General features: G+C 44.0%; 4 protein-coding genes and 1 pseudogene across 18 annotated transcripts; 1 reads left to right on the top strand and 4 right to left on the bottom strand.

The window, feature by feature from the left end:
* Nucleotides 1-12,875: 12,875 nt before the first annotated feature.
* On the top strand, nucleotides 12,876-26,050 carry CLBA1 (clathrin binding box of aftiphilin containing 1). Of its 6 annotated transcripts, none has more exons than XM_039553198.1 (6): nucleotides 12,876-13,064; nucleotides 16,982-17,666; nucleotides 21,093-21,241; nucleotides 22,742-22,871; nucleotides 24,171-24,284; nucleotides 25,260-26,050. In XM_039553198.1, exons 2-6 carry the CDS (start codon nucleotides 17,208-17,210, stop codon nucleotides 25,425-25,427), a joined length of 1,020 nt encoding a protein of 339 aa, XP_039409132.1. In that variant the 5' UTR covers nucleotides 12,876-13,064; nucleotides 16,982-17,207; the 3' UTR covers nucleotides 25,428-26,050. The 6 variants fall into 6 exon arrangements, with proteins under 6 accessions (XP_039409132.1, XP_019138696.2, XP_010394268.2 ...); XM_019283151.3 differs by lacking the exon at nucleotides 12,876-13,064 and adding an exon at nucleotides 14,707-15,425; XM_010395966.4 differs by lacking the exon at nucleotides 12,876-13,064 and adding an exon at nucleotides 16,122-16,392.
* A 4,759-nt stretch (nucleotides 26,051-30,809) lies between these two features.
* LOC104687068 (SERTA domain-containing protein 2-like) lies at nucleotides 30,810-45,286 on the bottom strand. 7 transcript variants are annotated; one of them, XM_039552634.1, is made up of 5 exons: nucleotides 45,172-45,286; nucleotides 43,792-43,991; nucleotides 43,210-43,618; nucleotides 42,141-42,259; nucleotides 30,810-34,387 (listed from the first exon to the last, which is right to left on the bottom strand). In XM_039552634.1, exon 5 carries the CDS (start codon nucleotides 34,381-34,383, stop codon nucleotides 33,532-33,534), a length of 852 nt encoding a protein of 283 aa, XP_039408568.1. In that variant the 5' UTR covers nucleotides 34,384-34,387; nucleotides 42,141-42,259; nucleotides 43,210-43,618; nucleotides 43,792-43,991; nucleotides 45,172-45,286; the 3' UTR covers nucleotides 30,810-33,531. The 7 variants fall into 7 exon arrangements, with proteins under 7 accessions (XP_039408568.1, XP_039408569.1, XP_039408570.1 ...); XM_039552635.1 differs by lacking the exon at nucleotides 45,172-45,286 and having other exon boundaries at nucleotides 43,210-43,308; nucleotides 43,513-43,618; nucleotides 43,792-44,857; XM_039552636.1 differs by lacking the exon at nucleotides 43,792-43,991 and having other exon boundaries at nucleotides 43,210-43,308.
* Nucleotides 45,287-51,087: 5,801 nt separating this feature from the next.
* CDCA4 (cell division cycle associated 4) lies at nucleotides 51,088-60,759 on the bottom strand. Of its 3 annotated transcripts, XM_039552711.1 has the most exons (5): nucleotides 59,817-59,970; nucleotides 57,077-57,157; nucleotides 56,753-56,905; nucleotides 54,946-55,223; nucleotides 51,088-54,788 (listed from the first exon to the last, which is right to left on the bottom strand). In XM_039552711.1, exons 4-5 carry the CDS (start codon nucleotides 54,946-54,948, stop codon nucleotides 54,033-54,035), a joined length of 759 nt encoding a protein of 252 aa, XP_039408645.1. In that variant the 5' UTR covers nucleotides 54,949-55,223; nucleotides 56,753-56,905; nucleotides 57,077-57,157; nucleotides 59,817-59,970; the 3' UTR covers nucleotides 51,088-54,032. The 3 variants fall into 3 exon arrangements, with proteins under 3 accessions (XP_039408645.1, XP_039408644.1, XP_039408643.1); XM_039552710.1 differs by lacking the exons at nucleotides 54,946-55,223; nucleotides 56,753-56,905; nucleotides 59,817-59,970 and adding an exon at nucleotides 60,641-60,759; XM_039552709.1 differs by lacking the exons at nucleotides 54,946-55,223; nucleotides 56,753-56,905; nucleotides 59,817-59,970 and adding an exon at nucleotides 57,896-57,917.
* Nucleotides 60,760-62,965: 2,206 nt separating this feature from the next.
* Nucleotides 62,966-64,276, bottom strand: LOC104688906 (annotated as a pseudogene).
* A 14,696-nt stretch (nucleotides 64,277-78,972) lies between these two features.
* Nucleotides 78,973-89,368, bottom strand: GPR132 (G protein-coupled receptor 132). 2 transcript variants are annotated; one of them, XM_039553266.1, is made up of 3 exons: nucleotides 89,288-89,368; nucleotides 88,911-89,167; nucleotides 78,973-80,077 (listed from the first exon to the last, which is right to left on the bottom strand). In XM_039553266.1, the coding sequence occupies exon 3, from the start codon at nucleotides 80,051-80,053 to the stop codon at nucleotides 79,010-79,012; it is 1,044 nt and encodes a 347-aa protein (XP_039409200.1). In that variant the 5' UTR covers nucleotides 80,054-80,077; nucleotides 88,911-89,167; nucleotides 89,288-89,368; the 3' UTR covers nucleotides 78,973-79,009. The 2 variants fall into 2 exon arrangements, with proteins under 2 accessions (XP_039409200.1, XP_019141788.3); XM_019286243.3 differs by lacking the exons at nucleotides 88,911-89,167; nucleotides 89,288-89,368 and adding an exon at nucleotides 81,695-82,894.
* Between the last annotated feature and the right edge of the window lie 53,539 nt (nucleotides 89,369-142,907).

Here is a 142,907-nt window from a genome sequence, read left to right as displayed (position 1 = left end):
TCCTATGCTTGCCAAGTACTTTGATATCTTTGGAAAAAAAAGTCTGTGAAGGTTTCAGCCACTATTAATTAACATGATAATTAATTTTCACAAAATACTTCCTGCCTGGAACAGTATAATGTCACTGTAAGTCGTACAATAGTGCAACATAAACCAGAGCATGGTGTGTGCTCCTCAGGCACATGTGAGACGTAGATGTACACAAACATACGGGGCCAGTGCTCTGTGATCCAGACATCTGTCCTTCCTACCCTGACTTCAGGGCAACCAAGGCAATATTCAGGAACCTCAGCTGGTTTCAGTGGGCATTTAACATCTCAATGACCAACAGAGGAACTGATGGGCCAACGAGATGAGTCAACAGTAGCGTGTTTGCTCAATCAGTGCCTAACAACTCCTCCATGTGCTCAAACAGTGCTTTATGAATCAATTGCGTAATTTCCTACTAAGTTTGCACAACACACTTTGGTTTGGGATGTAGACCTGTGGTTTGTGTTGGCTGCATCCAGACAGCCATTTCAGCATCCCTGCAGCACTACAAGCCCAGGAGCTGATGGAAGTGTGTCATTATCATAGCAAAGTACCCCCACAGCTCACAGAGAAACCCATCATCAATGCTGGGCACTTGGGCTCCTCAGACAAGCAGCAGGTCCTCTGTGTGAAGTCCAGGATCTTCAGGTTGCTGGGGGAAGAGCAGAAAGAATTGTATAAACTTCACCCACATGCAGTGATGAAGCACCTTTCTAGAGCTGTTAGCCTGGGCCTTGATCCGTTTGGGATCCTTATTCTGCACCCTGTCAAGAAAGAGGTCGCAGTCCCCTCAGGGGCTTTTTCTTAGGAATAAAATCCACTCTTCTTTCAAAATAAGTGAGACAGCATCATGCTGAGCAAGGTGGTGTATGCACTCTTCCATGAGGAATATTCAGAGCATTGAAGACTGGGGACAGCAAGCATCAGTCCCTGACTAAGGTTTGGGACATTCTAAGTGACTTTCAACCTGATTTTCAACCTCTTTCTGGGACTATTCATGCACTACATCTGAAAAACATCTGCATGAGCAGATGAACAGGAACAAAGTTTATACTGCAGGATTCGTGACTCTGAAGGCATTACCTTAATATTAACATTTTTACTTGCTCTCTTCCTGACAAAACATATCTTGAATACCTTTCAAGTGGAAGCTGGGAGAGACATTCTCTTTGAGGACACGGTAGCTTAGACCAAGGGGTCTGCAGGAGCAATGTTGGCCCTGGTAACTCTGAACATGGGCAGGAAACTATGCCATGGTGTGCATCAGCAGCTTAATGAAGAGGAGGACCAGGTGCAGTGCTCAGGTCCAGGTCTTGTCCTATTTACTCACAGAGAATGATCATTTAGCTCAGACTACAAACTCATACATCTATTTAAGGATGTGCTGTGTTTACCTCCCAGTGTACCAAGGTCCCTTGGGAGATGTTCTGTTTCTGCTACACTTCCTCCCAGATAATGATTGATGTATTTGCTTTATTTCTGTTAAGTATTTATGCCTGATGGTGGATAACAGGTGTAGCAATGCTGGCACAGCTACGGGCACAGACTGTCCCCCACACAAATGTAATCAGCATTCCAGGTTATAAAGTATTTGATGGCAGACAGTATTTTTCTTGTGGATAGAAAGATACTTTCTAGCCAAATCTGTCCAAACCCTCACCAGCTAAGTACAATCCTTGTGATCTCTCTGTCCCTGTCTCTTAAGTTAGAAACTTGGGCATGCTTCACCTCTGAAATTCCTGGAGCAAAACCTTAAGGCCCTGGTCTACTGTGATTGTTGGGGGGAGGGTCTGCATCTCCAGAGAGCTCACCTGAGCAAGACTCTGCCCAGGTGGAGCTCAGAGGCAAGAGAGTGATGGTGAATATATCTCTGGAGCACAGATGTCAGCACAGAAAGGCCAAATCTGAAAATCACTAGAATTGTTTCATAAACAACGTGGAGGATAATTAATGACCCCATTATAAAGACACAGCTATGGAAACAATTGCAAATTGACTTTTGGCAGACATTTTTGGCAGAAGTGATATGAAATACCAGAGAGAGCCTCACAGGATTGGGATCTGTTTGCTGCACACAGCATTTGCCCGTTGATTCCTGGGGAAGCCGAGGGACAGAATCACAGAGTGGGTAAGGCTGAACTGTTCCACAGAGATGGACTGTATTCTTTTCATGTCTGCCAAGCACTCACTTGCTCTTCCTTGAACTCACTTCTGCTGCAATTCCTTCAACCCCACACTCTGTGCCACATTTCCTTCCCACATTTCACAAGTTAAGTTTCATTACTTGTTTAATAGGCTCTCTGGCTGCTTTACCCTTGCGTAATCCAAGGACAACAATTTTAAGTGCCTTGCCATTTCAGGTGCTTCTTGGAATTTTTAGGATTTCAGATGAAGACCCATGAAAAAATTCAATTCCTTCAGTCTTCTCATGCTCGGAAGCCTTGGCCTTCTGATGCAGTTCGCATTGTAGGTCCCAAGTGATTTGCTGTCTCATTAAAAAACAAAACAAAACACAAACAAACCAACAAAACAGGAAAAAAAAAAGAGAAAGGAAAATGATGCTTATGTGTCTAGGCAAGGAAATGACACACATCCACCTCCTTTCTCAAGCAAACAAACAGCTTCAGAGTGGTTGTTTGAGTCACAGCTGCCCAAAGAGAGCTGAGTGCTGAGCTCCAGACTTGCTCACTCAGGACATGAGAGAGATGCTGTCCCTTGTTGTAACCAGCAAGCAGAGCTGAACCAGTGGCAGTCTGACCATGCAGAGATACAAATCTGTCTGTCACTTAGTTCTGCCCAAGCCCATATTTTAAGTAACTGTACACAAAAGCCACTGCAGCCATAGCAACACTTTTTAAACAAACTGCTCCTCAATATAGTTTTTTATACATTTATGTAACCCCTTCTTAGGCAAATGTAGGGGGGGTGTGTCTCTCTAGTTAGAGTTTAAACATGCATATATACACATTGATAAACATATAAAGATACAGATACATACAGGTACATACATGTAATGCAGAGTTATGGCAATGCCCTGTAAGTCAGAGTTCTGTGAAGATGCTCAGTGACTCAAAGCACTGCTCATCACCCTGTGAGAGGGAGGCCTACCTAGAGAAGGCCAGGTCACCCCATTGCCAGCTCAGCCACCAGCCTGGCAGCAGACTAACCCAGCAGAAAAACAGGGAATCTTTTTCTTCAGTGTTAGAAAGCTGATCTGGCTGGTGGGAAAGCCCAGAGAGTATAAGAGCAAGCTGGAGGGAGTAGACAGTCTGGAGGAAGAGACGTTGCTCTTTCAGCATTTTTTAGTGAGATCAATTCACTGAATCCACAGCCTCAGTTGCTCTGCTGGAAAGCCTTTTTCTCTCTTCCTTGGCTGTGGAAAGAGCCCAGGGAAACAAGTCTTCCTTGTCTAGGCCTTACTAAGTATCCCTCATATTGCTTACATCAGGATTTATGACAGCTTAACTAAACAGATCACGGGACCGATTAAAGCAAATCCATGGAACTCAGGACACATGAATTTCCACACTTCAACCACATCTGTTGGCTTTAATTTCTTCTCTGTTCTTGTCCTCTTTTGCAACATGTCCGAAGGAGCATTGCATGGCCCTGGAGCTTGAGGGTTCTTCAAGCTGTTTCTGTTATTTGAAGACAACTTGTAATGGGAGGGTTTCAGAGGAACAGCTCAGAGAGGATATTAACACACTTCAGAGTGGAATTATGTGGCTGTGACAGCGAGAACAGCTTGGACATTTCACCCCAGGCCTCTCACAAGTCGGAAGATAGGAACACAATCCCCCCCAAGGCAAAATACCATAACATTTCTTACTTGACACCCTGTATCCATGAAAAACGCCTTTCAAAATTACTCAAATAATAGCAAAATAAACATTAAATGTTCTTCAAATGTGTTTTCTTTAAGATTACTATTCTGTAATTTTATATATACACTGTGAATAACTTAGTCTGATTATTTAAACTGCTGCATACACACCTACTCTTTAGCACAATAAATCCACCTCAGAAATGTAAAAATCTGGATTAATTCATTCAAAAGCTCACCTTGCAAGTCTATAAAATGACTCAATTCATTTTTATATTACAGAAAGATCAGCTGGGGACAACTGTTGGATCAATTGGAACAACCAGATTTTGATGTGAATTTATCATATTGTGCAGTTATTTCATATGTTATATTAGAGTAAATTTCTGCCTAAGAGAAGGGAAGAATATTCTAGAATGGACTTTGCAAATCTTTTTCCTGATCTTAATTATTCCAAACTCGTGATTATGCTGGTAGAAAATCTGAGCAAATGAAGGAAGGATTTTTACTGAAACACACAAGGAAGAGCTCTGTAGCCACAGAACAGACACAGTATTCTCAAGTCTGTTGCTGAGCCTTGTTTTTTAGAGAGTCAGGGGCTTCAGGACTGATCTCTAGAAAGCACAGTTGTAAAATCATGGATCCTATGTCTTGTTGAAAAACTTCCTTCAGTTCCTGCAAAAAGCATAGAGACAGAAAAGGGTACAGTGCTAGAATCACGCTTCACTTATGTACACGCATCATTTTAATTGATTTTAATTGATTCAAGACTCTATCCATGCTATAGACCAGACATTTAAAATCGGTAGTTTTGTCTGGTTCACTGACTGCTGAAATCCTTGCCACGAATGAAGCCAAATTAGCAGATTTTTTTGAGTAATAAAAGAAAAGGGTAAAAATAAGAGCAAAACCAGGACAGAAGAGACAACTGCCTTACACAGAGTACTCAGAATGGCAGACTGCTGGCATGGCTTTCTGAGGAATGAGGTGCAAAGCATCTATTTATGCCCTTGGCTGAGCCACCATCTCACGGACAGCTAAGTTTGAGAAGAGGAGCAAGGGACGGGTAATCAGGTTTTTATCCTCATACCAGTGGGTGAGAAAGGAAAGAATCTCTTGCAGCCCATCCTCAGGGTGGACGGACACTGAGGGACACCGGGCATGGCTGGGCTCACGGTGTCCTTGTGCAGAGCTGGGTGAAACCTGAGCAGCAGATAACAGCCCTCTGCACAAGGAGTGATCCACCAGCAGCCACCTGCTGCTACTGAACAGATGGAACACAGATCCTCTCCAGACCTACAGCTCATGCTCTGCTGGGTTAGCAAAATCCCCAGTGTGGGGGCAAAACAAATACACAGGCTCCAGCTGAGCTAACCAGTCTGCCCAGCAGCAACCAAGCCTCGTTCAGTGTATCAGCAGGATGGAGGGATGGCTGCTGGACCCAGCTCTTTGGATGCTTGTGACCTAAGACAAGCAGATTTTGGCATGTGGCTCACAGCACGAGAGGGTCAGAGAGCTCCCACCACCATGGCTCCATGGTTAAGCTGGCATTTCCCTGGTACCACTGACATTTCCCCTGCAGCACCAACATTTCCCTTGCAGCACTGTGTCTGAGTTCCACTGTCTGTGGAACCACCTGGGATGCTTTTTCCTATATTACAGGCTCTACTTTGCTGCTTTTCTCTTCCCCCAGCACTATTGGCCCTTCCTATACTCTGCAGTCCTGCAATGAGATTTTCTAGCCATACTTTGCCCCATTGGGGAGCATGGAAAACAGGATGCTGTAACACACACAAAATACACCATCAGTCTCAACTGAGGGCTGAAGAAAATTGCACTGCTGTCCTCCACGAGGCTCCAGCCTAGAAAACAGCAGCTTGAAGCTGGCTGTGGCCAGGAAGGGCGCCCTGCAGCAGAGCTGTTGGGATGTGCTGATCCAGATGCGCTGACTGCAAGCATTTCCCGTCTAATGTCACTGACTTCCAAGCCTCTCCTTGGGACTCTCTGGAAGTTGCTTTGTGCTGCCATAGCCCTTCATGCAGATGTTGCCAAATGAATTCACAGCCCTTACTTAGTAAGGAGCTCCCATTAACTGGAACTAAATTTAGCCCAGTACTTCTGCGTTGAAAGATGCTGCATATAAATGCAAAATGAACACATTAAAAATTAAACAAGGCAAAGATCTAATACTAACCTTACTACAATATATTCAGTTCAGTCTTCCCTGTATTCACAATATTTTTGCCAATCAGCCCTTCCATATAAATTTATTTAAATATGGAAGCCTTGGTGTCATTATTTCAAAACAGAAGATCCAATCTTTTTTCCAATTATAACTAATGAACTGATCTCACTGACTGTAGGGAGAACAACATCCAGGTGTTAGCAATTAACTCAGAAATCTGAAGTGTTCTAGTCACCTTATTCTGCAAGGTTCCACTCCTAAACAGCTTGTAGGAAAAGAGCAACTGGTGAATAGACTGACAGGCTAGTGTGTATGGTTAGGTATTTTATAAAATTTAATGTCTCACTAGATTTACTTTGAAAGAGAGTGTTATATAATAAAATGCCTTTTCTTGACATGTTCCTATCCATATATAACTCATGTTTTTCCCTGACACATTCATACCCTTGTAAATCATGTCTGTATTCAAGCTAATAATAAATTTAAGCACTTTTATATAATATTAAAAAAATGAAAATTTTTTTAAAGTGTGATTGAACTTCTCGACAAATGCTTTTTTTTTTTTTAATGCACTATTAGTGTGTCTGTGCATCTCAAGTTTATATTTTGCTGTATTATTAATTGACACGAACTGTGTGCTTTGATGTCTGAATTGAACAGCCTTTTACTGCAACTGTTTCCTTTAATGTAAAATGTGTGTGGCATAATTCTCATTGCTAATTGCAACCTTATGATAATATTCTGCAGAGTCCTGCTGACCTCATTTACAATAGCATAAGAAGCTGAGGCCAGCTGCTAATAGATGCGTGCTAAGCCTTTTTTCTTTGGTGGGGTTTTTTAGCATAAATAGAAATGAACATCTAAATCTTAAAATGCGAGTCCTTGGGTACTTGGGAAGAGTTTGGACCTAGACCCAAACTTTGAATTTCCAGGCCAGACCCATGTGCTGCAGCAGAGGTTCCCTGCTTTTGCCTCTGATTTGTTTTGCTCTCAGAAATGTGACCTCAGCATGGAACAGTATAAACCATTAAATAAAACACATGCTGCCCTCTTCCAGCTGGAGCTGTGATAGCGTCGTTAGCGCAGGAGGGATTGGCTGTGTTCCCTCCTCTGCCCTCTTTTGATTTTGCTGTAAGTTGTCCAGCCTTATATTTATGGTGTTACGGACATGGAGCTGGGAGCAGCCACCTTTCCCCAGCCAGCTCCTGGCTGTCAGCTCCAGCCTCGGAAGTTTAAACAGTTTTCTCTTTGCAAAAACAACTACCTTGTGATCCATTTAGTTGTGTTTAGTTTTACCACTTGCAATACAGACAAAACGAGGCTAAAGCCTGCCTTCTTATGAACTGTGCTGCAAAGAGCATCTGGAAACACAGCTCAAGGAGGTGCTTGAATGAGGCTTTAATGCAGTCCGTACGCTGCAGGCACAGTTCTAAAACAATTGTGGTGTGGCAGACACTGTGTTTTTAGCTGTGAGGGGAAGGGATAGACAAGGTGAGAGAACATGAAGAAGTAGCAAAGGTGGGAGAGAAGGACTTGTTCCCATAGACCCTTCCAACACCCTCAGACACATGGGGTGTCATTCCTGGGGTTGTCCTGTGCAGAACCAGGAGCAGGACTTGATGATCCTTGTGGTTCCCTTTTATCTCAGGATACTGTATGATTCTATGGTTCTGTGGCAGCCTGCCTGGCTGCTTTGGGCTCACCTGCATCCCAACGTGATGGAGTTACTGCAGCTTCACCAGATGCCATCTGTCACCTCTCCTAGCCCCAGGACACACATTGTCAGCTCACCCAGCTATGTTTGAGATAGCACATTCCCACCTCCTAGGGGCATAAGCAGGCAGAGCAGGGGTTTGGAAGTACAGGGGACAGTTCAGCTTCAGAACCTGTCACCTGTTTTATTTGACAGCTAAGCCCTTGCCAGCTGTGTGTACTGCAGCCATGCTGCTTTACTGGAGAGGTGGGACTATCTGGTAAGAAAGGCTGGTGACTGTCTTACATATGCAAAACTCAAGCCAATTCTTTTTGCCATTTCATTCCACGTTTTTATTTTCTTTCAAGGATCACAGAATCACAGAATGGACCACAGTGGGTCTTCTGGTCCAACCTCCCTGCTCAAGCAAGGCCATCTCAGAGCACATGGCACAGTAGTGCACCCAGGTGGTGCTTGAATATCTCCAGTGGGAGGGACTCTAGACCCTCTCTGGGCGACCTGTTCCAGTGCATGGTCACTACACAGTAAAGAAGTTCTTCCTCATGTTCAGGTGGAACTTCCTGGGCATCAGTTTCTGCCAGTTGCCTCTTGTCTCATGGCTTGGCACCACCAAGCAGAGCCTCGTCCATTCTCTTGCCACCCTCCCTTCAGATACTGATAGGCATTGATGAGGTCCCCTCTCAGCCATCTCCTCTCAAGGCTGGACAGGCAGGCCCAGCTCCCTCAGCCTTTCCTCGTAAGAGAGATGCTCCAGTCCCTTCATCATCTTTGTCACCCTGCTGGACCTGCTCCAGGATCTCCATGTCTCTCTCGTCCTGAGGAGCCCAGAATGGACACAGCACTCCAGATGTGCCTCACCAGGGCTGAGCAGAGGGGCAGGATCACCTCCCTGACCTGCTGGCGATGCTCTTCCTGATGCAGCCCAGGATACCATTGGCCTTGTTGGCCACAAGGGCTCACTGCTGGCTCATGGACAGCTTGCTGTCCACTGGGACACCCAGGTCCCTCACCACAGAGCTGCTTCCCAGCAGGTCAGCCCCAGCCTGTGCTGGTGCCTGGGATTGTTCCTCCCCAGGTGCAGGACCTGCTGCTGCGTTTGTTGAATTTCAGCAGGTTCTTCTCTGCCCATCTCTCCAACCTGTTGAGGTCTTTCTGAAGTGTTGAGCTTGGATGGGGTACGCTTCTTTCTCGGACTAGGGTAAGAGAGCAGAGGAGGCTGCTGTTCTGCTAAGTTCTTTATTTGATAGTCTCACAGCTTTCTTTAAGGCAGAGTTTGAAGGGGGTTACATGATAAAGCCAAGCAGCAACAGCAAACAGCAGGCAGAAAACAGCTTCTTCTTCTAATTCTATATGCTCTATATTTTTTCTTACAGAAGTGTGGATTATATTTGTTAACTGACAAATAAGATTAACACACGATTCTAGTTTATCTTTTCTTAACTTATCTTGGTTTAATTCTAACAGTCGTAAGCCTTACACCAGTGTTACATAGGTATTACAGATTTGAGTATACAGTTTCTATCAGTTCTTATTGTTTATATGAACACTCTATCTAAAAAATGTCAACAGTATAATTCTATCTGTATTTTGTCTTAAATAAAAAAATTCTGTGAAAAAGTAACACTGCTGCAGCAAAAACTGTATTTAAAGTCTCAGCTGCAGCTTTTTAATGTTTAAAGCACTTAACATATATTTCTACTAAAAATTTTAAAAAAATATATTTTTATTTCACTTTAATGTGACTTGATGTATCTCAGCTTATCCAAAAGTTTTAATTCAACCTCTGTACTTTGACTTCCCTCTAAGCCTAAGTCCAAAAAAGCTTTCCCTATAACACAGAAGGGCTGCACAGCCCTCTGGGGCATTGGCCACTCCTCCCAGCATGGGAGGATAGCATGCATTAGTCTTTCATACTGCAGTGCTACATTTTAAGCAATAAAATGACACCTTTACTGACAATTTAATTTCACAGGGTTTGGGACATGGAGACATCCATCAGGGATTTTGTGTCTTCTTTTAGGGGCAGATAACTTAAACTATCTTTAATTGTGTTTTCCACGGTGCAAGGCAGAGCAGTGATGTTTCCCCCTGTGCAAAGTGCAGTGATGACCACTAGTGCACCAAGCTTATGGCCCCTGCAGAGCTCACTTGGAGAGTGAAGAAGCAAGATCCTCGTAATTAAGGAGCTAAGAAGATGCTAATTATCATGATTTGGGATTCTTTCAAGTGCTGCTTGAAATGGGGAATTGAGTTTTTAAAATATTTTTATGCTAATGCTTTATTTGATTCTTTTTCCTAGAGATTTGCTAAGTGTCAAATGTAATGACTTCAAGTTGAAGCACAGCACTTCTAATGGAGTGTGTGACCTTTCCACAACCTCACTGAACAGCACCGATGAAATCTCCAGGCAAGCTAATTAATACACTGGTACAGCACCAGGCGGGTGTACCTCTAGCAGCTTAACTCTCAGCTGAGAGGATGAAACCCTCCTGCCCTCCCCACACCCACATCTCTCTAACAATGATGGATTTGGGACCTAATCAGGCATTAAAACAGAGGATTAGTGAGCTGCAGACCGCAGGGATCACAGCTTGGTTTACAGGGCATGCAGGGGACTGGCAAAAATTGCCAAGCATGCTCCCAGTAAATTAATGTCTACATACCTGAAAAACCTCTGTGGGCAGCAGAGACTGTTGAGCTTAATATATACATGTGATGATTTTGAAAGATCAGCAGAAAAAGCGACACAGAACAAGAGCTTAATGGGAAATTTTAATAGTGGAGCAGGTATAGGTAAGTGAGTGTGAAGCACCAAATACAATCCAAGTGTGGCACCACACCCTACTGTCTTACATTTAAACAACTCCCTTTCTGAAGATGTGGCTTATGTAGCAGGTTCGGGGAGTGTAGGGACCACTTTCACCTGTGTCCAGAAAAGGAAAATATATGCTACTAGTTTTTCTGCTTTGACTACACTCAAGGCAAGGGGAAATTGAAGTAAGAAAAGAATACAGCATTAAGAGAAGCAGGAGTTGGAGGTTTCAGAGCTAAAAGAAATGTGTAATTATCTGCTTTAGGATCCTTTTCTTGGCTGAGTTGATCATAAGAAGCAAGACATTTAGATGGCCAATGCTATGCATACAATTACAAGTCATTTGGTGGAATAAGTGCTGGGCCTGCACATCAGTCATGGAAGGTGCTGAACTCCCTCCTCCTCCTGCCACAGGCCTTCCTGCAGGATGTGTGTGCAACAGCTTGGTGGCCCTGGAGGAAGACACTGCTGTGGGGCTGTGCCACCTCTCCAGGGCCTCTAGAAGCTGGTCTGGCACCTTGGGTAGCTGCCAGCCCTGCCGATTGAGGGAAGGAGCCATCCCACCATTTGTTTTACACAAACATGGCAACGTTTGCTGCATGGCTTTGAGGCAAAGCCGTCCATCCTGGATCAGGACTGGGCAGGCAGATCTGATCATTGGTGGTATTTTTCACGTAGCTGCTTTGTGAATTATTTCTCCTGCAGCTCGTAGCCCCTGTGGAATTGCTTTTAGAGGTGTGCCAGCACTCCTGGGCAGTCTGGTGATATTTATCATTTCCCTGCAGATCTGAGCCCAGAGCTGAAATTCCTTCAGAAGATTTGCCCCCCTGCCAAGCAGCCTGTATAGAAAAGCAGCACTCACTGTGTTTGAAACAGGAGTGTGGATACACTTGGTTCCAGCCAAGGAGGGGAGGAGGTGAAAAAGGCATGTTACAGTATGGCCTTGAAGGAATCTTCTTTGGGACCCAAGAATAGCACCCTGGAGCCACATCAAAGCACTTCTCCAGTCATTTCTCCAGGTCCTGCAGCATGGTGGCAGAGCCCGTGTGAGCAGCTGCTGCTGTGTTGTGCTCTCATAGTAGGTGTGTGTCTACTGCGCCCTCAGTGCACTGTAATAGGACTTCAAGAGGATCACCTTTATTCTCTGAAATCTGTTGCTGGCCAGTGCTCTCATACCAAGAGCAGTCATTAGCAATCTCCTGCTTCTACCAGCAAATTATTCTGCTACCCAGGAAACCTTTGTCTCTCTCATGTCCCACTCACTGAATAAAAAGCGCCACCACTTCCATCAGGGGCCCAAGTCACAGCTCTCTGAGTTTTCAGGAGGCTGAAGGCAGAAAAGAGAACAGTTGGCAAATGGATAATAAGAAAAAGATCTGATAAAATGATTGAGGGGTTCAGCAAGTGGGACTGACAACAGAAGGGAAAGCAGCTGAAGAGAGGAAAGGATTTCACCCCAGAAGTGTCAGTGGATGATGAAGTGGTGGCAGAGTGGAAGGCGGGCAAATACTGGCAAATGGGAAGGTGCCTGTGGCAATTGGCCCTTTTCATATAGGCACAAAACCCACTTTGGGATCTTGTGGGGGCTCTGATTGGCTTGAGAGTCTTCTTATAGCACATGTGCTATGTGAACTGCTGGAAGATCCTAAAGTAGTGCTGCCCACAGGATTTGAAAGACAATGTTTCCAGGAAGTGCCAGAGTGGAATGGTGTTTCATTGCCTTTCTCCAGTTTGTGCTCCCCAAAACCACTCTGAGAACCAGACTAACTGTCAAAGCAGATGTTTGGAGCCACACTGATGGGCAAACAAAAGCCCTGAAGGCAGCCACTGAACCCAGGGCGCTGATGCCTCTTGCACATCTTGCTTTTTTCAGAGGTGGATTACAGCTCCCTTATCTTCCACAGCTGAGACAAGAAGAGAGGGACCTAAAGTACATCTTACAGCTCCTGGCTCAGGATGTCACTTTCTTTATGGGTAGATCCTTCTACACTGGCAGCCCATCAATGAAGGGGTCCCGTGGAATGGATTTTCTGTGGTCAGCACATAAAGTAGGAGGTCCAATACCTTTATAATGTGGAGTGTAGAGGGGATTAATTACTTCCCCTGCTCAGGAGAGCTGACAGATGTGTTGTGTGCACGAAAGAGAGACAAGGGAGAGCTGCCATCTGCTGTTGGAAAAATCTTGGTTCGTCTTTTAGCCCAGGCACTGCTAAGAGCCGCAGGTGGTTCGTTCATGCCAGCAGCTCCCATCACACTGGTTTAGCACACAGAGCAACATTCCACAGGGAAAACAGGAATCTGCACCCGCCCTGAACTGGGGAGGAGTAAAGTTTGCCCTGAGGATCTGCTGTTCTCGTGTGTAAATCAAGAAAAAGACAACGGATTTACCGACCTTTCGAACCACCTATACCAGCAGCAAAGCAAAGAGGGAGGAAGGCATGGCAAACCCACTGTGCCTCCAGGAGGGACTTCAGTGGAAAAATCAACCACATCTTCAAATGTAAGCCACAGATAGTTAATTAGATCAGTATTTAGACCTGGTATCTGCAGTGGATTTTCAAAAAGCTCAGCATTCTGTATTACTATGGAAACGAAAGAATTGATGATGTCCTACACGTCTAAAATCTGGGTACTTAGGGTGAAAAAAAAATATTAATCATTGACTAAAAAGGCAGTTAATTTATTGAAATGTCATTTTGAGTCATTCAAAGTAATTTATTTGCTTCTGAAAACATGTTTACTTTTGTTTTTAAATGACATTTTACATCAGTTTAGCTAAGTGTAACTGTAATATTTATACAAGAAAAGGTATCCAAGTATTTAATACAAGTTAAAGAAAATATTTCAGTCCTTTAAATAGCAAGGTAATCTTGTTTAAAACTTCAATTAAAAAACCCAAACAAACAAATTTGAAAATTCTGTACACAAAAGTATCTCTTGCTTACATTTTTTTTCCAAAAGAAAAAATGAATGAAGAAAAAAGGTATCCATATCATCCTGGTCATTTACAGGGGAACCACACAATTCAATAATCCAGGACCAGATCTTTCACAAGCAAACACAAATTCATAATACAGCAGCATGGTGCTGATTTCACCTGAAAGTACTTTTCAGTTATTATGTTGAATTTTTTCACAGCAAATTGGTATTTTTCTGAAGGATAAAATGAAAAAGATAATAATTCTAGAGTATGTGTACTAAGCTCAAATGATTTTCCAGTAGGAATGCTGGGAGGAGCAGTAATAGTAGTTAAAGATGAGTGTTCAGTTACTTCAGTTGTTTGCATTGGTGAGTTTTTGAGTAATGATATTCTGCTCTAGTAAATTCATATATGTGTGCCTAAATATAAGCTTATAGTCCATGTCTGAAACTTTTGACCTGTTTACCTTTCAAGTAATGATTGAGTTATTTTTAAAAAAAAGACAACTCAAAACCCCATGGTGATATTTCAAAAAGAAAATATTGATTTAATGCAGTAATAATGCACAAGGCCTGGTCTGACAAAATTGTAAAATTCTTTTTTCCCCCCAAACAGATAACAGGAATTTTATCCTGCTATACTTCAGAGGGCAAAATTCTTAATCCACCTGTGTTGATGCTTCTAACTTAAACCAGTGTCATTTAAAACAGGAGCTGGTGATCACACGCTCAGCTGAGTCCAGAGGAGCAATTTCAAGTGGGGGCAGGTGAAACCCACTGTGCAGGGTGGCTGTACTTTGCACTGATCCATTTTGAAGTGGAAACATTCCAAAATCATGGCAGTGCAGGTTTTTCTTGTGATTATGTGGGACTTCAGCAGCGTTTGCCTGAGAGCAGAGGCAGCAGTGGGTAAACCCAGCAGACGGTGCAGCCAATTGTTCCTCTGCAGGGACCCAGGACTAGCAACTGGTTTTCCCAAGGTGGGTTATAAGGTGTGCTGGAGAGACACAAACAACAGTGTTACGTGGCCCGCCCTTAAGAGTTTCTGATGTTACTCTGGGAAGAAGGTGCTAGAGTTTCCTGCTGTTCCCACACTCTGGATTCTAAGGCCGTGGCAGCTTCTGAAGCTCCCCAGCTCTCCCACAGCTCTTTGCTCTGCTGCAGAGACACCTTGAACTTGGCAGAGTTTGCAGAACCCACGTACCGCTGTCCCTCTGGATGCAAAGCGTGGTAGAGAGGAGCATCTCAACCTTTGTGCCATCTGTTTGTGGCCTTTTCCTTCGGGAAGACAAAGGTGAAAATGTAAAGCTGACCAAAACAATCTCAGTCACTGAAAAAAAATGTTGATCTCCCCTCAAAACTGAAGAGAGAGCTGGAACCCCTGAGGTCCCCACGGCACACACTGACTGCAGCGTGGGATGGGGACGCCAGCCCAGCCAGTGTCAGATGCTTTGGGGCTGAATCACAATCTCACCGAGCCGGTTGGATATCCTGAGAGCTGCAGGCTGCCACGGGATGGCCATGCAGGGCAGGAAACCGCTCCAAAGCAGAAAGAAAACAAATTAAAAAAACCTTCCAGACAGTTGCCAATAAAGTTTCTTTGGCTCTGTGTCTGGGCATCGCTCCCAAATCCAGCCTCTTGCCCTTGGATAAAGCACTACAGCCTGGAATGAGAGTCAGATGCGTGGGAGGAGTGCATGTGTCTGTGTCTGGGCTGGAAAACGTGTGCCTAGAAAAAGCTTTTTACTTTGGGCCTTGCTCCAGAAAACCTCTCCTTGCTTTTACAACTGTCCCCTGTTCCTTGGGACTACCCAGATGTTCAACCCAGCCTGAGGACAGGGAGCTGAGGAGTTTTCTCGGCATCATTCCCTCTGACCCCCAGGCTTGAGAGCAGACAGCCCGGGGCAGCCAGCCTCCAGCCCACACATCTGTTCCTCGAGAGGTGGGTGGATGGTCACCCAGGCTATGGGGTGACCTGTAAAATTTAGCACTGGACCCACAGCTTCTGGCTTTACCTGTTGGGAGGGGATCAAGACTCAGCCTCAGCAGAGAGGGGGGACAGCCAAAGACGTTGGGGAGCAAAAGAAGAGAGGGAAGAAGAGGATTGTTGCTGGTTCATTCCTACTATTTTATTCTGAGATTATATTAGTGGGTGGACTGATTGTCACTTTTTTAAAAATCCATATCCTGGAACTTTGCATTTACGTGGGAGTTCTAGCTAGTCTCAAATGAAAGGCAAACTGGAACCACCACCATCAAACCGTGTGTCCTTAGCCTGCCAGGCCGCAGCAAGAAGCTGGGCGAGGAAAAAGAGTGAATACTTCTCTTTTTAACATCACAATTTGAACCCCAGCCTCCTCCCGGCCGGCAGGGCGGCTGTAACCCGAGGGATGCGGGTGCGGACAAGCGGCACGGCCGAGGCCCGGGGGCGAGGATGGAGAGGCGCTGGTCAAAGCAGAGCGAGGGGACACACCGCGGGGAATGAGGATGAGCTGAGGCTCCCTGCCCTCGATGGGGCGGAGGGATGGAGGGCTCGGCTGTCCCGGGCGGTGCCGGCCCCGCCGCCCGCCCCGGCCCGCCCCGCACACCTCGGACCGCCCCTGGCGACCTGCGGGCGGCGGCGGCGGCGGCCCGGGACCGGGACCGGGACCGGCGGGAGGCTGCTCCGGTGAGGCTGCTCCGTCCCCGGACAGGTGCCATCGCGGGCGGAGCAGCCGCTGCCCCGGGAGAAGCGCCCGCGGCTCCGGCCGCGCGTCCCCCGCCCTGCCCCGCCCCGCCGGGGCAGCTCTCCGTGTCCCTGGGGCGGGCGAGGGACCTGCCGCACCCCTGCTCTGTGCCCGGCCCGCCTACGGAGGAAACCTGGGGGAAAACCACACAACATTCGTTCTGTTAAGCACCGCGGCAGGCCGGTGAGAAGCGCGTTTAGTGAGTGTTATTTAATCCACCCCCCAAAAGAGCTCGGGAAAATGCTTGAGGAGATGGGGTTGATCTAACATGGTAAATGCAGCACTGCCTGTAGCATTTACAGATGCTAAACAGAACTCATTAGATCTGCCTCAATTACCTAAATAGTTGGAAATACTGTATTTTTACAGGATTCTAGTCGTTGGGATGGGGCAGCCTGTTCAGGCAGAAATAGCATTATTTGGGTGTGCATGAGGTGGATGAAGTAGTTACAGAAAATATTTTCAAAGTGTTGGATGTTGACTATAGTTACTTTGGTTTGTCTCCAGTGTACTCAGTCAGTACTGAGTTAATAATCCAGCAACTTCTGTTATGTATTTGCTGAGTATTGTTCACTAATTTAATGGCTTTCTTGTGGTATGGGCAGATAGTTAAGAGTAAATTTTAAATAATTTTGCCCACAGCAATTTTCAGTGGATAATGCTGGAACGTGTTTATTTTAACCCAAGCATTCTTTCTCCTACCTTATCAGCTATCTTCATTCCTACATAGCCCTTATCACAGAGTTATTTATTTATAATCCTTTCTTCGCAGGCTTAATATGCCACACAGAAAGTGAGGCCGAATAACGTGCACATGCTGAGTATGGGAGGAGAGGCTGAAGGACATCCTGTTTTGTTTCAGCAGTGTTGTTATTCTTTGGGGTGAAATGAAGAATTTGATTTTGTTTTGGAAGCACTCATATTTCTGATGCAACTGAACTTCAGTAACCTTTTTGTGGTACAGATTTCAACAAATTATTTTTTTCTCTCTAACAAAGATGCAGAACTTGTCAGTGGTAGAAAGTCTTGCTCGCGCAGACATATCACACCATGGGTCTCCAAAAGACCTGGCAGCTGAGGCAGGTGGTGTGTTTCTTGATGAAAGTGGCTGTAACTGGAATGAAAGGACAAATAATGAAGAAATTGCTAATCTTGAAGTAATGCAGCAAAGCCTCCCTGTAATGGACGACAAAGGTAGAAGTTGTGAGGGGTTTTCTGAGAGCAGCTTTAGTACCTCAGAACCCAGTGGTTCCTGGGGTGATTTTGAAGGCTTCAAGGAGCCCTCAGACAAATCAGAGAGATTCAGTCATAACCTTGAAGTTTTGGTGAAGTCAGCAAAAACTTCTGGAGCCGATCTGGACCTAAGCAACGGAGGCTGCAGCACTTCTGCTGCCCACTCGTGTGCTGAGCCATCTCTGTGCCACGGGATACAGGAGGCTTCAGGCTCTCTGAACGAGGTATGTGTTCACAGCAAACCAAGGACCAGAAATGTTTGTGTTACTGCTTCCTACACCTCTGGATTTGTATCTGTCTCCTCTGCAGAGGGTAATGCTGTACGTGGAGAGAAACTGTCCAGCCCCTTTGCAGCTACCTCAAGTGGAACAAAAGCAACTTCTTTACAGCGTTGGACAAATACTTAAGTTGTCCTGCTGGAGAGCTTTAAAGAATGTAATGCGCTACTTTGCTTCTAGGCACTAGGAATAAGTAAGCATGTAGGCACCATAAACCTTGCCCTGAAGCACATGCAGTTTAAAAGCTGGATGAGAAAGAGCATAGGAAACAACAAATCAGGAAGGTGGGTGACAAGAGCAGGGTGGACAGAAATTCTGTGAGTTGCCTGAAAAGTTATTGAAGTAAACCCACATACCATTGAGTTAGAATTTGGCAAAAAGCAATGACTTCTGTTATTTAGTATGCTTCCTGAATAACATCAACATTTTTTCTGGAATTTTAGATTGATGGTGACACGCAAGAAATTAATAGAAATAATTTAATATAATTCATTTTTGGCATAGGATATTACATTCTCTCTTACAATGTTAGAGCTAAAATTCTGAGTTAATAATGCAATGAATCCTTATTAGCACAAAAAAAAGAAGGGTCAGGTAAAGAGTTATACCTTGTTGGGATGAACTTGTTTCCACGTGGACCAAACATGTATCAGCAAAGGGAAAGAAAGTAGCAAAAGGGAAGAAAGAACAGAGAAATACAGAACAAAATCCCCTTGTTCTTACTACTTTTATCCTAAACTACAGCATTTGAAAAAAGAGAACAATCAGCTAAGACTTCCATGGGGTTAATCTGTAGCAGTAATAACTTACTGCTTGTAATCTGTTGGGTAAATTTTAATATGTGTAGGGAACTGAGGGTTTTCTGGAGACAGGATTTCTTGCCCTTGCCTAGGAATTTTACTTGTTGCAGAGGTATTACTAGGGAAAGCACAAAGAAGTGGGTGGGATAAGCTGTCCACACTGACTGAGTGTAGATACACAAAATACCTGGTTATTGGTGTGCACAGAGAATTCTAATTTTTTGTAATGCTGGAAACAGGGGACAAGAAGTCTTCTGTTGGATAAAGAGAATGTTGTAATGACTGAAGCTGAAATGGAGTATAGCAGGTTGCTTGTTTCTTTCCAAAAGCAATAGCTCTTAATCTTACTGAAGCCTTTATTTTGCATTTGTTAAGGGTAGAAGGAAATGTCCAGTACGAGTTGAATAAGTTAACCATGCTTAGAGTTTCAAGTTGTCTTTTCTCAAGGTAGAGAGACACAGAGCTGCTGCAGATTTCTTGGAGTGTAGAATATATGTGTAGCTTGTCTTTTATCCCTGTGCTTTTTGTGTTAGTTTGAGATCATAAACTCTTTGGACTAGGGCTCTGTCTTCTGTATGGTGAATAGAAGAAAGGCCAGGTGGGTTGGAAGGGACCTCTGGAAATCATCTCAGGTCAGAGGTCTGACCTTCAATGCTTATTGCTTTATTTAATTGAATTATGTCAATTGGGATCAGAATCATGTGTTTTCAGACAGAAACAATCATTAATTTCCTTGCAGTAGCTGAGTTTTTTGCCTACATGATTGAACGCTCTGAGGATGTTTCATGTGCTCTTTAAACACTGGCCTGTGAGAGAGGGACTGGTGCATGTGTTTAAGCCATGGGGTATTTTGATATAATAGGATATAGAGGATTTATTCAGAAAGTACTGATGTGAACTTTGTACACTGATTTTTTATAGTTAGCACAAAACCACAAGATAAATGGAAATATAACCAAGCTTTGTTTCAGAAACACTCGCTGAAGTAGACAGTAATAAAGACAATAAAAAATCTCTTACTTTTTATCTGTTTTGGCTAAACTGTAATTCAGTGACTGGTATGTGTGTTGGAGCAGCACCAAGGCTCTGTGGAGGTGCTGCAGTTGTGCAGAGCTGTGCTTCCCTCGATGCACTCCCTGGGGCTGTAATTTCCCCATCCCGAAGCCAAGAGCAGCTGCCTGGCTTTTCCTTGATTCCCATCCCATTTCAGTTTTGGTGCCTACCTGGAAGTTGTTTTTTTTTCTTGACCATGTATGCTTTAGCAAGTGTTACTTCACAAAATTCTGCTTTTCAGGCATCTGTCAGGATCCTCCATGTTGTATCTCCGGTTGAAATAATTTACAAATTAATTGAAATTACCGTGACACTTTGGGGAAGATTCAAAGGAATTTACCCAGGAGTCTTTGAATGTCCCAGCAGTGAATCATCAGGACAGGCATTTTAGCAAGGGTTTACTTCAGGAGGGAGCAGTGTGGGGCACAAATTCTGTTCTTTGGAGCATGGTCAGAAGAGCAGAAGCCTTCTACCAGCTCTAGTGATTTTGTCCACTTATCGTTAGATTAAATCCATACTCTCTCAGTGTTCACCCCACTTCTGAGTTCAGTGTAATGAGACTCAGGAGCTATTTCAGCTGTTTGAATTACAATTAAATGAAACCATAAAAATATGGATTATCCATGCTTAGGGTTTTCAGACCAAATTGTTGATTGCTGAGCAAAAACCCCAAACTGACTGGTTCCATTCTTCAGTTTTCACACAACGTTGCTGCTCCTGGATTGCAGTCCCTGGGCAGGGTGGTGAGTTGATTAATTGCTTTTATTTGGAAAATTGGAGTAATTCCTTCTTTGAAGGAATAAAAGGACACAGCTTCTGAACCAGATGGCATACTAACATCCCTCTAGGGTAGGATGCAAATTATGCATGTTTTTCCTTGCATATGTATTTCTTAATCGTCAGATAACCCTAGTACTTCCAGTAGCCCTGTTTTGATCACTCCTGTGGCTGTGGTCAGTTCTCCAAACCTCCTCCTTGTCACCGCTGGAGGAGGAACAAGGATTTCAATTAGGCTCTGATTTTTAGCATAGGCTGGAAAAAGTTTGTTGCAAATGTGAGGATACAGAAGCATCCTCACCCCCGCTTTTTTGCAGATTTGCACAGTGCAAGTATTTATTGGTAACTGTAGCATTTAGCAGGTGTGTTACATTTGGTTGAATTAGGAGTGTTTGAATTCTGAGTTAGCAAAACAAGCTTTTGAATTGATGTGTGCACCAGATTTGACCTGGACTGAATCAGCTGAGCAGAAGGAGGAGTCATAAGCGTTAAATATGCAAACCAGTCTATGACCAAGAAGCTGGGAAGTTAAAGACTAAGGTTCATCAGAAACTCTGGGACTCTTGCTTCCTCTAATTCTAGGTAAACACTCAAAACACTGAAATATGAGCTCAGTCCCTCTGCTGTTAATAGTAATTCAAAAAACAATAAGACAATCTCTAGAAATATTATAGTCTTTGGACTTCATGAACTATGGGCATGGCCTGTATGGTGTATGTAATAAAACTCTCCTTTTTTCTAGGCAGACCACAGCTGTGAGGAGATATTTAGGTTGGCCTTTCCAGAAGTCTTTGTACCACAGTCCAGAGAGAGCATAAGAAGCTTAGAGCAAGTTCTTGATGAAAATAATGGAGATGTTGGGATCCCTGAACTTTTGAAGAATCAACTTTGGTAATGAGCTTAGATTAACAGTTTAAAAACAAAACAAAACAAAACAAAACCCAAAAACCAAACAAAAAAAACCCCAAACCGAAACAAAACCAAAAAAAAAGGGGAAAAAAGGAAAAAGTTCCTTTGCAATTACACTATTTATTTCATAATTTAAAAATCAGTGGTGCACTTAAAAATCTTTTTAGTGCTATGCTTTTCTGTGTATAGATCTTACCAGTTCTGTAGCACGTTGTTAAAGGAAATGGAAGGTGTTTTAGCCATTGGAAAACAATGAAGGGAATATATCAAAATTACTAATTCCTGCTTAGGGTTTTTCCTGCTGTTGGTGTGCCTTCTTATGACTAAGCCTCTGGAATGCCAGAACCCAACAGGCAGCCTGTTCTTCCTGTTTGCTTGTCCTTTCTTTACAGCACATCCCACTTATTTCTTCATCATCGGAGGCTGCTGCTTCTACTAACAACTTACTTGCTGTTTTTTTCCTCCCACTGAAGTTTTCCCAGCTGGTAACTTCTCCTCACATTTAACCTGATGTGCTTCAGAATCTGTGGTACATCTGGCTTCTTTCTTGGGCTACATTAATAGCAATTAGTATCATTAACTAAGCTTTCTCTTGTGACAGCTGGAACACGTCTAGTTTTGTTACATGTTTTTTAAGGATCAGCAGCTTCTGAGCAGTATTGTAGTTACCAAACAGTGTTGCAGTTATTTTTTTATAACTCTGAGGCTTTGTGTCTAGAAAGCTGTGTCAGACCATACTTGAGAAATGTCCTAAGACTCAGAAGAAATGTAGGTAAAACTTCTAGTGGGGGCACCCATTTGGCCAAGTTCGCTGCATATGTGTTATATTTTAATCAGCATCAAACTTGTGAAGAAATATAATTGTAAAGGGGACTGCACTATTATAGCAGAGCATGAAGTAAAGACAAAAATTCCCTCATCTACTGTGGTGAATAATGTCAATGACAAGTGTAAACTAAGTAAAGCCCAAGTGAATTTTTATATGTGATGAATGCAGTGTAAGAATACAAAGTACCACAGTCGAGGGAACTCCCTGCTTCTCACTGTTTCAGCAGTGAGTGCCTTTGGCTTGTTTTGTAGGACAGGTGCTGCAGAGGTGAAGTGTGACCTCTGGGGTGGAGAAAGACTTGAGAGGCAGAAAAGGCAAAGTGCAGAATGCACAGGGCAGAACTCTGCCCACATTTCGCAGAAGCACCTGAATAATGTGAGCTGTGTGCATGTAGCAGTCTCTGAAACGTGCTTCCAATGCCCTTCTTATCTGAGGAGCACAAACAGTTATGTTGACTTACTGCTTCCACTAATTGTCATGCCAGCTAATTAGTACATTGGGTTGATAGTTTGGACAAGTGTAGAAAGAGATTTAAAACAAGTTGCTTGTTAGATCAGGGTTAGTACAGAGCTGTATGTAATAATGTAACTGTTGCATACGTTCACTGGAAACCTCATAGAGCTCAAAACCTCAAATTGTGTTTTGTTTCCTAGCATGGATTCTGGAAATGTATGGAGAATGCTCAGAGACTTTGATAATACCCTCAGCTTAAGACATCCCTGGAGTAAGTCCCATTGCCAAGAAAACCTCCTGAGTGTTCTCGGGATAGATGCAAATCAAAAGGTAATTGAACAATGGTTTTCCATTCTGCCAGCATAAACACTGTGCTGGGAATCTGATCTTCTGTCAGCTGTACATGCAGATGAGTGAGGGACCTGATCTGGGTGAGACATGAGGTTTTTTTAACAGGGAGCTTTTTAAGATGATAGCTTAGTGTTTTCTCATCTTTATGTGTGACTAACTATGAACTCGTGCAGGACCCAGCTTCGATTGTCTTTACATTGAAGTCTGTCAACACAGCTCCCTATTAGGTGGTGCACTCAGCTTTGGTGTAGATGGACAAGTAGCTTTCAGGTGTTAGAGGTGGAGAATCAGCTCTCAGGTGTGTTTGCAGTAGGATTGTTTACTTTTTTTGCTTGGAGTGCAAGAAAATTGTTAGCCTCTAATATCCTTCTGTTAAGTGAAAATCAGATCTGAATGAGATAGGCTGTTAGAGTAATTATTGGATGTTTTTACTGTATAGGAACTGAAAGCGTGTTCAGCTTCCCCTTTCCTCACATTATTCCTCTGTCTGCTTTTGCAAGGCTTGAGGAAGAGTATGTTTTAAATCGGATTGAGGCCAAACCAACAGTACTGAAAGATCTCAAAAAGAAATGTCTCTGTTTAACAAATACTGAAAGATCTCAAAAAGAAATGTCTCTGTTTAACAATCTCTTGTTTTGAGGAGATACAGGGGTCAGGGACGGTTTAGTATTCAGTTATTTAGTTGGGATTAATTAGTCACATGTAGTTTTCACAAGTAATTGTTTCAATTGATTATTTGAATGCTGAAGCACGGGGTTGGCAAGCTACTGATTTTATGGGCATATTTGCAGGTAGAAACCTATTCTGCACTTGAAAGTCACTTTTATAGAACTGTCATTTAACAGAGAGGGAATGGGAGACATTTCTCCAGCACAGCTAAACTCCCATTCTGTTCCTTTCTTGCCCCCAGCATCAAATCAATGCCCAGGCAGCTTTAACTTACATCATTACTTCTTGTCTGTTAAAGGAAAATTGTATTGCTTGTAATAATACAGATTAAGATGGATTTCTTAGCAATGCGTTGGTGTTAATTAAGGCTAATTCTAATTGGAAATGGCTTTTTTATTAATTGAAGTCACAAATTCATGTGTGTAGGTAGAACTGGTTCTGGCATAAAATTGTTTTAATGCAAAGGGAGCACATGATAAAATACAGCTGCAGAAAGTAAAATTTAGTGGTTGCTATTTGAGTGAAATTTCTCTTTAGGCAGTATGCACTGAAATCAGATAGAAATGCATAAATAAATTCATAAATAAAATGTAAATTATGGTTTTTTAGGACATTTCAGAGAGCCAGGCTGATATTTTTGAGGAAACAAATGTCAAAGATAATGAGAACTTTAGATTTGATGGATTCAGTGTTAATGACTGCAAAGCATTGATCCAGACCAAGGTAAGAATTGCTCTGGGAGTGAGCACTTCAGAGAACCACAGAGTGTATTTAGCATGTTCCTCTCTTCTGTTCCAGCACATGTTCTCATGTAATGGTTTGGTCCTGGTATAATTTTTGGATGTGGAGTAGGTTTTTACTCTTTGAAACCTCTTTGACAGCTTCAGAAAAGGAAGCACTTGTTTGTTTCTTGTTACAGCAATGCAAGTCGGAAGGAAAATTGTGTCATCCTCCATTGCTGTAAAACACCTCAGTCACCTCAGTCTGTTTTTTAACAAGGTATTTTGGAGGAATATTCTTAACACATGGTCTCTTCCTCAATGGAGAATAAAATTGAGCAGCTATTGTCACTGTGGAGACAGTTTGAGACACACTTTCATTGCTCTGTTTTATTCTGTTTACTGCCTTGGACAGTGAAGGTGTACAACATTTCTAGGAACTTCTTACATAAGAGATGATAGGCTGGAGAATTCAGAAATAAAACTTTAAAAGAGTGCCCAGCTTATTCCTTCTTAACTCAGTTCTCCTTCCTTCAAGTGAGCACATGAGGGGGGGATCACAGTGGCTGAATCACGTTGGAAATGTGTAAAATACAGGAACAGGGTTTAGACAAAGGAGAAGTGGTTTGAAACATGAAGAAGGAATAAAAGTGAAAAGAATTGTGATACAAAGTTAAGGTAAATGGACACTATTTTTCTGGAATAGCCTCATAAGGGAAAGAACAAACCCTGCAGCTTGTTGTCTGAAAGACAAATTCATTACAAAATATATGTTGCTATTTCTAATTTAAAGTAAGTCAGATCATATAATGGGATGTTTTTCATTTATCTTCATAGTTATGTCTTTTCCCTCTAAAAATTTTAAATAAATTTAAAAGATTATTTTAATGACAATTTTTACCAATTAGGTTGGCATATGCAAAGTGATTAGCTTCCTGTAGTATGGAAAAAATTAACTGAGTTTTTCTTTTTCACTCAGCTTTCTGTGTCACCAGACTCCAGACATGGTCATCTTTTCACCTGCAACCTCTTTTTGAAGACCACATCATCAAATGAAAACACAGAGTGTATAACAATGCCAAGGAAGAAGCAGATTTTTGCTACACACAACCTAAAAATGAAATTTTTCAGTAATGATGTTTGTTGAACTAAATGCACTTTATAGTGTTTTTTTTTTTTTTGTTGTTTGGGTTTTTTTTGAACTGAATCCAGTTTACCTTCATTTTGCTACTGACTTGGTACTATAGACTACAGATGTTCTTTAGGAAAGTGACATATTGCTGTATATGAGGGAGCTAAGGCCACGTTATTAGAAGATATTTCTCCTGTTAAGTTGTGAAGTGAAATTTTGTAATTTTGTCCTGCCGAGTTTTGCCGCAGAGTTGTGTCCCTTACAGTAAATGCTGCAGCTGCAAACACACTTCAAGGTAACTCTGGTGGATTCTCCTGAACTACTGACCTTTCAGGCCTTAATGCCTCTTCAATCAAAACCCTCCTTTCCCTGACAAAATCTGTTTAGCATGTTTAACATGTGCCTTGTCACCATCTCTCCTACTTGCTCCAGTTTGGATCAGCTGAGATCTGTTGCTTTGCCACTGCTGGATGTAATGAAAGGAGCCTTCTTCATTTGGGGACTTTCAATGGGGTTTAGCAGAATAAAAGTGTTTTAAATTGTCTGTGAAGCCTGCTGCGGTGATAGGGGTGGAGGCAGCAAAATGCTTCGTTCTGGCGTTGTTTTCTGACTGAAATAAATCACCTCGTTGAAGCTGATTGTCACAGGACATGTTGGGTTCATTCAGCCACACTTACACCATGCATACCCTGCTTGTAAAAGCTCAGCAGCGTCGTAGTTTGGGACTTGTGCTGCACAAAGGTGTAAATTCCTGCCCTTTTAAAATTTTATAGTAACTATCGACTGTTGCCCATCTTCCTGCATGTTTGAGTGCCACAGGGGATGTACTTCACTGTCATTCAGGGAATCTGTGTTGGTTCCCTGCCAACTGCAACAGCTTTATTTATCCATCAGCAGTAACTTCTACGCGAGTTACTGATCTGTTTGCTGCTCTGGCCATTCTGAGTATGAAAATTTTATATGGCTTTTTATTTTAAAGAGTTGCTAAGCACTGCAACTGATATTTTATGTGTTGAAAGCAGGGAGCAAAGTTGGGTGTTCCAAAACTAAGTCAGTTAATTATTTAATACCTGCCTATTCTGTTCTTGGAATTAAGAATACTATAAAGCACTGACAGACTCCAACCCTTAATCTAGTAAACTGTTCAGCAGTGACATTACAATTGCTCTAATAACTTCAGTAATGCTTATGATACCTCAGTGCTATTAGCATGGGATGAAATGTGTCCTGCTTAATCAGCAGATGGAACAGGGAAAAATGCTGTTTTGAAGTGGCTCTGTAGCTTCCCTGGTCCTGGAAGGAGTTCTGCAATGATAAACTGGAAACCCCATGTGGATACAAGAGCAGGGTTAACTTTTTCAGTTAACCCTAGATTTGAATTAATTTTCAGTTTCCCTTGTATTCTTTCAGAGCTCTTAAACATGTATTAAATAGGTTGTAGTCATAAGCTCACAAAATGTTAAATTGCCAGTAAATGGTGAATGAATAGTTGAGGTTGGTAATAAACCTTAATAAAATCAATTATAAGATTAAAATCCCATTTTTATGCTTTCATACAAGCAGGGGCCTGCAGAGGGGCTAGGCTAGAGAGGGCAACTTGTAGTGTATGTAACACTCATGGATGCATCAGAACCCTCTTTTCCTCTGGGTTTTCAATTTTGCCTTTGCTTTTTGCGAACATCGGATGAATGTATCAAAAAATGTTTTGCACTGTAACTCTGGCAGAAGGATGAATATGTCATCTTTCCCTCGTATTAGCAGATTTTACAGCCCTGTCCAAGGTACAGAATGGAAAGAAAAAAGGGTTCAGCCCTTATGATTCAGCAGGGAAATAAACCCCTGGGGTTCCAAAGGTGATGGGCTCCACCTTTCAGGTCTTTCTCTTTTGGACAGATGCTTTGGGCCACCTGAGCCCTCACTACCTGTAAGCACTGGCTGCATAAGGCAACTGAGGGACCTTGTAACTCCCAGTTCCAGTCTGAGATGAACAAATTCACCTTCCCAGAGGAAAAGTCTAGCAAAATGGGAATGACAAAGCAATTCAGCTTCAAGACTGGGGAGTTCTGGCAACCCTCCAGCTCCCATCAGAATTTGTACACAGCCAGCACATTTGGGGGGGTACCCACAAAGACAAAACCGGACTCTCTCGACTGACAAGAGATCAGGGAGACAAACCAAAGTGTAGCCAACCATCTTCAGGCGCATTTCGTAGTAAAAACGTAGCCTCGCCTTCCGTGGCTTTCCCGGGAAATGAGGGGCGCCGGAAGCGCCTCTGACGTGTCCTGCACAGGCAGTGAGCGCTCGTTTCCTTGAGTCATTTCCTCGTTCCTGCTGTCCCTGGCAGGCGGCCCGGGGTGTCAGCACACGCTGTGTCCCCAAAGGCACGGCTGCACCAGGGCCCCCGCTGCCCGTGCTCCGGGACTGCTGCACTGAGGAAGTAACACTTTGTACCTCCGCACGTTTTAAGCTACCATTTTCACCGTTTCTCATCTTAGTTACGAACTCTCAGCTGTGAAATGCTGAGTTTTGATGAACTAAACGTGTCACTGTACTCTGTGTTTGAGGAAAGCAAATACCACAGACTTCTGACATTTGCTTAGGATTTTGAAAAGGTGAATACGAGAGCAAGGCAGGAGTTTTGGACAGCAGAGCTAGACAGGAATGCCTCTTCCTTCTGCTGGGATTAGAGGGAAAATATACCCATAGAACAAAGTTTTACGAAGTTCCAATCAGCAGTGTAATTACTGAAATAGCTTCCTTTGTGGAAGGAATGCTGTAAACAGCTTTGCAAAAAAACCCTTCAAACCAACTTCATTGTGAAAGACTGAAAATTTTTCAGTGCATATCCTAAAATGTGGAATTTAATTAATTATAATAATTTTTAAAAGAGTCAAGAAAAGGAGGGGGGACAGTCAGACTCCAGGATGATTTCTAACTATACTATAAGCCCACCATTGGTTGTATATGCGGAAGATGGAGTCAAAAACAAATGAAAGAAATCTTGTAAAAGCATAAGATTTTTTCAAAACTTTTTCAAGTTTTTTTCATTACAGGATTTAAAAGCACTCTGGCATTTTTTAATTATGAAGATCAGCTCTAACAGTTTAAAAAATGGGACTTCCTAGAGTACTCCTACTCCAGTTAAGCCAGCAGAGGGAATTTGGCTAAAACTGAGCTACCTTCAAATTAATCGTTAACCCCCAAATTTCCCTGCGGAGCCAAGTTTAACTTTCCAGATCCACTCTGGAAGATCCAAAGAGAAAAAGTTTCTGCTCCTTCTACTGAAATATGTCTGAGATCAATCTCCTAAATTGCCTCCCACAGCACAGCCTGAATGCCAGAGCACAGCCAGCCTGGCTTAGTGCTCTGCTGGGTGGTATAAACAGGCCCTGATGAGAGAAAAATGTATGGAATGAATTTGCAACATTTTTTGCTTTTTTCATTCAAGGCGAGATGCCTCTGAAAGCTGGGCAAATCCTGAAATGCCAAAAATCCTCCCGCTTCCCCGAATATCTGCTTTATTAACACACATTTCTACAGACACACTTCTACGTCTTCAGACCTTAAAGCCTCACTTCTATAATCAAATCAAAATCAAAATACTGATTTTGAATAGCTCAAAATTAGTTTGCCACTAATTTATAACGCATCTTCCTCACAGACCTAATGGATAGGTTATTTAATTTTGTGTATTTTACTGTTGCTTGTGCTGGAAAATTAGTCTTTTAAAGTGTCACTTCCAGCACACAGATTACAGAGCTGGACAGAGCACTCTGTGTAGCACCCAGACCTCCCCAGCGAGCTGTTTGAAGCAGCACTGCACTGAGCTGTGCTGCTCTGAATGCTTTTTAGCTCAGATCTTTCAGCACGGCTAAGATCGATGCAAGTGTATGAAAACCTACACCATCTTTAAACAGTCTCAGCTTGCTCTGAAAGCTTCAAAAATATTTTCTTAAAACACTGAACTGCAGCACACCCTCGTAAGGCAGCGTTTTCTGCTGCCACGGGCACAGGCTCAGCTCTGTGCTGCAGCATCCGTAGCGGCTTCCTCAGGAGTGAGTCAGTCAGAGCGCTGATGGCACGGTGGTCACACCACCGGATTTCTGTGCAGTTCATTCTAAACCTGTTGCTTTTCACACTGTGGTCAGCAGGCTGCAGGACAAAGGGAGGAGGAAGTCTGTAAGCAGCAGCCACTGCAGTCTCATCAGTGAAAGCTGCTGGAGAGTGCTCCGTTATGCCTCAATGTGTATGATATGAATGCTTTTCCCCCCCTTAAAATGGAGGGAATTTGACGTAACTCTTAGAATGGCACATAAAGAGGCTCCTCTTTATGGAAATGATTAAAAATGAGGGGAAATGGTGATTCTGCCTCAATTTAAAATAAACCTTGAAGCTCATTTTACAAGAGTCAGGATCTCGTTTTAAAAGTCCACAACAGGAAGAGGATGGAAACCTCTAAATCTGAAGCTGCTGGATTGATTTGTACGAGCAGCCTTTCACTAGCCCAGAGTGGCAGGGCTTTTGTCCAGCCTGACCAGCATGCAGGCCTGAAGAGTCACCACTCCACGTGTCAAGGACACTTGTATCTGACACTTGCTTTCAGGCACAGCAACCCTTGAAGGCACACCAAGAACTGCAGGGGCTGCGAGCACCTCACACTGCACTGGAGACAAAGCCCAGAGGACAGCTAAGTGCTAAGAACACGTGGCACCTGCTCCCAACAGGAATGCCCCTGCCCCACCGGCTGGAAAAACGCTCTGTGAGCCATCCCTTGTTTGGTTACAAAGGGGACGTGAGGGTGTAGTGTTTTTTAGGACAATTAAGAGCAGGAGCAAAGCTGCAGCTTAGATATTAATAGCTGATACAGACAAAGCCTATGGATTGTGGTAAATGAGTATAATATTATTAGAAGATTCCAAATTCCAAACTGCAGACTCAGGCTCCAAAGCTGGGAGGAGACGATGCTGTGCAAGACAACGACCACTGAGCAATGATCATGAAGATCCCAAACTTTAACGTTATTATGGGTACTATTATTATTGTATAGGCAAAACTGCCCAGGAACTTCAGTGTTCACAGTCCCTCACTGGAGGCACCCAGCTCAGGCTGCAGTGCTTCCCTAAAGGAATCCATCCTTCAGGGTTTGTGGAAACCTCATGTCCAACGCTGTTATGCTGCCTGGCATGTGTAAGTTCTGTACAGGTTTGTAAGGTGTCTAGTATTCCTACAGACAAGGCATGGGGAAGAGGGGGTGTGTGGAGAAGGAAAAAAGGTTCAAAAGCCCAGGGACAATGTTACGTCTTTGTGAGTAAAAGACCAAAGGAAAGGTGGCAAGGTGCCATAGATTTTTTTTATGCTTTGGTTTTAAAACAGTCAAATACTGAAGGCTCCAAAATATAACTGGTTTAAATGCAAAACTGTGGCTTTTATTTCCAAACATACAATAAATAGGTCCACCACAACTAGCCTCTAACTTCATTTTACATGGAAGGATTTTAAAATTAGTTTGTGCATATTTAAAAATTAAACTTCCCTTTGCACATAATTCCAAACATAACCGAACTGCATTACACACCAGCTCATGGTCTTGGCACTGTGACACAAGCAACCAATTAGAAACAGAGCTCTGTAGCCAGGACTTGAACAAAAATTGCATTTCGAATTGTTGATAAAAGATCTACCAACAATTTAATATTTTTCTGCAGTATACAAAAAACTTTAGTATGTAAATGTTGAAAAGCAAGTTGTCTTCTCTTCTGTTTCTGTAGAGACTGCAAGGTAAGTGGATTTATTAAGTGTTCACTATTTGCTATATGATACAATTTTCATACCAAAATATCTTTACTGCATAGTAACATTCCGTATTTTCAAATGCTAAAAGAGATTAGATGCAGTCTTTTTATTTTATCCCTCATCACTGAATTTAAAGACATTTTTAACCGCATCTCTGTTTCATCACAGTGCAGAAGGCCCTTAATATTTCAAGGATTTATTCAGTCATATTTTTAATACAAAAGTAGAGGCTGAGGAAAAGCCAGAGTAGTCTATACACAATGCACAATCTGTGTACATTCTGAAGCTGTACCTCTTCAAGAACTAGTTATACACTCTTCAAACAAATCCCTTTATCCAGCAATTCAAAATACTTTAGATCAGAAGTTTTATATTAGAATCAATACAATATATGCATATAAATACATTTATACCCTTCGGTTGCTAAACAACCCAGATGGCTGCGAGGATGACCTGAAATGGTTCTCCGTTGGCCTGGGATACCAAATTATGTCGGCAGCTAACTGTTAACCAAGAGAGTCACAGTAAGAAATGGATATCTCTGCACAAGGTAGGTGTGCCACAGCATCAGTTAAGACTAGAAATACCAGGTGACATCCTGGCCCCTTCAACAGGGCAGGATTTCAACTTTTGTGAGATGCAACACACAGGCAACATTTTTTCCCTCTGCCGACGCTCCGTTCATAAAAAGTCTCAGCAGAACAAAAACCCAAAAAATACAACAAACCAAAGCAAAGGTTTTAAAACTGCAAGTTTCCAAGACAGGTGCTGCAGCTTTCAAGAACAAAGTAAAAGTTTTATAATTAAAAAACAAGGAAAAAAAAATAACAAAACCCAAACCAAAAAGCAATGTGCAAGTGTGAAACTCAGAAGACGATAGCAGGGATCGATTTACACCTCGGTTCAGGCTGAAACACGGAACCCAAAATGCCTTATGGAAAAACAGTTCTCACTGCAAATCTCATCTCCAGCTGAGGAGGGTGTTTGTGTATCTGTATAAAAACACCCCTGCTCCACCCAAGACAGCCTGGGCAGCAGCTCGAGGGTTCCAAAGCCCAGGTGGTCCCAGCCCCTGGGAGGGACAGAGCCACCTGCACCGACTCCCCACAGCCCCAGCGGTGCTCCAGGGGCTGTCCCAGCAGTGGGCACTGCTGCAGCAAGAAGTGTTCTCAGTGTGGCTTCTGAAAGGACGCAGAAATGTTGGCTCTCTGAGTATCCTCCAAAGGTGCTAGAGGTTTTAAGTTTGAAGCGTTTCTTCCCACAATGCCAGGTATACAAATGTGTATCTTTTTAAATAATATTGCACATAAAAGTCATCTTAAAATTTGTAGTGAAAGCAGGGTTGAAGGACAGTGTTTTCCAAAAGAGAATAAAAAGCTACCTGTACATAGTAAGTTTTAATTTAAAGAACGCCAAGATTATTCAAAATCTAAGCACATAATACTGACAGAAAAACGTTAAATTGCACAATCTACATATAAATTAATTTGTAAATACTTAAAAGTTTTTAAACATTGAATAACCTCGATTTCACAAATCAGCTAGGTCACTGTCAAAGGATCAACTTACTGAGTTAGAAGTACTTTCCCCCAGAAAAAAACAGAAACAAAAAGATTTGCAGTCTCAGATGAAGCATTGGAAAGTTAAAGCATTTCAGCTCAGAGGTAGTGCTAAACACATCCAACTAGAAGTCCATTATATTTGAACTATGATGAAATAAGGTAGTAAAATGTAGAAAGACTATAAAATTTACAAAAATAAATAGTTCTGAATGCTTTAGAAAATGCAAGAGACTTTGTTGGTACGTGTCTTGATCTGCTTTTCTGACCAAAAGAAAGCAAAGCGTGTCTCATTTTTAAAATATACCCATCTCTAGTAACGTGTCTGCAATCCACACAATCTAACTCTGCAACTTGACAGATGCCAGCTTGGCATAGACTCTGATATTAAAAATAAAGTGGAGGCTTTGTAAAAGATCACCTCATATGAAATTTGCTTTGCATGTAAATTCTTCTGTCAAATTAAAAATTGCACATAAAAAAGTTTATTGAAAGAGGCATGAGGGGTGATGAGGGTTATGTGCCCATTGTTCCACATACACCCTGGAAGGAAAATGATGATTGCACAGTTCTGATAAATAAATTTTTTTTAAAAAAATCTGCCACTTTTTTGGTTTATAAGTTTTGGAATTATTTAGAAAATCCTACTATGGACAAATTATTATTTAGTTTGCTTTTTAAAGAATTCTTTACAACTTTTCCAGTGGCTTTTATCCTGAAACCAAATGAAAGTGGCAGTTTAAAAGTATCTTTGGGTAAAACAAATATCAGGATCCAACCAGAATTTCCATGATGTGGTCCAACTCACTCAGATCTGTTCTACATATCTGAATGTTGTTTGCTGAAGAAGAATTACAAGATGGAAAGGTTTTCAATGGTTCTTCTGTAGCAAGAGATGGTGATCTGGGTGGCATTAGTGGAGGGCAACAGAAGTCTGAATCATACATTGAAGTGTCAATATCTTCAAAAATGTCATCTATTGCCAAATCCTTCAAGTAACTGGTTGAATTTGAAATCTCAAAGGAACCAAACACGCATTCAGCTCCCTTCAAATCCTGTCTATCATCTTCTAGTTTCAGACCAGTATTTTCTGGAAACTTTGGCTGGTCATCTCCAGTAGGAACCAGACAAGTAGGTGGGCTGATATCTTCTACAAAGTCTAAATCCTTCAGAATAGATGAAATAGCAGATGACATGTCATCATCTGAAACGATCAGCAGGCTGTTTTCAATGGGGTCTTCCACAGACCGCAGCTCACAACAGTGAGACTCTTGCTGACCAATACCAGAAGGCAACTGAAGGGCAATCCCAGGTGACTCCATCCCTGTGTAGCTGTGAGAAGCAGGAGCAATGCCAGGGCAGATATTCACTGGCTGCTGGTTACTCTCTTGCCTCATCTCCTCCTGGATCTGCCGCACGGTGTTGGCGATGAGGACAGAGCGGTGCAGGTTCGGCTCCACCAGCATTTTGTATGTCTGTAACTTGGTGAGGCACATGTTGAGCACCAGCTGCCTCTTGAGTGGGTATGGCAGACTTCGACTGGAATCAAAGGCACTCGAGAGACCAGCCATGTTCTCCTCATAGTCACTCAGCTTGCGCTTTAGGCCTCTCCCCAACATTAACCTGGAAGACAGAAATTATGAATAACCCCGGGCAGGCCCAAGAGACAGTTCTGAAAAGCTTGTAGTGTATGACGTATTGGTTAACTTAAGACTTTTGATGTCACAGAACATCAAGACACGGAATGAAATCCTACGCAATACTACTTCCATTGACAAGATACACTTTCCAGCTATATTGTTTAATGGCAACTTTTTTTCCTAAACAGAAGACACGGAAGAAATACACAAACTCTTTTTTTAAAAAGCTACGTACTTCTAAGTATATCTGACTGTCCACATGAAATAAAATAGATGCTTATATTAAGGATCAAACAACTATACAGAATATTTAATCACTTCCATTTTAACATTCATTCTTGGGTACATCAGGTAAGATTTCAAAGCTAGTTTACAACACCCATTTCGATCTCAATAAGGCATTCTAATGTCTTGCCCAGTGTCCCTGAGAACTCTCTATAGGAATGATTTTTCTCCTTTTTCTTTGGTGACCCAAAATTGTTTTATAGCAAGACCAACAGCAGGGCCTCCCATGGGATCCTTATATCCATTCCACAGCTTGGTAGTTTGGTTAAATGATAGGAGGAAATCTGGCTGGGCCACTGAGCTCACAGAAACACAATCACTGCTCGTGGCTGCTGGTTCACAACCTGCTACTGACCTAAGTAGCCTAAGCCATCAACTTCATACTAAGAACATCCGGCAGGAAGCTAACAAACAGCATTTTAAAGGTGACCAATTTCGGTAAACAGCTAGGAAAAAAAAATATAGAATTTAGTTGCATTCATTCTGCTTTGTGTGCTCTTGCACTGAAATACAGTAGGTCTAGAACAATGTAGTACAAAAACTGTACACACACACACATCTAAAATGTAAGTGATCCAAACAAATACCTGCTTGGATACTTTGCAATTACCATCCCAAGTGAGAAGTGTTTTACTAGGGACAACAAGCCCAATGCAATCACTCATATAAACTCAGAAAAGGAGTATACTGTGCCCAGAAACACTGCTAAAATCTCAGTTACACACATTCTAAAGTGTCTGTGAATACAGACACCTCAATCCCAAATGATTAAAAAAAATTAAGCAATCATAAATTAGACACCAGTGGCAGATTAGGGCAGATCCTTCACACACAATGATCCAGACCCTGCGTGCTGCCGAGGGCCTCCCAACTTCCTTTTCATGTGAGCACTGGATACTGCCAGCAATAGCTCAGCTGATGGCCGCAGCTGCCAGCTGCTAGCCTGTTGCTAGACTTTTGGGGACAAGGAGAAGGCAGCAGGATTAAGCCTCTTTTACTTTCAGGATTTCTCCAGATTTGCAGGAAGCATGGCAGGGCTCCATGGCTACATCCATCTGCCCAGACAAGGCTGTTGGAGAACTCAGCTACTCTGGAGGAACAGAAAGCAAGCAAGCAGTGCATCCTCCTCAGCAAGACACACAAGAGAAAATAGACAGCAGCTACAGGAGTTTAACTGTCAGACTTCTCAATTGTACGCACTTTTTTTTTTGAAGGACATATCTGGATGAAATTCAACTTGTCCTATGACTGCATTTTTACTTAGGAGGGAGTAGTCTGGCCTATCTTCAGTTCACTAACATAGTCACTCTTGAAACAGCAACAAAGTTTAATTACTTGCAATTTTACCAGTGCTGCAATTTCTTAACTTTGGAACTCTGTTTTTCTCCAAAGTTTTCTGCTAAACTGCCACAGCACCAGCTGAATCTCTTTAAAAACCAGGTGTCTGGATGTGGTGTGCCTGTTCACCTGGGTCATCTTCCCACACTGATCACCTATTGCTCTCCCTCTCCAGCACCCCACTAACAGCCAGTACCGAGCACTCCATTACAACAAAATCAGAACAAATCTGGATACAAACTTCAGGCACAAAATATAATAATGAAGTATTCTGGGGAGGCAGTGTCTGTGTCAGGCATCCTCAGTCAAACTACTGAAAATACTGTCAATAACTGATAATTTTTGACACAATCTATGGAAAATCACAATTATGCAGGACAAGTAGACTGTTGCTAAATATACCAACCCTCATCATGAAGACAAGCATTTATGCAAATCATAAAAGACTCACAAAATTGTGAACTCTCCATTTTAAGTAGCATTTAAATGTTGTGTACTACCTAAGGCATTACCTCATAGCATCACTATAAGAACAAAAATTATGCATCAAAAAGGCTATTCCTTCACTAAGCACCATCATTCCCATGTACTGCCCACTAGTGGGGTTTTTCTGTTTGTTTTGTTTTTATTTTTTTTTCTCTCAATTAATTAAACAGACCAAAATTTACACCCATAGGGGAATGAAGTTATGACCACACAGGAAACAGCAATTCTGACATTTCATACATTCAGAATGTTTGATTTTGATAATTTACTGCTTTTAGTATTTTTTTGAAATATACATTTACACTTTGTTAGGCACACAGGACATACTATTCTTATCTCTTTGAATTATATAAATAACAATAATTCCTAACATCTCAAAAATGTGCTAGTATTTAAATTCTGTAAGCAAGCTTAAAGAGCAAGCAGACTATGATATGCAAGGATGTATAATTTCACAGGAACAACTTAAAATGACATGTTTTACTTTTCAATTCAAACAGTAGTCTAGATAGACTAAATACTTCATGCTCATATAGGCAGACACCCTTCTTTTCATTCCTTAAATTTCCTTCAATAAATTTGTCCCAGAGCATTTAAGAAATATGTAACAATGCTCCAGCATGATAGCGCTTGACTATAAAAATGAAGTGCAAGAAACACTATTTGCTCCAACTTCAAAATGTTTCTACTTAATGTACTCCCCACTCTCAAGATGTTTTTTAAAATACACAAACATAGTACTACCTTACATTTTAGAAACTCTATCTAAATTTGATTTTTTTTTCCTAACAGGAAGGATCCCTAACTCTTCCTCCAGGAGCTAGATGACTTCAAAGGTTACACAAAAATTTGGAAAAGGCTAATAAAAACCAGAGTACCATTGGTACAGGGGATTTAAAAATTACTAGTGTCATGGTTGCTACAGGAGACATTAAATTTCAGTTCTTGTCAAACACACTCAGCTGCTGACCTACAAAAGACACAAAGCCCCTTTGTTACCAGCTAATCTACATTTTATCAGGCGTTTTGCTTTACTTTCTAACACAAGAATTTCTGACGGGATCAGATCCTTAACTATTGTGTATTTTCTGAGTAGCTTGTTCTTCTGTAGTGCTGCGTATCGACATCTCACCCCAAACCCAAAATTCAGTCAGATGCTCTCTTTCGCAGCATTACTTTGCAGCAGAAGATGCTGATGGCATTATTTAATTATGCAATGCTTACTCTAATTTTTGGTAGCAGGGGAAACAAGCAGCTGTGCACACACGAACCCCCAGAGCCCAGACGAGGAGCAGTGTCAGCCCTTCCACCAGCTGACACGAGGGCACAGCCAGCTCAGAGGAGCACAATCTGGGCACACTAAAGCACAATGAATCTCCAGAAACTGCACTCTCCTTATTCCAACCTAATTCCAGGAACCTACTCAGATCTCAAAAAATTGGATCAAGTAGCAGGATTTTGGGATGTGCCAATCTGATAACTCTATAATTTGTAAGTAAATAAACTGAATAAAAATTAAAGTTTATGCCAACTTCAAATGTGAGGTCTGTACATAGCTGTTCAATTAAAAAAGGAGCAAGCTCTAAGTCACCCTCTTCTTGAACTTGAAAAAGTTCCACAACAAATTTTTTTTTTCGTTCAGATGACCTATTTTAGAATCTTTTGTCATGAAAAAAACAGGAACAATGAGGAACAACACATCTCAATTTTTTTTTCTGGCATTTTCTCATTCTCTCTCATTATAGTAATGCAAACTGAGCCACAGGCTGTTTATGGCAGAATGCTTTTTAAATTAATTTTTCAGATATAGAGAAAAGAAAGCAAAGTGAACTCAGTATTTGGGAGTACCAAACTGTCTATTCACGTGACTGAACTACAGTGGAGTCTACAGAGAAATTCTGCCCTGACAGCATGTTCCTCAGTTCCTTCCAGTCCTCCATGGAGGACATTTCATAGCAACTCCTCCCTGCTAAGATGGGAAGAAGCATCCAAGCACTGTAATCCTACACCATACCAGGGTTTGAAAAAACTTGGGAGGGAAGAGGCACATCCCTGGTTGGCAAATCCACACAATACCAAACAAACAGGCCTGGTCAGGGTGCAGCTACTCAGAAGAAACATTCCAGGCTACCAAGAAAAATTCACATTGCAACGTGTTGAGGACAATACAGGGCCCGTGCCACCATTTCAGCTCCATCTGTCACAGGGTCTGACAGTGCAGCTGTCACTGACACATGGTTGGGAAGTACAGCTGGGAACACTCTCAAGGAATAATGCAACATGTGAAAACCCTCAATTACTTCTATCTGGGCAAACTACTACTTAAAAACTTTTTTGGAAGATGAGGGAGAAGAACTGAAGAGCAAAGTTAAACAATGTTTAGAACTCAGGACCTCACAGAGCTTTAATTTTCAGCAGAGAAGAGCTTCACAAATAATGAGTGTATCAAACACAACTGCCATGGTTAGTATTGTCTGAACATGAACTTTCCATGCACAAAACAAGCACTGTAATCAACTACACAACAGTTATTTCTTTACCATTAAATATGTTTAAATAGCAAGATAATCAATAAAGTACTTGGCCTTCACTATGCAGGTAAATATAATTTAATTCATAGTGGTTCCTTTTGGCTTTTCTTTTTAGAATATTATTGAATTCAGACTTGCTCGATCCTTTCTGTACAGCCACATTGTTGCATTTTTCAGTCCACGACTGTCTCAAAGTGAAGTATTACTTTTTCTTACAGGACAAAAATACCAGCTTTGCAGATGTGTAAGCATCTCATGAGTGAAAGCTGCCTGTCCAGTTTGCAGTAATGCAACTTACGTATTAAAATCAAAATTAGAGACTCCTTGCTATTGTAATTTGGGCAATTCCCTTGCAAAGTCTCCTTTGTCTCACAACTGTAGAAACCATATAAGAGTAAAGACAGACAGAAGTCTCTCTGGGCTGTAGACTTGTGCTAGTGACTGACCAAAGATGGCTGATAAGCTGGTGTCCTGCCCTCCCCTCTCTTCCACGGACACATCTCACAAGCACACATCTATCTGCAGGAAGTGCAAAGGAAGACAAACATCCCACAGTTACGGCTGTTTCCCAGAATTATTTGATGTATGCTGCACACTATTTCTGATTATAATGCTTCCCCTACCTGACACACATTTTAGCTTAGGCAACACAACTTCATGAATAGTTTTAATTAAGTGCTGGACTGGCTATTGGCTTATATTTCACGTAGAAGAAAGTGCACAAGAAAATGGAAAGGCTGAAGGTGCAGTTAACAGACACAGCACAAATCCCCTCCTCCCATCTGGGCTTAGGGCTGATCACTTGGACATGCCTTACATAACACCATAAGCTGTCAGACCACACAGAACAGTGCCTCTGATCTGGGGTCCCCAGCAAGCGCTGGAGATCCCCACACAGCATCTCAGCTGTTACCAAAAGCAAGTGAGGGAAGGACTAAATGCTTTAGGAAACACCAAAGTAAAAAGCCATTTGGACCTGAAGACACTTTCAAATATACAAAAATGTGTTTAAGTCCATTGGCACCCCACCCCCCCTCTCAGCCCTGCCCCAGTTTAGCCAAGATGAGTAACTGCTGGAGAAGGCACAAGTGACTAAAAGTGTGCATACAGGGAGGAGAGCAGTCCTACAGGCTTACTCCCATACCTAAACTCCTATGCAACAACTTCTTCACAGGAGTCAGAAATCACCAGAAAACAGCAGGTCAAAGAAAGGAGACTTAATGTCAACTTTTTAGTCAACAAATCTTGACCTATAACACACCCAAGTCTGGTACAAAGTAACTGGAACACAGAACCAAGATATGCTACTGTTCAGACTCAAGAAACCCCAACAAAAACAACAAACAAACCCAAAACCAAAACCAGACACACACACCCCAATCCTGAAAACAAAACAGAGAAAGAATCCCACACCTAAGGATTTCCCCACATTTTGAAAGAAAGATTAGCCTGAATAGCATTCATTAGGTATAGGAAAGGAACAAGAGGAAGACTGAGTTTAGCAGAGAATTGTTCTGGAATTAATAACCTTCCCAGTGTAATTCACTATGTGTGGAAGTAGAGAATAAAACTGCATCATACACAAATATTGTAGGAGCTGAAATGATGTTTAGGAAGCACTTGGAAGTTTTACCTTGATTTAGAAGTTAGTTTGAAACCCCCCACAACACCCTGCTTATGTTATGTCTAACTGGATCTGGAAAATTCCTGCACTTAAGGACATCTTTCTAAGTTCCTTACTCCCATTTCATTTCACAAAGCACTGATAAGAGCTTTCCTTTACAAACTATGGCAGCTAAGTTTCAGAGCATGACATTTCACTCTGGAGAAGGAACTCCTCTGTTAGGATCTGTACCTTCCACAGCTAAAACAAATAGATCCAGGCTGTTCCCAAGAGTAAATGAACCACATTCTTAGCAGCTGATATCTAACGCTAGAGTATAAGGGAGAGCTGCTGAGGCAGCTCCAGTGTTCCAGTGCTCAGTAGAGAGAAACTTTCATCCTTAAAAAACCCCAAACTAAACCACTATCACTCTTGTCTGTCACTTGTGTATCTCATTCCACATTTACTAACAAAGCTCACATATATATTTTAATGACAATGTGTTTAGCAATGTTTTTTCCAGGAATTTTGGGTGGATTTTTTTTTTTTTAGTGGAACAAGGGCGTGGAGTAATTTAAACTAAGGATCAATAGTAGCTGGCAAAAGCTAATACATGATCAAGAGTTACTAAACCTAGAAACTCCCATAGTAAAACAAAACTATAATTAAATGAGAATATAAAGCACTCATAAAGGAAACAACAAGAACCAAACCACCACGGTTCCACCAAAGCATCTCACTGGAGAGACAAAGGATCAACAGATCTGCAAATGCAATGACACACCTCTTCACAGCTTGTTCTAGTCAACTGAACAGTTCTCAATCCATTTTCCTTACCCTGCTTGCTTCAAATAGAGATACTGGATGCATTCACCTACATAACACTGACACGTGTTTTAAGAGTTACAGTGATCTAAAAGATCCACTAATAAAGGAACTTATAGCTTATTAAATATTAGAAACTGGCACGCCCATACTTTAACAGAAAAAAATGGACCATTAACAGTAAAAGCAAACAAGAAAAAAAGCTCTTCTCCTGATAGAGGACTGTGCATTTATTCTTTCAGTTACCAAATCAGAAATCGCTGAAATTTTCTCTTGTAGCACACAACTTTACTTCAGTATCCCAAGGGCCACCTTCTCACACGACAAGATTGTAACACTCAATTTTAGCAGCTGAACAGTGAATTTCACTGTAAGATTTAAGCCTCAGTTAACCAATTTCCAAGAAAAATGGGATCTTACAGCAATATGCTTTGTTGCATTATAATAATTCCCCCTTATAAAAAATGGTAATGGAAATTCAGAATGCTCAAGCCAAAGAGTTTATACTATCCAGTAAGTCTAAGCACCTCACTTTATATTATATATCCCGTTTTTAAAAGACATATCTCAGTTTACCATTCTAATCCACAAATAACATCTGCAGCCCATTATCAGAACGTGCCCTATGCCCAAAAGATACAATTTCATAAAAACATACAAGTACTTACCCTTAGAAAACAGAAAGGAGTCCAGGCAGGAAGATTCTGGATTTTGCATAAAGCGTGGTCATCCAAGAGTCTTAAACTATCCCAGAGGCCAAGCCATCCACCGAGGTAGGATGAGGCGACTTAAGAGGAAAAACAAAACCAAACCAGAGTACTTAATTACTATGTGGTGGTTTTTATTTTTTTAAACCAGAAGTATTAAGCACACAATTCAATACAACTTTTTAAATCATTTGTGCTAAATTCTATTAAAACAGATAAACATGGGTAAAACCCCCTAAAGTTCATGAATACACTGAAATAAGAGGACTGAACAGTTTCACCTGGGAACACATAAAATGAGGAAATTATCTTTCATAAATTACAGAATGCTGATCCTCTAACTTTTAGGCTTTAGGATAAGGATTTGCACTGATATTTCTTCAGGTTATCAAACACTAATTTACAATTGTATTCATCTCCAAAATCACAAAATTAGGAGAGAGAATACAATGCACTGTGAAGAACTACATTTCAGAATTATCTCCTAACACTTACAGGCTGCAAAAGCAGTTAAGATTTTAATTTAATTTCCCAACATTCCTCTATTTCAGCATACACAAAACCAGCATGAGAAGATATGTGACAAGGTGTCCTATGATTGTGTCTAATATTCCGTGTGGCACCATTTCCATCAAAACCCTAATATAACTCAAGGCATTGGAAACTGGGAAATATGAAAAGGCTGAAGTGACAGTAAACTATGCACTAGGCTAGGAGATGTGGAGGGAATTGCATGATCCATGCTCTTGAGGTCTCACCTCCACCTGGAGAATCAAATAGTTGTGAATTCCAAGAATTAAAGCCCTTGCAGGGGCTAACAGCCTGCAGCCAGGATTGGATGTGACATGCCTGTTTGTGCACATCACACACACAGACACCTGACCCAGCTATGGCAAACTGCCTCACAAATGCACCACAGGAGCAAGGATCAGTACTATCCAGATAAACACAGTCCTTCATGATCAAAAATCAAGAGTTCATACATTATTTCACGAATCTTAAAATAATACATAGTGAAAGGCAGTCTTACATTCAGACAGACGGGCAAGTAAACGCCTACAGTGCATCTTACATAGCAACTCATAGCCTGATGCTACCAAAGGGCTCCTCCGCTTACAGAAGCTTGGAACTGTAAAGATGCAGCAAAACAGCAGTAAAATGCCCGTGACCTAAGCAAGCCAAACCTAACCCACAGCAACAAACACATTAACATCTCCCTCCTCCTCCTCCTCAAAGCTGACTTCTTTCCCAGTATAAGGAAATCCATGCTATCTGTAAATAATAATAATTTTTTAAAAAGCCCCAAACAAAGAGACAAACGAAGATTCATAACCTATTTGCTCTGAAACAGCGGACTTCAGATGGTCACTATTGAGGTTCATTAAAGTGTACTGGCTAGGTCACAGACAGAGGTGTGCAGTCACTGCATTTTCTATTCACTGAATATAAAAACACATGTTTTAGAATTTTAGGGTTTTTTTAACGCTAAAACAACTTCACAAAGCTAACAAGCATACTAAAATGTTGAGAAGTTTTAGATTTTAGCACCTTAGTTAAGAAACCCCAAACCCAACAAAATTAGAACCACTGGATAAAAAAATAGTACTGTTACTTGTATTTTAGAAGTCCAATATTTTGCTAGAAGGAGATCAAGTCAAGAAGTTTTCAAATTTAATTTCTTTATTATATACTTCAAAGGATTCCTGCAGAAGTAACTGTGGAAGTTGTGACTTTTGCCCTGTATGATTTCACACTGGGATGAGTGTCAGGAAGAAGTACAGAGGTAAGGTTATTAGGTTTAGTTTTTACAATCTGTTAGGAAAAAAAAAAGACAACTATAGAAGACACAGAGTAGCTGTACATCACTATGAATTGTATGTCTAGTGGATTACTTTTTGTTTCTTCATAAATGCACCCCATTTAGGACCTGTTTAGGGGTAACTTTAGAATTTTGAGATTACAGCATCATTTCAATGTTAATGGTATTTCCCCCATTGCAGCTAAATGCCTGAACGACAGAATTTTAGCCACATCAAAAATAAAGTGGAAAATTACTGCGTAACACTCCTACCCATGCTTTTAGAAACTAGCATTCCAACACAGTTTGAAAAATTCCAGGCCTAACTAGGGCAGAAATTATTAACTGTACCTATCTGCGAGCTTAATCTGCAATATGCATAAAAGAGACCAATTTTATGCTCCTCCACTCCTATCCACCTGCTGGTAGCCCAGACTAACGCGCATTTACGGAGCCAAACAAAACCTGCTGTTAAAAATGTAACTGCAGCATATACATAAGTCGCAACTACCAAGGGGCAGCGATCAGGAGTGCCAGAATGGAAACGCTGGGATTCAGGGAAAGCCCTTTCCTGCCGCCCTCCCGCAGCCGCTCCCACGGCTCCTGCCACCATTTGGCCTTTGTGGAAGGAGTGTCGGTGCTTCCTGCCGGCGTCCCGCCTCCCCCCCCCTCACAGCGGCCGTGGGCAGCGGTAACCAGAGACAACCTTGGGCTTCCCGAGCTGCGAAAAGTTACACTCCTCCCCCTTCCTCCGCCCGGCTCGCTCAGACCCCGGCCGGGCTAATTATAACTGCGCGAACAACTTCCACCGCCGGCCGCGCTCCGGGCGCTCCCCCCGCGCCCAGCCCAGCTCTCCGGGGCCGCCGTGCCCGCACCCCGGCCTCGCTGTGCCCCCCGCACCCAGCTCAGCTTCCCGGGACCGCCGTCCCTCCGCACCGCGCCGCGCAACCCCGGGGCCCGCCGTCCGCTCCACCTGTCCCTACTGTCCCCTCCTCTCCCACCGCACCACCGGGTGCCCCTCCACCCCTCACCGGCAGAGCCCCCCCCCGCCCCGTCGGGCTCCCGCCGCGCCCGCCTTGGCCTCTCGCCGTGCCCGGCCCGTCACCCCGCGCCCGCCGCTGCCCTCCCCCTGCCCCCGGTTCTCAGCCCCGCGCCCTCCCGCCGCCTCCCGCCGTCTTCCGACCGGCGCCCCACCTGGGACCAGAGGAACCCCCGTTCCTTCGCAGCCGGCCGAGCTCCCTCCCTTCGGCGGGGCTGGGACTCCGGCCGGGAGGAGGCGGAGGCAGCGCCACCCCCGCCGGGCCCCGGCAGCCTCCGCTCCGCCCTTCCCTCCGCCCGCGGCTCCCGCGGCGGGGCGCGCGGGGGCGCTGCGTGCGGCGCGCGCGCCAGCTGCCCGCCCTCCCATTGGCCGGCAGCCCTTTCAACCTGCCCGGCAACCATTTTCTGACTGGCGGGCGAGCCGGGGGGCGGGGCTACAGCCGGCCCCGCGGTGCCGCCCAATGAGAGAGCCGGGAGCGCCGGGGGGCGGGGCCGCGCGCCGGCCTGGCCCAATGGGGACACGGGCGCCGCCGAGTCCCGCGGCCCCCGGTGCGGCGCTCCGGGGCTGGCCCCGCCCGTGCTGGCGGCGGTGGCGGAGCGGCCGGGCCGGGCTGGGCTGCGCTCGGCACCGCACTGCTCCGCACTGCTCCGCCCGCCGCCGCCGCCGCACCTTGCACCTTGAAACCTCCGCGGAGCCACTGGGCCAGCCCGGACCCAAGCCCAGAACCACCACCGCCCGCCTTTTTTTTTTTTTTTGTATAAGCTCGCAGTCCGTCTGTGACCAAAACTACCAAATTTCAGTAAAAGGCACGCCCAGGGCCTCCACAGAGCAGCGTTCTTACAACGCCCGGTGCCAGGGCTGTTGGGAAACGAGGCGCGCACGTCTCCCGACCAGCCCTAGAGCTACGTCAAACATTGCACAATTCTACCATGAATATTCACTTGATTTTTTTTTTTTTTTCCAAAGATGAAGTGGTTTTAGCCATGCTCAAACCTCGTATTTGCTTTTCACGGGGATTTGCGTAATCAAGTTACATTGGCACGAGTGTTTGTACAAACCAGATTTCAAAATCTGACATTGAAGTATTTGCAAAGATTGATTTTGAGCTTTTGTGGAACCCTGCCATGGGTTGGTTACCAGATGCATCCCCAAAAAGCTGCTTGATCTAAACCTGTCTCTGAAAGAGCCAATCTCTAGGACAGTAAAACCAAACAAAACTCAAGGACATTTGCACATAGGTTCCTACACTGAAGGCGAGCACAGACCAAGTTCACACACAAGGTTCCATGTGAATCTCATAAATACTACGGAAACATTTGCAATTGTCTGGTGGAGATACACTACAACTTCGATGAAAGGTCAGATGCTTTTTGTGATTATTCAGCAAAGGAATAAACCCTCAGGTCCAACAGATTTTTTTAAACCCTCAGGTCCAACAGATTTTAACCCTTGTGTCTCCTGATGGGCACTTCTGAAGGGGTAGGAGTGTCCAAGGCCTGACCCAAATGCAGGGGTGAAGGGAGTGAGACAGAAAGCCAGAGCTGACCCCTGCGGGTCCCTCACTGAGGGCAAAGGGATCGTCTCTCCAGGCCACATCTCTCCTGCAGCATGGTGCCCCCCATTCCTCAGCCACAGCTGTGCTCTGACCTCACTGCTGGGGGTCACAGAGCACAGAAGGGGAGTGAGTGCTGCCGTGAGAAGCACTAATGAATCCTTTTTGACACGCTGCCAGAGCTGTGTCACCTCCCCAAATGGCTGAGGGGTGACACCCTGACCCTCATGGTCCATCTGCTGCACCAAGTCTAAGTGCAGGACTAGTGTCAGCACTGAGGAGGAGGAGTGGACCAAACATCTCCCCCATACCCCTTCCCTTCCCACCACACCATGTGGCTTCAGTGGAGGAGTAACTCTGAGATGTTCAGGATTCTTCTGTCTGCTAAAGTCAGCCAGACAACCAGGAGTATTGCACCAGGACCGACCCCTGCCATATGCTTGGGATTATCTCCAAGGAATAGACACAGGATAGGCGTACAAAGGTAGCTGGTGCAGAAGGGACAGATCTGGAATCATTATGTCTAATATGGAATATAAAGGGGTAGTTTAACTAGTAGTACCACCAAGGTGTCCTCATAGCTTGAGCAAAGACTAGGCTTTGCAGACTTGACTCCTGCTGGCCAAAAGTCTGTGACCTCTGGGCAGCCCTGCAGCACAAGTACAGTCCTGGACAATTCTCCTTCTCTACAGCTCAAGGCAATCCTTGAGGCTCTGGTACAGCCATTGTCCTCCAGTCCAGCAGACCTCCCAGAAAGACACCAACACTGGTCATCCTGCTCTCCTCACTCTCTCTTAAGTGATTAACCTAAGGTGGTCAGCTGGTCTGTAACCAATTTTTGTTCTGTGCAATAGAAAAGGGTGAATGTGCCTTCTATAGCAGGTGTTTCTAGAAAGGTCAGTTGTTTTAAGCATGCTCTGACAAAAGCTACAGAAGAAAAGAACCTGGAGTTATTTAAATGCATGCATCAGAACTTTGGATTCATGGCTTAACGCTTGAAGAAGTTAATAGAAATGACAAAAAATTTGGTGATTATTTGCAAAGGGTTTGGTCACTTTTTTGCCTGTGTTAACAGTGGGATTCACATAAAAGGACTGGAACCTTGTTTAGCTTGGCAATAGTTAATGTCTCATGTTCTAGAGGAACCATGCTTGTCTCACATGGTGAAGAATTCAGGGGGCTGAGTGAGCTCACATGTAAGGTCTTTCTTGAGAAAAAAATTCCTTTAAAAGGCCCTTATGTTCTCAAATCAGGTCATGTTCTAGGAGTCTAATGCTCTCCCATTTTGACTTGAACTAAGTTTGAGGCAAAAAGAGGATTGCATATGATTTTTTAATGATTTAAACATGCCCTTTCGGTATGACTATACTCACTGCAGCAGGCCAGGATGCCATTCTCACGAGCAGCATATTTGATTTTACAGCAAATTTCACATAAACCAGGAAAAAATACAACCCCCAAGCCAATCGTGTCTATATAACTAATCTGAAAGGAACGCCGGAGGTTTGCTACTCTTCTTACCTTCATACTAGGCATCTGTTGAAAAACACGGTTCCAGGAACACAGGAACTAGTGAAGACTGCTTTCCTATGGATTTATGCCTGTGATTAATTACCTCTGCATCCAAGGTAGGAGCTCTAACTGAAGCTGGTCTCATGCCTGGAAACTTATGTCTCTCCCTTATCAGGATTACTGGATATCAGTACAGAAGGCTGTTTTCTTCTGATATCTCCACACTTAGAAAAATTCTAAAAATGTAGTGACTCTGAGATCTGCCAGATTTGATTGAAATGAATTAGCTGTTCTAAAGCTGAATGGCAGAATGATCCTGTATTGCCGTACTTCCATAGGGAAGTGAGAAAGACACAGCACGCTGCACTAAAGCCTGGTTAGTTTTACAACCTCTGTTTGGTGGTAAAGCCTACGCTTACTCAAGTTTTTTAGAAAAAGCGATGACACAAGATGGTTATTACAAAACCTAACAACACCTTGTTGAATATTTCTCAGAGTAGGAAATCAGCCATTGTTCTCTTTTGTCAAAAGAACCACAATTTACAAGTAAAAGCACTTTCACTCTATACCTTTCGAACAAAGCAGAGACACAAAAGCAAACGATGGTACTGAGCTTCAATTTGAACAATTAACCATTCAACAACTTTGTCTTGAACTTCAGTCAGCTCACTGGACACAAAATAATCCCAACACCCAGTACTTTTCATATCTAGCCTTTTTCTCAGTAATGATTTTAAACACAGAGAAGTTAATTTGTTACAAGTACTATGGTTTTTTTCCTTTAAGTATTAAACTCCTTTGGTTTTTGTGTTTGTTTCTTATCAACATACCTGCTCTTCCCTTTGGAAGTCCTGTTTTATAAGCTTCCACAACACCAGGCTGAAGTTGCATTACTTTTTCTTGATTTCCTCTCCAAATCTTGTCTGTAAATGGAACATGAAAAACAGTATATGCAGTTCCTTTGCTACAGCATTTTACTATTGCAGTACATACTTGAACTTCCCACAAGCTCCTAGGGGACTTCCAAATACAGCACACGTGGGGATACAATTTCTGTTCAATTCTGGTTTTGCAAGAAGTCATGTAATCACCTGTATCTTCAATTACTCTTCCCTAAAAAGATGACAGTTGAAATTACTCAGGTGTTTCCCTGGCAATGCAAAATGGCCTCTAGCATTAGGTTTTCCTGCTGACATGTTTGCCATGCATGAACATCTACCACAATAATTCTTCAGGTCATAAAGCACTCATTTTGGGGGAATGTTGGTCAAGCAAATGAATAATTGTTGGGTTTTTTTTAAGGAAGAGCTACCATACAAACTTATGAAAATCATGTCAGGTAATGAAATTTTAGTATTTTTCACTAGATTTTTTTTTTAAAAAAAGGCACTACAAACATCTAAAATAAGCCTCTTTCCTGACAAATTATTAAATGGAATTTCACCTCTCCATGAAAATTCCTTGGAAAAAAGTAGGAAAACATATCTTAACTGTCAGCTTTGCAAGACACACCAAAAGAAGTTCAGACAATCCTTGCAAAAGCTTGTGTTTGATAAACCAGATTAACAAAACCATGTGTGTTTCCAAAATGTTTATTTCATATCTTTGAAACTCGGTGGCTTTGTACTCTTGGTACTAGTCACAGAGCATGAAATCACTCATTTAAGAACTGATGAGCAAGCAAAATTTGTCATCATCAGTCATGTTTTTTTTGCATATGGGACTATACATCCTAGGTCTGAGACATGAGCATACTTTCAGCTTGAATAGAAGTAATTTTTGAAAGCATTTTTATTTGTCTTATCATAGATGTCAGAAAACAAATGTGTTGGGTTTTTTTCATTCTAGCTTTTGACAGTTTGTTTACTTATAAGGGAATATGGAATAAGTTGCAGGACTGTAAAGCATTCATACAAATCAATATTTTGAGACACAAAAAATCCATAATGGTTAGGTAATTACAATGTTAAACTATACTCTCAGTCAATTTACAATAATGCCTTTTAAAATGCTTACTAAAGCAGCCCAGACATATCCAAGACTTCAAAAAAAGTCTAAGGACAGCTTTGAAAACAGGTAATCCCTGGTGAGTCTGCAGGCTCAGCTCATGTGTGAATCCCTAACCTGCTCCAGGACTGAAACCCTTCACTGCTGCACCTCCAAGGCAGCCTGGTCAGGAAAGGTGCTTTTTCATTCAAAGACCTGATTCTCTCTTCATTGACCAAATTTGTCCTTTAGGCAAATATAGCTATGTTTGTAGAGACAGGTGATGTCTTTTGCTAGGCAAACTCCCAGAGCTGCAGCAGAGAGAGGGGGTTAAAAGACGCCAACAAGCACCACACAGAGAAGCAATACGCAGACAAGCCATTGTTGTGGCAGCCTGGATCCTTGCACTTCTTGCCTTTGCTGAATGCTCGAGCTGCAGAAACTCTGATTTTCTGGCAAGGAAAAAGGAGAAATAAAGCCACAGGCACAGAGGCAGAAGGAAACAGATACTCAATGTTACCTGCAAAGGAAGCAGATTGGATATTAGCTATGTGCTTGACAAAGCTTTCTTTTGTGCAAATCAACAGCCCAGTGCCACCAGGCAGACCAACAGCCTTGTTTCACACACGGCATTGATGCCGTGCAAGCTCCATCACTCTTCCCTAGGAGCACAAGAGAAAAAAGGCTGCTAGGAGTGGCAGCAGAATCTGTCAGAAGCCTTTCCTAATTCAAGAGGCTACGTTTTTTTTTTAAATTTCCCATTTACATGTAGAAATTTTAAAAATCCCCACCAGCAAGTATCATCTCTCACCATTTGTAGTAACAGCTCACTAATTCAGAATTCATAATCTTACAGGCACCTTTTCATTTCTGATGTCTCTCATTACCTTAGAGGATCACATAGAGGGGGAACTTATTGTATTAACCTTTAAGTGACGCATACTTAACCAATACCTCTTTGGACTAGCAAAGAAATGACCATGACATTTAGAAAATAAAGTGTTCTTTTTATTATTATTCCTTTTTTTTTAAATTTTTTTTTTTATTTACCAGGGAAGCGAAGCATGAGAAGCTGAATTAGACTGAGACACATTATTAAAGCAATAGGGAGACAAGCTAATTTTACAGACTGGTCTCTGCAAAGTCAGACCACTTGTAGGTACACATCAGTTCTGCATGGTGACTGTGCAAGTTTCAGCAATACCCATTCTTACATCTGCTGAGCCAAGATATCAGGCTTGTAAAAGCACATAAGATTTGGCATAAGTTTTAAGAATGTAATAAAACAGGATATATATTTCTGTTTAAATGCTTAACTCCACAAATGCCTACTTACCTAACACCTTTCCTGTTAAGCCAAGTAGTCTCTATAAATTGTTTTAACTAGGCACAGCTTCCTCAGTAAAGGAATGCACACAGCTAGATGCTTTGTACAGTAATATAGAGTTATAAATACACACATGTGCATTTGATAGTTTAACAAATGAACAAATTATACTGATTCCTATCTGTAACATGCAGACTGATGCACACTAAGGAGGTGGGGAAGAGCATTTTAAAAATAACTGAACATGAAATTGCTCATTTAATGAAAATGGAGAGTGTGGGGGCAGAGGGGAACACCCACAATTGCTCAAACCTGTGGGTTTTCAACACAGTTCAGAGCAGTTTTGGGAACATTTCCCAGAGGAACAGAAGATATTTAGTTATTCCTATCAATGCTGATTTTGAGAGTTTATAAAACACTCAAACTGCCTGTTTTACCCTTAGGCATCTGCTGTCCAGTTCAGTGGTTCACACACAGAAAAGCATCAAGAAAAATTACCTGCAGATTTATAATTTTTGAAGGAATCTCTGATACTACAACAAACACTACCACATAAGCCAGATTTATTTCACTGTGAGATATGACAGTTTGTATCTATATTTGGATCCTCCTGAATCAGCATTTATTACTGCAATACCTATGAGTGATCTCTCAATTAAGACACGTAGCATTGGCTTCTCTTTGGTCCAGCTGTATCCTGCAGACTGAACTGGCGAGTGCCTATATGCTATTTTGTCCTTTAACATGAAGTTATTAAGTGAGAAAGCAAAGTTTAACTACTACAGCAACTACAAATTATCTTATGCCAAGTGTAATACAAAGAAACATTTTCCAATTCATTGAAAACTCACACCAAGTGCATGGTTTCGTAAGATGGAGCCAATAAGCATTCAACTGTTGAGTTTGCAAAATTTAGCAAAATGATATGGTCTTTCCTCAAAGCAGATGATTCTAAAGCACATAAGCTCAGTGGTCTCCTTATTCTTGAGGTGATACTCAAATGTTCTCAACACCTCCTTAGCACCCCCACCTCCAATCCTCTTTCCAGGTTTGAGAATCTGCATCGGAGGTAAGGTCACTCATGGGAAGGCAGAGCCTGTCAGACACAGCAGGGTTCTCTTTTCACGTTCAGCAACTTGCTTGGTTCAGATCTACAGAAAACAACCACGTTACTGACAGATGTCTTCCCTTGGCACGGCCATGGCAACACATTCCAGAAACCAATCCATATTTTCCCCCTTCCCTACTCCCTGCTAGCTTGGAGCTTTTCCCCAGTAGCAGCTTCTGATGGTAAACATTTGTTATAATAAAATCATAGGCTATACTCTAATTATCCCTTTCCCCCAAAAAAGTTTCCTAGGAAGAAGCTTAGTTATATACACTCTAAACCGAATGTGCTGGAAGAAAAGACCACCATCCCATGTTGTATTACATTTTTTGTTATTTAAAAAAAGCCAAGGGGAAACCCTTGGTAAGAGTGGAGCATATTAATTATGACAAGACATCATGACATACCAACCAGTGAGATTTAAAGGCCGCTAATAACACTTTTTGTAGTAATTAGTGCAAGACAGTTATCTCATAAAAACAAATATTTGATGGTAGACTTCAATGATAAACAATTCACTTGATGACATTTACATATAAATACACATAAATAAAAACCTACATCATTTAGGTTTGTAGTTAACAAAAAGTATGATCTGAAATGAATTAAATGTAATTGTATATAGCTGGATCAGAGCTCTTCCTATAATGATACTCAAGTATGTGGGGTATGAAAAGCATAAATGTACAATTCTCAATTTAGTAAAGTACTACTCTATGAAACAGAATAATGAAAACAGCTCTTACATTTTAATGCCAAGTATAAAATTGTATATTTACATTTACATACACTTTACTGAACTACATGGGGTAGCTCATGGTAAAAAAACATCCCTTTTTGAAAATCTTGCAAAAAATATATCAACTGCAGATATGATCAAAAGTTACTAAGTTAGCAGCTGACATAACATCTGTAGTAAAAAATATATTTTAGGAAAATACCTGGAAAAATCTAAACACCAATAAACACTTTAAAACTATTTTTGAAGTAAAAATTGTAGCAAAACCCAAAGAAGCTAGCAAGGATAACAAGAACTATTGCATACTGCTCTTTAAGAGCCACATAGCGACTTAAAACAGAAGCAGCAGGTATGGTAGTTTTGTGGTGTAACAAAGTGGAAACCAGAGGAAAATAGGAAACCAGTTATCCAACTTCCCTCTCTGTTATTTCCATTTTTACGGGGGAAGTATAATAATATAAGAGAATCCCTCTCCCTGAGGATATCCTCCACCAAAGGCTAAAACAAATTGGTAAAAGGAACCCAATTTCATGAGCCTTGGATCCCAAACGTAGAAACATTTACCGTATGTACTTACAGTTCAGTGGATGATAAATCAGATTATTACACTACAACTTGCAGGTTAACTTTAAGAGTTAACACTATTTTGCAATATGAAGTGCTTCTTAATATATATATAATATAGAGATATTTGTAAAATACTTGTGCAGATGTGATAGAACAAACCATGGAAATTTCTTTCTCAAGTTTTTTCTTCCTATTAACAGATCTTTACCTCCTACACAAGGAGGTTCAGGATTCAACAAGGATTTCCACAATATGATCAAGGTCATTAAGATCAGATTTACAATTAGAGTTAGAAGCTGTATTTGTTGGAGAAGAAAATGTTTCAAGACTATCACAGTGTCCCATTTTTGTGTTGCTCATCATGCCTGTTAACATAGTATCAAGATCATAGTAAGAATTGTCAACTTCTGAAAACAGATCCTCAACAGAATTAGGACTTTTATTCTCCAGTGTCTCAAATATTTGATCTAAAGATTTTTGAAAGTTTCCTTTATTTTCTTGTGGATTCTCCATTTCCCACATGTTGCTCTGCAGGTTTCTTGGTGCTTGCACTGAAGAGGCTGTTGACATAGTTTCTGAACTATCTTGTGCCTGGTCACTCTCAAAGTCTTTATTGAAAGTACCATAGCCTGGAACATGCTTTCCCTCAGCTTGATCCCGAGATGAACGACAGAGGATATCTGTTGAAACAAGACGATCCAGGGATGCCTGCCCTGTACTCTGTGTATTTATCATTTGCCAAGTCCCATCTTGAGTCATTTCCTCTTGGATCTGCCGTACCGTGTTGGCTATAAGTACTGAACGACAAAGGTTGGGTTCAACCAGCATGTGACACAGCTGAAGTTTAACCAAGGACATGTCTAAAAGTGACTGCCGCTGGAGATTATACGAAGGAATAGCCTTAATACCAGCCAGAGTCCCTTCAATATCTTCTTCACCATCAAAACATTTTCTCTTTAATCCTCGCACAAACATCGTGTCCTGTTAAAAAAACCAAACAAATAAAAAAAAATCATGTAGAACACAAACAGCTCAAGAAAGAGGGGGGAAAAAAAGAGACTAAAAAACAGGACAGCAAACTTTCATCTTTTATTAAAAAGCAAATTCTTTTAAAATAGAAACATCAGAATTGTCATACCATGTTCTAGAATGGCCAGTGTGGTACAACAGGGGTCAGGAACATATGGACCGAGTCCCAAAGGCGACATTCGGGAACCAGGGGTGAGCAGGTCCACAAGGCATGGCATCGGAGAGAGGCAGGGGCTCCCAGCTCCTGGCTCCCATTAAGCTCCACACTTGATGGAAGTCAGGAGCTGCTGCCTCGCACAGAAGCAAACATCTCACCGGCTGTATTTCACCTACTGGAGAGGCAGTTTCTCCTCGCTCCTCCCGAGTTTCTACTGGCATGCTTAACCTCTAATTTTGGAAATAAAAATACAACCTGGCACACCATCTTTAAAAGATTTGACCCCTCCAGAACATTAACATGCCTAACAGAGTAATAAAAAAAAAACAAACATGGGCAGCATATGTGAAAAGATGAGCTTATTTTGGCTACAAAGAGAGTAATATCTAGATTTGTTCCATGTAACTTGAGACGTTCAGCAGAGGTGCCCAAAGCAGTCCTTCCAGTTCCCCTCCTTGAGTGAGTAAGCGAACTGCGTAATTCCAGTAAGAACTGGGCAAGTCCAGTAAGGATAGTCACAGTCATCCTCTGTATGGGCTTCTGTACTGCTTTCCCAGCTGACTGTAAGACAGCAAAATTCCTGTATTCCTAGTTTAGGTTCACCAGCTAAAAATACACAGGGTCCATGCAGGCTTCTCAGTATTCACACCTAAAACCCCTTGCTGAATTTTCCAAGGGGTGCCTCTCAAGTACCAGCCTCAGCTCTTCCTCTGAATTGCACTAATTTTGACAACAGTGCCCCATGCAAATATTGCAGCTGGTCCCTTGAAATACAAAGTAACTTTTAAAAAATGCAATATATATCACTTCTTTTAGTCTCATAAGAATTAGGCTGCAAATGAAAGCTAGTACCTGATCTCCACATTTATGCTGCTTCTTTATTTCCCTTCTAAGTCTTCTGTCCCTAGAATTCTTGTTTGCCCAATATTTGGGAATTTTTTTTTCAAGGTAGTGACCCAAACAAAACAGTCTTTCAACTAAAAGCCGATAAAACCAAAATACTATTGCAGTGTCTTTCTATATCATTTCCAATTTTCCTTGATAAGCCCTAAACTCTGCCTTGCTTTTCTGGTTGCTACAGTACATTCTACATATTTTCAAGGAATTCTCTCTCAGCTTTTTCAGAGACACTAAAAATCCACCAAAGGGCAACAACACTGTTCCTTTTAAAATACATTACACACTTATCTACTGTGAAAACCTGGGGATAACACAGTAGCTAGATAAACACTTGGTCTGACTCTGTACAACACTTGTTACATTGCTGTATATATCCATGAAATAACCTTCTTTGGGATTTGCTGACTCTTAAAAGATTTCTTTCCACTGAAGGTACAAAACTCTTTATAAATCATAATGTGCACAGACTACAATATAGAATGAACTTGGTCTTGTGGTCATTTTTCGTAACTTCTTAAAAGCTATCCATGGATTAGCAATGTATGAAATACTTTGGATGTTTCTTCTAAAATTATATCCTGAAACCTAACACATTTGCACTACTCTTGTTAAATACAACACACATTGTTGCTTGATAGTTCCTTTTCCAAATTTTAGACATTCCTGCAAACTTCCTATCAGAGGATATCCTATTTAATTTTTCCCACATTTGTATGTACAGTAATTTCTGAACACACCCTCCCCCCATGCGAAACAACATCTAGAAACATCTTTTGGGACTGCGTACAAACCACATATGATTACATCATCGAACATTAAACACTGTGCAGAGTTTGAAGCTTCTTTTATTTCAACTTACATTCTTGTGATGAGTAATTAAAACTTCAATTGAACGTTAACCTGGTTTTCATATATCTATAATTTGGCATTCAAATGCCTTCTAAGGCACACCAACAGAACAGAACACGGGAGAAAACTTGAAAACCTCAATACATCACACACACTTGGGTACCTAGAAGCAGAGGAAAAACATTTATGGATTCTTAAAGGTAAACCCTTCACAGCATTCACTGTATTTTTTCTAAAACTTGCTTTCAATTAGTATCTTACATCATAAAGCCACTTCTTTGTCATCACAAAGTACCAGGTTAGAGTTTCATTTAAGAAGCAAAAAGTGACTTACCAGGAATTGTGTTTGATGCAGTCCTTCCTGTTCTCCCATGCTACTGAGCAAGAGTCCATACAGTAAAAGTGAGAGCACCGCCTAAACAAGCACAAGGAAACAGGATGTCAAGCAGGGACAGGAGATGCAGAACAAAATAGTTTGGCTTCAGTATCTCTATCCTGTGTGATGTGAGCATCATTCCCACAAACATGAATAGTGCTATTAAACCCAGTGCACAGTTAGAGCACAAATGTGATTTGGCCAACAATACCCCCAAAATATGCAGCAGAAGGAAAATGCCAGTTTAATTCCAAGTCCTAGGCTATTGCCCCGACCTTTGGACCAGCCTCTCCCTTATGCCTTACACCACTGCCATTTATAGAGCAAACAAAAGTTTTTCATATGAGCATTAAATATTAGGTGCGCACAAACAAAAGGTAATAAAAGCAAGTCATCCTTACTTTTATTACAAAGCTATAGTTTTCACCTTTTCACAAACCCATGTATATCTCTGTAGCATCTAGAGAAAATGAGCTGGCACAAACACAAAACTGAAACATAGCAAAACATGAGAGAATTTTCCTTTACCACCACAGAAACTTTATGACTAAGATTCACTTTGCAAGATGACAATAACGAAAGTAATGACAATAATTAAATTGCTTTAACTATAAAGGCTGAGTTTTTAAAACACATTTAAAGCATAGCAAGATTTGATATATCAAATACAACTTCCCATCACATGCAACAATTCCCGTAACTACTGAAACTAGAAAGAATGTTATTCCAACAGGCTACAGAAACTTTTGTAATAAAGTATGGAAACAATTCAGATACTTTTCTAGGCATGTCTGTGCAGTACAAGAGAGTTCGGTGTCTGCAACTGAAGTGCATACCTAGAAAAGAAAGAAGTAGAGGATGCACATGGACATCTGCTCTTATTTTCTGTTTTGTGTAGTAATAAACAATTTTTCAAGATTGCTTGCTCCCAAATGTGGGGTGGAAGAAGACAGCTGACAAAGGACTTGGGGGTGGGAGTGCAGAAAACATGTTTTTCCTCAAGAAGCTCCATACTCATTAAAATACCACAATGGAAAAAACCCCCACCTTTAACATTCTCAAGCCAAAATGTTTTGACTTGATCCCAGATATTCAAACTAAATGATGTTATGTCATGGAAACTGTATTTCAACCAATTCATAGTCTCATTTTCTTTTATGGACTGAGCTCACAGCAACTTTAAAAACAGTATCTTAAGGCATCTGAACTGCAACTTCAGTCAGACACCATATCAAGTCAATAAACTATTTCTTATTTCTGGCAAACACTTTATAACACTATAAAATTTCAGAAGTTTTTGCTCCCCAGGTATACTTTCAAAACATTCTATAAACTAAAAGTGATCTCTTTGAAAGCCTGTGTCTGGTTACTATTTGAATCCCAAAATTTCTGCTTTATTGGAGGGTAGGTGACAAGGGCATAAACCTAATTTTAAAAAACCCAACCAAGCAAAACCCACCAAACATCCCCCCTCCCCCCCCCCGCCAATAACTACAGGTAAAGATGGTGCAATCATGAGAAAACCAAACTGGAATCTTTTCTGATGCTATTTAGTATATCTGACAATTTTAGAGGGAGAGGCTGTGGCTGTTAGCCTCCCAAAATAGTGGACAATACAGGAGGTGACTGTTGCCATGAGTTCTTGGTAAAAGAGCCATTATCACATCCACAAACTAAAAGACAAGAGATGCTGGCAGACCAGTCCAGTCTGTAATCCATTTACATATTACAGAAGGAAAGTTTTCTCATGCAATATAATAATGTGTAAAACCTACTGCATGTGATTCCAAGTTCTTCCCTAGGGCAATAACCAAACCACGTGGACCTCTGTTAATATAAACTTGAAGAATATGCCCATCACAGCAGTCACTTCTTTGGATTCTATAAACTGGCATTATGTGTGCCTCAGAAACCAAGTTCTCAGTAAAAGCATACTAACTTCATAGTTATTATCACATGCAGTTAAAACCTTGCACACAAATGACCTCCCACAGACTTCTCTGCATTATCTCCAATAAGCACTCATCTCAAGAGAATGCTAAATTTGAAACTTAATTAATTAAAATCTAAGTACCTTTTCCTATTGATTTACATATTAACATACTCAAAAAGGCATTAGCCATTGTGTAAAACCTTTTGATACATCAGAGAAAGATTGCTGCTGCTTCAGTCAAGATGTTCAAAATCCCCCGATAATTTCAAGCAGCGTCTTTCTCTGTCCAAGAGGCAGTATCTGGACTAGCTACATCATCTCCTTTCTTCCACTGCTACCCCAGTGTCATGAGCCCAAACTTTGTGTGTTCAACTAAACTGCTGTTTGAAACAGCTATACAAAAAAAAAATGCTGTCAAGGAGACAACAGCTAGCTGCAGCAAAATGCACGAGGAAAAAGCAATTTTGTGGATTTTTTTTTTTTAATAATAGCACAGTGTTATATAATTCGTAAGTTTTGCTTTTAGGATAGACAAATTCCCCGTCTGCTTTACAAATAAGGTGCTGGAAATTTGATCCAATTCGTATTAGAGCATCAACTTAAGACATTCCAGGTTCACACTCTATTCAGACTCATATAGCGATATGCTGCCAAAGATACAGTTAAGTACTTAAGGGAAAAAGCTGCTACCCATTAGTTGGAGTAACAGAGAAGATAGGGAATTTCAGCAGTGCTTATCTTTAGGAGAAAGCAGACAAGACCTACCTAGGCCAGTGCTGGAGGTTCAGTGAAGCACAGCACTGCTTTTTGTGCAGCCGTAAGTACAGTGATGATGGTTAACAGGGGAAGGCAAGAAGGGGCCGTATCTCCCCTCTGCCACTCTAATCCTTCTCCACTCCAACACTGGCTTTTCTAAGAACCGTGGGAACAAACCAAAGCTCTGTGTAATAGTGGAGAAAAAGACTGAAAGACAGCTACTCCTCTTTCAGACATGCACGTGTGCCCATATGGTGGTGTCGAGGTACAAGGTGGGATGCGGACACAGCAGAGGGCTGGTAAAGCCAGAAATATCGCTATTCGGACTGGAACAAAGGCCCCTATAAAGCACTAGGGTCTGCCCACCCCCGGGGCGCAGGGAGCTGGCAGGCACCTCTCCGGCACTCGAGAGATTCGGGAAGCGGTTCCAGCACCCGGGGAAGGGCAGGCTCGGCGGCTGGGGCAGGAGCTCGTGAAAACGCAGACGGGGCCCGGGAGCGCTCAACGCGGGGGGGCCCGCAGAGCCGGGGGGAGAGGCGGGACCAGGGCGGGGAGCGAGGGGGAGCTCCCCGGCGGTGGGAGGGCAGCGGGGTGCCCGGGGGAGGCGCGGACGATGAGGGAGCGCGGCTGCGGAAGGGACCGAGCAGAGGAGGAGTGCGGAATGGGCCCCCTTGTCCAGCCCGCCCCGGCCCCCTCAGCGCTCCCAGCGGTTACTCATCGCCCCGCGCTCCCGCCGCCATTTTGAATCGACTCCGTCCCCTCCGCGGGTTCCGCCGGCACCGACTTCCCACGGATCCGACCCAGCCCAGCCCGACCCAGCCCACCGTACTCACCGCCTTGCCGCTGCTGTCGCCGGCGCTCACCCGCGCAGGAACCCCACTCCGCTCCCGCCTCACCGCCCGCTCCGCGCCTGAGGGACGGGCGGGGCCAACCGGCCCCGCCTCCCCCCGCCCGCCATCTTATTGTCAAACCCCACAAAGGGACCGGCGGTCGCCGGGGGCGGGCCTTCCCCGGCGACCACGCCCACCAGGGAGCGGCGGCGGCTGCTATTGGCTACCGCCAAGCTGTGAAGGCGCCTCTCGCCGCTGCGATTGGCCACGGCTCCCTTCTGTCCCGCCCCCGGGCTCCGCCCCTGGAGGCTGTGGGGTTGCCATGGCGGCCGAGCCCTTCCCCTCTGCCGTGAGAGGCTGAGGGAGGCGGGGGCGGGGGCGAGGCGGGGCCGCCCCGATTTCAAACCGCAGCCAAGGCCCCGCGGCGCGTCTGGGCTCCCGGCCATGGGTTCCGGCGGGAACAGGTTCAGACCTGGCCGCACTGCAGCTCGCGGGGAGCCGTGGCGGGGGAGGGGGAGTCTTGGCTGCCCTGGCCCGGGCGCTCCCCGCCGTCAGGCGCCCCTTCCCTCAGGGCTGGGGAGCCCCGGCGCTGCGCCTCGCGGGGGTGACAGGAGGCCTCAGGACTCCATTAGCAAGGCCTGTGGCATTTCCTGTTCGGGCCCGGCCGCCCAGCCCCGGGTCTCGCAGTCAGAGCGAGGAACCCGCGTCCTTGGGGCGGGTGTCTCACACCCCGCGGGGAGCCGCTGTCTGAACACGAGTCAGCAGTGAGTGCCCAGGTGGGCAAGAAGACCAGTGGTATCCTGGCGTCTTGTCAGGAATAGTGCTGCCAGCAGGACCAGAGAAGTGGCCATTCCCTTGTACTGGGCATGGGTGAGGCCACACCTCGATGCTGTATCCATTTCTGGGCCTCTCAATTCAGGAAGGGCGTTGAGGTGCTAGAGTGTATCCAGAGAAGGGCAACAGAGCTGGGGAAGGGTCTGGAGCGCAAGTTTTATGAGAGGCAGCTGGGGGTGTTTAGCCTGGAGAAGAGGGGGCTAAGGGAGGACTTTATCACTCTCCAAGTCCCTGACAGGAGGGTGCAGCCAGGTGGGGGTTGACCCTTTCTAGGTAACAAGTGACAGGACAAGAGAACATAGCCTTAAGATGTGTTGTAGCGGGGTTAGGCTGGACATTAGCAAGAAATTCTTCACAGGAAGGGTGATTAGGCACTGGAAGGGGCTGCCCAGGGAGGTGGTGGAGTCACTGTCCCTGGAGGTGTTGAAGGAAAGACTGGATGTAGCACTTAGTGCCATGGTCTGGTGGACAAGGTCCTGTCTGGTCACAGGTTGGACTCGATGATCTCAGAAGTATTTTCCAACCTTACTGATTCTCTCCTAAAGCTGCTGCCACCCTGCTGAGCAAAATCCCCTCCCCAAGCCTTGCTCGCTGCCGTGACCCCAGCCCGATGCAGCTGCACATCTGCAACCACTTAGGCCGCCCCAGCGCCTCTCGGTCGCTCTCCCGGCCGAGCAGCTACGTGCCGGCTGCTCCGGAGCAGCCCGAGGGAAGGAGGGGCGGCTGGCCCGGGCTGCCCGAGAGCCGCAGAGGCGGCAGCTGCTGCCTCCCGCCCCCGGGGCGCGGCGGGACGGGGAGGGGAAGGAAATGGGGACAGGGTGGGCTAGGCAGCAGGAGTTGGAGGATCGGTGAGGCTTGCGGCTGAGGAAAGGCTGGGAAACAGTAGAGCTGTAGCTTCATACAGTAAGGCAGGAGGAAATAACACTTCCATAGCAAAGCAAGATCTGCATTTGGGACAAGACAGGTTGCAAAGCGCAGTGTTTCTCCTTGTTTAGTTTCTTGCGCCAGTCTTACGGCATCATGGTTAAAAGCACAAGTTAAAGCTGTGCAAGAACGATGCCAGAAAGATGTTCTTGTGCTCTATTCACCTTAACATTGAATGTCCTGAGTTGGAAGGGATCCACAAGGATTATGGAGATCTCAGCTCCTGGCCCTGCATGGGACAATCCCAAGAATCACACCATGTGTTTGAAAGCATTATGCAAATGCTTCTTGACCTCTGTCAATCTTGGTGCTGTTGATTTTTTTGTTGTTTTTATTTTATATATATATATATATATATATATATATATATATATATATATATATATATTTGTTTTAGCCCCAGTCTTTAATAAGGATTTGACTTGAGAAATAAAGGCGTAACATCAAAGCACAAAACATAGCATGGGATCTGATTAATAACTTAAGAAACTCAACTAAAGCAGTCTTAGCATTAGGCTTTCACTTCACTCGGGTATTTATTTCAAAGTCACTGTATGGGAAGCATTTAGGTGTTCTCTACCATATTACCCACGCTTGCAGCAAGGAAGCAAAGTTTCCAGATGCAATATATATACTGTTAATACATATTTGTTGCATTTTAGTAACATTCTGGAAGGGTGGTGGAACATTTCCTTGGAAAGCAGCAGTGAAAAGAATACCTTGTGCAAATCTGCTACTGCAATGCCAGTAGGAGTCAGGACAGTCAGAAAAGAAAGGTACCAAAACTTACTTTCCCATTCTATTTGAACCAGTTGTTCTCAGCAGAGACAAACATTTGCTGTGGTGTTGCCATCAGCTTCTGTAATTCCCAGTTTGCTCAGTCATTTCTTGTCACTTCATCTGGCTCTTCTTTGTAGAAGTAGCCCCAAGTTCATTTGCAATTTCACAGTTGCCTTCAGTTTGCTCAGAAATCTTGGCTCTCTCATGAAGCTGCACATTCAGGTAGTTGTTCATGCCTGAAGCCTCTACACAGGCTGGTCATCCCCCAACTGGGTGGGCTGTGTGTTCCCTTTTGTTCTGGCTGCTGAATCATCTTTTACATCAGAGAGCATCATTGGTATAACCAGAACCACACCATACCCTTCATGGTTATGGATCATATTGACCATGGTTACCTTGGCAATGTCATAATATTCATCTAAGAAGTTGTAAGTATTCCCTCCTTCCAGCTACATGCCATTGTTCAACAGAGTGCATGCACTACCTGGCATCACACAGATCTGAGTTTTTTATTAATAGCTTGGCTGATGTCTACACTGTTATGCCTCTGGTTTCACATTGTAACACACAATTCTCCAGGGTGTTTTTCCCGTGATGGACACTTTAAACCACCTTCACAACGTCATGTTGCACTCACTTCAAACTGGAGATCCTTACATTGGTTTCTGTACAGCCAAGAATGGTATCTCCTTTCTCTTGGTGTTTTTTTAAATCACAGTATCTTCTCACAGGCCATAGCCTTTGAGTTCAACTGGATCAGCACTGCAGAACAAGCCCTCTAGAACACAGTGACCAGGACAGATGATGACTATGTATGCTTCCTAGAAGGCATTTACAGCTGTCAGTGGATCATGGTGAAACTGTATTTCTAGGTGTTCACCACAACCAGCTACAAGCCCAGAATCACAACACGTTCTGGGATGTCAGAATGCAACCTCATCAAGGCTCAACACGTCACACAAAGTAATCCAAGTTATCCTTCTCCTTCTTCCCGTCCCAGTCCTCCAGATGCACTGGTAGAGGAGCCTGAGATGCTGTACAGCTTGTGATGTCTGGGTTGAACTCCCCTGACTCATCACACACAACCCACAGCTCCTGCATTGGTATCTGGTGTCCCTTAAGCTTCAAGGGTTCCTGCTGTCCCATGACTCACACAAGAAAAGCTGAGTTGCACAGCTGCTTTTCAGAGCTGAGTTCTCCATTCCAGCCACTCCCACAAGAACCTCAGATAATTTGTATGCCAGATTTCCTGCCATCCACATGGTGCAAAGACTTTGTACAGGTACTCAGCTGTGAATTGTGTCACCTCAGAAGTTTTGCAGTGTTAAGGAAAAGTTTGGACCTTACGTTCTGAGGCAGAGTCAGTCTATTTCAGCTCGAGCTGGTGCCTCTGGAGAGGGATCCTAAACAAAGAAATCCCTGGGCCTTTATATTCTCACAGTCTGTGCACCTGATCTTCATGTGCTCTTCCTGTGCCCAATGGTGGTTTATGGTCTGGACTCTTCTAACACCTCATGGAATTCTTTCTCCATGTCCACGTGGGCAGGCCATTAATTGATCTTATCTTCCATCCTGGGGCCCTTCAGGATCTCAACCCTTATCTGAAGATACCCAGTCTTTCTCTGTTTACTCCCCTGCTCAGCTGTCCATGCTAACAAACAGTTCATTTAAAGTTCCTTGACACCAAGTTTTGAACAGGACCCACTCATGCTAAACTGTCAGCAAGTTACAATTAAATTTAACCCTAGACAATTAATTTCTAATATTCTGTAAGTGAACTTTATGTAATCCCCAATGTGCAGTCAGCCAAGATGCAATCCTGGTAATCTCCAAATTGCTCATGAAACAAAAGATGATCAGTGTGAAAAATATCTGGAAAAAGTACATTCCCGTTGGGCACAGTCTTTACTAAAGCAGTGGCTGGTTTGTCAAGACTACCACAATCACTCCAGGAGCCAGCTAGCTGTCAGGAATGAGGCCACACTCCATTTAGAATTTTCATAATATTATTTATTTCACCAATAGGCCAAATTCTTGTATTCCAATTTAATTGCCCGGAGTAGCAATGATTGGAGACCCTTACAGCCGAGCCGTCTATTTACCCACGATAAAAACCTTCTGCACAGACCGCTGCCACGCTCTCCTGTGCAGGAGCACACCTTTCTCTGATTGTGCATCGAGTTTTATACCCCTTTAGCCCCTCCCAATTCTGCCTATTGTCCTGCCCCCAAGGTCTGGGGTGATTGGTGGGGTTCTAATAAAAGTCTCTTGAGTTGGATCGGGTCTAGGAGTGAAGTATTAGGACACTTCATTGGTTGTATTCTCCGTCCAATAGCTTGCTGGTTGTCAGGGGTTCGATTTCTGGGCTGCCCCTCCTTTGGTGACATCATCTGGGTCTTTGGCGGGATGGCTCCTCATTGAAATTCAGGGTTGCCATGGAGCTACCTGCAGTCCTAACAGTCGGTGATTAAATTTAGCTCTAGGGCAAGCACTTCCGGGGCTTCTCCTGACTTGATTTTTAAAGATTTATTAAAAGAGATATAGTTTTAAAACACTATTTTAAAGTCTTTAAAGTCTTAACATTAATAAACACATTTAACCAGTAGGTAACTCTTATCCTGAACATTTAAACATTATTATAAGTGAAACTTAAGGTTGAAGTAGAACTTGGAGTGGGGGTATGAAACTCGAAAAGGGGAACAGAACATGAAAGAGGTTTACCTTGAGTTTCATAAACAAAATTAACACAAACAATTAATTTTTCTTTGTTGATGCGAAAGCCATTTATTTCATTTATGACACATCACTCCAGACACTTGGCATCTTCCTGGAGCAGATCTGGGCTCTGCTGCCTTGGCTGCTCCCGCAGGCCACCGCCTCCCACAGCTGGCAGCAGCAGGGCCTGACTGTCCTCCCACGCCCCCCCGCCAGCCCCAGCTCAGCAGGAATTCAAATAGGTATTCCCACAACAAATCTTGCGAGAACCTTTGAGCCTCCATGGAGGCCCCTTTCGAGGCAGTATGGGGGCTGTTCCCTGGAGGATCATAGCTTGAAGAACTTCATTTGCATTGCTCTTTCTAGTGATAGCATCATCTATATAGAGTAAGATACTTACGTCCCCTCTCCTTATCCTTTTTTCTTTTGTTTCTGTGTAGCTACAGTGAGAGGATCTTGATGTCTTTGTGGTTTTTTCCCCCCAATAACCTCTCCAGTGAAGCTGGAGGATGTCTATGGCTTAAGAACTACATCATCTATGTTTCTGACTAAACCAGTGAAAGAAAAATTGTGAAAGATCTCCATCTTCTTTGAAAACCTGAGAAACTAGCGATGTCTCATTTGATTATTCTCAGCACAAAACAACTCTCACATCTGACATATGTGAGAAACAAAACTCGAAAACTCAAAATGGAAAAATCTGGACAGACCTTTGCAGAACAATACAGCCTGAAGTATTTACTAGAGAGCTCGAAAGAGATGTCTGCAAAACAATCTGACAGAGGAAATGAAAATGAAGAAAGTAACTGCATACAAAGAAAAGGAAAAGAGTGAGGGAATTACTGGCCAGGATCGTCAGGAGAGGTTTAAATCAAAAGGTAATTTAGAGCATGTACCCAAAGCTTCTAGACGATTGGGAGGCATTACACCTAGTAAGACCCTGCAGAGCAGCCTGCCTGCTGAGGAAATGAATAACATGGGTGACAGGGAAAATAGTGCAAATCAGCTCAGCAGGCTTCTCCTGGGAAGCCGGGTCACCACTGACACGCAGCAAGATTTCCAGAGCGAGTGGAAGTTCTGAAGGGATTTAAAAGCACTGGCAGCCTGTATAAAATATGACTGGGATGCTCTCTTTGTCTGAAACAGGAGGCACAGGGCTGGCTTAACATGACAGGAGCAGGCATTGCCTCGACCCTTCCAATTAGGTCCAAGGCATAGATCCATCCTTAGCACATGGAGGGGTTTATTTGAGCTGCAGCCCCAGCCTCAGAGCAGGAGGGCCGGGTCGAGCGGAACTGCTGCCCTGAGCCCTCTCCCTTGGGCGGGCAGCGGCTGCCTTGTGCTCGGTGGAAGAACGGGCTTGGCTTCAATCCCGGAGAGCTGAGTGTGCTCCCGCCGTGCCGCCTCCCCGAGCGGAGCATCCGCGGCTGCGGGAGCTGTGCCGGCAGCCAGCTCCGGCTCTCCCATCGCACAGTCCGCCTGCTCTGCCGGGAGCCCTGCCTGCCTCTTCCTCCGGCGGTGGCTGGTACCGGCTGGTGTGACCTGCGTGCCATGGGCGTTGGAAAGCAGCCACTGCTCCCTCCCGCCCAGCCCCCTTCCTCCCCTTCTGGAGCAAGGCTGTGCTGGGCTGTGCTTGATGCCTCGGGAGCTCTGCTGCTCCTTTCTCAAAGCTGCTCAGCCCCTGCTGGGCTGGCCAGACTTTCACACATTGGCTGTGACGGGAAGGCTGTTTAGAGCTGGATAATATTTATAAAACCGCAGAAATTAACAGAAACTCAGTGTCCAGGAGCAGGGCTGAAACTACCCTTTTAAAAGACAAAAAAACCCCAATCCTAACAAAACCAGACATGACTCAGCCCTGAACTGGAAGCTGTGAGCTGTCGCCAGTGCAGTGCTGTGCTCTGGCTAGTGACTCTGTTTGAGAGACAAGGTGTGTTAGCTCAAGCTCTGTGCATTACCAGCACAACTGCCTGTGGTTTGGAAGAGCTGTTGGCTGGGATCCCACTGGTTCAGAACGGGGACAGAGCTTGCTTGCCTCTGCCTGTTAAAGACAACGTGGACTTGTTCTGAGTCTGTATTGTTTCTCTCATAATTACTGTTCGATTAAAGCGTTTAAGATATGTTTGTCTTTTTAATTTGGCTCTAGAATAGGGCGGGAAGCCCACTCCTAGTATACATAGTTTCCTTTAAGCCCAACCTGGCAAATTCTGATTACCTCTGAGATAGACAGTACTATGAATCAGTCCTGAGTGCTTCTGCAGACAAGCACATTCCTGCAGCAGAGCTCTCCTAAAAAATCCAGAGGCAGATGGAAAAACAGCTAAGGAGTAATTAAATGTGGCTGTTCCTTAAGAAACATGCCTGTAGTAGCAGCTCAGCTGGGCCCCATAAGCCAGGTACAGGATACAACCTCACTGCTGCAGTCTGCAGTCACAGTGCACTGGATGTCAGAGAAAGTGTTTTTGTATTGTTGAAGTGTGTTATTGTGTGGATCATCAAAGGTGGCTGGAAGTTCTGTTCAGCCTTCAGTGAGGATAAGCTGCTCCTTCACTGCTCTGAGCCTGGATGTTGCTCCTACTTGTAGGAGGGGTTAGACAAAGAACAGTGGGCAACTGGTGCCTGTAAAATAAACCAAAGGGTTTGTAGTAAGTGAGCAAACATTTGTGGGCTAACTGTATCTTGATGTTGGATGATAATGATGCTGGCATAAAATGTTAGTGGCTTACAAAATGAGAATAGCACAGTCAGAGCACTCATCACCCCAGCTAATCCATGCACCAGCTAACACGTCTGAATATGGCAGTGTTGGCTCAGCTGGGGGTTTGAAAAACTGAACAGTGGTAGTAGGCAGGTGATGGGAGAGGGATGTGGCTGTCAGCACAACAATAGCAAAGCATTCCGTTCTTAGGCAGAAATCTCTCTGCCTCAGGCCACCAGCCTCAGGCCTTAGGTTTTATGGCTGTGGGTATCTGATCTATCTACTAGGAGGCCATGGGGATTAGAAGTGACATGAGCCAAGAAATGAGTTCTTTGTTAGAACTTGTACAGACTAAGATACTCCATGAGCTAAAAGCTGCACTGCTGTTTTTACCCAAGCCAGCTAGTAGCTTTATGGAACCAATAATAAATTGTGAAGAAGAGGTATTAGAGTTTTGATTGCAGGAAATAGAGTGGAAACAGGACACAGGGAAGCAGTTAGGCTTGCACTAGTCCACTAACTCTCTTAGTCTGCCTGGCTAAAGTGGTTTTGTTGGAGTTAAAGACCCCTCACAGACAGGTAGCTGTTGAAGTCAGTGACCATCACTTTCCTCTTACAGTGGAAAGGTGCTGAAAGAAAGTGCCCTCATCGCAGTATTTGTTTATGCTCTTCAATCAGCAGGGTGTGACAAAATAAAAGTAAAAAGAAGTGTTTTCAGCAAGATTTACAGTTGCCAGCCAATTCAGAGAAGATGTTTTCCATGGCAAGTGAGAAGTGTTGTAGTGGACATCAGCAGGGAGGAACAAAGCCTGCATAATACCAAGTTAATGACAAAAGGATCCTCTAGTGACAAAGAACCATGCACTGGACCAAACAGCAAACGTCTCCAAATAATGCAGCAGCAGTCAGCAAAGATGGATTTTAAAGTGCTGAATGTTGTTTGCGCCTTTATTTTAAGGTAGCTCATTGTGATGGTTCTGGTTTACGTTTGTGAGGGACAAGATTGTTTTGTTGTTGCAAAAGTGCTGCCTTAGAAAGGATTTTTAATAACTAGAAGAACACAGCTACTTCTTAATAGGGATTTTTTAAATGTACATTTTGGACACTTGAGTGCCATGTTATCTGGTGCTGCTTAAAATATGTGTTCTGTATCTAAGCATAAATACCATAGGCTATGACAGTTGCTATAGCAACTAAGCATCTACTATTAAATAGCACCCACAGGCTGAAAAACCATGTGCAGCCTGTCAGTACACAAGGTATTCCTTTCTTTGCAGCCAGCTAAGTACAATATTTTCATCTCAGGAGCTAGTCTGTTTCTGATTAATGTGTTTGTGCTGGTCATATGAAGATCTTTTCTCCCCCATCAGCTCTACCTTCCTTTGAAACAGCAGATACTGTAAGAACAAAACAGCCTGAAGTGGTTGCAAGCTGAAGAAGTTAATGAATAATTCCTTTTTCATATACTCTTGAACATACATTAGAGAGTGACTTTCAAATCTTTTATTCCAGATTTGAGCTTGCACCTTTGCTGTTCTGCATCTTTTGATATTACAGTGTTTTGCTCTTGAAACCAGCCTTTCAGAAGGCACCGTGCTGTTCCTAGAAGCCGTATCCTTGAAAATTACAATACCAGTGGGAAACTAATTTCTGCAGTCATGGCAGACTGGAGAATTATAATTCAAAAGCACAGCTAAAACTAAAAAAACTTTTAGGAATATGTGGTCCAGTTATTTCTTTTTAAGCTTGCCTTAAAGTTGGTAAGCATTTGGACCGTGAAATCTAAGGGGAAAAAGTAGAAAAATATGAACACTGAGGTTCATGTGTGATAATAATTCTGGTGGTTGAGACTTCAGTAACAAGCTGTTGACAGCATTAGTTGTTTTACATTTTCCAAACCAGAAATGTGATTTTCTTCATCAATAACAAGGAGGATAAAATTTAACATCAGTAAGAGAAATACGCTGGTTATAGAAATGAATGCTTTGTCTGCAAGTTAGAATGACCCTCTGTGAGCCTTAAAGAGTAGAAGAAGGCTGTGATGGCTTATTGGAGTGTTTGGATTGTTTCCAAATTTTGTTTGCGTCTGATGAATCAATAGGTTAAAAGGAAAATGTTACTGTAGCCACAAATTATTGCTGATGTTGATTTGCTGATAGCTTATCAGAATTACATAGTCTATAAAAATATAAATTATAGTAGGACCAAAACAATTATAGTTTAATAAGGGTATCAAAAAGTGAGGATAAAGAGTAGGTAAACTAGGGCATGAAAAGGCATATTAAAAATGTGATTTTTTTTCCTAAGAGAATGATTGCTAACACCTGTGTGCCTTCTCTGTTTAAAGGGTTAACCCAATTAGAAGCATGGCTATGAACACAGGTAACAGACTGTGAGCTGGTCTTGTTCTCTGCTCCAGTCCTGCCCCTTGATGGAAATGACAGCTTTGACTTTTGCAGCAATACAGGAATGTTAACTCCTGTCTCCTGGTGGTCTGCCAGTAGCCAGTGGTTTCCCAGCAATCATTTCAACATGTCTAGTATTAATGGAATAATAAATCTTTAATTTGTGTTACTTACAAATAGCACTGAATGCCAACAGACTTGGGATAAAGTCGCTGGAGCTGCCATGAGCAGTGGTGCAGGATGTTGTGGAGAGTGGTTTGCCAAGGCAGAGAGGAAAGTGGGGCTCCCCAAAGAGTTGTTTAGAATTTGCTGGGTGTTTAGATACTGCATGGGGCTCAGATGAATGCCTGCCTGCCTCCTGCCACTTACATGCTCTCCAGGGAATCATGGATCCAGATCCTGGGAAGTTCCATCATCCTCCATTTTTTATTTTAATGCAAGGGAATTGTCTCTTTCTCCCCATGATTTCCCTGTTTGTTTTCAGTTCTCTGGGTTGGTTTTTTTTTGGTGGTGGTTTTTTTTTTTTTTCTTGTTTTTGCTTCTTGTTTTTCAGCCTATTGGTAGCCATCCTTTGAAAAAGGTTGTGTGTTTCTGCCATATTTGGATAAACGTTATAGCCTGATCTTGTGTCTGGCTGAACAGCTATTTGTATGGTGAGGATGAGCACACACACACACTCTGTACAGACTGTTCTACCTAACAGCAGCACAAAGTCTTACAAAGTTATGTTTACAGGACGTGAACTTTAGGGATATAAGAGGTACTAATGTTTTTTTCTTCCACTGTGAGGTCCACCATGCCCAGCAGGAGAAATAGGGTAGAGTCTGGTGCCCTCTTGTGACTACTTTAAACTCCTGGAAAAACATCATCCTGTGACTTAAAAGCGGTCAGAACTTGAATTACACTGGAAAACACAAAGAAATTAATCCTAAACAAAAGCTGGAAATATAGAAAGGGGGAATTAACCTCTCAGTGTTATTTCTGAGATGAAACTTCTGCGTGGTTCAGAATAGAGGCAGTAGACTCACAACTAATATTTGACTGATGTGTTGAATATTTCAATGATATGTTACTTTCATGAAAGATTTTCTTCATGCTATTCAACTAGATATGATACTAAAGGATGGACAAGTCAGGGTTATACATTAATATTGCGGTACATCATGGAAGATTATGGCCAAGATTATACATTTCTAAATGAAAAACTCCCCAAATTCTCCAAATTCTGGGGGGTTGAAGTTATTATGATCTGATGCTATGGTCCAACAAAAAAAGTTCAGATTCACATTTAATTTTCCCACAGCCTTCAGGGAGGAGGAGGATGACTATTTTCATGGCCTTGGTTTAATTTCACATTGATTTATTTGGAATGGGTTTCAGTATCTCCAGAGGTATATAAAAAAAGATTATTTTCTGGGATTTCCCCTTGTACAATGTTACTTCTTATCTTGGAATTTGACTAAGAACTTGCTCTAGTATCTGGAACTGAGTACTAGGAAGACAAAAAGAGAAATAGTTAATATAATTTCCAGCTTCTCCCCTCTCATGAGAGGGGAATATTTCTGGTCAGAAGAGGGAATGACTCATCCTTTAACAAAGCAAGGAGGTCCACTCAGCCTCTCATTAGGGAAAGCCCTGTGCTGAGTTATAAAATCACACACACCTTTGAATTCTGCTTTTGTGTGGCTGAAGTGGCCCTCTGACCTTTAGTTTCCCATCAAACCTTTCTGACACTACGATCTGCCTGTATCTGCTTCACACCACTGAGTACAGAGGAATATCCCCATTTGTCCTCTTCTTGTTTCTGATAAAACTTCAGATTTGTTCTTGGCTTGTCTAGAATCTCCTGATTTTTGTAGGTGGGCCATTCCCACAAGTCAAGACAGCAAGAAGTCGGTGATACTCCTGAATTGCCTTGTTGTTTAATGTACATTTTTCTTCCCTTTTGCATATCTCTCTGTCCAGTCCTGAGTTTAGTTTGAGACTTGGGCATTTGTCCCTTTTGGGACACAGCTGTACCTGCCAGCAATGCAGTGAAGTGCACCATTCCACTGAGAGCCTTATTTTAGGAAGGATTTGAACAAAAGAATTGGAGACAGTTAGAAACCATACATGCAGCTAAATGGAAAATTATAGGATTTTTTTGTAATACCTTATCAAATGTCCTGTATCAAACACATTGCCTCATCACCTATAAATGCCAAACACACAAGAATAAAAACTACCTGTAGTGGGTATTGTGAGCCTTGTCTTCTTGACTGTAGTTAAGAAAGGCAACACTCCCCTGCTCCCAATTAATCAAATAGGTAAATAATAGTGCTGTTTTACATGTGTCAGGCTCACTCTGTCAGAGGCTCATCCCAGAAAACTGGTGCTAAGAAAGTGCTTCCCAACCCATGAAAGTAGTGACAGGAAGGGAAGAGCTTGAGAGTCAGAGTCCACATGAATAGATCTCCAAGAACTAGGGATTTGAGAGATTATTGCTGGTGGCCTCCTGTGTACAGCAGTGCAATGGTGTCACTGATGTCTTCAGTCCTGTACCCAGACAGGTACCATGAGCCTTGTGAGTGCTTGGCCCTGAGTGTTTCCAGTCTGGAAATCAACTCTGCAGATCAGTATCACTCTTGTCTTTTGAAAACAACAAGACACCTCCAAACACCAGAATATCACAGTGAGGAAAATCCCAGCAAAATCCCCAAGGGTCTAATGCCCATGTTAGCAGAAGAGACACAAAGTTAAAATGAAAGTCTGCATATTTTTTTTCTGATGCCCCAGCATAAATAGAAGCAAATAAGGTAATTTGAATCTGACCCTGAAAGTGCTGACTAATTAGAATTTGTGCTTTAATACTTCATCTTTGCCTGCATGCTGTTCCCTGCTCCATTGCAATAAGCTCTGAGTATGCATAGACACACCTGCTCATGCTTTCTAGGATCTCCTGCAAGGGCTTGTATTTTAAACTGAGGAGCCAGACAATGCTCAAGGGAAGAAATGTCACATTTTACAGATGAGGAACTGTGATACAGGCTGCTGCATTACTAAGTAGCTTTCTGAACATGGATATTTGCATATTTGTTCAGAACGTCTGTGACTTAAAGTTTACAAGGCTTTTCAGGACTTTGTATATCATGCAACACCCTTTCCCCACAGTATCTCTCTTCTCTTTGATTCTTCATTGCCCTCAAGAAAATACTTCAAGACAGACCTTTGAACATAGAGGGGATGCTCTATGATCATGGACTGAAATGTACAGGCCCTGTCATCGACTGAGACTACCAAACAGGATGGATCATTTCATGGTACACCCAGAGGTTGCTCTTGTAGACAATATTCATGTGATGTTTTGTAAAATTTTTATCACGTCTTATCATCTCTCCTCAGCAGACTTCCTCTCTGTCTGAAAGGCTGTTTTTAGCTTCCTTACCTCTGCATTTCACACAGGATGGAGTAAGAGTTAAGTCATAAAAGTTATCAGTGATCTGAATTACAGATGAGACATAACGAGTTCAGAGCCCTACCCTTTCTTACCAACAGCTCATGATGGCAGCTACTAACATCTATTTCCAGGCTATTAGTATTAGTCCAGTTTGGGATAACAGATATCTCTTTTTGTGCTTCACCTTCTTGTCGCTTTGAATCATGAGGCCATGCTGCATCTCTGCCGCAAACAGAAGCGCCCTCTCCTGTGCAAAGGTTCACCTCGCAGGGAAAGAGGGAAGGCAGTGCTGTGCAAACCACCCCAGCAGGCGCTGGGAGAGACGGAGAGGACTGGTAGGTATCACATACACCGGTTGCAGAAGACATGCTGGGAGATCCAGCTTCGGGGATGCTGGCACCTGTATGCTTCCCTCAATGCCAAAGAGATTAAAAAATTATTGCATCTCTCTGATGCAATCCCCCCACTCTTATTTGCTACTGTTAGTTTGTGGTGGGTTGAAAATAAGATGGGCATTCCAAACTGCAAGGGAACTTTGGCATCATTTCACTGTATGAGGAAGTGTCCTAAAAGACCTGTCCCGCAGTGTGAGCTGTAGAGTGAAAATATCCCCACTAAGAAAAGCCATTAGGTTGTGGATATTTTTGAAAGCCTGGTTCTGAGTTAGATTTCATCACTCACTACTCAGCAGAAATATGACATTAGGTTGTACATTAGAGCAGCTACAAGGTCACCAACTGCAGAAGAAATTTGTGACATGTAGGGAGTCTGAGTTCATTCCTATGGGGTTTTGCCAGATTTGTAGCAAAATTGTAGCAATCCTCTTGAGGCAAAATTTAATACAGAACATGAAAGCATTTCTTAATCAGGAATAGAATTTTACTTTAAAAAATTGTACTCCTCAGATATAATTTAAAATTGATGAATAAGCAAACAAGTCACATACATCATCTGCAAAATCTAGTTTGGCCAGCTCTAGTTCATAGCCAGAAATTATTCACTTCGTGTTTTACAGTCATACTTAAAATAATCAGCAATGAACTTATCTCCCTGGTACATTATAAGTGTCTGAGACACATGTAAAAATAAGGTAATATTTTATTTATACAGTAGCCCACTCTTCTTTAAGTCAAATGATGGAAGTTATACCCAAGTAAATGCTGAGTATAAAAGAGTGAAATTTTCTAATCCCACCCCCTCACACTGGTGAGCAGCTTGCCTGCTCTGAGCCTTATGTGTGGAGACCTGGCCATCTAAAGACCAAATTGGGAGGCACAGCCTAGGTTATACTCTCTAACTTGTCTTATGGCTTGAGCTGAGTTGGGGAAGTTGGGAGCCAGGTCCAAATGACTATGTTGAGAATTGCAGATCTGATGTAGCAGGTGAACCTTTCTTCACAGCATGAAGCAGTCCCTGTGGGTCACTGGTGGTGTCTCTGTACGAGGAACGGGTGGAAAAACCCACACAATCATTCCACTCCTCAGATCTACTCTGAACTGAGAAGTGCCCTTTGCTGGGTATCTCACATGTGCCAGTGCTGAGACCTTTCCTTTGCCTGAGTGGCACAGTCAGATACTGTCTGACAAAATAGATCGCATGCTTGAATTATCAAATAAGAAACAGTCACTTTATCTGATGGGATATTTTAACAGCGTGGAATGTTTCTTGGTGCCTTCACTCAGCCATAAAGCTGCTTTTCTTTTTATCCAAAGAAGTCAGAATTCACAGTTTTCCCATGTGGATACATTGCTTGGTACAAGGCCCCTAACCCCTTCAGTAATCTATCACAGAATATTTTAGTTTGGAAAGCACCTCTGGAGATTATCTAGGTAAATTTTTAAGTCAGATCAGGCTGCACAGAAGTCTTTGTCTTTAGAAGTCTTTGTTACTTCTAAAGCTTTTAGTTGAGAATACGTCTGAACAAATAAACTCCAAGGATTTTCTTTAAGAGAAGATGGATAATGATATAGTGATTTAGAACAGCATGCAACTTCAGTAAGGCAGAATTGCAGCTGTTGCATGAGACCCTGACAATTCCTGTCCCCTGCATCTATGGCACTGGGCTCCAGTGCTGGTTCACAGAATCATAGAATATCCTGAGTTGGAAGGGACCTGCAAGGATCATCAAGTCCAACTCCTGACTCTGTACAGGACACCCAAGAATCACATCATGGGCCTGAGAGTCCAAATGCTTCTTGAACTCTGTGGTGCTGTGACCACTTCCCTGGGGTGCCTGTTCCAGTGCCCAACCACCCTCTGGGTGAAGAATCTTTTTCTGACACCTAACCTAAGTCTCCTCTGAATTAGCTTCAGAACTTTCCCTCAGGTCCTGTCACTGTCACCAGAGAGAAGAGACCAGTGCCTGCCCCTTTGACTCCCACCATAAGGAAGCTGTAAACCATGATGAGGTGTCCCCTCAGTCTTCAGGCTGAACAGACCAAGTGACCTCAGACACTCCTCACAGCTTCCCCTCCAGAGCTTTCACCATCCTCATGGCCCCTCTTTGGTTGTTCTCTAATAGCTTAATGTCTTTCTTATATTGTGGCTCCTAAAACTGCACACATGACTTGAGGTGAGGCTGCATCAGCACAGAGCAAAGTGGGACAATCCCCTCTCTCGACACTCACTTTTTATCAGAGGAAAAACATCAGCGAGGTTTAAATTGATCGAGGTCAATATCTAATTTGCATCCATTTCAATCAGTTCAGAAGCCTGTACCTCTTGTTTCTTCTAAATTCACTGCTATTATTCATCAGAGTTTGCATTCAGACGATGAAAATCCTGAGGCTGGAGCAGTTTGCATGTGCATCTTCAGAGATGAGTCACCAGTGCTCGGGCTGGCAGGGGCTGTTATGAGCCGTGTTCTGTTGCTGAGGAATTCTTTAGCAACAGAAAGTTACTGATATTCAGCAAAGTTACAGATACTCAGCACTTTGAAGGTCTTTCCTCGATACCTTAGAGAATTTGATCTCTGGATGCATATAAAAATAGAAATCCAGAACTTGTTAATTAGCACCACAACTGAATTTTATGTTTTTCTGAGAGACAACCTTCTGTTTAGTATTATGTGGACTACTTTTGAGGATAAAACCATTTCACAGATAAATACCAGAGGAGTCATTAAATAATTAAAAAATGAAGTATGTAATAAATCTAATAAATTGAGGATATACAATTTTGGCATAATGGTTCTTTCCAAAAGTGTAAGAATATATAAGAATAAAATATAATATACAGAAATATCTATGGCAATTTTAAGATATTAAAAAGTATTGTATTTACATTAGGACTGGTCAATATTAATTCAATACAGAAATGTCAACGTCAGTAACAATTTCAACATGTCACAGAAACACAACACCACAGATGAAATGGAATGATGCTGTGAATCACTCTACAAGCTCATACTCAAATTGATTCTGTCTGTTAAATCTCAAAAAAACATGAAGAAGTTGCTTAGAGAAACATTGCGAGATGTGTATAATTTTTAAGTTCTTGTTCGAAGACACAAGGAACTACTATCCATAAGTTATTCATAATAAAAGTGGCAGCAGCAACAATGAAATTTGCCCCAGCATGTCTGAGGGAGTTCCCCAGCTGTGGAGGAAGGACTGTGCTCTCCAGACTTCCAACCTTCCATACCACATATGAGCCTACCCACATCTTCTACAGACCCCTACACAGTAGAAGTGGGATCAATAACAAAAGGGAAGGGTTAGCTTAGTCAGAAATGAAACACGAGTTCAACAAACATTTGGAGATGGCATAAAAGCAGTCCCCGACTCCACTTGGAAATGTATACATTTTCTAGATATTTCATTGCATTCTAGATCTGACTGCCAAACAAGTAAAGGTTACTAATTGTAAATTATCAAGCATTAGAATTGTACGTTTTAAGAATTTCAGGGCAGTGCAGGATCTTGACTACTGCAGCAGCAGTACTGTTGGTCTGTGTTATCAGGCCATTGTTTTGCCCTCTAATTCTCCTGGAACGCGTGACGTAGCTGAAGCCATATACTGAAGTACGAGGAAAATGTTCAAGGTTCTTGCTGAAAGACTTACTCATTTTTAATATTTTCCACTGGTTAACCACAAACGTTAACAGCAGAGCACATGTGTGAGAATCTGAACATGTACCTCCTAAAGAAGCAAAAATTTCAACCATAAGAAGAATACATTGTTCTCCTCAGCAGTGCTTTTTTTAAATTTTGCTCAGAAGATAAAACTGGTTTTATTTCATATGAGAAAAAAAGTCAGTCAAAAAATAAGCTTTTAAGATCCTAATTTGAGTAAAAGTAAATTACTTAGTTTATTCCACATATCCTTAGCAAGGCAGTGTTTTCACCAATGATAACTGGTAGGCAAAGTTTGTTGTAGGAGGCAAACAAAAATGTGAATTATTGCTCCCATATAGAGTCCTCAAGGAGTTGCTGGCCCATGCAGGACATGCAAAATAATGTCAGCGTGTAAAGACTTGTGTCCTGCAGCTGGCATTGGGAACTTCTTATTTGTTCCAGTGGCTACAAGCTAGCTGCCACTTTCCTGGTCTCTGGCACTAGTACAGGCCTTGGATGAATCTGTTATTTCTTTGTTTCCTTTTCTTTGGTCCCCTCCTGTGATTCTTTTGGCATTTCCGATTTTCTGCTGTCAGTATTGTGAGTAGTGGATGAACTTAGCTTGGATGAGTTCAATCTCCATCTTCTCAGGCTCCTATAACAGTCTTCTCTGACATTTTCACTGACCAGCACGTAGATGATTGGATCGGCAGCACCGTTTGCAGTGCATAAACACAGAAACACTGTAAAAATTGAATATATCTCCTTTTCAAATGGACATGGGCAGTCCTGATGAAACATAAAGTATATGGCTCTTATTATGAGCACCACATGATATGGAGCAAAGCAGACCAAGAAAATAACAATAATGGCAATAGCCACATACTTCACTTTCGCTTTCTGGCGACAAGTCAAGCTGATGCTTCTTTTTGTAGTTTGGAAGATTCTGAAGTTTGTAAAAATGAGGATTGTGAAGGGTATGGCAAATCCAAATAGGAATCTTGCAAAGCTGAAAGAAGCCAATGATATGTTAAGGGGCACTGTCTCAAAGCAGGTTATCACATTTGTACAATTTTGCTTTACAGCTTCTGTGGTAAATACTGGAGTGTGGATTACTGCAACCGCAGTAAAGAGAAAACAGACTATTATGATGGCCATTTTCTGTCCTCTTCTCCCCCTCGATTCCAGAGAATACACCAGTGCCATGTAGCGATCGACAGAGATGCAGCACAAAAGCAGAATGCTGATGTAGATATTGCAGAAAAAGATGAATCCTGTTATTTTGCAAGCAGTGTCACCCATGGTCCAGTTGTGCCCATTTTGCACATAGATAATCCACAAAGGCAAGGTACTTAAATACATCAGCTCACACAATGATAAACTGAAAATGTAGATGGCAACTACTTTATTCCTTTGGATTTGTACAAATGTAAGCAGAGAAGTTAAACAATTTGCTGGAAAGCCTATACCAAAAACAATGCTGTAAACAGCAACCAGAAGTGTCTGGCTGTCTTTGTAGGGAAATCCTGGGCAAGTGGAATTACAACTTTTGTTTAGACAATCTTCCATTATTCTTTTTCCAGCTGCTGTTTCCTGAGAAACAGAAGACAAGGTGGAAAGTTAGCATTGCATCACTTAAAAATGTGTCAGTAATGTGTCATAGGTGCCAGCTTGACATGCTAGTGGAGCAAATGGGATGGGGGATGTTTGAAAGGTGCCTCCTCAGGCAGGAACTGAGAAAGAAAGGGTCACATCCCTCCACCTCTGAGAGTTGGACTGGAGTCTGGGGGGTATGTGGAAGCTCTCTTAAGGGGGATTTGAAGTTTTGTCACTGGACATAAAATCATCCATCTACTTTCTGTCAGTTCCCATTCTAAAATCACACTGTAAATACTAAAACCCCCATCGTTCCTCATGCCATCTATCACCTGCACCCAAAATCGCACGCAGGGATCAGCCTACAAAAGTAAGGTAGATGAATATGAAGCTGTAGGGCAGCTTAGATGTATTTGAAAAAAAAGCTGGATTCAGTATTGTCCCCTCTTAAGAATGACTGGAGAAGAGAATCCTCACTGCTGTATGGAGAAGATGGCACAGTACTTAGACCAGTAACAGGACCCGAGGGAATGGCCTGAAGTGGTGTCAGGGGAAGTTTAGGTTGGATATTAGAAAAAGGTTCTTAACCCAGAGGGTGGTTGAGCTGGTGTTAACTTACAAACACAGTGGTTGCAAAAAGGGCTGGTGGTGAAGAGTTTTTTGCTGCCTCTGAGCATCTGTCACCTTTGGCAGAGGAGGAGAGGTCTTTTCTGGGCTGCCTACCTAACTATTGTGTAGAGGGGATAAAAAGGGTGCTTGATTTCAGGGTCAGCAGTGGTTCTCTGCCCAGACCTTGTCTGTTAGCTGACATACAACAGCTTGTCCTTGACTCAGGCATGCCTGACCAATGTGAGAGCTGCTGTACACCTGCACACCACAGAGGGTCTTGGAGATGTCCCCTTCTATGGTAAAGCACAACAGGTGAATACATGCCATAGTCAGGCAGATGGTGACAGCCAGGGAAGGGACATGGCACAAGTCACACACCACCTCAGTTACTCATCAGCTTGTCTACCCCACACACCTCAATAAAAACACCTTCAGGAGTGGTTGAGGGTGCTCTCTCCCCCCCTCCTCCTGGCTTTGCACACTTCTCTTGATCCTGTGCTTGTCTGAATATTCTCCTTTCTGTACAGCTTCCCCCAGAGCAGTCAGTGATGGTGCAGGGCAGGAAGTGGTAGACGAGCTCTGTCAACACATGGCTCCCAAAGTTTGTCTTGACTCCTCCCCTCCCACTTTGGCTCCAAGTCTCCCTCCCATGCTCGGCATCCAGGAGGGAACCTCAGGAAGGAGATGTCTGTGGCTTTCTAAGCTACCTGCCTGGGGCAGGCATTTTTCCTTGGTGTTTAGCATATGGACTAAGCCACAGGGCTGGGGCTGAGCCAAAGAGACCTTCACCCTTAAATGGCTGTCAGCTGCCAAGCATGATGCCCCAGCTGACAAACTGCAGCCACCGGTGTGGATTTACACTCTAGAGAAAAAGCAGATGCTGAAGGACTGTCCTGAAGCTTTGGCCTGCCAGCTTGGGAGCTTGTATCCTACCCAGTCAGGATGCTCTAAGTGCCAGCCCCATATCAGGGAGGAGAGGAGGCCACCATTTGCTGTACTCCTCACCTTCTCCAGGCTCTCAGCCCTGTCCAGGGAAAAGTATTCTTCCACTGGCCACTGCATCCACCCCCAGTTCGGAGCTTCACTTGCCTTCACTCAGTTCTCCGGGTCTGCAGAGGGGTTTCCCCCTCAAATGAAGATCATAAAGCAGCACTCAGCATTTTATTAAATTTCTCCTGGTGACATTGCCCCTTGTGTTGACACACCCTTAAGGAGTAGGAAGTAACACCACAATCCACCCTGTGACTAAAGTCAAATTCTCTGTGCCTCTACACCCCTCTTCAATTGAAAGCACATTTATATCTTCTTCTCAGACCTTTAGAGTTTAATGGTTTGATGCTTGGCTCAGCCCAGAAGATTCCCACTTCTGTCTTCCTCTGGGATGTTGAGGCTAACTTGCATCTCAAATATTAATTCAAATGAAAAACAGTAATAATTACACAGCTGAAAAAAAACCTGTACACTATTTTCTATTAATATTTGTGATGATCAGTTTTGGTTTGAACACCAGAACTGAAGAGATTTATCACAACCAGCAATTTTCAAGCATTTATGAAAGGTCAAACATAGCGATGATGACAAGGATGAGCAATATCCAAGAATGCATTTGTGAGATACAAACTGTTCCAATGAGTTATCTTTGCTGCCCTGTATCTTTCAGTTGAGCAAAGCCCCTCCAAAGTAGCTGTTTTCACTTTTCTGTGGCCTATCCTGATATGCTGGGTCTCACCAACCATAACGAGGTGTTACAGCAGGGACTGGCTGAGTTTTGCATCAACAGCTGAATGTATTTTTGTCAGCAGTCTGAGGCTTCTTTCTGTGTGAGAGTCACTTCATGAGACAAACCGCAGTTATCATGTGCATGTTTCTCACCTTCAGGATGTGCAAAACATCTCATCTTCCAGGACAGAGACATCACTTCTGGCTCAGGAAGCACCTGAACACAAATCACTGGAAGATGGGGTAATCTGCTAAGAATTTGCTGCATGCCTGCTCTGTATTTACACTCTTCCATTTCTAATGTTATGTTGTGTCCACACTGTTAGACAAATAGATAATTATGTTTCTTACTCCTAAAATGCAGTGGCTCCTGCTGCTCATTTGGGCCTGTTTAATTAATCTTTTCTCAAGAAAAGTCTTTTCAGTAACACTGAAGTGTAAGAAAAAGGGAAGTGAAAACAAGCAGGAAAGCAAAAGGCTTTACTTTACTTTTTTTTTTTTTTTTTTTTTTTTTTTTGCTATTTGTGTATGAACTACTCATGTGAAACTGTTTAAATTTCCAAAGGAGAAGTTGAAGTGATAAAAATAACCCCTATTAGAAAAAATAAAAAAAGAAAATTACAGATATGGCTACAAGGAAGACAAGGGTAAGTCAAAAAAGCACAATAGTTGGACAGAGACTGGTTGAAAATCTTTGCATTAACTCATCTGAGATACACAGGGGCAGAAAAAAAAAAAAGGACACAGTAAAATCCATGAGTACAATTACATGAGAAAAGCACATTAATTAATATATTTTTTATTTTCTAATATTTTTCTCATCATCCATCTCTGCCAGAGATTATTGTTAAAGCCGAAAGTTTTGAGGCATTTATGTGGATATTAGGAACAATTTAAAATAACTTCTGTGATGGTTAAAATTAAACAAACTTTCCCTTCACACTTTTCTTCCTGTCTCCAATATCTGTAGAGGAAAACAACCTGCATGTCTTAAAGCATAAATCAGCTTTCAATGAAAGAGGATACAAGTTTCTCCTGAGGGATTTTGTGTGCTTTCTGCAGTAGAATGTAGTGCTGGAAGTATTTGACACAAGGGTGCCAGCAGGATGTCAGTTGGACACTCAAATCTAATATTGAAACACATCACTTCCCAGATGTGACATTTACGCCACCTACAATGCTCGTCACCAGCAATGTCACTCCTCCAACGCCTGAACCTGGGCTTCTCCTTCCCATGCAGAACTTACACTACCTGCCTGTAAAAGATCAACTAATAAACTTTTGTGTCTCTTAACTTGAAGGTGAGAAATTGCTGTGGATCATTTGCTCTGCTGCTCTTGAAAGTAGGAAAAAGGTTTATGGTGTCTTTGAATAGAAAGAGATCATGGCCCATTTGCCCAGCAAGTCAGTGAACTGCTTTATTTTTTTTTCCATTATTAATAAACAAATTAGTAGAGGAAGTCACTCCTATAAGCATATCTCAGCATAAAAAGGAGAAACAGCCATGGCTCCACTTGGTTACCCATCAGACCGATCATTTTTACTGACACACACAACATAGCGGGATTTGAAGCTGTACAATTGGAAATTTGAACATAAACCCATGTATTTTCAAGCAACATCATTTCAAAGTTGAATATAATATATGAATATATAATTTTGACACTATATATTTTCAAAACTCTGTTTAGAAAAAAAGTGTTTTAAAGCTATCCTGGGAATCCAGCCTGAGCACAACTCTATCCTAAAATATCATTCTTCCACTGGTGAAGCAGGTAACCCCTCTCTTGACTAGTGCTGGTTAAAACAAATTATGGGGCATATGTAGGCTGAAAGCAGCAAGACCTTGGGATTAGTTATACAGCCTTAATATTTAATTCAATACTGCAGATATGAGATATAATGCAGATATAAGCAGTCTTATAAAGATATTAAAATAAAGATGATATTTGGTAGAAGACAGAAGTTATTAATCAATTGCTTTTCAGGAGGGGAGGAGCTCAGCAATCTTTCCTGATGAGGGAAAGATACTTGATTTACCTCATGATAACACTGTTCATAGATGTGAACTCTCAATGACTGTAGATTTTTAAATACCTATGTGCAGGTTCTTACATGAATCCACACATCCCCTTCCCCCTTTCCACAATCTAGAAATCCCACAGTAGTACTAAATGTGCCAGTTTGCTAAAATCAGCAGCTGTGGTATTACTAAGGGGAACTGTCATAATTCAGGTTTGACAAAGGCCCCAGTTTAAGAATGTGATCCTTCCCTGATCTGGGTGCCTTAGTGCCGTGTTACACTACTTGGAGAGGGACTGCTCAGGAGAGAAGAATGTCTGGTGGGTGGGAGAGAAATATGTTGATAAAAGAGCCTCATACTGGGTTTAAGACCACGTTATTCAACATGTATAAAAGTGGGTAAAACTACTTAAATGTAGGTAGGGGAAGTTCACAGGTGAAAAACAGACCCCAAAATCCCCCCATAACAGGGGACTTTTTTCTCCAGTCTCATGATTCAAAGGCTGTGAGGCATGATTTTGGGACTTTAGACCTAGCAAAAGTTTCTCAGTCATCCCTGAGAGCACCAGAGTGCAGCTGTTGCAGGGCAGATTTACTCCCTGGTACCTACCAGCTTGCATGGAAAAGATCCCAGAGCCAGAGGAATGGCTCCATGGCCAGGAGAAGCATCAGGAAGCCCAGAAAAGCTGTCATAGATTTGAGGCTAAACTGTCAAGTGAACATGCTGAGGAAAGTGTAGGTGTTGGAGCAGCAGCAGTGAAAGTGAGCCGCTGAGAGTGGCTCTGCTTCACACCCTCTTCTTCACACCTGAAACCATCAGGCACTTGGGCTCAATGACTTCCTAAAGCTGTTGCAGCTAAATTGGTGGCCTTGGCAGCAGGGAGGGGGGTAATTGTATCTGGCTTCTGTTAAAGAAATGGCTCATTTGAAAACCCAGCTGACCAAACTTTCTTATTGGCTTATGCTGGAACTACAAAGTTTTAGAAGAAGATGAGAGGTGTGATTCCCATTCCTCTCTCCTGCATCAGGGTGCTCATGGATGCTGGTTGAAGCACAGCCAAGTGCCAGCAGTTTGGCACTAGGGGCTAACAAGTGGATGGATACTGTGCTGGATTCCCAAAAGAGCAAGCTGGGATATTGGAGAACAGGCTGGGATATCGGGGAACAGGCTGTTTTAATAAGGTGAGGAGGTCTGGCTATGCTGGCACACTGTTAGAGGTGAATGTGTCTCACTGCCAGGCTTAAAGAAAATCTGACTTCAAACAGCTGAACAACGAAACACCAAGACCTATGTCTAAATGCATGGGTGTACCCCTTAGAAAGGGGTGCTCTGTTATCCTTTAGATTTTAGGATTTCCCCAGCAGCTACTTGTAGTTATCTTCCTCCTTATTCTTGGCCTCCAGGCCTTCAAACAGGAGACTCCTGCCAAACCTTTGGCACCGGCAGTTAGAAACACACTAAGAGCCACAGAAAGGCCCAGTCTAGAGCCATGTCCCACTCAAACTACTGTGATGGCTCAAAATCATCTCTGGGGTGGCAACTGTTCAGCTGGAGTTGCTGGAGATTTCTGGACTGAGTTCATACATCTCACCCTTCAGTGAACACCAGCATGTGGCCACATGTGACAGCTGGACCAATGCAAGGCAGTAAGAAAGGTCTTCAAGTCCTGAGCAAGCAGAGGACAACCACAGACACCCTGTGGCCAAGAGAAAGACTTGTTCCTGCTAGGAGGAGCATCGTTTGCAGACCTGTGAAGGTGGGATCTCATCACCTCCAGGGCAGGCAAGATGGTCAGCCTGGGAGTGGCATGGCCAGGCCTATGGCTTGTGGCATCCCTTAGCTGGCCCCTCTGTGCTCCTATGGGGCCTCTGTTGCTGCCACACAAGAACAGGGCAGTGTTGTAGCAGAGTTGATGTGAGTTTTAATGACCATTCAGTTATCCTACCTTGTGGTAAGTGGCTTTGCTTATTTAAAGTTGGCTGTGGATGGTGGCTGGCCAATGGCTCTGCTTGTTTCCCATGTCTTGGTTTGTTTTAATTAATGGTCAAGGGTTGTGTCTGACCACAGTGTGGTCCTGTGTGCTGTTGGCCTGTCAGTGCTGAGTCCTGCCCAGGCTCTGTCCTTTGTTGCTGACCTGGTCACCTCCTGCAGCCTGTCATCACCTGCGTCTGTCTTTCCCTGTCTGTGGTCTCTGTACTGCCACGGTTCATTCCTGCCTTTCACCATCCTGCTGCTGCTTTTCCTCCCTCTGTCTCAAGGCAGAGGTTTTCAAACCACTGCCATCCCAGGAGATTCACAAATGGTAAATCATACAAATTCTGTTGCTCAAGCTCCTGGAAGTCAGAGGATGCTGGATCAGAGGCAAGTGTCCAATGCCACCAGGCAGTGACGCAGATTATATTTGTTCATGACCAAACACATCTGATCAAACTCCCAAATTCACAAGCCTCCCCTCTTCCTGCACTGACACCTTCACTGCAGTCATTACAGTCACAGGGATCACAGGCTCCTTCTGCATCCCCACAATGTGTTTGTCTCTTTCATCCCTCTGAACTCCCCCAGTCAGAGCATGGGTTAACTCTGCTGCAAAGAGTGAGCATGGATAGGATGGTTTCTTTTTGCCAGGAGTAGAAAAATGCAAAGATAGTGTTGAGTTTTGACCTTGTGACAGCAGATGGACTCTCCCTAATGGGGGTCTTGGCACTGCCCTTGTGGGTCTGTACAGAAACTGCTGTGACGTGGGAGCTGCACTGATGGTATCATCAGTACTAAAGATGTTGCTGGGGAAAAACAGAGCAAAGAGGTGCCCAAAGTAATTTCGTGACCTGTCAGACTCGAGCTCACTGGCAATGGCTGTTACTTACAAGTCTAGCTATTTTCATCTCAAAACTGTTACTTTTGTCTAAAGTAGATGTATCTCAGCAAGCAGGATTTGTAAAGCCTTGTGAAAACCACAGTGCCATCTTTATTGAAACAATCCTATTCTTAACAGAATGCCTACAAATGGTATTTAACAGTGCTCTGAACTTAGACACAAATATTTCCTCCTTCTCCATTTACCATGAAACACAATTTCTTTTTCCTTTTCATCCTATGATTTGCTCTCAACTAACTGGAGAACTCCCATTTTCCCTTTTCACATCTGGGTCACCTCCTGTAGCTACCTACTCCCATACCAGCAGCAGGGCTTCCCCCTTAGCACTTTAGTGATACCATCAAAAACTGACGCTCAAAGATTCCCCTTTGCATGTACACACATCTCTGATGTCCCTGTAAGCCCACTCACTTCTGCTAAATCTGTGTTGTTTTGTCTGAATCCTCATCTCTGATCTTTTCTGAGTCTTTATACATTTACCACAATGAGCATCTCATTCTTTTTGGGACACTTAGGGTCTACTACCCAGTTAGTAGATATTTCCCAAAGTGCAGCGCTACTTGTGTGATCACGGTGAGGCTGTAAGATCAAGGTCTCCCCAGGAGGCTTGGGAAATGCTGAACCTGAAAGAGCTGTCTGCACTTTCAGGCAAAAATCTGAACAGAGGGGGTGCCCAATTCAAACTCTGAGACTTCTTTAAATATATTGTCCTGTGTACAGAACTTTGGAAAACATGTCAGAAGAAAATCAGTCTTGCCCATTACGTACTAAGGTGCAGAATAAGTGTTTTGTTCTGTTTTGGGTTTTTTTTCCCCCATACACCCCTGTTCCCCACAATGAAATTACTGGAAGTTAAAGAGCTGCTGGTTTAGAGGCAGCAGCAGATCTGAATGGGATTATGAGAAGGACAGGTTTAAAATAAACCCAGATCCTCTTTGGTCATTGGCAAAGTAGTCAACTCCGAAAATATTTGACCAAAAAAGAAAAGTTAATTTTAACTACAGTTAGTCTCCACATTCCTGAGTGCCAGAGATCAGCAGTGCTGATGAATAAAAGGTGGAGAAAAAGAAGGAATGTAGTGTATCCAATTAGTCGCTATAGACCAGCAGGTAAACTTAACAATTAAATGCCTGCCTTGCTTTTCCAGCAGAGTAAGGATGAGAGGAAAGGCTGGATGCAATTCTCCTCAAAAGAAACCCAGCATTCATATTTCTATTAAAATTCTCTATTCATGCCTCATGCACTGCAGTAATAGCTAAAACTAACCTCACAGTAACCTCTATTCTGCCAAAATCCTTCAATCCTAATAATCATCTATCCCTGACTAGAACTAAAGTTGATTTCTAAGAGAAATATGTTTTTTATAGGAAAGGGAAGGGAATTTGTAAGGAAGACAGGTGGGAAGGACTGCATCAACTGCAATTAATTAATGGAGACCCAGCAACGTTATCAACCACAAGGAGATTTAGACTATGGTGAAACACCAGCACATTCTGCAGTTCTTGAGCACAAACACCCGGCACGGAGAAACAGTGCTCAAAACAGAACAAAGGAAAATGTTGCTAAATAGAAGCAATGCCTGGACTCAGAGATGGAATACTTACCTTTTCTTTCTTTCTTTCTTTTTTTTCCCCTTTTTTCCCCCTTGGTTTTTGCAGAGGAGGCGATGGAGTGCTCCAGCTCTTGCCGCGCTCAGAGGCTGCTCTGACAGAACTGCAGGAAGTAGCTGACGATACCGCGGGCAGCCCTAAATGCTGTGAGCTAAAAGAAGCTCTGGTGGCACACCTTCATCCCCAAGTGAGTCGCTTTTAGTTGGGGTACGCACAGGAAGCAGAGGCTGCTTTCAGCGTCAGCAGAGCACCTAGAAGGAGAAGCAGCCTTAAAAAAGTGTTTGCTGACAAATTCTGTCGCTTGTACAGGGGTGGGAGGTTGCTTTTGTGACTGCCAGACTCTTGTTTGGGCTCCTGCTCTAGGCATGCACCTCAATCACTGCGCGAACGTGCTCCGGATGGACAAGGGACCGATGAACTGTCCCCAGCCCTGTGGCTCCTCAGGAGCAGGGGGCCTGCGGGAGGTGCTTATTCCGTATTTCTGCAGTGGAGGTAACTCCCACTCTGGGTGCGACACATGAACTCACCTGAGTATGCGTGAATTGGCTGGGTATTGAAAAATGGGAAGCAGTATTAGAGCCCAATAAAGGGAGTGGTGATAGGTGGAAGAGCCTATTCTGGTGCCAGTTGGGATAGAAAAGGCTGAGAATGCTAAAGAAGACTAGATGGTGATTTCAGCACCTTCTAGAAGAAGAAGAATTCAGTTGCAGTAGTTCGTTAATAGCAAAGGGCATTGATAAGAAGGAGCATATGATCTTTACCAAGTGCCCTGGTTCAGGCTTTATGTGAAGGAGGAAGAAGATCCCGATGTTGTGTTGCCAGACTAGACCTTGTTTGTGAGACCCATTCCATGTGGTTTTGCAGATGCAGTGTTTCACTCAGTGAAAGTCAGTTAAAGCCAGATTTATAAAGTTTTCAGGTAACTTCTCCATCAGCTTCTACCAATTCCACTTGCAGTGAGGTGCTTACAGGGCCCCACAAGGATCTGTCAGTGCTTGCAGGCTGCTGAGGGCTAAGGTGGGACAGAATGGATCTGGGAGGCAACCTTAGGCAAGCAGAGAACTGAATTCACTTTTGGTATCTGTATTGAAAGTGAAACATTTCTTCTGAAAATTAAAGAAATGCTTGGTATGTACTTTCATTCTGATGTGAAAAAGTTTAGTTCTGTTCTGCTGGAGAAAGTTTCTGGGGATGGGCTTTTCTGAAAAGAGCAATTTATTCTCAGGAACCAGGAGGAATTGGGAAGGAAGAGGCTGAAGCTGGTTTCCATCTGTGGAGGAGAATAGGTAAAATTTCTGTCTGTACCAGCTCAGCCTGACTGGGCATAGTGCTGGAACCAGTCTGTGCACTGCCTCAAACACATGATTGCATCTTGTTCCTTCTCAGTGTAGAAATAAAACCCAAAGGAAAACACAAAGAATGAAGGAATAATGTTTCTGAGATGACTAGAGCTGTTTTCTCTTTGTAGATGACCATTCTTCATTCAGAGCTGTGGAATAGAAAAGAGCAGAGTGCTCTTAGACCTGAAAAACTGGAGTTTTCACAGAGACCAGTGGGCTCCTCTGTGGTATTTGTAATGTACCAGTTCACAGATCCCATTTGGCTGCAATCAGCTGTGGGGTCAAGTACCTGCCCGATTATTCTTTCCCTGATGGTGGGTTTAGGATAGTCAGAGACACATTTGCATCTTTCAGCTGGATTTTATGATGAAACTCTGAAAATTGCATAGTCCTCCGTAGAGAAATGAAAGGTGACACATCTCTGGCCCTTGATCTTCCAGTCAGACTTGAAAAATATTACTATTTATCTTCTTCGTGCTTCTCTCAGTAGTGCAGCCCCAACTGACATCACCCACAACCATTTTCCTGCAAGATGAAGACTGATCCAATATTTCATGTTGGAAGATGCTTTCAAGAACTTTTGACAAGATCTTCTGTGACTGGAGATGAACACAGAGCTAGACCTTCTGTGGGCAACAAAGTGAAACCAAACGTTTCAAGTAAGTTTACTCTGTTTTCAGGAGAGATAATGCAAGCAGTACAGCAATATAAAGTTTGGCCTGAGCTGTATTGTTCTGGTGTCTTACCTAGGCAGTGAAAAAAGATCAGATGAAGAACCATTTAAAACAGAGAGCAGAAACTCTCTGGCCAGATCCAATTGAAGTAAGTGGAAATGTTTCTTTTCACCTCAGTGAGTTTAGATTCGGCATTTTGAGAATATTTCTTTCTACCATTTAATTTCTGGGTGCTATTTAGCTAGTTGTCTTTAAAGTAGCATGTTAAAGAAGTTAAGCTGCATATGAGATGTCTTCTATGCACTCTTCATCATTTTACTGCTGGGGTACAGTGACTGCCCATAGAATATGAGAGGAAAGGGTCCAGCGTTGTTTTAACTCAGTTCTGCATAACACAGAATTTTTTCACAGGATTTTCACAGCACTGTGATAGAGCAATTGCTGTGCCCGACTGACCAGTGAACAGAAATAACTCTGGAAGACTTATGGGGTCCAATGAATTTGAAAAGCTTGAGTTTTTCACTCCCCTTTCATTTAGAAACTATCAAGAGAAAAGCTGGCAGGATATTTCTCTGTTCCACTGAGTATGAAAATGCTCTGTGTTAACATTATCCTCCCCTGGTCATGACCAACAAGAACCTACAAATGGAGGAAATGTCAGCTCATCTGCCTCTCCTTCTTCCACCTGCAACTGAATGCAGTCATGGTCATATAATGCAAAAGGTTACCCAGGAATACAATTTTGTACAGTTGTGCATCCTCTTTGTAGGTAACCAAGGTTCATTTTTCTTGGAAAATGATAGAATATGGCTTTAAATTTGCAGCATGGGAAGTGAGGAAATGAAAACAGTGTCTCGAAGTACAGGTCTTGGTAGGAAACAGCCAAATGTCTGTCCTGTTATTAGGCAGGGCACTGAATGGGGACTGAGCTGCAAACCTGTCTGGGGACTGCAGCATGTACAGGATGGCAAAAAGGACTTGCTTAATCATAAGCAAGGCAGAAAGGTGCCCAAGAGTCTTTCTAGGGCAGCAGTGGCCAGGGGCTAAGAAGCACCCAGGACTGAATTCTGCTCTGGGCTCCTGCGGCCAAAGCACTGTATGAGTGCCCCTGCACTGGTATGATCCACAGCTGTGCCTACCAAAGAATCCCAGTAGCTTGTGGCTCAAACTTGGGCTGTCTGTGACAGTGGCTATGATGTTCTTGGTCTGGGACAGGGATAAAAGCTGGCCACAGTGCTTTTTTTCAGTCTATATCAGGATCAACTATAGGTTGGGTCCCTCAAGCCAGAATATGTTAAACTCTGCTAAAACAGAAGCTCAGCTTCTTCCCAACCACTTTCTACTTGCAGAATCTTCCCCTTACACATGAGGTGTCTACATGTGCCACCCTGGCAACCAGGCCAGCTGAGTGGCAAGACCATTGAGCTGAGCCCAGCACAGAGCTCACACGGACTTCTGGCTGACCATGCACACCCAATACATAGAGTGCAGTCTGCAGGGAATGCAGAAGCCTTCCAGTCTTCACTGGAAATGAAAAGTGGGGCTGTCAGTTGCTCAGATTTTTGATTCAGTGGCTTTCCTACATGTGATGGGTGGGATGACACAGTCAGATTCCTGCTGCTTAGTCAGGCTGCACAAATGCTTGCATCTCATGTCTGCATTGGAAAGCCCTCCTGCTTTAAGTTGCCTGTTTTTGTGAGTGGCGTGTAGAAATTTGGCTGTCCTCCTTTTTCACTGGGGCAGTGACGTACTGTGTGCCTCAGGGGTGGAAATCCACTAAGTTGAATATGTGACTGATGATGCCCTCATCAAGGAAAGGTCTCTCACTCTGAAGAGAAAAGCCTTATCATGGTTGACAGTCCTACCCCATCATGCACTGGGATGAACATGGTCCCCATCAGGAGCTCACTGGCCAAGTGCAACTGGTTGTCACACAGAGCTTCTGAGAGACCTTTGACACCACTGACTTCTCTGGGGCAACAACAGCTTTGTCCTCTGTGTGTAAGAGTGGAGAGGTGCCACTCTGTACTTGGGGTCCTTGGGATGAGGTGGGGTTATATCTAACAGCTTCTTTGGGACATCCTGCTGCCAGTGGTGCTGCCAAAGCTGAGACAGCGAGTGTGCTGCTGCAGCTCAGGGAATTTGTCTCCATGCTTTGAACTCAGTCTCCAAATATGTGTCTCCCCAAGCATCTCAGCCCATCCACTTTGTCCTTTCATTCAGATCCAGCTTCAGAATAAAAGGCAATGGAAAACATAAATATAATTGGTTAGCAGACACCCATCACTACCTGCCACACTGCGCTGCAGGCTCGGCTCTGCTGCTCACGCCGCACGTGCAGCCTTGTGACAGATATGTCTGGCTTTCTCTTCTTGTGAAAACCCCTCCTTATTCTAGGAAACTCTAACACACACAGGGGTAAAGGTTACAGTTCTTAGTGTGGGGAGGAAAAGGGTGCGGTTCAAAGACTACTAATTTAGAATTTTTTTACAAACTTAAAGCAGCAGCAGTTCTGGGCCAAGACCTGAAGTCGGTTTAACCCTCACAGACTCAGAGAGAAGTTCAAGCTGGTTTTGCATCTTGTGCAAACAGGTAATGTGGCTACCCAGTGCTCTGTGCTACTGCAGGGCTCTTAGATTTTTTGGTATTAAATCTCAGGTTAATACAAAAACTGTGTCAACCATGGAAACAAAGTAATAAAATTCATCCTTCCATTCAGAATCCCGAGGGAGCAGAGTGGCTGAAGGACTAGGACCTGACGTACACAGCAGTGCCGTGACAGAGGGGTCCAGATAAACCAAATCCCACTCAAACATTCTGCTGTAAGTCCAAACATTTTTTCTGCTACCGTTGTTTTCCCCTTAGCCTCCATCAGTTTGCTCTGCAGCCAGGCTGGACCCAGCTGATGCAGCAGAGATTCAAAGGGCTTTGCTGTTTACATTGCATCAGCTCCTCTTGCTGTGGTCAGGGAGCCTCACTGCCAGCTCTCCATGGCAAAGATCCCAGCAGTCCACCTTGCAGAGCTGCACCAAGCCCCTGAAGGGGGGTGGCTTTAGGAAGCTGGTGCCCTGCTAGGGGAGGATGTCACAGAACTGGCAGGCGCCTGTGGGTGACCCTGGCATGTCTGTGCTCGGCTCAGTGCTGAGGGGCACCTTAGAGAAATACTGCAGACAGGAAAGCAGGAAATGTTTTGCAGAACAGAGATAACATAGAAAATAATGCTCTGTAAATGGTTTGATTTACTGATTTACATGTACAGGGGCTGCCATGTAAAGCACACAGGAAAAGGAAATGGAATGGAGGAGGAGGGGGAGGAAAAAGGCAAGAGGACAACAAAACAGGCTGGCAGGTTTCATGGGGAGCAGGACTTCATGTCCTGGGTTTTCTCCTGAGCATGGTGTGTTGTGGAGGTCTGCAATCACACATGGACACTCAGGATTGTGAGCCCTTTGGTTCAAAAGTATGTCTCTCTTTATCAAAATGGGCAACTTGCTTCATCTTGGGGTTCTTCTGCACTGAGAATTCCCTGATGTGTACAGCTGGAATCATCCTGCGCATGCCAGACCTTGTCTAAAGCAAACCAGTCCCTGAGCCACTGATCTGAACTCCACCTGTGTGATGGGGAAGTCACAGAGGGTGGAGTTGTGAGCCCTGCGCTGTGCTGATCAGATTCTCTCAAAAAAAAGAAGACTTCAGAGGTCTCCGTGACTTCCTGTGGGTGAACCCTCACATAACATGAACCTCAGCCACTGATCCGAACTCCACCTGTGTGATGGGGAAGTCACAGAGGGTGGAGTTGTGAGCCCTGCGCTGTGCTGATCAGATTCTCCCGAAAAAAGACTTCAGAGGTCGCTGTGACTTCCTGTGGGTGAGCCCTCACATAACATGAGCCTCAGCAAGCAGTGGGATGCACCTGCCAGCAGCAAGTCTCTCTGCAGAACCTCTGTGCACAGCTGGTTTTTGTGGACCTTTGCCAGACTTTTTGTGGTCCACCTGACTGCACCTCAGTGGGGGAGCTCACAGAGCTGGGCAGGCTCCACTTTGCAATAACTTGTTTCTTCATTTGGCCCACTTCCTTTGTGTCACTGACCCACAGTGGGGAAACTGAGGCTCACGTGTGGGTGGTGAGCTGGGTGATGAATCCACTCTGCAGTGGCCAGGCCACGGAACCATCTCCTGCAGTTGGATAGTTACCTCGGAAGTCTTTTTTGAGGCACCTCCTCTGAGTCTGAGGGGTTCTGGAATCATAGAATAGAATCATTTAGGTTGGAAAAAACCTCTAGGATCATCCAGAACAAACAGTAACCTAGCACTGCCAAATCCACCACTAAACCATGTCCCTAGGCACCACATCTTCACAAACTTAATCATTTGGAGAAAGGAAAATGCCTGATAAAAGTATGACATCCAGCCTTCAATTAAGAAAGATTTAGTGGGACACATATTTTGAGATCTCAGATAAATTCCCTGATACAGTCTGAAAAAGGAAGTATGGTCTTCCTTGACATTTCTAGTGTACACCCCAAGGCGAAAAAAAATCCAAGCTTTTCCCCCTCCTTTCCCACCAGTCTTTCAGATTCTCTTACTCCATCATAAAGACAACAGAAAAATCTACTGGAAATCACCCTTAAAAACTCCGACTTTTGAGCTCTGGCACAATTTTTTTTAGTATAAACATATCTTCCTATGAATTGGTTTTCCTGTAGACACCTGGGATTTTGTTCTGTGTTCAGCAGTTTGCTTTCACTTAAACAATGAATTTACAGTCTTGTTTTCCAAGCACGATTTCCATGCCCTCCTTGGTGCTGGGACTGTACTTTTTGAAGATTCGTTTGTGAAACAACCACATAAGTTGGAAAGATTCTTCGACATTACAAAACATCCCTTCCATCATCTTTTCTCCAGGCACTAGCAGCTTCAGTCATTTCGTAAATAGAATTACTCGTGGAAAGACAGATGGTGATGCTTCACCTGGTGCTGGGGTGACACAGGCACATTTTAACACGTGACACTGGGGATGGGAAGTCTGTCTGTCTGTCTGTCTGTGGTGCATGAGAGTGATACCTGTGGTAGCTTTTCTGGCGTGAGTTTGCTGAGTGGAAGCAGGTGGACCTTGACACCACAACGCTCTGTGCTCTCCAGGCTACCCAGATGTGGGATGTTTTTGCATGAAACCTCTGCACAGCCAAACCTGCAGGTTTCAACATTTTAAGAAATGCAAATATTTTATAATTCTTTGCCAGCCTTGGTAGCGTGTGCCGTCAGATAATGGGAAGAAAAGACTCATCTTGTGGCCTCTTTTCATTAATCTCATCTCTGTCTGAGTTTTAGTTTTCTGTTTAAAAGACAGCTGTGAGTTCTTTCAAAGACTTTCTTTGCCGGTATTTTGAGATGAAGTGGCAAAAAGATACTGTAAGAGTGTTACAGTGAACCATGACCAACCCCAGGGCCAGCCGGATCAAGTGGACCAAAAGGTCCATTGGTTTGGTGCTGCCACAGCCCAAAAGCCCTGAGCATTCAAAAGGCTGTGAAAAATACATAAATCCGTGCCTTACCATTGGCTGCAGCCCTCCCCTCCCCTTATTTCTCATATTTGGTTGCCTTTCCAGAAAGTTCTATGTTCTCCGGTTGTTAATTGGTCCTTGTTACTCCTCCCTGCCTACCCCTTCTCCCATTTGCTGTGCTTCCTTCTCCCCACCTCGGTAACACCCCCTGGCTGATGTTCCATTGGTTACTGTGTGTTTTCCCCACCCATATTGTGGGTGCAAGACCCCCTGCAAGCCACGTGGCTTCAGCTTTCTCCGTGGATTTTTCTCCCAAATAAACTGTCTACCTCGACAAAGAAGTCCCTCTGCCTTTTTCCTTCCTCCTTCGTGCACCTGTGCCATTGGTGGGCAAGGTGAGCCCGACCCAAAGCTTCGCCTGCCCTCCGTGATTCGGCTCTGTCCCCCTGCTTCGGAGCAGGCAGGGATTGCCTGGTGCCTGTGGGCCTGCAGGCACGGCACTGCGGCGTAAGAGACCCAGTTGTTAACCACAAATGAAAAAAAAGAACTTGAACTATAGATATCTACTTACAATGAGACATGGAAATCCCAGAATTTTCCAGAACCAAATGCTCCCACTGACCTGACTGAGTGGAAGTGTCATGGTGTGCTGTCCCAGCATCACTGCTCAGGTCCCAGGCCAGCAGGAGAAAGGCAGGCTGCAGGCCAGCTGCATCCTGGAGCTGAAGTTTATGGAATCACACAGCGAATACATGGGTGAAAATAAAGTGTGTCTTGTTATGCTCCCAAGCACCAAGGAAAAAAATACAAGCATGTCCATAAATGTCTCCCATTCCTCTGAAGAGGCACTTTCCTGTCTGATCAGCTTGGATGACATCCTGGCACTTTCAGGAACAGGAGGAAAGGGCTATGAGGACAGAAGAAGAAAGAAGATGGTCCAGAAAGAATGCAACATCTTTTCTCTGCTTGGTTTCAAGACGATTGGGATGCCTAGCTGTTGGTGAGGGCTCTGGGCAATGATAAACAAGCTCATGTCTTCTGCAGAGAGATGGACATGAATGTCTGCAGGTAGCTGCAGGAGCACCTACTGGTATCCTACACATGGTTTTGGGTGCCCTGGAGAAACCTGACATTGAATGGCCAGGCAGTCCCTTTGCGCAGGACTTTAAAGACCAGGAAAACAGGTTGCTCCAAGCCCCATACAACCTGGCCTTGAACACTCCCTGGGATGGGGCAGCCACAGCTTCTCTGGGCAACCTGTGCCAGGGCCTCAGCACCCTCACAGCAAAGAATTTCTTCTCAGTATCTAAACCCGCCCTCTGCCGGTTTGAATCCATTATTCCTTGTCCTGTCACTCCATGCCCTTGTAAAAAGTCTCTCTCCAGTGCTCCTGTAGCTCCTTTAGGCACTGGAAGGTCTCCCTGGAACCTTCTTTACTGCAGGCTGAACATCTCCAACTTTCTCCAGTCTGTCTTCATAGCAGAGATGCTCCAGCACCCTGAGCATCTTCATGGCCTGCTCTGGGCCTGCTCCAACAGATCCACATCTTTCTGATATTGGGACACCCAGTGCCAGATGTCCAGCAGCACTGCAGGTGGGGTCTCACCAGAGTGGAGGAGAGAGACAGAATCCCCTCCCTTGACCTGCTGCTGAGAACATGGTTGGCTTTCAGCACCCCCAAGTGCTTCTCAGGAGGTCTGCTCTTAATCCATCCTGGTTCTGTCTGCTGGCTGGTGGAAGGACAGCCACAGATATGTCAGCTAATCCTTTTGCTTTGAAATTTTATTTAAAAAAAATAATTAATAAAATGTACACTGTGGATACTAGACCTCTTTCCCTAAAAAAGTTCTTAGCAATCCAAAGGCAGAAAAACAGGAGGAGAGAATGAAAGCTGATGTGCTATTTATAAAAACGGTATCTTCCGGTGTTCTCTGTTACTGCTCTATGGTTCCCCTATAGTGGTTTGTTGTAAAAAAATTATGAACCTGCCATGGTAATCTAAGATTTGTGCCCCTTTACCTAGCAACAATATTTTCTCTTAGGACACTATCTTCTGTCTTCTGCTAGAGGGGGTCTTAGTAGAAGCATCAGTAATAGGACAACAAAACAATAAATAATCTGTTATGATGTCTAAATCCTTTTGAAAAATGGAAGTAGCATGCTGGTATTTGCTCTTCAAAGTATTATCCATTATTTGGGAATGAAGGAGCAACCTCTTGTAGTTAAAAACCTTATCAAGCTCAATCACAAAATCAAATGAAAAGCTGTATTCAAATGCAACCTAATTTATAAATTGAATTATTTCTTGATTGAGTAAGAAATTTTAATAGTCTAAAATGAAAAATGGGATTCTATCAGCTCTTGATCTTTCTTTGGTAACCACCAGATTACAAGTAGTCCCTAATTCTTTGTCTGCTACTGAATTTAGTTCACTTTATTTTAGCATATTTGAAGGGAGTTTGTTTATGGTATAACTGGTGGGAAATTCCAGACGGAAAGGAGGAGTTAGTACATACAGAGACGGACTCTGAGCTTTTCTTGTAAGCCTTGGTTTTCTTTTGCAAAGGAAAAAACAAAACAACAACACCCTTTTACCAGTGCTTTTTCATCTGGCTGTGTGGGTGGTATGTTGAAGTAATAGTTTGTTGGAGATTAAAGAGAAGAGTGACTGCTGTGTAGCTGCTATCAGAAGGGGGAATCCCAGCTCTTTAAAGAGTGTGCACAACTAGACGTGAGCAGTGTTATTATAGGGTTCAAAAGAAAAACCAGCCCAAACAATCCCCTTCTCACCAAACCTCCCCTGGATTTCCAGAGTGTGTAGCAGTGGGCCAGATCTGTGACTGGGAGATCTCTGCCAGAGTTGCTGTGTGTGGCTGCTGAGTCTGGGCTCTGTGTTGAGTCTGCAGAGGTCCTGTCCTGCTGGGTTAAAGCATCTCCTGCAGGGATGGGCAGCCTTGCTCTGGAGATGCAAAGGATGGAGACCCCACCAGTCCCCTGATGTGCTTGGTGTTTTGTCCCAGTCATCAAAGAGTACTGGTGGAAACTTTTCTTTCTTCCAGGCTGGACCCAGCAGAAGCCAGTGTGTTGTTGATATGAAAGGAATACACCTGCTTTATACGTAAGGAACACACCTATTTCCCACCTAAAGTAAAGCAGTCTTTAGTTCCTGGTGTTTTCTTCCACATGAATTCAAGGCACAAGAAAAGGCACAACTCCCGGAAGCCATTCTTAGCAGAATGGCAGACACTTACCATGAACCCCCCTTTTGTAGCCCACATTTAACCCACAGTCTGTTTCTTCTCCTTAGCAATCATACTTTTTTTATCATCTGTGGTCCCTAGATGCCTACAGATGGGTCTTCCTACGTGCCACTGCTGAGCAGTAAAGCACCTCAGCAGTCTCACTTTAGTGCCTGGTAAAACTAAGGAGACTAATCTGGGAATTACTGAAAAGCACTTGGAAGACAAGGCAGTCACTGGTCACAGCCAGCACAGGTTCATGAGGGGAAAGTCCTGCTTGACAAACTTAATTTCCTTTTATGGCAAGGTAACCAGTCATAATAATAACCCTTGATCAAGGGAAGTTGATGTAATCATTTTGGGTTCCAGTAAAGCTTTTGACACTGTCTCTTACAGGATCCTTCTGGACAAAATGTCCAGCAAACAGCTGGATAAATACACATCTATGATTCCGTGACTCCCCAGCCAGTGTCAGGTTCCTGTGGGTTCATCTGGGTTGCTCTGGAGAAAGGGGTGAAGAGAGGAGGGGTGGAAGAGGATGAGGACTGTACCTCTCCCACCGAAAGCAGGCCAAGTATATGGAAAATACATCCATGTTTCAGAAGGGAAGCAGTTGGGGAACTGGCTGTGGCTGGGGAACTCGGTTCTCAGAAGGAAGTCCCTGGTGCTGAGGCTATTTTTGTCTTCTAACAGACAACTGTAATGGATTAAATGGAAAAACAGCCCTGACAGCTGGGTCTGAAACATGCCTGCTGCCCATGCACCCTGCCAAAGGCCATGCTCAAGGCCAGACCTGTGCTGTCACAGTTAGAAGCCTGTGGTGATAGTTAGGAACTCAAGAAGAAAGTGGTGTTTTGTGAAAATATTTGTACAATTAGTCTACACACAGTCACAGTAGACTGAGAAGAGATTTGATGTGATGGATAAAGCAAATAAAAGACCAAAGAGCAGAGTGAGTCCTGAACCTCACACAGGGTGGTGTTTGCTCTGGTCTTTGCAGGTTGCCATTGCAGGTAGTTCATGGTTTCCTCTTTTCAGATTCCTTTGAAGAGCGCACATGTGAAAGTGTGCAGACAAGAGAAGGCAGCAAGAGTGGCTTTCCTGGGGAACCAAAGGTTTGCCTAGCCTCCAGTGGTGGCTCAAAGCAGCCCTTGGGGAAAAGCAGTGTAATGGGGGCAGCTCACAGTGTCCTCTCCCCAAAGCTGCTCCCTCACTCCACGAGTCTGCACTTCAGGGAGTGTTTCAGCAGTGATCTTTCTACTGCTATGCATGGGCATGGAAATAATTTCCCTACAGCTCTGCCTACATCTAACACCATAGACACACTCACAGTTGCTCTATTTCCTTTTCTCACAATGCTGTACTGTGACCCTGTGCTGTGATATTTGCAATTTCTCACTTCTCTAACTCTCACATCAGTTATGGGGTAACTTTTAGTGTTTTACTGGACATGGCCTTTTTCCCTGGTACAGCATCTGATGCCTTGGAAAACCCCAAATCTGCCATGTCTGGGCCAGGCTCATCAAAACTGGAACTCAGTTTGGCAAATAATTCGTGTTCTTTGAAAGATGCTGATTAGCATTTACTCTTCACTTCTGACTGTAATTACCCGGTTCATCCTCTTTACCCATTTGGAGTATTGATACACTATGAGCACTTCTTCAAATGGAAGTGGGAGAGAGATCAGTCATCTCTTTTGGGAAAGCTAATTAGCCAAAGTGCTTATTTTAAATATTTTTCCCTTGCAGATCTTGCTTAGGAGCCTCTTGATGTTACTGAGCAAAATTTCCATCAGCAACCCCATGTTATACATGTACACAGTCTCACTTCTTTCTGAATACAGACAAATATCTATTCAATACTTTTCTTTTTTACATTACCATTCATTTTACTACCTCTCTCTAGTGATATTTTTGCACTATTTTTAAGCTACTTTTTTTCTTAGTAGACAAAAAAATACTTTCTCTGCTCTGTTCTTAGGTGTTTCTATATGGTTCTAATTTCACTTACTAATTTGTCCCACTTAGTTACTTCTATTTTATGTTAACTGGCAGCTGTTTCCACCTTTCACAGCTGTGATTGCTTTTCAGTTTCACATTGATTCCTTCACTTTGCTGCTGAACCAGGATGAGATTTTTAGCATGATCTGTTTGCACCCTTGTCTTGGAAATCCTGACTTTTTGACCATCTGATAAACCCCTCGTCAAAGGCCTGAACTGTCATTTGGGTTTTTCTACCCACATTTTGTCTAGCAATGAACCTGGATAGTAATTTTCCTTTGAGCTAGAGAATTTATCTTTTTAATGCTTAGTGTTTAGGGCAGACAAATAATCAGGTCACAATCAGGTCACAAAGATGCCTGGCATTCAGAGGTCAACAAACTTTCTACCCTGCACTTGGTTCACCACGATATGTTGTAATGAATGTTCTTACCGTGGGTGTGACCCTCATGGGTGTGACCCTTACCTGTACCACCCAAATGCTATTTTTCTACTGGCTGCTTACATCTCTAGCATGTGTCTCCCATGTGAAGCTCTCTATGCATACAGAACTCTTCTCTCCACAAATTGGATGAAGGTTAAATGAATAATGGGTTTAAAAGAACAATCACCCTGCTTTTTGACTCTGTGACTTTGTCTGGTGGTCTGTAGCAATCGTTCTGCAGATACTCTCCCTGTTCTGCTGAGCATCTTGTAAATCTGACTTAGCAGCTCACATGTCCACAGTGGTGCTAAATAGAACCACCCCCAGTCTGCCCTTCCTAATCAACAGTTTTATTTCAGTATCAGGGCAGTCATCTCGCCAGGGTTCCGTGACATCAGCTGCATCAGATTCCATCACAAGTAACTTTCTGTTCTTCTCATTTCTTACTGGCCCTTCTAGCACCCATATAATTGACCACAAGTTTCTTTTTTCATCGTTCAGTCCTTCCATCATTCAGTCAGCAAGCTGCTGTCTGCATGTGGAGTTGCATGACACACACACTTTCTTGGCAGTGTTTATTGTTGCTGGTCCAGCCAGCCCTATATGGCTCCCTCTGAAAATGTGGGCAACCTACATGTGACAGTATTGGCTTTTTTTTTTTTTTTTCTCTTTCTGATGTTACCACTCTTCCTCAAGGACAGGGGACAAGCAAATCTGTTTGCCTCATACCCGTTGTGCTGGCCATCTACAACTCATTCATGAGTTGTCCTGCTTTGCTTTGGTACACCAGAATTCAGTCAAATACAAATCTTCTTTTTTTGTGTGTTGAGGCTATTATTTTGTGTCAGCTCTAGCTGGATGAAAACAAGAAATATCTGAATGCTCATGAGGAAATCTTTAGTTTTAGGATATTTCAAAATCAGTTTTGCTGATCTGTTGATACACGTGAATATTTGACAAGTGAAACTGCTTGTGAGTCACATCGCTGTTACGGTAATAAAAAATGAAACATCATCTGTAGTATCTGGGTTGAGCAAAGGTGGTTGTGAAACAAGCTGTTGTGGTGGGAATGTCTTTCCAGAAGGAGAAAAGGAGAAGGGTATGAGACAGTAATAGCAAGTGTGTATAGGAGAAAGTGAGAAACACCATGGGCCAGAGAGCCTCCCACTCTGGGAGTTGCCATGGAACATGGCAGGGCAGGGCAGTGCCCAGCAGCACAGCCCCAGCTCCTGTCTCCCAGCTCCCACCCCTTAACAGGGAAGCGAAGTCCAGCCAGGACTCACCCAGGTGGAGATGTCTGTGCTTCTGTCTGCTGAGCCTGGAATGGGCTAGGGGAACATAATGGAAATCTTGAGCCGGGTGGAAGCATCTCCTGCGTACAGGCAGAGGGCTGCTGAGGCAGAGAGAGACCAGGATCCCATGGATGCTGCATTAGGTGATGTGGAGAGGGTCAGGGAGAGCCTTGAGAACAGTGAGGAATGTAAGGATGGAGAAGAGTCATCATTGTGCTATGTCTAGAAAATCAGGACAAAACTTGAAGGCAATGCAGCCAGAGTAGGCACAGGAAGAAAAGGCAGGAAGAGTGGGCTGGTGCAGGGAGGTGAAGAGGGTTTCTGTAGCCATGGCATTTGGGATGGGAAGTTAGGGGAGAAGAATTTGTGCTGCTGAAGGCTGGGATGGTGAAGAAGGTGTGGGCAGGATGTATTCGTGTGGGCAAGATGAGAACAGCCCCAGAGTGGTGATGCTATAGGCAAAGTTAGGAGTTATTGAATGTGCCTGCAAGGAGAAGATAAGGAGACAGGAGAAGAAAAGGAGAGTGACTTTGTCATGAAGGTGAAAGAAGGCATTAACAGGAATGCGAATGGGTCTAAAAGAAAGGTTTATGTAGGAAGAGCAGTCTTTGAGCTGCTCCTTCTGCAAGAACATGTGAGGGACAAGAATGCATGAGCTCACAGTTACAGAGAGGTCAGACTAACAGTACAGATGAAAATACCTTTCTGAGAAAAGTGGTTACTGAGGTAGGGAATAGGAACAAGTCTGCCAGAGGAGGGACTGGCAAATGGTGATGACACCTTCACTGGCAAGGCCTGCAGAAGTGGCATGAGGGGAAGACACCAGAGGAATAAAGTCCACCTTCTGGAGCAGAATGGGCTGAAGGTTCGCAGGAAGGATCTGGATGGAGTCACATCCAGGTTTGTTAGTTTCTCCTCAGAGATGAAAATGGTAAGGATGAGCTTGGGAATAGAGACTGGGCAGGTGGACAGGCACTATCAGTTGTCCTGGGAGGTGAGGCACGAAGCCTCCAGCTTTTGGAAATGAGACGTAGCTACAAGAGAACTGAGGACATCTGCCCCAAATATGGAAAGGGCTTAGGAGAGCTACTCCAGGGCTTTAAGGAAATGAACCCCGGCGCTCCCCCCTGGAGGGAGTTAGGAGAACATCTAGTGGTGGCCTGGGGTGTTGTGAGGTTTCCCTCCATCCCTGTGACTGGTGGCCCCATGGTGTCTTCCCAATGACTCAGAGAATTTCCCGAGGCCCTCCTGAGAGCTCTCTCTGCATGCATCAAAACTGGTTTGTGGTTGGTTTCTTTCGAGCACCAAAACTGCAGAAGAAGTTTTCTAGCTCCTCTGTCTGAGAAATGGAGTAGGTCACTGGGAAAGCACATGTCAGATGGGAACTGGGTTGTCTGTCTGTCTGTCTGTCTGCCAGTTTGTGTGTCCCACAGGCAGGATGTCCTGGGTGGTTGGATCCTAACACCTACAGCCAGGGCTGTCCCCACCCTGCCACTTTGCCAGGGTCACAACTCCAGGTCTGAAGGGCTACATGAGAGACAGTGTGGATGCAGCCTTGCTTTTGGTGGGGAAGATAACTTCTAATACTTAAAAGTAAAAGTTCTATTTTTTTTTTTTAACCTCTTAAAAGTAGAAGTTCTACCTCTTCAAAGCTTTGCTACTTTACTGCTTTACTGCTCATGGATAACCACCACAGCCCTTCTCTCCTCATGGACATGCAATTGGTTCCACATGTCCAAAAGATTCCCCCAGCTGGAGGAGCACAACTCTGCCCAAGAGCCACTGGGGAAGAAACCTCACACTGGGCCAGGAGCAGCTCAACAGAGCTACCTGCTGCTGATATCAAGCTGCTTTTACTTTTTTTTTCCATGGCTATTTATTAAAGAGACCCTGGGGTGGTGGTGAGGAGCCCGTGCACGCTCTCGGTGTGTGAGCACTAAGCTGGTGCTCATTTACATTTTCCTGTGTTGTGTCAGGCTGGCTGCCTCAATAAATACCCTCAAGTGCTTGTGGCCTGTCCTGAGATCTTCTTGTCCTTGCATGACTGAAGGGATCTCACACACTTCCATGCAAAGGACTCAGAGGTGGCACAGAAAAGCCATCACAATGTATTCATCAGAAGAGAACCTTTCAAAGCTTATGCAGTCAGGGATAGCTTCTTGTTTTTTCTCGAGTCACTCATTGTAAAACTATTCAAGCTACTCAGGGATAGAGAAAGTTATCAAGGAGTTTAAAAGAGGCAAATTCAGACATGTCTTGGCTGTTCAGGCTGCACATCCAACCTTTTTGCTTGTAGATGGAATGTAGCTGTTTCCATGTTGAAAAAATAACATGACTAAGATGTAGTGTGTTTGAATAATAAAGCAACCCAGTCTGGGCCCCACTGAGTGTTAAGGCAAGTCCCAGCTTGTAACTTGTGGCTTCGAGGCCTCTCACTGATTGGTGATGTTTTGTCTGAACCTCTCAAACCATAGGAATTCAGGAATGGCTTAGGCCGACTCTACAAATGCTGTTCCTGCAGAATGGATGTCATCTTCCAGGATAGAATCATAGAATGGTTTGGGTTGGAAGAGACCCTAAAGATCATCTCATTCCATGGGCAGGGACACCTCCCCTTAGACCAGCTTGCTGAAAGCCCCATCCAGCTTGGAATGAGCATGACTCTGTTCTCACTGAGCAGTCAGTGAGTCTGTCCCCTTGATCCACTCCTCACAGCCACAGCTCCTCTTGGCTGTGCCTGGCTGGATGACCTTGGTCTTGGGAAATGTTCTGTCTTGACCAGAAAAAGGTCTGAGTCTGGGGGTACAGTCAGCAAAGTCAAGGGAGGCCCTTGTGAGCTTTAGGCTGCAAAAGAGAGATACAGAGAAAGGGTTTGTGTGCCTCTGTGGCTGTGGCTTGAGCCAACAATGAGAAAAAAATTGGACAAGAGCAGTGCCAGCACTTAGACTTTGAGGCCATTTGTTGTTCATTTCAAAGCCCAGGTGCTTTGAAAAGGATGGATAACACTGAGATTCACTGCCTGGGTCATTAACCTTTTTTCATTAGTGTTTGGAGGAAAAAAACCCATTAAGCTCACATATTTAAAAAAATGCCCCAAAACCTACAAAGATGTGAATGATTCTAAGAGGTCACTTTCAGCTGTCATTTCAAGGTTTTTGGATAAATGTGTAGCATCCTTGGGGAGCAGTAGCTTCATCTGAGTGATTGACACCTGTCATATTAAAAATATGGACTAGTGAGGATTCCATTTCCAAGAATGGAGACTATTCCCCTGGCCCAGAAATGAGCTTAAAATTACAGCCATGCCTTACCTTCAAGTGGCTTGTCCTAGATTTTTAGGGCTGCTATGTGGTCTCATCCCACCCAAGATTTTATAGAGACTTTGTTTTCTCCAGCCTAGTCAATATATTTTTCCTAAACCACCACCACCATCATAAATAAATAAATAAATAAATAAATAAATAATCCTACATCCCAAAAGCAGATCAATTATTCAGGGTGCTTCCTGGGTATAAAATCTCTGGAGCAGCAACATTTAAGAGGCTGTGGATCAGCTACTTTGCAGTGCCATGAAAATTTCATGCTCTCTTGGCAAGGAAGTTAGTGAGTCAGGCAAACGAGCTCTTATGCTGTCTCCCTGACCTGGATGCAGGCATACACAGTTTCGGATTACAGCTGTGTACGTATGGCTCCGAGAGGAGAGACCCAGATGCATTTAGGCCTTTGACATCCCAGGAGTCTGAGTTTCAGATGTGCAACACCATTAAACATGTTTTGAAAATTTCAGTCCTGATGACCATAAAATAAAAAAGTAATAATAATAATAATAGTAATAGTAATAGTAATAATAGTAGTAATAAGCCTTACAGATGGATTATTTGTTTCTAAATGCAAAGGTTCAAGCCATGCACAGAACATCCACCTGAGAGGAGCTTTATTGACCCGATGGCACTGCCTCCTCCTGCCCCTGGCCATTACTCCTACAGCCCCAAGGTTGTGTGGCTCACCTGGCCTGCAGACTGTGGCTGGAGGTGAAAAAGAAGTGGAAACAGAAAATGTGGAAGCAGAAAATGTGTCAACTAGTTGCTAAAGTGTTGAAGTTTAAAAAAAGCCAAGTGTGGGGGAAATGAGAGAAGAGAAAGAAGAAAAAGCAGAACAGTAGACCCAGCAGGCACATTTAGCCGCAACAGAAGCAACTACTAAAAAGTGAGAATCTGAATTTTTGAGTTGCTTACAGCTTGGTTACGCCGACTTTGCTGTACTGTGTACTTTGCTGTATTTGCTGCTCCTGACTGTCACACTCCCACGCTCTCCTGCGAGGCGTCAGGACCAGTTAATTCACCTCGCAAATCTTCTCTGCTTCTCGGCCGAGGCTCTGCCAGCCCGGGGATGCTCCAGCCTCGAGCTGAAGGTGCCGACTCTGGCCAGACGGTGTCACGCTAATCCCGCGGATGCTCGGCAGCCGGGAGTTTCTCTTCCAGCCGCAAGCACTGCAGTGGAGGTGCCTCCTGTCCTGCTGCATCAGTGCCTTCCCAAGCTCTCCTTTTTTGTACCAATCACACAGCACAGAAGGTGCCATTAAGGCTTTAAAATTTAATGAGCTCTAATAAAACCCCTCCCTGTGATATACAACCCAAGAACAGGCTGTCCTGCAGGAAGATTGCATTTTGTGTACCTGTATATCTGTCCCCCCTCTTTGTTTTAGCTATATATTCCCAATCACTTTAATAGCATTTCTGCATCTTTATGTTGTGGAGTTATTGCAGAATAACTCCTAAAGGTAGGTAGGTGTCTAAGTGTCTGACGTGGGGTACCTGCCCCACCCAGCCAGAGTGTTTTCATTCCTGACACCCTGATAAATGCAAACCTGCCTAAACCTTGGCTTGGCTGAAATGATCATGCCTAAATCCTGCTCGATGACTTCCCAGCCCATGGAAACAAACGGGAAGTCCATCCTCTCTCCTGATTTGACGAAGAGTTCATCCTCTAAATTTACAGGGTGCAAGAAGCTCTGTAAGTGGCTATATCCCATAAGCTTTCTCAGCACACCAGTGTTCTGCACTGGAAACAGATGGCACTGGTCTAAGCCCTCTCTCAGGCTGTTGGAAACCCAGACTGAACTTCTGTTTCCTATGTAGAGCCTCCCATGTCCTGAAAACCTGCTGTGAGCATCCAACTGTTAGATCCTCTGGGGTCTGGTCTCAAAGTCTCCTACTGAGGCTGTTCCATGTGGTATAAATAATTAAATCTTCACCAGACCAGAGAGAAGAAGTGGAAGATGGACTCTCCTTCCCCACAGTCAGGACACTCATGTGTATAATGTGGGAAAGTCTAGTTATAGGTTCCTGCTCCAGTGAACAGCTAACTAGCAGCACAAGTTGGACCAGCTCCAAGAGGAGAGGCTGAGACCCCCCTTCCCAGGACCATCCAGGGCCTGCTCATTTGGGCATTTCCCTGAAACAGAAGAGAAAGAAAACCAAGAGCAACCTGCAAAATCTGCAAGCCCCTTAACTGCTGATGTGAGAGCTGAGATACCTCTGTGGGAAGGACCTGAGCTACCTCACATGAAACCTGAAGGATGAGCTAGATCAGAAGGGTGCATCCAGCTCTGTGTCTGTCTCCAGCCTTGGCTGAAGGCAGGCTCTGGTGGAAGAGCAAAACCACAGGGTAAATCTTTAGCGATACCTCCCCAGGACACACACAGGACCCAAGTGGATGACCCTGGTCATCTCACCTGTGTTCCCCATGGTTTATTCTTGTGCCTTACCCAGTTAGATCATTTGCTATGAACTTAAGCCCCTTAATTTTCTTGTACCTGTGGCAGAGGCCTGGACAGCCAAATGTGAACTGGGAGATCCCTGGGGTGGCCATGTGCCTCAGAGGTGAGCACAGCAACTTGTCTGCGGATTTGCTGCTGTGCAGCACCAAGCATCGTGCACGTCTGTGGCCCACAGGCACCACCACAGCACAGACCTGAGTGCTGGTTCTGTGGTTTGCCACCATAAGTGACACCAGTCTCTATTATTTGTCACCTGATATTTAATGACCTGGGTGTGCAAGAGCATCTGAAGAGATTTTATTTTAGTCTCAGATTGGGTTTGCTCATTTTGCAAAAAGAAAGGGGAAAAGAAAAACGGTTTATTTTTGAAATAAGCCTCCATCAAAAGATCTCTCAATTCCCCAGTCTGTTGCACCAATTTTAAAGAGGACGCAAGGTGTGGAAAGAGAATCAGTATTTCCATTTGGTATATTTGGACAGAAAGGCAAGTGCCCAGGTCTGAAGAAGAAAACTCCAGGCTAAGTTTAGGAGATTCTGTCTCAGACTTGGAAAATTGTGAGTATCTGAATTTATCCAGATCAGTAGTGGAGCTAATGAAAAGTGGTTTTTTGCAGGCCCTCCCCAAAGGATATCCTTACATCACCTCAGCTGGCTGTGACACTTGGCAGAAATGAGTGGAGCTGCACAGGTGTTAAAACTCAACAGTACGCAGAAAACCAAGGCTCTCATGTAGGCTCCTTGTTAGGAAGGTTTTTAAGCACCTTTAAACATGTTTGCAATTCTCCTGATTTCAAGTCAAGCTCCTTGCTTAACACATTAAAAGGCAGAATGACTTCGCTTTGGGAGCCCTGGAGACTTCATGGAGAAGTTGTTTGACCTCCTTGTGTCTCAATCCATCCAGAATATGAGAGTGAAAAATAAACAGCACCTCATTAAAAAAGAAACAGATAGTGTGACTGACCTGAGCTTGCCTTGGTAAATAAATTACAAAGCCATAAAACTGCTTGAGGAGCTGCTTTGCCCCTTTGAAACAACACCCACTTCAGTCACTCTAAACACACTGTGCTGGGGGTGATGCAGAGTAATCGCTGAGGAGCTCTTATCACTATCTGCCTGTCAAGCCCCCATACATTCTTCCTTGTCTGAGCTAAGCAGAAATTACAAACCAGTGATGAGAGGTTGCAATAAACACCAAAAGAGGCTGATTCACCCACAAGCTTTCCCAGCTGTTCTTGCCACACAGAAGCATCCCAAGGTCAAATTTATACCCATGTCCTTCTCTGTTCCCAAAGGACTCACCTTGATAGTTCAGTTACCCAGGGTTCTAGATGCTTCTGCTCAATGCTGTTTGCTGGGATGCCCTGTATTTCCTTGGTAAATAGCAGAGTTTGTGAGGCTGGCACGAACAGTTTCACTGGATGATGTTGGAGTTACAGTGGGTGTCTTCCAGCTCAGGGTATTCTGTGATTCTCTGAATAAGGAGCAAAACAGCCAAGGACTGCTGGGAGAAGGGTCAGAGGAGTGATGTGGGATCTTGAAGATTAAAATAAACAGCCTACCAAAGTTTGGGACTGGTATGGGTCTGTTTAAGCACTGAGACAGAGTTTGTCTGAATGAAAATCAGGGCATCTATTTCAGCATCAAATCTGAATGCAGAGTGGAAAAGTCCCATGGCTGTAAAACCAAAAACTGTCTCTAGAAATGTATTTGTAGGGAGTTCACCACAGATAGGGATAGATACTGATATAACAGGATTGAAAGTGGGGAAAGGCTCCATATACCACACAACCAGGTGAAGCATGATCTCCTGCCACACAAACCAAATGCACAGCATCCCATCAAATAGAGCAAACTTCAGCTTCCTGCCCAGTGCTGCCTGGATTATCTGCTCATGTATTACCTTCCCATGACCTGAAACTCGCATCCTGCCCATTGCCTCATCCCTGGATAGCCTCTGTCTTTGGGAATGCAACCTGCCAGGGGTCACACAGAGAGATTACAGCCTAGACATTTAAGCTACATCAACACCTGTCCCTGTGCTGTGTCCTCAGGGCAGGATGGCAACAGGATGTTTCCTCCCATGTGTAAACAGAAATTTTCCTGATGGACTATGGTCCCACCAACGAGAAGGTGCAAGCTTGCTTTTCAATAGCTGCAGAACCAGTGCTTAACTAATGTGGAACTGCTGAGGAGAGATAGTTTCTTGGCATGGTCTTTCTATGCTACCTTTAAATTCTTGTAATTAAAAAGAAGCAAGGAAAAAACTCCAAACCACAACAAGCACCGCTTTTTATTGCTCCCCCTATGCTTAATGAAGTCCTAAAGATTAGAGAAATGTGCAGACAAGACACCTGAGCATGGCAGACCAGGGCTCATGGGCTGTACCCAGCCTGCTGCTGGCACTGTACACTGCCAGTGTGGCTGCAGAGGATCTGTGAATGATTCAGGTCACTTATTATCCAGGACAGTGAGGCTTAGGTACAGTGAGTGGAGAGAAACAACCATGGCACTTACATTAGGTACCCAAATGCCCTTTGTCCCGGGCAGAAGGTGTGATTTTGTGTGAACTGACAGCTCCTCTCCCTTCTGCTCAACCGTGGGAAAGGCTCTGTCACAACCAGATGCTGTAAGATGAAGATGGAGTTTTTCCTTTGTTTATAACCATCTAAGCAGCTGTGTCGTGCCTCTGAATGAGTTTGAGATGCGTTTGAAAAGCAGCTCAATGGTAACCTCTGCATTTGAGGGCAACCACGTTTATTATTTAATTTTACTGCTTAGTGTTGCATGATGTTGTTCATCTTGAGGGGGGGCATTTACTGAGAGAAGTGCAGCATTCCAGACAGAACAATAAGTTAGATTTCTGTGGTATAAATATTCCCCTACATACGATGCAGTGAAAGGAGCTGTTTGCTCAGGATGAGTGAAAGTATTTTGTTGGCCTCCTCTCACAGCAACTCATCTCGGGCCATACCCTGTGGGCTCTTGCTCAGATGGGTTTCTTGATGCTATCAGCAGCAGCAGCATATCTGCAAATGTCTTAGGGGTACAAACCTTGGCCAAGCCACCCCAGGAGCCCGTGGAGTTACCCTGATGCACTCTGTTTTCCAGCTCGAGCTGTTTTGGGCAATCTAGATGACTTTATGGGCAGATTCCCTCAGGCTTGTATATGCTGAGCAATATTTAATGGGACATCTTGGGGAGTGAGAGGCCATCCAGGCTGAGTGGGGACTTGGGACTGGCCGTGACTTGGAAATATTGTGTATAGTTAAAATCTGCACACTCCAGTGAGATAGTTAATGTGGTTAAAATCAATGGGCTGTGCTAATTAACCTCAGCTGAAGCCTGCATTTCACATGGCTTTTCAGTACTCTTCCTTTAAACTCTATTAATTCCAATGTTTAATTGCAAACAAACTGGCTGATGGATCAGTTAAAGAAAAATCTACTATAAAGGGTCAAGGATTTAACCTGTACTATCTCTATGACTCCCATGCAGATCTTTCAGAACAGTTTTTTGCATATGTTAAAATCTAATTTGAATTGTTCATCACATAGAGCTAGGTAAGCTTTTTTTTTTTTTTTAATGAGAGATGTAACTTCAGGGCACTATTAAATTCTAATTAAAAATCAGTCAAAAGCACCCTTTTCTTAGTGTTTGTGCCTGCAGCAACACTTCCACTGTGGTATCAAAAGCTTAGTTCATTACTTCTTAATTAATTTTGCCTTGAGAAGCTCTAAGTTCTCAGAGGACCTGTTGGGTTTTCAGAACGTTGTCTACATAGTGTTTGCTTGTACACAGCAGCCACAATGACATTCAGATCAGGAATTCTTAGCCATGTAATCCAATTTGATACAATGTCTGCAGCCTGCCAGCTTTTGGGAATCTGAAAGATGCCTGAAGTTCACAACACAGAGGATATCCTGCCCAGAGCTACTGATCTTGTAGGGATTTTCCCATCTCCCTATTCCCAGTGTGCCTATTTTACAGTTGAAAAGGTTGGTATGTAGGTTGATTTTTATTTCTTTTTTTGCAAGGAAGATCATGATGAATACGAAACTAGTCTTGCTCCTGACCCCAAAGAAATCTTGTTTGGAAGTACTTGACTTGGCCAAGATTTTTTTCCTCCACCAGGCTCCTGGAGATGTTCATGCTTTTTTTTTCAAGATAAGAATCCTGCAATCCTGATCTCCCACTGCAAATGATTCATTTCCCCTCTTGGCCTGGCTGTGTACGCACGTGTCTGAGGGTGGTGAGCCAGAGCTGACCAGTGCCCTGGGACAAAGAAAGGAAAAGAAAGGAAAAGGGTGGAGGAGAATAATCTACCCAGTCCCAGGGCACATTTATCACTGGTTTAGGGCATTTTCACCAGAACAGTTTTGGTGATGAAGAGACCATAAATGTGCTTGGGGTGGCTTGAACATGCGAGCACTCCTCAAACTCTACAAGACAAGGGTTTGGCAGGAGAGTGTGAACCAAACTTGCAAATGTCCCTCTGAGCTGGGCCAAGGGGGACATCTGTAGCTGCTGTCTATGCCAAGAGGGACCTGGATGATACAAATTTTCATTAGGAACCTTTGTATTAAGCCTAGTTTGCACAAGCAGACCCTGTAACTATCAAAGCCAACAGTTCAAATCTGCCTTCATGTGTGTCCAGGTCTTCTTGCTGCAAGGCACAGAGTTAGATGGGTGTGGCTGAGGGAGCTGTGGATGAAAAAACTCTATAAATTGGGAGTGGGGAAAGCTTAAAATGAGATTTTGAGGCAATGTCAGCTTCCAGATTTCCTCTTGGAGAAAGTGCACAAAAAAAAGGGAAAAAAATTAAAAATAGAAAGAAAAGAAACCTTGATAAGTGGATGTGGGCAAGGTGTTTTTGATTCTGGGGGAAGCTCGCTCCTTTCCCCAGGTTATCCTGTCCTTTTCTTCAGCAACACTTCAGAGAGAGCTCTCCTCTCCTCTCCTCAAATGCTGATTTTGGGGCAGAACAGTGGCTGGATATTTTGCTCCTCCTCTTCTCTGCTGGGGATGGTGAAGGGGCTGAGCAAGAAAACAGACTGGACAGCTTATAAATTACCCTCTCAACTCTCTCTTCAGAGCTTGTGCACACTGGCACCAGCAGAAGCAGATCTCAAGGCTGAGGTCCTGAGCCCTGTCTGCCCCTTCTCTGTTGCTGGAACCACACTTAACAGCAGAGTGGATGGATGGATGGATGGATGGATGGATGGACAGATGGATGGCTCCACATCTAAATGGTCTCATTTCACATTGTGGAGGCCAGGAGAGGTTGAAAATCAATACCAAGTTTGGTTGATAAAGCTGCAGAGTTTGATTCTCCTGCTCTGTCATAGAGCATCAACACTCAACAACAAGCAGCTACCAGTTGAGATAAGCATCCAGCTGAGTTGAGAAAGCTGCAGCCCTGCCTGTATCAGGGAGAGGTGGTCATTATTTCTTTCTGTCCTCAGTAAAAGAGCCAAAGCCTCAAGGTTTTGAAGCTGCAGTTGTAGAAGTGCTAAGTCAGTGTGTAGCCTTCAGCTGTGGCCACAGCTGTGTTGTGCCAACATAGACATGTCAGTCCTGGAGAGAATAAGCTGAAAGTTTCCTCAGGTTTGATTTTCATGTTCATTCAATTTTGCCAAGTTTTTTTTAGTGACAAGCAGCAAACCTGAGCCTAATGTTCCCCAGAGATGTCTTCATTTTGGGGAACAGGGGGATGTGAAGCTCAGAGAGAAGACAAGGGGAAGGAGAGACATGTTCTTACCTGAGATGTAGGAGCAAAGCTGGCCTGGTTTTCCATGGAGGAAAAATCACAGCAGGACTGTGCCAAGGCCGTAGTGGTACAAAGATGGCAAATTTCAGGGGAAAACAGTGAGGCCATTGCCTATTCCATGTGGCTGGATAGGACAAATTTTTGTGATACACTGCAGGATGTGATAGCAATTCTGGGTGACAAGGTGAGCAAGGCTGCAGATTAGTTTTAGCAGGAATCCCCTGTATAGTTGAACCTACCCCTCTTCTTTTTCTGCTGAGAACACCCAGCCATGGGGCTGTCACTGCAGTCTGTGCAAGACCTCCTGGCAGGGAAAGCAAGCCACTTGTGAAAGACTTCCTAAGGGAAATGCTTGTAGCCACTGAGGTTTAGCATACTTGAAAATGTACAAAAAGGAAAAATTCTTGTGTAGGACAGAGGATGGCCTGGATAAGATAAGATAAACAATCTTGTCAGGCTCTTAGAGCCTGTTTGTTTATACACCACATCTCATCAAGTGAGGGTGTATTGGCAGCATCCTCCAGCCTGTACCTCCTCACTTGCATCTGGGCAGAAACCCAGCAAAGAGACTGAGCCCAGCTGCAGAGCTGAGAGGGCAAGTGGACCTTCTCCCTCATTCCCTGCTCCCCTTCCAGTCCCTCTGCTTCCCTCACCTCCCTACTACCCCTTCCACCAGCTGTCCTCAGGAAGAGCTGACCTTTGGAGTACGTGCCTCTGACCACCGTGCACTCAGCGCTCTGGGATCACCAGGAGCAAGTTTCCGAGGAATTCATTTGTCATTGCTGGCTAAATAAATGGAGTGTGATAAGAATCTGCATTCTGCTTCCATAAAAACCTGTAGATGCTGTCGCTGGTGTCTCAGTAGTTTCTCACAAGAATGCCCAAGTCACTTATTCTTCTCCATAAAAGCCGGAAAGGGCTGCCTGGCTCAGCTGGTGTGGTTAGTTCTTGGGAGGGAGCCTCGGCACTTTCATTATCAGCAGTTGCCACGAAGTGTTGGACAGGGAGGGCTCAGCAGCACAGCAGGAAAAGGGCTTCATATCTGGAAATAATCTTGTAGAAGTCTTTCCTAGGCCTAAAATTCTTGGCAGCAGCCTTTCATCCAAATTTCCTGAGACAGCAAGGGGCTTTCATCCTTTGGTAAAGCCTGGCAAGTTTTACATATTTTTGAAAAGCAAATAATTTTTTTTTAAACTCCACACGACAGGAACCATAAAAAGAATACATCTGGTCCCTTTTTATGATGGACATAAACCAACATATTACACAAGTGATTTCCTCAATTGTCTCCTCAGGAACAGATCTAGCTCCAGAGCACCTGAACACCAGATTTTCAGACACCTGATTGCTGCTGATATTAGTGTGATTTAGTTAGCTGCTTAAATATCTCTTCAAATTAAGCCTGTGCTGCTTTGTATGTGTTAATACATTTATTCTCATAAATTCTCTCTGAAGCAGGGTTGTATTTCAAGGGTTGGAGTATAGGGGCAGAGTAACATAAGGTCACATTTTCTGAAGAGCCTGGAGTAAATCCCAGCAGACTGAAAACCCTTCCCCTGCAATTTGTCCAGTGTCTGGGGATAACATTCACATCTCCATCCTCCAAACTTGGATTGAGCAGTGCCAAGCAGGCATCAGCTAGAGCTCATTAGCTCCAGTAGTCTTTTAATTTTTCTATTAATACATAGAGTCTTTCCATTATAGAAACACCAGGCACTGGGGAGGGAGAGGATGACTTCTGTGCTTCAAATAGGTCTTCACAAAAGGGCTAAAAAAATCCCACAGAACACCCAAGATAACATTGTCGTCTGTAATCTTAGTAATGCACCCAAAATGGAAAGCATTCTTGTTGTGAAACTCTCAGGTTGCTGTTTTGTTTGCTCCTTATTAAGAGTTAGTAAACAAAAGTGTTTGGGTTAATTTTGTCATGTGTACTGTGAGTTGCTAAGGAACACGGCTCCACTCTGCCTGAAGTCTCTGTAGCGAGACAACTGAGAGAGGCATTAAAGTGCTGTAAAATAAATGGGATGGAGCACATTACAGTGTAACAGGCCCTGGCCTGGCATTTGGAGCAGTTTCTTTGTTTTAGGTGTAGAAAAGCCAAAGAAACAGAGTCCAGCTGACATAGCAAGGGCAAAGGCTGGCAGGTGGAACCTGTGCATCTCTGGCTGGAAGATGATGCCTTTCTAGGCTGGGTGTGATGTGCAGCAGGAGGGCAGGCACCAAAGGGCCAAGGTGGGCAGAGAGGAAATTATCACAAGATCTGGGAGATTTATGGACAAGATTTTTGGTCAGGAACAGGTGGAGAGGGCTTGGTGTCTCTGAAGTTTCTACATGGGTGGCCCATCATGGCAGGGAAGGCACATCCCATGTTGTGAGGTGATACAGGGGCTAGAGTTCCCCCACATTCCCCTAAGGCTTCCCAAAGAAAAGGCTCTCTGGGATGGCTTTTAGCACCCAGCAGGGCCAGGAAGGCCAGGCTGGGAGAAAGGAAAAACTGGATTAAATGGCGACCATGTGAATGTTCTGAGCAGGAGCCTGTCTGTTGTGGAGGGCTGAGGGAAGGGCTGTGATTTTGCCACAGCTTTCAGACAAATGGACTTCTCTTTAAAATGATGATTATCACTGTCATATGAATGCAAATTGAGAATCATTTTCTGCAGACAAGTACAAAAAGAAGTACTGTGTAAGGTCTAATTTCACACTGAAAGCAAGTAGCTGAGAACAAGACACTATTTTAACAGCAATAGAGAGGGAGCATGTTGCTGGGCTGAGAAGTACCAGGGAACACTCTTAAAGGTTTTAACACACCTCCTTTGCTTAGTTTGCAGGCATTATTCAGGTTTTGAAAAAATCCTAATTTGGATCAGAGAATTTCAATCTTTCAGAGTGATGTTAGAAGTGAGTAGTTTGCCTCAGTCTCCTCCCAGGACATGTTTTTCTCAAGAACGAGGCACGTGTGTTTGGGTTGAGGATGCTAAAGGAATAATTGCACACATGTTTCTTAGGATCATTTCTGTTCCAGGACTGGAGATACAGTCTGAATAAAGCAAATCAAGTTACAAAAGTCTTTTATTGGTCCATTTGTAGGGTGAGGCACAAGTTTTCAGCATATGTCACTTTCAGAGTTACAATTTCAATGCAAACACTAATGTGTTCAGGAGACAGTTTTTCAAAATTTTCCCCTTGAATTCAGTGACTTTAAATAGTATCAATTCTCCTGCAAATTGAGCAGCAGTTAGAGGAGAGGGGAGAGAAATGAAATCCAGGAATACCAATCAGCCAAGACAGATGCTGGAGGAATGTGAGCAGTGCAAGTTTCAAACTTCCAGGGCTTCCCAGATTTCTCAGGGCTAAACTAATACTTGTTGGTGCGGAAAAAAAAAAACCCCAAAACTCCAAAACTTTCTGGCTTTGATGAACTCTGGATGATAACTGCTGGGTTTAGGAATCAAATGACTTCTGTCAGAACATACTTGAAGCTGTTTCCTTCCAGCAACCAACCAACCAACCTCCAAGTGCCTGCAGGAATGACAGGAGACAGCTCCTCGAAGCCTCTGGGGTTATGGTTAAAAGCACCAGGCTGGCGCTTCCCAAGACCTTACCAAGAATGCCTTAAAAGATACATGGAGCTCATTGATGGCTTCTGCAAGCAGAGGCTGGGCAGGATGCATTTCAAACAGCTTATGTGTAGAACACATATAGATGGTGCACACCCAGTCTGTTGTATTTTGCCTGCAGTGCCTGACATAGCACTGTCTGACAATGAATCACACACATTCAAACAGTCCAGCGTGCCACAGATTTAAACATGTAGGTGCCATTTCCTATTGTCCCCAGTCCAAGGGCCTGGTAGAACATCATGTTAAATAACAGGGCTGCTGTTAATAAAGCTGGAGAGTCTGTGTTCAGCGCTGCTACATGATAAAACACATCCCTAAGGCCAAGATTCTCTTCTGCTGACACAGGCAGCTAAACCCAGCTGTGCTGGAGCTGCTAACACACTTCTCAACCTCACTGGAGACCCTCTAGAAATACTGAGATGATTAAAATGAGATAGAACAATATGACTAATGCAAACCAGGAACCCATGCTGCTTCTTAAAAATGCTGTTGTGCATATTTCTGCTGGTGGAAGGCAGGCCAAGTCACTGGCACTGCATCAAGTGGTTGCCTTATTTGTATGAAATTTGCTCTGACAAATGAATGCTTATTCCAGGGAATGCATAGACACCTTCAGATCTCAGAAAGAGGGGAGATGGGGGACACCTATGTTAAAGAGAAGCATCTTGGGAAAGTGGCAAGCAGAGCAGGCTGAGACCGTGAGGTGTCAGGGCACAGGCAGCAGACCTGGCACCTCCCAGCAGGAGGAGGAAGTGTGAGTGACACAAAGCAGTGCAGTCAAAGGGTTGTTTGAGTGCTGCATAGTCAGCCGAAGGTGTCAGGTGGATTATAGATACTCCTGATTGCACATTGCTTGAGTATTTTAAAATTAATTCTATTCTGACCTGGAAGGGCAGATCTGGTGTCATGGGTTGGCAGAGCTGAACTCCCCCAGACCAGGTGTGGCAGTGCAAGTGATGAGCTGGACCTGCCAGCAGGAGCCAGGAGAACAGCCTTGGAGAGAAACTGAGGCTCAGCTTCATTTCACTTGGCTGTAAGGACTTAACTGAGTGCCTGAGCACCACTGCATCCTCCAAAGAGAGGCAGTGGGAGACACCTAATCCCCACCTCAGTTATGCTTTGTGGTTATCTGTCTCCTTCAAGGTTGCATTCTGGTGCTTGGCATTGTGGGCAATGAATCCATGACTGAGCAGCACCTGAGACCACAGAAGGAGGATTCCTCCCCTCCTCTGGGAGCACAGTGTCTCCCCTGGCTTTTGTCTTCAGCCACTCTTCTACCCACGCTGGCTTTCACTGCATCCTGACCTTGCTCTTTGCTGGAACTCCTTGACACCCAGTCTCCCTTTCAAAAAGCAGACTGAGGAATGCTAACACCAAGCCTTTGAAACTCTGACATTTCAAAATCACTTTTTCCTTCCTCACCTATCACAGAGAGAGTAAGTAGCTGCCGTATCCTTCTCATGTTTTGCCTCCCCAGACAATGGGGATGCTGGTCTGCTTTTTCACCCTGTCCTCATCTTTGCTTCCCACTGCAGTTGATCCCACCCAGCTGCTGCAGATAGGTCACACAGGAAAAAAATCCATTTAAATTAGGGCTTGAATCATACTTTAGATGACATGTAGGCCTCTCAAGGGTCCTTCTGAGACCAACTGAATCTCAATCCATTGAAAGTTTCTTTCTGAGCATATGAGAGAATTGAATGGGGCTGTGCTCTGCTACGTGGCGCTGAGGTTGATATGGCAACAAAGGTTCTAAAAATGATGAGACACAAATGATATTCTCCTGTGTTATAAATAGCTGTGTCAAGTTGTTATGGAAACTGTCGAGTAAACTGGGTTAAGAAGGGCTACTTTTCCTGCTCTCTTTTGCCAAGGCTTTCTGAAACATTCTGTGCCAGCACAGTACAAGGAGGAACAACAAAAGCTGGGCAACGCATTGATCAGAGTCTCTACAAATGAGGTGGGATGGCACCTCTGTCCTTAGAGGCTTGGACTTCAAATGACATGCTGTACCTGCTCTGTTCCCCATGACAGTGAAAATCATGATGTGGTCTCACCAGAATTCTCTCCTGGACACCAGGGCCTTGATGCTCTGTGGAGACACAATTGTGTGGGCAGCTTTTTTTCCCTGAAGTCTCAGAGAAAACACTCAGGTGGGTGAATGCCATGTGGAACTGCAGTCACAGCTGTGCATACAGGAAAACACTTTTGGGGCAGGCAGGTGAAGGAAGCTTCCACCAAGATTAAAAGTGCAGTTCAGTGGGTTTTGAAACCAATGTACCAGCTGTGAACTGGAGGGGGCATCATGTATCCTTTGATGGGAATATAAAAAAGGTGACAATCAAAGCAAAAATGTTGAATTGCACTTTGGGCACCAACCTTTTGTCTTAAAGGTATTCCAACAGCAGACAGACCCAAAACACCCAAATCCTCTCTGAAGGATCCTTCTGTTCTTCAGCTGAAAGGTTGCTTTGACATCTTGTTTTCAGCCCCAGTCCCTTTTGTGAGCTGCACAGAGGCATCACTTAGATTAACCTCCCCTTGTGAGATGCCCACTGTGCTGCATTGTCAGAGGGGTGATTTTGAGATAGCACACTTGTTCTTGACTCATTTTATGTCCTGAGGAATTTTACAGTGATGAAGAGCAATTTGATGTCTTTGAAAGATACCGGGCAGGTAAATGAACCACTCTCCTATTAGTGCTGTTCTGTTATTGTCACTGCATCTGTCCAAGGCCATAATTCAAGCAGTACAACTGCTTATGGTATGCACAGCCTTCTTATCTTCATTTCCACCAATACAGTTATCTGGCACCTGTCCCTCTCAACACAATCAAGATTAGAGTCAGAGAGAATGAGGTTGTTGAAAGGTCTGCCTTTCATATTTCCAAAGACATGATAGCAAAGAGAATTTTGAAAGGGTATTCCTGAGCTGATGTACAGTGGGTATTCCGTCCCTATAAAAAGCTCTCTGTCATACATTCAATACACCTTTCCAGGGCTTAGCAGTCAGCATGCGGAGTTATGCCACAAGGGGTTAGTGGAATGTACTTTGTTCCTGTGTATAAATAGCTGGCTTTTAATAAAGAGCATTCAAAAGTATGCAGAAGCAGGCAGGATGTTAAGGCTGTGAAATCCTTTTCCTCTGGAGCTGTGCAAAAAAAAAAAATTATATAAAAATTCACACATACAGAGGAAAGAAAGTAAACCACAGTGAATTGGCTTGGTGCCAGCATTACAAAAAGGGGCAAAAAAAAAAAGAACAAAAAAAGTTCACCTTTGTCTCTGGGAGCAAATTTTTGCTTTTATCCCTTCAGTGAAGAAAAATTGCCATTTTCTTGGCAAAATAATAGAATGTGTGCACAATGGGGCAAGGCTGTGTGACACAGGGGTCAAATGGTAAAAACTGTGCCCTGCAAATCATTTTTGAAAGGTGAATAAGTTGCACCACACTAATTCTGGGATGGAGATCCCAATCAGAAGAACCGGACAGAGCTCCTGGCCAGGAGGACAGTAGTGCAGGGTGGTCATGGGAGGGAGAGGACTCCTCCAGCTCCGTGGTGCTTGCTTGTGAAAGCAAGAGATGTTGCTTGTGTCACACTGAGGAGAAACCTCAATCAGGGACAAGGAGGAATCTTGTGTGGTCCAGTTGAGGGGTGTAAGCACAGTGGTCAGTCCTTCTGCACCATCTGTCCATCTGTCTTGACCATTTCAATTATAAGGACCTCAGATGATGGACTGTTCCTCTGTCTGGGCATGTTTCTGGTAGTGATCTCTGACTCCTATAGAGCATAAAAATATGAATAAGTAATGAAGAGTGATAAGAAACAAGGGAGATGGGCAGCAGTAAAAAGACCTGAGACTGATTGATAATGCAAATATTCCTACTGAGTGGTAAAGGTTTCAGAAGGAAAGAGGAAAAGATCAAACAGGAGAAAGAATCAAGCACAGCTAAAAGAAGGAAAGGCTCCTAGTAGATGGCTCCCAGCCAAGGAGATGTTCAGGCAGAGAAAGGAAGAGAGAAATGTCCCATCATGGGGGGCAGCAGTGCAGGGTGTGTCAACATGCAATTTATATTGGATATCTAAAGAAATCCACAGAGGAAGTATCACCTTCTTCATTTGCTGGAAAATGCAATGTTTGTCCTCAGAAGGCTGCAGCACTGGCAGGGAACAGGGGAAATAAGTTTTCTACTTGCATAACATCTGCCAGGCTTACGGTCACCCCAGCAGGACTTTCAGAGGCTGGTGGCTGTCCCCATCTCCTGGATCAGGGTTCCTTTGCCCCTGTGCTGCCTGGTGATCACCAGGTTTGTGGGACAGGAGCAGAGTCAGGGCAGAGGAACCCTATGAAATAATGCACCTACAGACTGTTCTTTCCTTTCTGCTGATTTGGTAAAGGGTCTAGGACAACACTGGACCCAGCCTTTTTTGAAAGTATGAATATGCCTAAGTTACTCTATAAATTCATATTCATCTACCTGAGTCTTGCAGGGTTGTGGGCGCAGATGATGCGTGGCATGAGAAATGCTGGGGATTTCAGCATTTACAGTGTGATTTTAGAATGGGAACTGGCAGAAAAGAGTGGGATGGTCTTGTGGTGCTGAGAGCAGATGAACCAAGACTGACCAAATGGTGTTTTGGACTGGGGATCTTCTGTCAGGGGTCGAAGTACTTGATTATAGGAACTACCTGAGGGATTATGTCCAAAAGATGGAAACTTAGAAACTCTGTCTACCAAAGTTTAAAGTTTCTATTTTGAAGGAGTCTCTTAGCCTGAGACTTATCCCTGACTATAAAAATGTAGATGACCCCGTGTTAGAACTGGTGCCATACCTCCAAATGAGGAAAACTAACTCCAAAGCAGAAGCAGAGGTACAGAATTGAACCGAGCATTCACGTTTCCTGTAGTTTTTTCAGGTTGGTTTAAGGGAGACTGCAGTGAAAGAGGAACTTGGTGACAATTTCCCAGAAGTCATACAACTCTCAAGCAGCTCCTGGGGAAAAGAAACAAGCAAAACACCCCCTGCATCTCAGGGCACCATGCAGTGATTTTCCAGTCCTTTCCAATTGCTTCACAATGCGTGGGCTGAGCAGTGATTGGGAGCCCTTACATTTTAATGCCAAGTTTCATAAAGATCTTTCTCGATGTCTACTCCACCTTTGTTTCCTCTTTTCTTTGTGGTTTGGGTCCACCCAGACTCAGAAGTCAAAGAAAAGTGGATGGGCTGATTCACTAGACTTTGCACTTGAACAGCTTCAGACATTTTTCATTCATTCCAATCCTCTTTGGAGGCATTCATAACATTTTTGCCTTTTTTTTTTTTTCCACAGCCTTACATGTACATACACTGCACTATCAGATAGGGTAATAATAAGCATTAAAGGAGTGTGCTTGTTCACATCTTCTAAGTGATGTCAGACAAAAATGTAGCCCTCAGCTCAGCTTAGCTCTCTGTAGTTCTGCAGCCACTCAGAGGCTGCTCGTGGCAGCACCTCTCCTGCTCCCTGAACTCTATCCATTTCTTAATTTCATGTTCTTCCTTGCATCATTCTTTCCCCCTGAGATCAGGATTCATGTCCCACTTTCCAATTGCCTTTATTCGCACTCAGCCCATCTCATTTAGCATTTTTTTTTTCTGAACCCAATCTGTTATCAACTATGTTCTTGGGCATGTGGTCATCCCTGGACGTGTGGTCATCTCAGGAAATGTGATCTACCGTCCCATACACCTAGGGAAAGTTTGCCATAGAGAGTAGACCCATGGTCCTTGCTGTTTTCTTGCCTGCTGGGAGCTAAAAATTCCATGTTGAGTCCTCCCAGGAGAGACAGCACCTTTCAGAAATATTGTCCCCTTTTTTCTTTTTCCCAACAGTGGAAATGCTTTACATACTTTGCAGATGTGTAAGGCTGTTACGTAAAGCATCACAAGAAAGCAAAGGCCCTTGCAAATAATAAAACTGCAGGCTAGTTGAAACCAGCCCCCTTATTTCATTTTTCTTAACGAAATGTAAATCTACACCCACACAAACTATGTGTGCTCCGAGCAAAACAGTATTCCACATTCTGCGGCCGAGAGGGAGCCTGGTGGAGGGGCAGCTGCCTCACTGCTCTCCTTCTCCACTGAGCTCCTGCTTCCTCTCCACACCAGGACTGATCAGCCTGGGCATTGGCACGGCTGCTGCCAGAGGCACTGAGGCGAGGAAGTGTCCTGCCTGTCCATAACTCATCAGATAGCCTTCCTTGAGGATCTTCCCTCCCCTGTGGGCTCTGCAGAGGTGGACTGGAAAGTGCTCAGCCTGTTTTCCTCCAGGAAGTCTTTCATGTGCCCAGGCAAACTTCCCAGACAAACATGGGCACAAGCACAAAAACAGGAGAGTGGTGTCTGTCCAGCCAATGTTTATTTTGGACCTTCTCCATCTGAGCAGCCTGGGTCTTGTGCCCTCTTCCCTCCTACTTGGGACCAGAGCTCTCCCACTGTCACACTAACTTGCTTTTCCACCATGCATAGGTCTGGTTTAGACATGGAATAAAGATAATAACCCTACCTTCCACCACTCCCTCCAAAAAAGTAAAGGCATGGCAATCTTGGAGCAACACCTTAGTGGGCATCTCAAAGTTACTGCCACAAAATCACTGGCAAAGAAGTGACAGGGAAAACTGCAGGATGAGACATTTCTCAATATGATATTCAGGAAACTGTTTAACGTGACTAGCTTCAATCAAATTAATTGTCTATTATTCAATTAAAAATAAGGAAGTAAAGAGACAAAACCTTATTTAATTTCTTTCTGTCATCAGCCAATGTAATCTTCAGTTTAATGAACCTGATGGGTTGTCTTCACATGAATAAAGAATTTTTCCTCAGGCCACAAACTCCAGTCATCACTGGGGGCTGGGAAATCTCAGTTCCATTAACAAAGGAGAAGTCCAAAGGTGCTGCTCTGCAGATGGGATAGGACAATTCCCCATTGCTATTAAAGTGCCTTAACTGGAAAAGGTGCACTTGGGCTTGCAGAGGGACAACATACCCCATTTTCTAAGAAAAATTACTTCCTTTTCTCACATATATTTTGTGACAATTCATTTCCTCTCCTCTTCCCAGAGGTTTTATATGCAGTTGTTTCATAATTTTCTGTCAGGTCCTAGGAACTGCAGTCTGGACACAGACAGAAGCTCAAGAAGAAATCCTTCCACTCAGCATGGATGCATTGGCTCCAAGCTGATATCCAGGAAAACTGCGCAGGAACAGTGAGCCTCACCCTCTGCAGGGAACCTGGAAGAGGAGCACAGGCTGCATGCAAGCTGCTTCTCTGCTTCTCCCACTTCTGGACAACTCAGGGCCAGGCTTATTTTCCTTGAAATTATACTCCTTGAAGTAGTATTAGAAAGCCTCACCTCCATGGTTTTGCCCCATGTAATCCCCAGCCAGGTCCCTTTCTCTAACAGAATTAAAAAATATAACTTGAACTGTATCTCTATATTTCCTGCACCTACACACAGTGTTTCTGGCCCAGTTGGAGCAGATGAAGTTCAACACATGGTCTGTTAAATTAGACTTGAAAAGGGACAGCCAGTGGGAACAGGGAAGATAAGGAAGGGCTCTATTGGACATGGCACACCAGGGTATCCCAGCTAATCCAGGTGCTGATGGAGCTGGTGGTGGCTGTTGCAGTCTCTGTGCCCTAGAGCAGTACACAAATAGGTGGCCAGGAGTCACCTGTTCCAAGAGTCTCCCCTCCATTTTGGCCCCAGTTCTGAGTCTGTGACCACTGAATGTCGATGAATGTGCACACACACATTTCATCACACGCTTGCTGTTCGTGCCCTTTCCCCGTGCTGGTAACCCACCCCAGCCATGTGGACCACCCTGCAGCAGACACTCCAGTTTGTGGAGGCTCTGGGGCCAAAAATGTGATCCTAAATCCTTCACCATGCTGAAGTGAAGCTGCAGCATTGGCAGGCCCCCTGGTGTGACAGTCCCAGCCTCCAAGGGGATCCATGCTCTCCTCTACCTGTGTTAGCCTCATATAATGTTTCAGCTGCAGGTAGTGTGACACTGGCACCTTTGTGTGACTGAGACTTTTGTGCATCGGCCAAAGTGCAATGCTAAACCAATCAGGGTAATGAGTGCCTGATAACACACCACTTACTCCAAAAGGGGGTTGTATAATATTGCCTGAGCCATTGGAAGTGTCTCTTTGTGGCTGGGCTAAGTCATAGGCCAGGTGGGCTCCTCTAGGGCAGGTCTGCTGGTCTGATGGCCATGCAGCACTGGGTCACACTGGGCTCTCCATGGAGAAGCCCCACTTGCCAGCCAGGAGCTTTATGGTGGATGGTGGGAGCCATAACCCCATACACCTCCTACATATGCCTCCTACACCTTCACCATCCCCTGCTCCAACCCAGCCTGGTTCAAGCACTGGAATCCAGCGTTCTTGGTGGGATATTGCAAAAAGGGAACACAGGAGCTGTGGTGATTCAGGGATTCCCTTTTTCCAGGCAAGATGCTCTGGTAGAATTTCAAAACTCCTTTCCCTTGACAGAAATCTCCTCTGTTACTGTGGCTCCCGAAGGGTGGTCCCAGAGCCTGGGAAATGCTTCCAGTTGGACCTTTAGGATGAGCCAGGCCTGACACAGATCTGTAGGAGGAACCAGGCTTTTCTTATTCCTTGCCAAAAATAAAACAAAAATGAGGCAGAACAAAAAAATTGGAGGTGTGGAAGGGTTACTTGTCAGTCCAGGCTCCAAGTCCAAGGAGAGAGGTCAGAGGATTCCCTGTGAAGCACTCAGAACCTGCAGGAGCAGATGATAAAGGTTTCTTTAGGCCAGCATCTGGCATTGCAGGGCTGCCTGGAGACTGGAGCAGTGTGCAAATAAAGTGACATGACGTCCTGTTAGGAAGGTCACTAATTGGCCATGGAGCAATCAGGATGAAGTGCTGTGAGTGGATTTTGGTGCTGGAAATGCCATCAGTGAAGGTGGCTGTTGCTGCAGGGAGCGGCATCTCCCCGTGCCCAGGGTGCAGCATTTGCTGCTGGGGTGGATGAGTCCTGACTTCACCTTGACCTTCCTGGGTGTCTGTTTTGAGGCTGAAGGGAGGCTCAGGCATGGCTTGGGGTCACTGCAGGAGGTGAAGGGGCACTTTTGAGTACAGAACAGCCCTAGTTAAGAGATTCCTACCACCCAGGGACAGATCCCTGTCCCTGCAACCTGTTCTTATGGATGGAGGTGGCAGTGGCTGGACTCCTTTGCATGTCTGCTGCTGTGCACAGCAGCTCTTTTCTAAATCAGTAGGGTCCTGATTCAGAAACCAGGCTATATTTCATGGAAATAGGTGTTTAGTCATAAGCTCAGCTGTCTTGGTCTATTCTGGCAGCTACTCCAATGTAATTGGCCTGTTCCTCTGTGTGACAGTCAACAGAAACTCTGGTTTTAAGTCACACATCTGAGAAACCAGCTTTTAGCAGAAAGGGAAGGCTGGTTAAAGCTATCCACTAAGAACAGCAGCTCCAAAGGCTTTGCATCCTGGGCAACTCCAGTAATTGTTGCTCTGACATCAGCCCCTGGCCAAGCCTGATCCCAAACTGAGGCACCCTGAGCAGCAGAGCAAGGTTTGCACATAATTCCTGCTTTTTTTCCAGTTTGGTGTGACAGTGACTGCCTCCTCTAGAAGTCACCTGATGGTGGTAATTTTGTTCTAAAGCATGTGACTCCAGTTATCTCCTCTGAATTAAGACATGCATTGCAAAATTTAACATTTTTTCTGTACGGCCTAGAAAAGCACATTTTTGACAGAGTATGACTTGACACCTTTCTGGAAAGCATGACTACTTGTCTGTTAGTTTGCCCAATGGGAAATGTAAATTACCAGTAAGCCAGCATGACATATCAAATTCAGCTCCCTGAGTAGAGCATATTAAAATGCCATTTTTACACCCCAAATTATATTTCATTATGCAGTTACAATTTTGACAGTAGCAGTGTGCAGAATGCATTTCATATGCTAACTAAAACAGACTTTTTTTCCTAATTTGCTGAAAAAATATTATGGTATATCTAGGGCATAATGTTTCTGGAGTGAAAAGAACAGCGGCATCAGGGATGTAGTCTGTGATCTTTGTTTCGGGTGCTGATTGTAGTGGTACACTCTGCTCTATGTGAAGTGACAGACATTTCACCCACTATTGCTGAAGAACCATCCCCCACTGTATTTTTTGTCTAATTTTAGTAATTTATAGGCAGTTGGATTAGGTGATCTCTGTAGGCCCCTTCAACTAAACTCTTCTATTCTACCAAAACAATTTGCTGATTCAATGGGTCATTGTCGTAGAAAACGACACATTTTTCCAGATGGCTTTTAAAATCCTTGCTTCTTTCAAGAAAGAGAAGAAAAGCTGAGCCTACAGATTTATCTAAAATCTGTAGAGGTGGATGTGGGGTTTAGCCCAGGGCAGAGCAGAGACCATTTCTCTTTATACACATTGGCAAAGAGAAGAGACTTTGCTAACTTTGTTTTCTTGAGCTGCTCTCCTGGCCTATGTTGTTTACTCACTCAGGGAGGGGTATAAAGTGTCATCACACCTCTTGGTATGGGCAGCAACAGGACAAGCTGTGACAGCAGGGAAGTGTCATCTATTTGCCACCTACTTGTGGACATTGCTCCTTGTGTGCCAGTCAGCTCAGCTGGAACTGGGGATAACCTGCATCCAGATCCAGCAAATGCTGCTTCCTGCCATCATCAGGAGCTGAATTAGGAACGGCATGCAGGGGCACCAGGCACATGACAAGAAGCTCTGAGGACTCTGTGCCCAGAGGCTCCCTCCTCCTGGGCACCAGTGCAGCACCTCTTGGCAGCCCTGTGTTCATTTTGGCTCGTGTCCGGCCAGCAAAGCACGATAAGAAATAATTAGTGATTAAATTGCAACCTTTTATCTTAGTAAATGACAGTTACTTCCTCGTAGGCTGCCTAGGTTGACAGCGAGTGTTCAGGACAAGCTGAACAAATCTGTTTGCTTTGATCCTGAATAAAAACCTGGGAGAAGCTTCCCAGTCCTAAGGCAAGGCAGGGTGGAAGGCTCCGTCGGCTTTGGCTCTGCAGCCTCTGGGAGCCTCCAGCGAGAACTTTTGCTGGAAATGGATGCATCCATCCGACCACCTCCTTGTCCGGGGCCGCACAGCAGCAGAGGGCAGTAGCTCAACATGATGCTTTCTCCACTGCAGACGGCTTCCTTTCGGCTCACGGCATCCTTTCCTTCAGATTTTTGCAGCCTCCGGGTAGCTGTGCATGCTATTAACATCAATCATGCCTTTTTAAATAAAGCTGGGAGTCCTCTGCAGGGAAGGAGGACGGCTTGCCCGCTCCCCCAGCCTCTTACAAGGCACCCACGGGCAGCACCGAGTGCCTGCAGCTGACTCACTGACTGCCTCGGTGCCTCCCCATCAGCCCGGGAGGTGGAGGTGGCACAGGGGAATTAAGGCGCTGTGTGGGATGTGTAGGTGGCGCAAGCACTCTGGGAACTGAGACTGAAGAATCGGGCTGGCTCTTGTTGCTCATTAGGCTCTCCTCTGCAATGGATTTGGGTCCCACAGAAGAGGCCAGTAGTCTCTCTGGATGGTGCAAGTAAGGCTTTCAGCAATACCTGTGCGGTGCCCGTGAGTGCTTGGCCAGCGCAGGCTAATGCAGAGTCCTGGGTGTCAGTCTTTGGGAATAAAAACAATTTCTATCCTATTGAAGGGTGGATTCTGATCTAGTACAGAGCACCCAGACCTTGCCTCAGCAGCATAAAAAACCTTCCTATTTGCAGTTTTCTTCCTTGTGGCTACGACAGAGTGACCCTGAGGCCAAAGACACACAGGACGCAGCCTCCTCTAGCAAAACAGGCAGAGGCACAAAAATATGATTCCCTCTAACAGCCTCAAAAGCCTCTTCAGAAGCTTCAGAAACCCCAGCAAAGTGAAGGGAAATAAATCATGGAAACCTATGATGAACCGCACCCTGAAAATACCAACGCACACACTGCTGGGGCAGAGAGCAATAAACCCAGCGCACAAGCAGCAACACGGCAGGAGGGTGCTCAGAGCCACATTTTACACAATCCAGCGCAGGTATGCGAGTTATTGCCTGGTGCCCTCCTGCCTCACCGGGACGCGGCCCGAGAGCTGCACAAACACGCTCGGCGAGCTGCAGGTTATATCTTTACCTGCTTTGGCAAGCTCGGCTCAGCCATCAGCCGAGCGAGAGCTGCGCCTCACCGCAGGTCCCGGGAGCCGGCGCTGCTCCGCGTGTGCCGGCGCGTTTCCCGGCGCGGGCAGGCTTCCCGAGGCAGCTCCGGGAGCCGGGGCTCACCCCTACCCTCCTTGGCTCCGGCGAGGCCACGCTGCAGGAGGGAGCTGGCTGCTGTCTTGTGCAGCAGAGAGTCATGAAGGGGCACGCGAGTCTCCAGCACAAAGCAAATCTGCAGGAGCAGATGCCCTCCAGACCCAAGCAGACCCCAAGGAGGGCTGGCACTTGCTGACCCCACTATTTTATGGAATCATAGAGTCATTAAGCCTGGAAAAGACCTCTGAGATCATTGAGGCCAACCACTAGCCCAGCACTGCCAAGCCCACCACTAAACCATGTCTCTAAGCACCACATCTAGATATTTTTTGAACAGTTCCAAGGGTGGTTGTTTCTTGCAGGGCTGGAGAAATCACAGTCCTTGCTTGCTGCAGCCTGGCTTTTCTGTGTCTGCAAATGTCTTTACTGTGTGCCCTGAGACTGGTCTGCACACTGGACCTATAACCTTGCACCAGGGCTTACTCCTTCCTGCCCAGTGCCATCCAGGGAGCAAACACAGCAGGAAGGAGAAGACCATCACACTGGAGTGCTTCCTTCTCACTGCCACAGGGGAACACCCAGCATCAGCCCCATTCCAGACCTCCTTGCTCTGCAATCCCCTCTTCAGGCAGGTCCAGACTCTTTGCATCCAGATTTTTTGGCTGCACACTTTGTGTACCACATGCAGAAACCTAAAGGGAGTCACCTCGAGTAGGGTTTCATACAGGACCCTCAGAGTGTTCAGGCTGGATCAGATTTGTAAGGCTATCAGCACATTAAAAACCAGTACATTTCCCATCTACTTTCTTCACTTCTGTGGAAATAGAAGGTCCACACAGCACCTTAAGGTTCCAGGCACAGTTTAAGTATCATCAGGATTTGTTAAAGAACTTTTTTTTGCAGTGTCTGAACCACCAGAAGTAAATGTCAGCCTCATTGTCTCAAGGATTTTTTTGTGCACTCCTTGGGCCCTGGCATGAGCAATGCTCAGCTCTGGACACCCAGCCTTAACTCACTGAAATCAATAACAAGATTTAGGATGACCCCGGGCAACATTTTCCTCCTTTACAGGAGTATGTCACAGCTCTATCCTGTGCAGAGAGCCGCCAAGGTGAGGCAATGTGACCAAGATCATGCAGCAGCTCAGCGGCAGAGGATCCAGTTCCTTTGTACCACACTGAAAAATGTCGCCAGACTGGGGGATTGATGCCACCACAGTATTTCAGAGCCTCACACGGTTGAAGGAGAGACAGAAGTCTTGTAGAGACAGGAATGAAGAATCAAAGCATGATGTGAGAATGAGGCAGGAAGAGATCACTTGCTGGATGGTCTGGAAACTCTTAGAGCTGAGGTCTGGCTCTTGATCTCTGGTCTGAGGCTTGGAGACTTGAATCTCCATAAGATGGTCTTATGGTGATGACTTCAAGGACAGTCTTGGAAGAGAAAACCAGCAGTCCCAGTTGCCATCAGTGCTTACTGGAGCTGGAGAAGGCAGGGACAATGAAGATTTAAAGAGGAGGGTTTGCAATTAACTGGCTGTTAATAATCCCCAGGCACGACCTGTTGCTTGCTCTGTAGATGGCAGCACAAGGAAACCAACCAACTTCATGAACTGAGCAAGGCAAGTACAGAGGTCTGTCATTAACAGGGTCAGTGGAGGGAGTTATTTCACCTGAGACTTGAACCACTTTCAATTTTTAACAGCAATGGCTTAAGAAAACAAGAAAGAAGCCACGGCTGCAAACAAGCAGTAAAAATTACTTGTAAAGAAAGAAAGGTCTTATGTCATGTGGAGATAGCCTTCAGCTCGTAAAACCCTCTGATGGTTACCACATAACTGCAGCTCAAGGGAAGAAAGCCACCTGATTAGGCTTATTAAGAGCCTGTGTTCTTTTGGGCACAAATCTGACCTTTAATCCGTGTTTAAATAGCAAATAGGGACTCATTGTCTCAATCCCCAAATGTTTTTGCAAAAAGAGCTGGTATGGCAAAATTTATCAAAACACAACATGTTCTAAAGTGCTTGGAATTTCCATTTGAAAAATGTGGGTAGCTAATAGTTCTCAATCACCTCCTCTGTGTATCTGCCCTGAAATAATTTTGTTGCATTTTGATAAAACTTGGCTTTGCAATTTAAAGCCATAAATACTCCCTCCTGTAGAAAGACAGGGCTTTTGTTTTTCCTTCCACAGGGCACATTGGAAAGGGAGCCTGGAGGGACCTTCATCTCATGAACTCCCAGGGCTGCTATTTCTGAGCACCGATTTCCTACTTGGGATGTAGATCTTGACCTCCGCGGCCCCGGCCGACTGGTTTGCATAAACAAAGAGCATCGCAAAGAAGTCAAAGCCGGATGTACCTACAGCAAATAAATCTCTTCCTCTCTGACAAACAGAGGATGAATTGACCTCTTGCACGTCATGTCTGGTTGTCTGACCAAAACTGTCAGTCACAACTTTCTCTCTGGAAGCCTTGGATGAGACAAGGGATAAAAGGGACATAAAAGTGACATCAGTAAGGCTAAAACAATGAGCGACAGGATTTCCTCTACCATCTCCATTACTTGATCCCTACAAGTTTTCCAATCATGGCTGGTCAAATCCCAGACAGTGTCTGTGTGCATTTGACTCACACAGGGTGAATTAATAAACCATTGCCTGTCACTCCTGTCCCAGCCCCATTTTTGCATTCATTTTCTGGAAACGGTCCAGCGAACAAGTTCACCAGCCTGAACATTTGGGCTGGAGTGAATTTTAAAGCAAACATCTGGGATCTCTGCAAACAGGAAATCCACCACACTTCTGGGCTGGAACATTTGTAGCTGAGAAGTGGGTGCTTTCTGCTCTCCGGACAAGAGATTCCTGGGATACGCCCTGCAATCCACACATCTAATCAAGCCCTCACAGTTCTCCTCAGATTTCAGGTGGTGAATCCTAGAAGCACAACGCTGGGAGTCATACCATGAATTACAGCAGGAATTATTGTATCATGAGTCATGGGAAATTAATCTGTGAGTGCTGGACATTGCTCCATTGCTGGACATTGCAGGGCATTGCTGGCCATGCCCAGAACAGGGGGGATGTGAACTCCAAGGCAGAGCTGATCTCCTCTCCAGCCTCGTGGAGGGAGTCCTTCCCCGGTGAACGGGGGAGACAGGATGGGGAATCATGCATGGCCAGCATGCCCTGGCACAGATTTGGGGCTCAGGAGAAGAACATTTATCAGCCCCGTGCTGGCTTTGTGAGCAGTGATGTGGCTGGATGATTTAGGGGGAGTTATTTGCTCAGTTTCACTAACAGTGTGACAAGCAGCAAAATGTCACAGACAATTCCATCCCAGTGAGATTTTTCTGCAGTCACGCAGAGCCTTGTTTTCTAGCATACACCATCTGGCCCTACTGGACCTGCACATGTTTATGCCAGAGAAAGCTCTGACCCAGTAATCTCTGTAAGATGTGTATATATATATATATATACAGACACACACACGTACATATATATATGTATATAAAATCTCCAGTTTGCAGGGTCAATATGCAGGGCAGCCTGTAATGAGAAACACCCTCACACGGGTCGTGAAACTGTAGTGTGAGATCTTGGAGTACAAGTGCTGCCTGCTGGATACTAACCGAGGTTTTGAGACCTTTTCCCAGCCTTCCAGTTATGTGTGAAGTGTGAAAGTGCAGGGTAACATCCTCCCCATGGACCGAGGACTAACCAAGCCCTGCTAAAGCCTCCTTCCAGACTTCCTGGAAACGAGGAAACTGAGGCAGCAGCTGCTGCAGAGGAGACTGTGGACGTGTGGTCTGTTCAGAATCCTTCCCTGTCCCATTTGTACCGAGCTGGTCCAAAAGAAGCAGCGATGCTGGGACAGTGGGGCTGGGCTCCTGGATGGATGCTGAGCTCAATTCTCATCTGGACTGACCTACAGCACTGCTGTAAATCCAGACTAATTTGGCCACTGTCATTTCTTGTGGGAATGATGCCTGGAATGCACATCTGTATAATTTTTGTCCTTTTAAAAGGCAGATTCCAAGCTTGTGAGGAAACAGCATGTCAGGCAGGAAGACTCTGCACCATCGACCAAAGCACAGAGAGGATCGGCATTCCTGCTGGGGCAGGCTAACAGTCTCAATCTTCCAGTCCATCCTGGAAAGAGGGGCTGTTTTCTCAGGCTCCAGAGAGTAAACTAGAAACTCCATCCAGAGTTCTGAAGTTCACATCTGAAAAACTCTGCACCTACCTCTAGAAAGGATGTGCCTTTCTGGGAAAAGAAAAAAAAGTTTTATTCAGATTAGAAGGCAATGGGGCAAGTTATTTCCTGGTGGTCCCAGTTGCTTTATACCTAAGAGGAATGTAGCCCATATATTTATTTCCACCCTTCCCATTCTCCTAATGCTTCAAGGGCTCTCCTTTGGAAACACTTTTTTGGTGTAAAGCAAGACAAACCTGTAATCCCTGCAGTGCCCATCACGTTTCTGCAGCAATTTTGGAAAGGAGAAGGGTGCAGGTTGCTGTCGAGCTTGTCACAGACCATTCCTTCATTTTGGATCTGGATACATGAGGCTGAGCCCTGCATGGGGGCTAACGGGGAGCAGACCTGGCTGCTGGGTACAGGTGGCCCACAGGCTGCACTCAGTTCCCTGGAAGGGACCCAGGTGCATCCTTTGGGCTTTGTGTGCGTCCCCACATGCAGCCTGGTCCCAGCCCTGCCCTTCAGCCCCTCACTGAAATGAAGGGGGGGAAGAAGAGAAGGGAAAAATGTAAAAGAATGATGAAGGCTCCACCCTAATTGCAAGTCAGGTACATCAGCAGCTTTCCATTTTTGTGCATCTTGCATTTAAGAATTCGTCCTACTGTCACGGAGGTTTCTAGTGCAACACAGCAACCCAGAGATTGGAGGACAGAAAGTCTCCCTGTACCTCCACTCAGTTGGTCAGTGCTCCATGAAGATTTTTCTGGCAGTTGTGAGTACTGGGAAAAGGTTAGGAAGGCTTCAGATGGTAGGGAAGTGTCTTGCTCATTTGTTTGTTGGTTTGGATGTTGTTTTAACAGCAGTACAGCCTCTTGTTCTGCTGCCCCAGTGGCCAACTCCCAGTGCTGGCCTCAGGTTTACTCTGCCAGAAAGGCTTGGAGTGTACACCCTCAGGCATCCCCTATTTATCTACACAACACGGCTGTGGGAAGGGAAGTGCTGTTAGCCCTGAAAAAAAAATAAATTAACATGGAGTGACTGACAGGCAGATGAAGGCTCAGAACCCCAAAAGGACACAGATAAAAATCAAAGGAAAGTGAGGAACCAGGCCTGTGTGATTTTCCCAGGGGTAGCATAGGTAGGACACAATTCGTGACAGCCTGGTGGTTCCTGGTAGATTTGCCAGTCCCCAGGTTGCCCTTTGTCCATGCCCTGAAGCTCTTGGAAAAGAACCCTGAGAAGAGCAGGGGGCTGGCAGGCAGGAGAGGCCAGGCCTTCTCCTGTGTATCTTAGGATGCAGCTCAGCCAGTATCACATCACGCTGGGCTAGAAATCACATTTGCTTGAGTTCCCAAGATAAAGCAGCATATAATGTCTCGGTAATTTTCCATCCATCCATTCAGTCTCATACACTCAGCATTTACTATCATCAACTTTATTGTCTCTTCCAGTGCAAACAGCCCTGCAGCACAGCCTTTATCTTCCCCTCCTTATCTCCAGGCTTCCAGGCTAGGGGAGCCCTCTGGAAAAAGTGAGATTTTTCTCAAAGAGAAACATGATTGCAGGCAGTTGACTTCAGATAGGCCCTACTACTTCTCACTTTTGTAGTGGAGAGGGAACCCCGTTAGGAGCCCATATATTTAAGTGGAGTATTTCAACAGCTGAGGAAAACCCCATCCTGCTACTGAAAGTGAGGGAGATTCACATGGCTCCAGCCAGCAGAAACCAGGGAAGCTGGGTGGCCTGACAAAATGGGGGCATTGCCTGGTATTTATTCAGAGCAGGGCTTTCTGTTAGGAGTTTTCCCCAGTCAGAGGCTCCCTTCCTCATGGTGCTGCATTCACCAGCAACCGGGGCATGGGAGGGCACCTCACATTTTTTCCTGATAAAAGACTCCAGGGCACATGAAGCCATGAAATATATCTGGAAGATGCAGGGAAACAGAGCAGATGCCCCTCCAGACCACTGCTAGTGGCCACGAGGGCTCAGGGAAGGATGGCAGGCAATGCCATACAGTCCATGCTCAGAGCAAGACTCATGGGGTGTGAGGATCAGGGCGCAGAGTTTGTACTGCTCTGCATGCTGGAAATTGTATCCACTTGGTTCAGTTTCTTTAAAAAGTCATACAGAAGTATTTGGTGAAGCTGAAAGAAGCCTTGACTTGAAAGAGGAAGTGTGGATTGAGATCCTAAATGCTTTCAATACTCTAAGTCCACATGTGAAGCATGATTTAAACTGAGATACGTGTTGCCTAACCCAAATGATGGCAGTGACAGTTACATTAACCTCTCTGGCACCAGATGGAAGATCACATCCCTCTAATACCAACTCTAAACAACAAAATTTCAATGCCAGTTGAAAAGCTAACATGCAACTGGCATTATCTGTGTTTTCTCTCCAGGCTCTGCCAAGATTTTCTTTTCTTATGAAGACTTGATCCAGCTCAATTTAGCAAAAAAAAAAAAAAAAAGGTAAAAAAATCAATTCTCTGAGTCTGAATCCAAGCATTTGGCAAGCTGCACCCTGGTGAGTACTTCTCGAAGCAGGACACATCTTGTTCTCTGGAAAAGCTTAAAACCCAACACCTCGGGGTGCATTATTGCAGGAACATTTTATCACAAGGGAGCAGTTTCCTGAAATCACAAAGTGAAAAGGGTGTGGGAAGGTATGGAGTCTTTCTTCCATTCTGCCCTGGTGAAAACACCTTCTGCAGAAGCAAGATTACTCGCAGGCAGGTTAGACTTATGCTGGAGCCCTCTTATTCTGTGGTCAGGTAGCATCACAAGCCACAGCTGAAATCTGCCCTGTCTCAAGGTCAGTGGAAGTGAGCCACCTGGGATTCTGTTGTCAGGAGCACTTTGACCAGCTACTATATTTGGAAAGGCCAAGATTAAGCAGAGCTTAAAGACCGAGTACATCCTCAAGGTCTAGAGTGCAGCAGGACCTCTAGGACCGGATCCCATGAAAGTGGAGATGCCATAATACGGTGCTGAGGGATGCTATATAAATATGTCATTTCCAGTGAGTCACTCTTCCCACAGATTCTTGTCTGTGCCGTGTTGCTATTAGTGTTAGAAGCAATTTGTGGGTGAGACGGTGTTTCACCAAGGACAGTATCTGTGATTCAACACTTTCTCCCATCCTACTTGTTTCAGAGCACGTAAAAGAGGTACTCGGGTAGGAGATGCCTTTCGTAGTTCCTCCAAATGCTGGAGGCTGTGACTGCTGAATTCTCACTTCCCTGACCCAAACCTTTTTGTTTTATCAGTACTGTGGCTCTGCCTGGGAGCTCCAGCTGAAACTCAGGTGGTGGCTGTGCTGGGTGCTGTACACAAACATGCCCCAGGTGACACCCTGGCGAGAACAGGCACCAGGCTAATGCATATTTGCAAACTCTTTTTCTCTGCTATCACACCCCCCCACACATCACCTTTTTTTGGAGTAAACATCCCCACTGCTTGTTCCCCACACTCCAAAAGGGCCCTACCAGTATTGCCTGACTTTGTGGCTCTGGACGAAGCCGTTGCTCTGAGCAAGTACAGACAGACAGAGCGATTGCCATAGCAACAGAAGTTATGTGTGAAATCCCTGGGAACCAGTCCTACTCCTCCTCCTCCTCCCCCACCCATTCAGTCCCTTTTCAGATTTCTTTCCTCTTTTTTTCTCAAGGTGCCAGTGCCAATTCATTCCTTGTGCTGAGCACCTAGGGAGATGCTTTGAAAGCAGCCCGCTGGGTTACGATAGCACGCCACCAATTACCACAGTGGCAGGACAACTTTGTGGAGCATCATATTGGAAAAATGCACCCTGCTGGGTCTTGAGAAAGTCTTAATAAGGAGAATTGAAACAGGGGAGACAGTGGGAAGGTTGCTGCCTGCATTTAGGACCTCAGGGCATACGCCAAATTCGTTCCTGATCAGATCTGCACTGAACTATTTACTTTCTGAGACGCTAAGTCAACAGATGCACACCAAAACAAATTAAAACCATTTAAGATCAAGCTGCTAATGGCTAGAACAACACAAAATAATGCAGGTTATTAACCCCATAATAAGGAGCTCATTAAAATGGGAATTGCCAATTAGGTTACTTAGGAGTTCCATTAGGAGAAATACAAGCAACAGAAAACCCACTGAATATTTGCCAGTTGCTGGGTGCAACACACTGTGAAGACTGATGGCCAGGGAGATGTGACCAACTGGTGTAGACTGGAAGCATTGCCAAGGACTGCAACACAACCAAACTGTCTTAAACCACAACAGGATGAAGTTCAAATGTCTCATGAACTCAACTCAGACCTTGATGCATTTTATGCAGGGAGTGCTGAAGTTTCATTGGTGGTGAGGGTTAAGGATGCCAGTGCTACCACTCACATTTGTGTTTGTATTGACATTTAGCTTCCCTTGGCAAGCAGTGCTTTCTTCGGGTCAAAAGGGCCATTTTTATACACCCTTTGGACATGATGATCAGCCCAAAACTTACTAAAAGCTTTTTATGTTGTAATCTCTGACAAGACAGACATTAAATAGGACAGCTATAGACCTTGCACACAGACATCCCAAAACTGCTTTGGAGAAGAGTTTTACTACTCTAGTCTGTGCTCTGCATTTTACTATTTCTCACAGCTCTGGGGTTTTAACTTATTCTTCCTAGGTACTGGCATTTTTATGTCATCTGGAGGGAGCTGGCAGCCTCTCAGAGCTTGCTTTGCTTTATATATGTAAAAATATATTTTCCCTGACATACCGAAAATGGCATGCACAGAAGAGACCTTTAAGCTTTATTTTGTTGCTGTATAAAAGTAGCACAATAACGTCCTCATGTTGAAGTCCCCATTTCCCAAATGGCATCCGTCTTGCTTTCAAACTCACACTTGAGCAGATTTCAGATATCACAGAATCACAGATATGCTGAGTTGGAAAGGACCCACAAGGATCAGTGAGTCCAACTCTTAGCCCTGCACAGCACCATCCCCAAGAATCACACCATGTGCCTGAGAGTATCACTTACACACTTAACTCTCACAAAACCAGATTTGAGCTGAATGTTCCAAAAGAGGCTTCTAGACACATTAGGAATGAGACAGACATTTAAAGGTTTCTGACTTATGACAAATGCTTTAAAAAAGGAAACTCCTTATCTTCCCTTCTGAAGGCAGAGAAAGCCCCAAAGGGTCAGGTGCTGCATGAGATGGGAGAAGGAGGAAGGGAGCAGGAAAGGCTGGTGCAATGCCTGAGTGCACAAGGAGGTTTTTGTGGCAGACAGTTTCCTGAAGCACTCTGAAAGCATCCAAAAGGGGCACTTTTTCCTCAGGAAAGGATCCAGCATTGACCCTGGGAGGACAGCAGCTATGATAACCCCCTTCTGTGGCACAGCCCAAGGGACCTACACCACCTACACCTACACCTAAGGGACCACACCACCTGGGAATAGGAATTGCTCTCAACCTAAATGCTAGTCTTCCCACAAGGACTGAATTTCCAGAAGGTACATTTAGTCAAGTAAGTCACCTTCTACTTTGACAACACCCATCTTTATCCATGCTTTACCTTCACTCCCTCTCAGCCATGGGAAATCTCTGCAGTGCCAAGCTTGATAGCATGTCAGAATGTATCCCACTGTGGGTGTATACTGCACTGCCCAGTGCTGGGGTGAGCTTAGCTGGAAAGTGGATTTTGCTGTGCTGGAATGCCACTCCTGGAGCTGACACACCTTTGGGAAAGCTCCATTCCAGCCCCTCCACTGGCCAGCTTGCAGTCCTTATTGAGAGCCCCACTCATGATGCTTGTTTTCACTCATGGTACCAACAACTGTCCCAAAGACACCTGGGGAAAATGAACCCAGGATGGGGGAGAACACGTAGGAGTTATCTGCTCCATCCCACAGCATCATTAGTCCCACATTCAGGGTGTGGGGATGAGACACCACACAAGGGACCCCCAGCATGTGGCAGCTCCAGGCAAGAACAAAGCCCTGCCGTATCAGGGCTTCACGTGGGATTGTGAGAACAATGTGTGTGTACTCCTTTTTGATATAACTAGACTGGCACTTCAAGGGGAAGAATTATGTGAGCATGTCAGTAATAGCTTTATGCAGCCCAAGGTGAGCATTTGAAAGTTATTTCACAGGCAAAACTGTGCTTTGAACAGTCAGCAAATCAAGGTCATCTCATTCAACAAAATCATAAAGAATAGCAAAAGTGCTAAATCAGTATGGTCATATATTTACAGTGAATAATTTAAGCAGCTCCAGAGTTGAAACCAAGAAGATTTTCTTCAATGCTTTGAATTTAGCTCTGTTTCAGAACCACTTAAAATGGTAAAATATGTTCTTTAATCCCACTGGTTTTATGGAAACTCAGTGCCTCCTGTCATGACGTCATAAGGGATATTTGCCTTAAAATTTGGGTGGGGACAGGTCCTGTTCTCTTTCATCTCTTCCAAGATGTTAACTTTTTCACATATGCTTACATATGCAAACTGAGACAAAACAGGTTTTACTAGCATTGTTCAAGAAAGCATTAAAAAGATGTTAGGTATATTTAAAATTAGAACTGTGCTGTAATCTCAGCTGGTATAGACTGACATATTTCCAATGGTATAATGGATCTATGCCAAATTACATCAGCTGGCCACAGCATAAGATGTTAAAACCAACTGGAAAAACTCATCTGATATTTAAAAGCAACATATGGGAGCAGCAGAGACTTCAGAAGATACTTCATTTAGGATATTTTGGAAACAGAGTATGTCCTACAGTAGTGTGGAAGGAGGTGTATTAACTTGTATCTATGTCCTGTGGGCAGTAATTCTAATTTAAATCTTATTAATATTGCTCCACATCTTACTTAACACTAATTGTCACGGTCTTCTGGGGTAAAGGAGTAGAAAGTGAATGATGCACTGTCACATGTATGTTTAGGAAAAACAAATTTTAAATGAACAAACAGAAATGCTGACCCTGTCAGGACTTGCTTTGGCAACTCAAATGCTATGGGTAGTAAAGGATATGTACAAAATATATAGAATACGTATAAAATATTGTATAATGTATATACAAAATATGTACATTGGACAGAGACTATTTACAAGAGCATGTAGTGACAGGACAGGAGGGAACAGATTCAAACTGAGAGTAAGTTTAGATTAGATATTAGGAAGGAATTCTCCCCTGTGAGGGTGCTGAGGCCCTGGCACAGGTTGCCCAGAGCAGCTGTGGCTGCCCCACCCCAGGAAGTGTCCGAGGCCACGTTGCATGGGGCTTGGAGCAGCCTGGTCTGGTGGAAGGTGTCATTGCCCATGGCAAGAAGGTTGGAACTAAATGATCTTTAAGGTCCCTTCCAACCCTGGCTGTTCTATGATTTTATGATTCTGTGAAAATATAGAGACTCAGCCACCAAATTTGAAGAAATCAGTATTCAGTGGTCACAGAGGCTGTGCTTGGCAAGCAGACTGGTCTCTGTGAATAGTCCTATCTACCTGAGTGTCTTCAGCACACCCTTATTTAGCAAAGTAACCTCAAGAGGATATCAATAGAACCTGGGCACCTCTGCTGAGCCAGGATCTCTCACCTTTGGTTTACACAGGAGTTCCACCTGCAAGCTTGTTGATGCTCAAATGCACAAATGGTGCTGTTTGTAGAACAGATACCATGAGAGGATGACACAGACAAACATGGGAAAGGAGCCTGCTTTCTCACTCTCCTTGGCAGCAGGTTGAAGAGCACAGTGCATATTTTGTAGTGATTCAGCATTTGACTACCTAAAGAAAAAAAAGAATCAGTATTTCCAATTCTGTTTCCCTTATGTCTTTTTAATGCTTTAAAGAAGCTGCAG

This window comes from Corvus cornix, chromosome 5 (assembly GCF_000738735.6).
Source record: "Corvus cornix cornix isolate S_Up_H32 chromosome 5, ASM73873v5, whole genome shotgun sequence".
NCBI classification, from domain to species: Eukaryota; Metazoa; Chordata; class Aves; order Passeriformes; family Corvidae; genus Corvus; species Corvus cornix.
Note: the sequence above shows the minus strand (reverse complement) of the source record. Positions and strands in the feature narration are given on the sequence as shown.

Coding starts and splice junctions, on each gene's coding strand:
- CLBA1 (XM_039553198.1), top strand. CDS start 17,208: ATGCAGAACTTGTCAGTGGTAGAAAGTCTTGCTCGCGCAGACATATCA. Junction 22,872..24,170: donor GGATAGATGCAAATCAAAAG/GTAATTGAACAA, acceptor ATGGTTTTTTAG/GACATTTCAGAGAGCCAGGC. Junction 24,285..25,259: donor AAGCATTGATCCAGACCAAG/GTAAGAATTGCT, acceptor TTTTTCACTCAG/CTTTCTGTGTCACCAGACTC.
- LOC104687068 (XM_039552634.1), bottom strand. CDS start 34,383: ATGTTGGGGAGAGGCCTAAAGCGCAAGCTGAGTGACTATGAGGAGAAC.
- CDCA4 (XM_039552709.1), bottom strand. Junction 54,789..57,076: donor TGCATCAAACACAATTCCTG/GTAAGTCACTTT, acceptor TTTTTTTAACAG/GACACGATGTTTGTGCGAGG.
- GPR132 (XM_019286243.3), bottom strand. CDS start 81,751: ATGCAGTGGCCAGTGGAAGAATACTTTTCCCTGGACAGGGCTGAGAGC. Junction 80,078..81,694: donor GGGCTGAGAGCCTGGAGAAG/GTGAGGAGTACA, acceptor TCTGTTTCTCAG/GAAACAGCAGCTGGAAAAAG.